This window comes from Schistocerca gregaria, chromosome X (assembly GCF_023897955.1).
Source record: "Schistocerca gregaria isolate iqSchGreg1 chromosome X, iqSchGreg1.2, whole genome shotgun sequence".
NCBI lineage: Eukaryota > Metazoa > Arthropoda > Insecta > Orthoptera > Acrididae > Schistocerca > Schistocerca gregaria.
In genome coordinates this window covers 536,586,217-536,730,395 of record NC_064931.1, presented here as the reverse complement: position 1 = coordinate 536,730,395, position 144,179 = coordinate 536,586,217, and positions in this window count along the sequence as shown.

Genomic DNA, 144,179 nt, shown 5'->3' with positions numbered 1-144,179 from the left:
AATAATGTTGTGAACAGCACTGTACAGCATGTCCGGAGCTATGGTGAGGCATTGGCGTCGGATGTTGTCTTTCAGCATCCCTAGAGATGTCGGTCGATCACGATACACTTGCGACTTCAGGAAACCCCAAAGCCAATAATCGCACATACTGAGGCCTGGGGACCTGGGAGGCCAAGCATGACGAAAGTGGCGGCTGAGCACACGATCATCACCAAACGACGAGCTCAAGAGATCTTTCACGAGTCTAGCAATACTTTGTGTTTTTTGTTCTAGTAAAACCCCATGTCATTCCAAGCATGTGTGTCAATTTTTTCCTCTCTATCTACATTATTCCGTGGTTTATTAAGTTTTCAAATTTATACTGACTTTTTGATCCCCCGGTATATAGTGCTTGTGTTGCAATGGTCTTATACCAGGAGTCAGTATTCTGAAAATTCTTCATTTCGTGATAGAAAGGAAATACATTCAGAAAATGGAAAGTGTTACATCATGAAGCACCAGTGAGACGCTTACCAAACTTTGCGGAAATGTTTATCTCATAATGAGTATTAAATGATCATACTTCCATTCCATTCGCAACTGATCTCCCTCATCAACGTTAGTATGAGGTGTGACCCCCACAGGCACCATAACACTGTCCCATTCGTAGCGCCTTGGAGACAAACAACTTCCTAATGCCATCTTGAGGAATTTCTGGCCAAGCCTGGAACACATGCTGTGTCATTTCACGAAGTCTGCGGGCAGGAGGCTCGTATGAAAGTATACATCCTCCCATCGCGTCCCAGACATGGTCCATGGGTGAAAAATCAGGGAACCGAGCAGTCGAGTCAAGGAACAGTATACTCAACATGGTTTGCGGTGTGAACTATGGAATTTGGTGCCCTTGTTATCAAGCATCTGACAAGAGGGATTACCATTCATGCCACACACACTGGTGAGCATTCAGCCTCCTTCATCAACAACCTGTCAGTCCTGTTGTTATTTCCAATAGCTTCCCACAACGTGAATTCAGAAATTGGGTCTTGAGAGTCCTTTCTTCCTATGAGTTTCCACCAGGTCAGCTACAGACATGTTGGCATCCGTCCGGCGCCACAAACAGAATCGAGACTCATCGCTAAACACCATAAAATGCCACTCAGTGCTCCACTTGAATCCGGCTCTACGTCTTGCAAGTCTCTGTTGTGTATTATGGTGTCAGCGGTAAACGACGCATGGCAAGTCGAGTTCTGAACCCAGGTTCCAGTAATCTGTGCCGGACGGTTCATGGTGACATTCTGCCTGTAACTTCTATCCGGATTTCAGCTGCTATCATCAGTCTATTCGTTAGAGCCAGTCAAACAATCCGAAAATCTTCTCGTGGTGCAGTCCTTCAGGCAGGACCCGTGCCTACTAGAGAACAGAAACGGGGCGAGTACCTGTCTAATGTTCGGGTAGCTTACCTCACAAATCAAGGCGCCGTTGTTTCATCAGTGCTGACAAGCTTCCTTCGTTCCCGCTTTACTTCCCGACCATCTCGCATCAGAGAACTGTGGCGCTGCGGTCGCTTCATACTCATCGACTCGTTCTCTCTTAATGAAGCATGCAGGAATGTAAGGACTTGCTGTTAGTACGGGAGCTGAGTACACGATATTGCTGCTGAAGTACAACTGACAATGCGAAATGACCGACTGTCGGGATCAGATGACCTTTAACGAAACTGTTCTGTGAGGCTGTGGAGGGTGTAAGACGAAAATTAATTATTGCAAAGTACACAATTGCAAATGTGTTCCAATAGAGAGGAGTGATATCTGGAACGAATTTCACACGATAATCCACGCTTCCGACGGAAAACATACATATTTCATTCAGAGCAAACAAAATCATTGCATTCTTGTTAATTGTACCCCCCATCATGAGAAAACATGTGCTGCGTTAAACGAAATCTGGGCGCAGGGCAACGTCACTGTTATATCCCTTATATCCCTACGACAAAAAATGTTTTCATTTGATCATGTTAACTTTCATTTTCGGGCTAACAGCGAGTTGTGTAGCTTATAATTCATTTCTATAATATATGCTAATAATTAATCATTATTTCGAGCTCGCACTTTATGTCATGTATTCTGGTACCGTCGTTGTACACAGGGTAAAGCCTCGAAAGTGTGTATATGTCAGCGTAATTGTGAGACATTCTCTAAATAGATATTAAACTGTAATATAAATTTACAGCACTCTTCGAAAAAGTTTTGTCTATGTAAACATATGTTCAAATAGAACCATACTCACGGCTAACCGATCAGTCGTTATATTGGTATATAACTTGCTTCTGTAATTAAGGCAGGTCTGATACTTTATGACATTTCAGCTTGCACTTGAGAATGCCTATAAAGCCGAAATTATGATTGTGTGTAATAAATCAATGGTAATTTACAATTTAATGGCGGAAAATTCCTTCAAAACAGTTGAGTATATAGCGGAAATACTGTGAGTCCGCAGTTATATTTGCGAATTCGTCTACTCGCTCTCCTTTCTGAGTCCACTTGTACCCGACAACAGCTGCAGGTGTCGCGTGGGCTGCTGCGGTGACTCACGAGTCTAGTCTCCGGGCACACGCAGACGGCGAGTTCGGAGATGGCGTCGCAAGACTTGTTGGCGAGTATACGGAGCTCTTTTCAGATCTCTAGTGCCCACTCTCCTTGCCACGTTGTGGTACTGAGCCCATTTCGTGATCACCAGTTCTGCAGTCATTGTACTACAGCTAACTGTCTAAGATATCTATCGGCACGGTGCTCCTGTGTTCCTCATGCCAATGATTCAGCCTTTCTCAAAGTCCGAACGATACCGATAAGCTGCGCATACACTTCCTCTAGGTATACTGTGTTGCAATCGCCACCTGAGAAGTTCCAGTGTCGTTAGACACACCCAGCAAACATCGTCGTACTCACACCACTCATCTGTAGCAACGTTTTTTCTTTCTTTTTTATTAAAAAAAAAGCTCGCATAAGAATGAAATTTTAGTAAATTTATGCCACAGGCATGGAACTACTACGGTATTGGTTTGGTAGCGTTCGATCATTGCCAACGTGGTGTAATACTTCCTATTTTCGTCAGTGCATTTAAAACGAACTAATTGCTTCCTTTTTAAATCACCTTTAGCTGTAATCACACGCACTGCAAACGCGACTTAACCAGCGATTTTAATTATTTCTAGGGCGGGTTATTCAGTAAAGTCTGTGGTTTATCTTTGAACTTAAAAAAATGTAACGCTGATGCAGCATGAAATTTCGTGTCTCATATTGTAGAGATGGACTATTTGTTGGAGCCGCACCTGTAGCTCTGGTCGGATACAGTGTCAAAAATTTTCGGGAATTGCGTTGAACTCGCTGAAGCGGCCCGGTGGATGTGGGCCTTCCTCAATTTAAGATGGCAAGTACCAGCACGTTCATAATTTTCTGAGGTTTCCTCGATCTTTGTAAAAGAAACTTGCAATCTCTAGAAAAGCGATAAAGTCAATGTCAAGGGAGCATAGTGTGCATGAACTATCCGTTACTCTCCCCTGCAGCGGACACTAGGTTTTTACGGGCAGTTCCAGGTTTTGACATAGAGTAGGCAGGAGTGATTATCCGGTGGCAGCTTTGTGCTTGGTGGTGCAGCTAATAATTAGCTAGAGGATGTGTCAGCTGGACTTGATGAGGTTCTATCAAATGAAGATAAACGTTATTGCTAGTATTAATACTGAAGTGTCCCATTGTATTTCTGTTTGACTTTGAATACAGTTTAAGTCACTTCCGTCTACAATTCTTACAATGTTCATCCAAAACGTTGTGACCACCGACCTACTATCGATATAATCACGTCCCGGCGATAGCACAGCCGCCTGGCGAGGAATGACTGCTAGTCAGACAAACACACGGTGCATGTAGTATTAGTGAACGTGTTGTCCGTGTGGAATTGGGGAGGTGCGCGATTTATCTGAGTTTGACTGAGGGCAGATTGTGATGGCCAAGAGGCTCGGCACGAGCATTTCGGAAACTGCTCATCTTGGTGGAGGTTCGAGGAGTGCTGTGGTGAGTGTCTTCAACACGTGGCGAAACCAAGGTGAAACCACGTCCAGGCGCCGTGGGGTTGGGCGGCCACCCCTCACTACAAATGTCTGACGTCATAGGCCGGACAGACTGGTAAAACAGGACAGGCGGCGAACTGTGGCGGAACTAACATCAGATTTTAATGCTGGGCAGTATACACGTGTGTCTGAACACAAAGTGCACCGAAAACACCTAATTGTGGGCCTCCGTAGCCGATGTCCCATGTATGTACCAATGTTTAACACCACGACATCGGAAACTATGACTGAAATGAGCATGTGGCCATCGATACTGGACGTTGGAGCAGTGGCAGAGCGTTGAATGGTCTAATGGATCTCGATACCTTTTTCATCGTGCCGATGGAAGGGCGCGAATCCGTCCTCTTCCAGAGGAAGAGTTCCATGTCACCTGTATTGGGGGACGGACATAATCTGGAGGCGTCTCCATCATGCTCTGGTCAGCATTCACCTGGCAATCCATGGGTCCAGTGGAGCTCGTACAAGGCACCATGACGGCCACCAGGAATATCATACATATTCTGGTACACATCTTCACGACGATCATGTTTCCATTGGCAGTGGCACTTTTCAACGAATAAATACGCCATGTCACAAGGCTAGGAGAGTGATGAAGTGGTTCGAGGAACACAGTGGCGAGTTCTAATTTATGTGCTGGCCATCCAACTCGCCAGATCTGAAGCCGATCGAACACATGTAGGATGTGATTGAACGTGGTGTCAGAGTTCATCGGCCCCCCCCCCCCTCCCTGGAATTTACGGTAATTAAGTGACTTTTGTGTGCAGATGTGGTGCCAACCCCCTACCTATTAAGGCTTCACTGCTTCCATGCCATGGCGCATCGCAGTTGTTATCCGTGCCAAAGGTGGGAATGCCGGCTATTAGGTAGGTGGTCCTAATGTTCTGGTTGTTCAGTGTATAACTGTAGAAAGAGTTGGCCAGCAAATATCTTTGCAGAAGTCTAAATTCTTCTCAACATTAAACAAACAAAAATTAGACACATTTTCGTCTACGAGTATTCTATTACGATACCGGGCGCCTCCCCAGATGGTGGATAGGAGATCGCTCATCAGGTATGGTAAAATACTCGGGACGGGTCAAAGAATAACAAAGCAAATCCAGGCGCGATGGTATCCAGAGTGGGCGGTTTCCTGGTCGGCGTCTGTCCACCCAGAGGTGCAGATGCAAATGGATGTTCCAGGAACTAACACACCCTACTTCTAATTTCGCTGTGGAAACACTGGACCAACTAGAGTACAAGCAACCATGATTCGTGCGAGGAATAACAATATCCCAGGTGGCAACCAATTCACCCGTCAACAGACGTCAACCAAGAACTCGGATTCTCGGGAACCTGGACTTACACGATCAGAGAGAAAGTTGGAGCTGCCTGGCAAACTTCCACACAAAATTTCTGATTTTTTAACCTTTAACATAAACACACTGATTGAACCAGGAAAACTGCACAATCTAACGTTAGAGCTCAATAAACAAAAGATGATCATGCGTGCCCTGCAGGGAACTGGCATAATAGACGAAAACACTATTTTTTTGGAAGCTACTGTAAATACTAGTCCCCAGGGATCCTCCGAAGTCACCCACACAAAAAAGGCTAACGACAATGCTTACAATGCTTCTACAGTGCGCAAACAAGAAATATACCGTGACCAAGGTACACGCACCCGTGAATGCGTATAAAGAAAACGACCCAAATTAACAGAAAAATTCTGGGCAGTATTAGACATAGTGATAGCCAAGATCAAAATTTTGCTAGGTGTTTCCAACGCATAAATCGACACAGAAAAACATCGCCAGAAAACTGTGGGAAAAATTCCCATGCACAAATATAGAAACAAAAACTATGCCAGCAGAACAACCTGAAGATTATGTCAACATCCCTCAGGAAATACCCGTGAAAGTAGAAAACTTGGAGTTCACCTATACAGCAGGCGGGAGAATTCCAAGTAGACCATGCAGCATCATTCTACCTAGTCCAGAAAGATATCCATGTCATTCAAGTTCACGGAGGTGCCAATGTTGATTCAGGCCACTACCTAACTCGAATCAAAATCAAATTTATACGGAAGAAAATCCATCAGAAAGGAACACACATAGAAGAGTTTGACACGAAAAAGCTCACAGATCCAACGTAATGCAGCAATGGGAAACACAACAAGCAAACACACGGGAAGAACCCAATAGAAATGTCACACACAAAGCAAAAGGTCTAATACCACGGGAAAAAAACCACTAAACCCCATGCTGGAGCTCAGAATTTGAAAATGCACTTGAAAGACGCAAACAAGTTTTCCAGTAATACAAGAGTAAAAAAACCCCAGAAAACGTATATCGTTTTAAAGACTACAGACAACATGCTGCAAAACTCATTAGGCAAAGCAAGAGAAAGTACATGAAGGAGCAATTGAACACAACTGAGAATTATACGTGACTTTTTCGCAATGTAGGTCTGTGGGTACATACCTCAAAACTTGTGCTTCAGGTAAGAAGATGGAAAACTCGCGTTAACTAATCAAGTTTAGTGTCAGGAACTGGTACATTATTTCTCTGGTCTCCGTAGCTGCCCTGAACCTGAAATAAGATTCCCAACGCAGGACTGCACCTCCGCTCACCCACAATCAGTCCCACCAACATATGAAGTGATCAACTCAAATTTTTAAAAAACCAGCAGGACATCCGGCGAAGACGGCAGCATTGTAGAACTACTAAAGAACCTCGGCCCAAGGTTTTTACAGGAACTTACACAAACAATCACAACCATATGGCACACAGAAAAACTTCCTGGCAACTGGAAATGTGCACTTTTCCACCTGCTGCACACAAAAGGGGACAGGGCGAATGTGAACAACTACTGAGGAATCTCCATACTACAAGTCACCTACATAATTTTCTCAGCGTGCTAACTTCAGAGGACACAAGAAGAGTTGGAATTCAATACCATGCAGGCTTCCACCCTGGTCGTTCATGTACAGAACAGACCTTCAATCTAAAGACAGTTCTAAAACACAAGGCTATCTGGAGTACTTCAATCATTAGCACTTTCATAGATTTCTGTCGAACAACAATCTTTGTTCAGCGTATTAGAAGAATAGGGACTGGACCCAAAAACTCTACGACTAATCAAACAGCCATTGGCTGGCACAACATCGATAGTTAAATGCAGGGGTGAAATTTCAAACCTCTTCATGATCAAAACTGTAGTACACTAAGGCGACGGATTAACCCCAATATTGTTCAACCTAGTCCTGGAAAAAGTAATGAGGGAACGGGAAAAAGAACTGCAAATTCAAGACCACAGGAAACCAACAATATCAGGACGATCCCGGGACAAGATAGAAATCTCAAAGCTAGCTTTCGCAGACGACGTGCCCATACTTTCGGATAACGAAGCAACAACAACCAAACAAATATAAATGCTAAAGGAATATGCAGAAAAGTTGGCCTGCATATCTCTTTCCAGTAGCCTGAATTTTTCTGCTCAAAAGGGGAGACAGTGTTACATATTTCAAATAGGCTGTCTAGGTGAAATCCTCGAATCTATAGAAGCAGAAAAGGTCTCACTGAAATTCGAATACAAAAAATGAAGAAGAAGAAAGCTTATTGTATATATATATATATATATATATATATATATATATATATATATATATATATATATATATATATATATATATATACTCCTGGAAATGGAAAAAATAACACATTGACACCGGTGTCTCAGACCCACTATACTTGCTCGTGGGACACTGCGAGAGGGCTGTAAAAGCAATGATCACACGCACGGCACAGCGGACACACCAGGAACCGCGGTGTTGGCCGTCGAATGGCGCTAGCTGCGCAGCATTTGTGCACCGCCGCCGTCAGTGTCAGCCAGTTTGCCGTGGCGTACGGAGCTCCATCGCAGTCTTTAACACTGGTAGCATGCCGCGACAGCGTGGACGTGAACCGTATGTGCAGTTGACGGACTTTGAGCGAGGGCGTATAGTGGGCATGTGGGAGGCCAGGTGGACGTACCGCCGAATTGCTCAACACGTGGGGCGTGAGGTCTCCACAGTACATCGATGTTGTCGCCAGTGGTCGGCGGAAGGTGCACGTGCCCGTCGACCTGGGACCGGACCGCAGAGACGCACGGATGGACGCCAACACCGTAGGATCCTACGCAGTGCCGTAGGGGACCGCACCGCCACTTCCCATCAAATTAGGGACACTGTTGCTCCTGGGGTATCGGCGAGGACCATTCGCAACCGTCTCCATAAAGCTGGGCTACGGTCCCGCACACCGTTTGGCCGTCTTCCGCTCACGCCCCAACATCGTGCAGCCCGCCTCCAGTGGTGTCGCGACAGGCGTGAATGGAGGGACGAATGGAGACCTGTCGTCTTCAGCGATGAGAGTCGCTTCTGCCTTGGTGCCAATGATGGTCGTATGCGTGTTTGGCGCCCTGCAGGTGAGCGCCACAATCAGGACTGCATACGACCGAGGCACACAGGGCCAACTTCCGGCATCATGGTGTGGGGAGCGATCTCCTACACTGGCCGTACACCTCTGGTGATCGTCGAGGGGACACTGAATAGTGCACGGTACATCCATACCGTCATCGAACCCATCGTTCTACCATTCCTAGACCGGCAAGGGAACTTGCTGTTCCAGCAGGACAATGCACGTCCGCATGTATCCCGTGCCACCCAACGTGCTCTAGAAGGTGTAAGTCAACTACCCTGGCCAGCAAGATCTCCGGATCTGTCCCCCATTGAGCATGTTTGGGACTGGATGAAGCGTCGTTTCACGCCGTCTGCACGTCCAGCACGAACGCTGGTCCAACTGAGGCGCCAGGTGGAAATGGCATGGCAAGCCGTTCCACAGGAGGCCGCGGTGGTCTAGCGGTTCTAGTCGCGCAGTCCGGAACCGCGCGACTGCTAAGGTCGCAGGTTCGAATCCTGCCTCGGGCATGGATGTGTGACATGTCCTTAGGTTAGTTAGGTTTAAGTAGTTCTAAGTTCTAGGGGACTGATGACCACAGTAGTTAAGTCCCATAGTGCTCAGAGCCATTTGAGCCGTTCCACAGGACTACATCCAGCATCTCTACGATCGTCTCCATGGGAGAATAGCAGCCTGCATTGCTGCGAAAGGTGGATATACACTGTACTAGTGCCGACATTGTGCATGCTCTGTTGCCTGTGTCTACGTGCCTGTGGTTCTGTCAGTGTGATCATGTGATGTATCTGACCTCAGGAATGTGTCAATAAAGTTTCCCCTTCCTGGGACAATGAATTCACGGTGTTCTTATTTCAATTTCCAGGAATATATATATAACAAATGCATGTCCATTGAAACAAATATCAGATACTACAACACAAAAATTAAGCATGAAATACTGTATGCTTGTGAGACTCTAACACTCCACGTGAAAAGCCACATGGAAATCATACTGAAAGAACAGAAAGGAGAAAAATTCTCGGTCCAAAGCTGAAAGAATAGGGATTCAAATTACGCTCTACGACAACCACAGAGAAAATGTCGAACCAAGCAACAGATGTCATAAAAAGGGGGTTAAAGTTCTACAGCACATCAGCAGGTTACCACCACCAAGATTCACCAACAGAATCCTGATATACACACAAGTTGTCAAGTCAACAATACCATGGATCACACAAATAAAACTTGACCTAGAAAAGGCACAAATCGGCCCAGCAGATATGGAAGACAGAAGCATACTCGTATACAGAGATAAGATACAGGTGGAATATTAGGTCAGAGAATGGAGTCTCAAAGGAACCAGCGACAAAGTGGACCGACACCCAAGCCTCCAAATGTCGGGCACTGAGATTGGTACCAAACGTTATATGTCGATATAGTGTCAACCAAAACCCCGATTTAGTTCGCACTATGTTCTGTCGCCCAGCAGAACGGTCGTAAACGTTAATTAAAAGTAATACCAGAATTACGGAACACAAGAAAATCGTAACTGTGAGTACCAAATACGGATAGCTTTCGTGGGGAAGTTGATAGAGCGTTAGATCGTCGTCTCGAGGGTCCTGGGTTGGTATCCCAGTGATGACAATATTTTCTTTACTGTATTATGTGTGAAAGTGTTGTATGGGACTATTAATACTTCCGAACGTATGATGCAATTGTTTCTTTATTCTACTGCTCCGAATGTTTATGTTTATTCTGTGAAAGTACAAATGCACTAGCTGCTTCATCACAAGTGGTGTCAGTTCTGTCACACATTCCGACAGCACACCACGCCTATTTGTATAAATGTGCTGCATAGATTTGCTACTTTCAACTAACGAAGCGGAAACAGACTGCCACGAGAACATTGCTTCAAACTCTTAAAAGTTCTTTTACATGCCCCTAAATCGTTCTCCCATATAACAGTTTCACTCGTAAACAGTTAAAACAAATTGTCGCCCGGGTCCGGGGGTGAACGCACGATCTTTAGTATGACGACCTTTGCTCGAGCCTACAGGGTCCCGACAATAATAATATTATTATTAACAATAACAATAATGATAGCAGTGTTGTTGTTGTGGTCTTCAGTCCCGAAACTGGTTTGATGCAGCTCTCCATGCTGCTCTTTCCTGTGCATGCTTCTTCATCTACCAGTACCTACTGCAACCTACATCCTTCTGAATCTGCTTAGTGGATTCATCTCTTGGCCTTCCTCTACGATTTTTACCTTCCACGCTGCCCTTTAATACTAAATTGGTGCTCCCTTGATGCGTCAGAATATGTCCTACCAACCGATCCCTTCCTTTAGTCAAGTTGTGCTACAAATTTCTCTTCTCCCCAATAATAGTAAATAATAGTAATAATAATAATAAATGTAGCAGTGTCTCTCCTAAGAGTCGTCAGGTGCATTTTCTCTGGTGTTTCATCTGATATCTGAAATTTTCTTTTTGCAACGCGTAGCTGGAGTTGACCCAAACAAATACTGTACATCACACATTTCATGAGAGACAGTACATCAACGGAAAGAGTCAGTTTTTTCCTGTAATGAAAAAATTTAAGTAAATAAGTTAAAACTTTTAAAGGGGACTTGACGCGCCCTTTCAATAGAGTGCTCCCAAATTAGTCTCGTATGATATCCGTTTCATCGATATGTATTAACAGGAACAGCAAAACCCGAAGAAAAACTCGTACTCCAGCAGCAACAGCACAACGCTTGCCCGCACTGACTGCCTGCACCTGGCAGCAGCGCTACTCACTTGTAGCTCTATTGCTAGTAATTGTTACTGTTCCTGTTCATATGTGTTGGTAAAATCAATGAGACACTATATTAATTCGGGACCGTTATATTGATTGGCTGCGTAAAATTCCTCTTTAAATGTCATTTCGTTTGCAACGGGAAACAGACACTTTTCGTTGACACAGTGCATCGCGTGAAACATCTGACGAGCAGTAAATGTTTATACCAACTCCATCTATACCTCGCAAAAACGAAATTGCAAATATGTGTCGAAACGTCAGAGAAGCTAAACTTGATGGCTCTTAGGAGATACACCCTGTGTATTATGTACATATTTTGCAACTAGCAATATAGTGCATGGAGGAAGTGATGTTCTGCCAGTTTTAGCCAATCCTGTACATTCGCGAAGGGATCGACGGAAATATGACAGACCTTATGCCTCCGTACGCGCATTAATAATAATAATAAGGATTCCCGTGATCCCTGCATGAGTCCTACGATGGAGGCAGTGAAGCGTAACACAGTCTACTTCATATGCCCGTTCTCTAAATTATCTGTATAATGTTTCTTTAGAACGACTTCGCCTTCCTTTCCTGAGCATCTCCGTTACGCTTTCGAATGAACTATAAGAATTTCTTACGATTCAAGCAATGCATTTATCTCTCAATTCCTTCGATGACACCCATCAAGCCCACTTGATAAGGGTTCCAAATTTCGCTTCGTAATATACTCTAGAGTATTGAAACTGTGTCACAGGATCCAGAAGTTTACTACTATCCTTGTGATCTCTTTCCCTTATTTAAGGGCATAATAGCGCCCTTAATCACATCATAGGTGTGCTGCCATTCAAGTATCATGTGCTGGTTTAATAATATGGCATATCAACGAGGGCGTGCTGAAAACTAATGCCTCCGAATTTTCTATATGAAAAATCACAGATCTTTTTAAATAAAACAGACATTATTAACATTCTGCATCTTTATTCTTCATGTCTACATATCTGTTTGTCAACATAGTGGTGGCCGAGCGATTCTAGGCGCTGCTGCTACGGTCGCTAATTCGAATCCTGCCTCGGGCATGGATGTGTGTGATGTCCTTAGGTTAGTTAGGTGTAAGTAGTTCTAGGTCTAGGGGTCTGATGACCTCAGTTGTTAAGTCCCATAGTGCTCAGAGCCATATGAACCATTTGAACATTGTTCCCGTGGCGGCAAACACATTTCTCCAAACGAGATACTAGTTTGTTGACACCGCGACTATGGAATGTTTGATTTTGTTGACTCAGCCACAACCTCACCTTTGCTTTCTCCGCTTCATCACTATCAAAGTGAAGTCCTCGAAAGTGTACGTTAAGTTATGGAAACACAAGAAAATCGGATGGTGCCAAGTCGGGGCTATACGCAGGATGATCGATGACAGTGAACTCAAGGCGTCGTATTCTAACAAATTTCGCAGCGCTGGTGTGTGGCCTGGCATTTCACGCTCAACGAACCGGTGCTTCACGTGTGAGCGAACTATTCGAATTCGAAACTCGATAACAGCACGCCGTTTCTTTCGCACCGACATAGTTACGTTACACACCGCGATGCTAAAGCTACAATTCGGAGCATTCTAGCAGTAGAGGGCTGTAAATACACTCCTGGAAATTGAAATAAGAACACCGTGAATTCATTGTCCCAGGAAGGGGAAACTTTATTGACACATTCCTGGGTTCAGATACCACACCATGATGCCGGGTGTTGGCCCTGTGTGCCTTGGTCGTATGCAGTCCTGATTGTGGCGCTCACCTGCACGGAGCCAAACACGCATACGACCATCATTGGCACCAAGGCAGAAGCGACTCTCATCGCTGAAGACGACACGTCTCCATTCGTCCCTCCATTCACGCCTGTCGCGACACCACTGGAGGCCGGCTGCACGATGTTGGGGCGTGAGCGGAAGACGGCCTAACGCTGTGCGGGACCGAAGCCCAGCTTTATGGAGACGGTTGCGAATGGTCCTCGCCGATACCCCAGGAGCAACAGTGTCCCTAATTTGCTGGTAAGTGGCGGTGCGGTCCCTACGGCACTGCGTAGGATCCTACGGTCTTGGCGTGCATCCGTGCGTCGCTGCGGTCCGGTCCCAGGTCGACGGGCACGTGCACCTTCCGCCGACCACTGGCGACAACATCGATGTAGTGTGGAGACCTCACGCCCCACGTGTTGAGCAATTCGGCGGTGCGTCCACCCGGCCTCCCGCATGCCCACTATACGCCCTCGCTCAAAGTCCGTCAACTGCACATACGGTTCACGTCCACGCTGTCGCGGCATGCTACCAGTGTTAAAGACTGCGATGGAGCTCCGTATGCCACGGCAAACTGGCTGACACTGACGGCGGCGGTGCACAAATGCTGCGCAGCCAGCGCCATTCGACGACCAACACCGCGGTTCCTGGTGTGTCCGCTGTGCTGTGTGTGTGATCATTGCTTGTACAGCCCTCTCGCAGTGTCTGGAGCAAGTATGGTGGGTCTGACACACCGGTGTCAATGTGTTCTTTTTTCCATTTCCAGGAGTGTATGTAGACATGAAGAATAAAGATGTAGAACGTTAATAACGTTTGTCTCATCCAGAAGGTGTTACTTTTCAGCACACCCTCGTAATATCACTGATTTAAATGATATGTTTATGAATAAACAACTAACAGTCTGCGTATTGAAACTGTTAAAAATCAGGTAATGAATTTACTTGAAAAGCCTCAGTTTCTTTGCCATGTACTTTCCTACGAAAGTAGTTATATTTGACAGCTCACTAAATGTGAATAAGCCCGAGTGGCGCGCAGTGTTTATCATCGCACGGTGCTCACCAGGTCAGGCGCTATCCTTTATCTGCATGGCTACATCACGAGGAACTGAGTCATTTCGACAGATCGGTTCACTCTGTCTTCTTGGTAAGTTATAATCCCACATACCAGCTCCTTTCACGTCTTGCTGCAACATCTATTTTATGTATCCGGTAACTGTTACCTTAAGACGCAGGTAACGAGTGCGGAGCAGTTTTCAAGGCGATAGCGATAATGGAAATAGATTCTTCAATTCACGAACATGAAATAAGTTACATAAATAATCGTCTTTCTGAAACGCGCAGTTATAATTTCTATCAACGGTTGGAAATTTTTTTGTGACCGTGTGACATAGCACGCGTAAATGAACACACAAGTAACTTGTAAATCGGAACTTCTAAAAATTAAATGGACTGCTGAAGGATTATTTAAACTGACAGCACAGAATACTAAACAGCTGTAGTACTCTTCCAGCTCTGTTACGTTTGCTGATAATACAAGTATACTACTGAAGCGCCCAAACAGATCCACGACCTTACACTTAGCATTCAAAAAGCAGAACTGGTACTTTTTGCAGACCTTACTAGTGTTAGTGCTGTAAGAAATTCCATTAGAGAGAAAGCCACAGAAACGACTGTTAAAAATGTTTTTCAGAGAATTATTAAAGGTTCTCTGAAAACGCACTCTTCCTAAATTTTGAGAAAACTCGTTGTATTTGGTTCTGAACAACAAATAGAGTCGTACCAATAATTGATGTAGCACATGTAGACCAGTCAGTAAATAGGGTAGAATGCTCCAAAGTTTTGGTTGTACATATCTATGAAAACTGAGCTTCTTAAACACCTAAGTTGAGCTACTTTCGCTCATCACATAATTGGTAGTATTGGAAACAAGCGACACAACGTCCTGACATATTTTGAGTGTTTCCAGTCGGTGATGTCTTATGGAATAATTTTCTGCGATAAAAGTAGGCAGCAAAACAAGTATTAAATATAACTTAAAATCATTTCCCCTGGACAACTCCTTCTATTCTACGGGCGGATTTCCATTTAAAAACTGGTAACTTGTAAACTTGTTTCAATTTCAGTTTCGTAAGTAGGACTAAAAATAATACGTTCAATAACGTTAACGCTAATCATGTGTACATACATCTATGGAACATGTACTTAAGTAACTAATTACTAGACATAGTCACCGAGCGAGGTGGCGTAGTTGCTAGCACACTGGACTCTCATTCGGGAGGACGACGGTTCAATCCCTCGTCCGGCTATCCTGATTTAGATTTTCCGTGATTTCCCTAAATCGCCCCAGGCAAATGGCGTGATGGTTCCTTTGAAAGGGCACGGCCGGCTTCCTTCCCCGTCCTTCCCTAATCCAATGAGACCGATGACCTCGCTGTCTGGTCGCCCCCCCCCCCCCTCCCCCAAACAACCCAACCCAACTAGACATAGTCAGAAGAACAATGGAAGTAGCTTGCAAGCTAGTAGCTCAACTCTTAATTTTTTAAACCAGTTTATGCTATTTCAAACTAATAAAAATCACAAGAAGAAATTAGTGGGCACACAGTAAACAATACTCAGTGAATGAAATGGAAGGTCAGACCAGTACGTAGATGAGTTCACCAAAAAGCTCAGTTTTATCTGTTTCGTGCTCAAAAATATCGTTGTGTTAAACTGCAGACAAAATTTCTATCACACTTTCACCCTGCGGCATCATCTTCTGTGACAATGCAGTTAAGATCAAAAGGGGAATTTATTCTACACAATGTACTTTATGCTCTACACAGAGCGTCATGCAGAGATCTCTTCAGGGACCTTGGGATTGTCTCTCACCTACATCTACATCTAGATCCACTCGACTACTCTGTAATTTACAATTAAGTGCCTTGAAGAATGTCCATCGAATCACATTCAAACTACTTCTCTACCGTTCTACTCTCGGACACTTCATGGAAAAAACGAACACTTAAAACTTTCCGTGAGAACTCTGGTGCAGCTCCTGTTCAGCTCCGCGGCAACAAATTTTTTTCGCATTCGGACGAGAAAGTTGGTGATTGAAATTTAGTGAAAAGATCGTGCCACAACGAAAAAGTCGTTTGTTTTAATAACTGCCACGCCAACTCGTGTATCATATCCGTGACACTCTGTGCCCTATTTCGCTGTAACACAAAACTAGCTGCCCTTCTTTGCTCTTTTTCGATGTTCTCCGTCAATCCCGTCTGATGTAGGTCCCACACTGCACAACATTACTCCAGAAGACGACGGAAAAGCGAGATGTAAGCAATTTCTTTAGTAGATCTGTTGCATCTTCTCAGTGTTCTGTCAATAAAATGCAGTCTTTGGTTATCTTACCCCACAACATTATCTATGTGGTCGCTCCAGTTTAAGTTATTCGTAACTGAAATCTGTAACTATTTATTTTAGTTCACAGCCTTTAGATTTGTGTGATTTAGAATGGTATCAAAATTTAGCGGATTTTTTTTTTACTGTAGATGGCTTCACACTTTTCATTATTTAGAATCAATTGTCATTTTTAGCACCATATAGGCACCTTGTCTAAATCATTTTGCGATTGGTTTTGATAATTGATGACTTTACGAGAGGACAAATGGCAGCAGCATCTGCAAACAATGTAAGAGGGCTGCTCAGATCGTCTATTAAATCGTTTATATAGATTATGAACGGCAGACGGCCTATAACACTTCCTAGGGGAACGTCCAATATCACTTCTGTTCTACTCGATGGTTTTCCTTCAGTTACTACGAACTGTGACCTTTCTGAAAGGAAATCATGAATCCAATCTCACAACTGAACTATACTCCGTAGGCAAGCAATTCTGCTAGAAACAGCTTGTGACCTTCGGTGTCAGAAGCCTTATTGTATTGATGTGATCTCTGCATCTTTTCACCTTTCGTCGAGCGAAAGGAACCTAATTAGTATGCAGTCAGGACCGGAGGACTTGCCTTTGCTAAGCGTTTTAGGCTGTTTCGCTCCACTAAGGATATCTACTTCTAAGTTACTCTTATTGGCAGCTGTTCTTGATTCACACTCTGGAAAATTTACTTGGTCTTCTTTGGTGAAGGAATTTCGTAAAACCTTGTTTAGTAACTCCACTTTCCTGGCACTGCCACCGGTAACAATACCATTACTGCTATCGTTCAGTATCCAGCCGCTGGTGTGCTTGACGTACGAATAGACTGTGTCTAGGCTTCCTGCGTCACGTCTATAGATGTACACCGTATTGGTGTTTGTGGCTAGTAATAAGAGTGGATTTAGGATAAACTGTGAAATTCACAACCGTAATTCTAGAAGTAAATTTCCTGGTGACTGTCGCTACCTCGGTTTCAAAATGAAGTTTCACATGCTGGTGCAAAATTCCTTAACTAGTTGCTGCCAGATATCAGAAAGGAAATTTTAAACCCATACATTTTCAAAATTAAAGTAAGAATTTTTTTCACAACTTAAATAAATTGTAGAAATGACATCATGCAACACCATAAGACACTGTTTAACTTATTCTTTATTTTGCGAACTGACGATTATCCAGCACAGATTTTTGTTAACAGTGACAGTGTCAGTTGGCACTGCACGTATCTCCCTCTCCATGACTAAAAATTATTTATATGTATTATATTTTAGATTGTGTCTTTTATGTATATACGTAGCTGTTGCTGTTAACAAAGATCTGTGGTGGATTATGGTCTTTGATTGTAACGGTAGCACAGTATAGAATAAATTGAACAGCAGCTTATTTTGTTACATGATGTCATTTCTACAATGTTAAAGATTTCCTGCATAACTACTCCTTCCATGCACTTTATAATATTTTTACTTGGGAATGAAAATTCCCACTAACACTAACTTTCATATTAAACTTGTTCTTAATTTTCCAGTATATAGACAGCTGGTAGAATTCCTTCTACAGTTACAGAAAAGTGGATTATGAAGTACCAAATTAGCAGCTTAACAGTGTAAGAGGAAAGCAGTGATTGGTTCCAGAGTAGCTGCTTTCTCCTTGATGAAGACATTTTTATTCGTATATATAACACAAGGCTGCTTGGTTTTTATATTTCTTAATTTGCTGGACTTGTATCAAGCATGTGCTCTTCATCAGCGATCTCATTTTTTACTTTTAAGCTTTCACGGAATTATTTTCATATGTTGTATTAGTTTTACATACTTTCAAGCTCACACTCATATGATTATAAATGAGACAAATCGTACTTTCAAATATTCATTTTGTCAAGAAGCCAAAACGAGTCACTGATATTTAACAGAACGATATACCTCATTTATAAATATATGAGTGTGCTAGAGGGTATATAAAATTAACAGAACATCCGAAAAAATTCTATGAACTGTTAAAAGTAACACGTAAGATGGCTCACAATGAGCATGTGATCGATACCGGTCCGGTAAATTAAAAAATATAAAAACCAAGCAGCCTTGTCGCTATAAATATGAATAAAAATGTCTTTCATCAACTATATAAAGGCCGCAAGACACCTTCGACAGAAAATTCCAAAGACTCGTTTCTATAAAAATGGCATTATTAAGCCTAATACCTGTTTTCACATGTAACGAATAACACTGAAATACTTAAGACAATCATGCGATGTGAAGGAACTGGTGGTTAATGAAAAGTGATGAAAGATAACCTACATAATGCGAATGTTGTAGAATGAGGGACGTGTTTGTGTAAAACGACAGCATAAAATGATACGTCGGAATTTTATAAAACAGCCATCTCTTTAATTTTCTGAATATGTACCGGTATATCATACTACATTCAGCTTAATAAACTGTAGTGAAAATTGTAGGGTACTTCAAGGCTTATTTTAGACTTGTATCGTTTACCCTGTATTCAATCAGCTGCTTATTTCCAGATTCACCGAAGCAAACGCCGTTTATGAAGTATATGGAATCTGTAAAGCTCCATGCATCCAAAAAGTCCAAAAATTTATGGCTTGTGATTAGAAGATGGTGTGACCTAATGGTACAGGTGGTTGCCGCAGCCGACGAAGATGTAGGAGGAGCAAAACAATTTCGAATGAATCTCTATTACACTTCCTTGAGCCAACCTCGATGGTGGTTCATGTTTGTTGAACGTTCACCGTCCAGTACAACTTAGTGGATTTTGTAAGAAAATAGTACTTCGATACAGTCGCGTAATTGTGAAGGTACTCCTTGCGATCGTATATTGGTTATCCGTCGACACTGTAGTGCATGTGTTAAAGGCCTGTCGGAAATTTAGGAAGACGGAATGTATCTGTTCACGTGCAGTATTGTTTCCTAAATGTTACATGTGTGAAAACCATACGTGTTTCACGCGATTCAGCCTCAGCTAATTACTTGAGATAAGTTTCTTAACCTCTGTAAACGTTATTATATTCTAACTTAGGAAATCCACTGTGATCCTGCAGAATACGGGCTTTAGTGATATTGATTTGTAAATTTGCTACTTAATCTAACTTAAACTCACTTACGCTAAGGACAACACACACACACCAATGCCCGACGGAGGACTCGAACCTCCGACGGGGGAGCCGCGCGAACCGTATCAGAGCGCCCGAGACCTCACGGCTACCAAGAGCGGCATTGACTTGTGATTCTGTTTATCCGTTTTCTTGGTCTCTTTATGCACGGGGTTTGAGCTGCGCTCTGTATCAGACACTCGAACTTTATTAAAAAAGGGGATTAATTCCTCAGCAAATATAATCCAAAATGTAATAAGAATACCGTCAAAGCCTGATATGTTGTCCTCTATGAATGATCTTTATTGTTTCCATTACCGGGATTGAATATTTCAGTATCACCCATTTGTGAGTTAGTGCTGTGACTAAATGATATAACGACAAAAGTACATGGATACAAATTTAATGACGAATTCAGTATTTTAGTCTGTCTGTTACCTCAAGTTTCAACAGCTCTCTAACGTATGAGGGACTGGATAGAATGATTTTATCCGTTCTACTGCTTTAGATAGCATCAAAACTCCTAGGATTTGCTGCTAAATGTTTCGCCAGACTCACACAATGGAAAATATAGGATTCACAAGCAACCAGTCTCACGTATCTTCCAACATCTATTAGATTTTTCTTGTCAGTTTCCCTATGTTCAGGCGAGTGAGAACTACCTCGCGGAATGGCCGCACGGTTTGAGGCGCCATGTCACGGATTGTGCGGCCCCTCCCGCCAGAGATCCGAGTCCTCCCTCGGGCATACGTGCGTGTGTTGTTCTTAGTATAAGTTAGTTTAAGTAGGTTTAAGTAGTGTGTAAGTCTAGGGACCGATGACCTCAGTAGTTTGGTCCCTTAGGAATTCACACACATTTGAACTTTTTTTTTTTTTTTAGTGAGAACTAGGACTGATCTTTCTTGTCTTTAATTATCGCATTTGCTATGTGTTTATCTAGAACGATTGTATGACTTGTTTCATCTATAACCACAACTCTTCTACGCTAGTCCGATTTGCACTTGGTCATTTCAGTTGGATATTAGTAACGTCCTATCAGTTTTACATAACCAAAATTCTCTCATAGCTTCCTATATCTACATCTATGTACATACTCGTACATCGACATACATAATCCCCAAGCCACCGTAGTCATTTACTTACCTGTTCCACTCGCAGATAGAACTAGAGAGAAACTAATGTCCATATGCTTCCTCATGAGTCCTAGTATCTCGTATCTTCTCTTCATGGTCGTTACGTGCAATGAGTGCTGGCGACAGTAAAATCGTTCTGCTGGCAGCATAAAACACGACCTCTCTAAATTGTATCGATATTCTTCCACAGAAAGAAATCCTCTTCGATACAGGTATTCCTATTTAAGATTCTAAAACATTTCCACAATACTTGCGTGTCGTTCGAACCTACTGGTAACAAATATAGCAGCCTGCCTCTGAACTGATTCAATATCTTGCTTCAAGCCGACTCCAGAATAGGTCGCACTAGTGTACTATATGCGGTCTCTATTACAGGTTGTAAGATGGCGTGGTCTCCTGACCTTCATTGCTTACATATTCCGCACTCACAATCATATTCCGCACATCAAGACGCTTCATTCGAACCCAAACTCGATAAGATAAAGTCAATGTTGTATGAATTCATGTAAACGATATGCAATTAACAAGTAAGCGCACCATGATTGAAATACTCGAAGCTGGCGTGCACACATACATTCCAGACACGATGGTCACAGAAGCTTTTAGTTCGGGAGAGAAACCGTACAATGGGACGCCAGTCCCATCAGAGGACGACCCAGCCTATGTCGGCCGGTGACCGCCTGTGTAGCACACAGCGTGGGCCCGAGTGAAAGGGGGGAACAACCCCGTGTTCAGCTTAAAAGCAAATTCCGCTTCATTGTGTGGGAGCGGCCAGCCTACACATTCTTTACACATAGCACGCAGTTTCAGAGATTTTCACAGGGAGACAGCAAACGCCAATGCTACAGGTTTCCGGATCGGTCGCCTTAAAAGAAACGTCATTCCCCCGTTTTAGAAGTGCAATGCTGATTGGCAGACGATATTTCTGACGCCTTGAGCTGAAGGAATAATGGAAGAGACCGAAAGATATACTCCTTCACGTCTGGCGTGGAGAGGCGCCGTTCTGTCGTCGCTCTTGGAGCGAGGAACAAGTCTCTCCTCAGTACTTCACTGGGAGAGCACCTCTGTCGAGAGCGAATCAAAGTGCTACTCTATATTGAGTCCTTGCGATTAAGCATTGTTCATTATGTTGGCCGACACACTTATTGTGTGGCGTGAATGGACAGAGTTATAGTTAAACGCCTGCGAGCGAATTTTGAGTGGCATCGCGGTGGACTGGTTATCTGACCGGTGTACAACGCCAATAGTTAGACTAGGGGTGAATAGGAATCCTTGACTTCATCAAGGCATAGGGAGAGTTTGATTGGCGAAGGTCAATCCAGATGGAACGAGAGTTATCTTATTTGTCAGCAGCGAGTGGTGCAGACAGCAGTCATCGCAGCTTACGGTATTGTGCGCTACAGCTATTGCGAGCCCCATATTTCCTTCACAACAGTACACTTCGCTGCATTTCACACGCGACAGCCTCGACCATACCTAGCAACATTCTAAAGGATAATTATTCAAGTTGAGTAGGCGCGCCTCGCAGCCATTCTGCCAAGTTAACAACCATCTTAAACTTTGTACAGAAATTTCATTAGTGAATCCTATCCTTGAGAGGTAACTTCACATTCCGAAAAGAACCAGGATATAACTTGTTCAATTCATAACTAAAAGTGCCATTGTGATTTCTCAGAATTTTTGCAAAATAAATAATAACTTTCGTTAGTTTCATGTTTTTCTTAAACTAACTAGCACTACTCCAGTACCCAAGTATCCCACTAGTTACGTAAGAAATTTTGTGAATTTTTGTGTCATTTCCTTTCAGCAGACGACTCCAGAAGATATTTATTGCTGAAAGTTTTTCAGGCATTTCTCTTTAGAACGTTAGGAGCGTCTGTCTGACTTCTTTAGTAGTGTGGGGGTGGAAATTGCATCTTGCAGGAGCCACAGAGTGAAGGGTACATCTCAGATTAATCCGTGGCGCAGAATAATAGATCAACCCCACACCTCAGGAGGTGAACCATACTTTCCTCAAATTCTCCTAATAAACAGAGGTCGACCAATCGGCTTCCTTACCACAATCATCACATGCTCGTTCCATTTCACATCACTTTCCAACGTTTCGCTCAGATGTTTAAGTGACTTGACTGTGTCAAGTAGGACACTATTAATACTGTTTTCGAACGTTATGGGTCTGTTTTTCCTACACATCTGCATTAACTTACATTTTTCTACATTTAGAGCTAGCTGCCATTCATCACTCCAATTAGAAATTTTGTTTAAGTCATCTTTATCCTTCCACTCAACGACAACTCCTTCCCGTACACTACAGTATCAGCAGCTAACAACAGCCGATTGCTGCCCCGACCATCGTCACATCATTTATGCATATTGGGACACTCCTGACGATTCCCTTGTCTCTGACGAACACTCGCCGTCGAGAACAACTTACTGGTTTCTATTACTTAAAAAGGCTTCGAACCACTCACAAATCTGGGAACCGATTCCATATGATCCTAGCTTCGTCAACAGTCTGCGTTGGGGCACCGTGTCAACCGCTTTTCGGATATCTGGGAATGTGGAATCTGCCTCTTGCCCTTCATCCATAGTTCGCAATGTATCATATGTGAAATGAGAAAGCTGAATTCCGCAGCAGCGATGCTGTCTGAAACGATACTAAATCGTGGACAGAAGCTTTTCGGTCTCTAGAAAATTCATTATATTCGAACTGAGAATATGCTCAGTAATTGTGCACAGACCGACGTTAAGGATATTAGTTTGCAAATTTGCGAGTCCGTTCTTTTTCCTTTCTTATATACAGGAGTTGCTTGCGCTTATTTCCAGTAGCTTCGGACTTTGCGCTGGGAGGAAGATGCGCGACAAATGTAAGCCAAGTAAGGGGACAGTGCCGTAGAATACTCTTTGTAAAGCCAAATTTGTATTCCATCCTGACCTGGCGACTTACTTGTTTTCAACTCTTTCAGTTATTTCTCTACGCTAGGGATGCTTATTGCTATGTCGTCCGTATGGGACCCTGTGCGGTGGACAAACGACGGGTCATTTGTACGATTCTCTTGCATGACCGTTGAACTTATTACCACTGGGAGGAATGGAAATGAAATTTCACGGATTGAGAAGATATGTGATGTTATTTCAGTGATCACAAAATCGAGTCAAATTTACAAAGATTTTGGCAATATAAACCCATTTATCAGTATGACGTTTAATCCCTTCTGGCATGTAGGCATCCATTGATTCTGTTGGTATAGGTGTCATAAGGCTTTTGTATTCTCTCCTGAGGCAAGCCGGCCCACAACTGTTGTAACTGGTCTTTGATATTCTCGGTACATGCACTAGGACAGAGTTGACATCGGAGCTGGTCGCACGCATGTTCTATGGAGGATACATCTGGGAGTCTTATTGGATATGGAAGTACCTCAATATCACGCAGTCAGCTCATACTGAAACGTTCCATGTGTAAACAACCATTGTCCTATTGAAAAATGGTACCACGATAGTACTGCATGAGTGATAACACAGGAGGATTCAGGATGACCGTTAAGAACCGTCTTGCCGTCGTAGTTGCCTCAATCACTACTACCCGTCACCTGAAGTCATACCTACTGCCGCCCTATACCATGAACCCAGGATTAATACCACTATGCCTCTCCAAAATATTGGAAGAATAGGATCCGTCCCCAGTTCGCCGCCGCACTCGACAAAGATGTTCATCTAGGGCAGTGCCGAAAAGCGATTCATCGCTAAACATGATTCATCAGCAGTCCATGCTTCCCAGTCACAGCACCACACCAAATGTATGCTTTATGTTGTGGTATTAATGGCAGCCTGCGCATGAGGCAGTAATTCCCAAGTCGGGCGGCTGCTAGCCTCCGACCAATGGTGCGGTGTGTCACAGAATTTTGTAGGAAGACGATTTCTAGTTCTCGGATGGCAGGCAAACATGTGATGATTTTACGATGCACTTGGTGCACGATAAGGTGATTCTTTCTTGTGGCTGTTAGGTGTGATCGATCGGAACCTTGATGGCGAGTCTGCCTATCCTCGCCTTCCCATGCAGACCAGCACTGGCCCAGTGTCACATCCGAATACCTCGGAAATCTGGATACTGCAGGATTGGAACAACCGGCCGAATGTACGCCCACAATGCAATTCCTTTTAAATCTGACAGGAGCTGATAATCCTGTGTCACAAGCATATGCAGTATCTCCATGCTCTTCAATCACTCAACATTTGTTGCTGCTCATGTCCCTTATGTGCCCTACCATGCCTGGTAAGAACACTAAACACGAACAACAGTATCTACTCCGATTGTCACTATGTCACAGAGAACTGTAGCTCTAATCATTTACATACTGTAACGCAACCGTGTGTTCCAAACGTCCTGTAACTGATGAAAAGCCCAAAATAAGAAGACAAATCAAATCGAAATAAATTAATCCTCATCGATAAACGAAATACCAGTCACTACCAGTGAATGCCAGTACTTAACTATGTGGTTTACAATTTCCTATATTTAAGTGCATATAGCTCTGAATAAAAAAAACTCCATGAAACCATCTCGTATTTGCCTATAGGCGAGGAAATTCACCATGGGTCATAATACGGCAGGGAAACGGAATTCGCAGAAGGAATAGTCTAACACGTGCTAGTAACCAGCCAGGCTTTCAGACTGGACAATGCTTTGAAGTGAGCCGACTTGGTGCTGGATACAGTAAAAATCACTACGCAGATTGCATCTCTAGGCTGTGAGAGTGCTGTGGAGACTGCTGCTAGCGAGATTTGTCGTCTGGGAACGAGTCATGCTTTGGTAGAGTCCTGGAAGAACTCCTATTGTCAAAAGCTCTAAGGCCATCAGTATTCGCCAAAATAAGATAATGTTTGGAGACTAGAATGGGAACAGCAAGTTTATGATGATTTTGAAGATTGTGAGACACCACAAAACCCGCAATGTTTAACGAAATGAAACCACAGCTACCATTTGATAACCTAAACAATTTAGAAATGGGAGTAAGAAACACAATTATGCTTACAGAGGTCCCCCTTAATGCCCAACACGCGAATGTAGACAGAGAGAGGGGGAGACTAGGACACAGTTTGGAGCGCCATCTATGTTGATTTCCGTAAATGATTAAACGCTGAAATCAGAGTAAAGAAGGGAGACCAGCAGCCTGTAAGACAAGTTCGCACTGGTCGGCACTCGCAATTTTTGTCATTCAGCCAATCAAAATTAACTGACTCCAGGAAAACGCAGAGAGCTGAGTCTTTCTTGTAGGAAGACGGCAGCACCCAAGGAGACTTCACTTCGCATCCTGTGAAACTGAACTTACTTGCAAATTGTTGGTACAGTCCTAATGACTGATTTTGCCCCCACTTCAGACACCACTTGCAGATTATGAGTATGATGAGAATCATCTGCAACCGCGAGGCACACGGTAGGGAAAGTCGATTCACTTTGAACAATGTTAAGTAATTTAAGTCTTCACTTTGAAGACTTGCTTACAGTTAGAGTTTCAACATGCTTTCGACTCAGACTATGCCCATCAGCAGCGCTTTCTACCTTTATACACTAACCTCCGGCAATCACCGTACGATTTACGGAAATCTATTTGTTTTTTTCGGATACGCTTTCATTGGAATCACATTCTAAATCCTCAGTCCCTGTTTGCCAAGACATTAGCTTATTATAGTCAATAATAGTTAAACCATTTATTTTGCATCTACGTGTAATAAAATGAGTCAACTGAGGTCCTTGTTTAATTTAACAGGTAATGGAACTCGTTTATCATATTTATTTATTCTTGACAACAGTTTTCTACAGGCTTTGCTGGCACCTTATGGCCTTCAAAAATTATTCATACAATACGTGTTCACTGGGAGTTGGAATTTCATACTGAGCCGTCATATTAGTGGATAAAATGTAGCAAAATATGTAGAGACACGTCACTATTGAGAGTTGTGCCATATACGCAGTATACGACGGTTCAGCAATGAATGGAACATGTCAGTCTAAAGTAAACAGATGTTTATTATACATTTTACTGTATACTGTATTTGTTAAGACTTAACAAACATCTGTGAGCGCTACATAAGCGGACATGGCCATCTGCACCAGCACTTTTTTTAAGCCTTTTATTTCTGACAAATCTTTTCATAAAGTCTATAATTTATCTACTAATATGACAACTTGGCAAAAGAGTCCAACTCGCATTGAACACGTCTTGTAACAATAGTTTTTGAAAAGTACATGGTGATATAAAAACCTGTGGACACTGGTTTTCGAAAATAAATAATATAGGAAGTTTTTTACCAAGTAAAACAGATCGCTCCTTCTCATTTCTCAACATGAGAAATTTCAGTGGTCTATGTTTATTTAAGAATATACGATACACAGGGAAATTTTTATACACTGAAGAACAGAAGAAACTAATACACCTGCCTAATATCGTGTAGGGCAGCGGCGAGCACGCAGAAGTGCAGCGACACGACGTGGCGTGGACTCGACTGGTGTCTGAAGTAGTGCTGGAGGGAACTGACACCATGAATCCTACAGTGGTGTCCATAAATCCATAACAATACGAGGAGGTGGAGATCTCTTCTGAACAGCACGCTGCAAGGCATCCCACATATGCTCAATGACGTTCATGTCTGGGGAGTTCAGTGGCCAGCGGAAGTGTTTAAACGCAGAACAGTGTTCCTGGACCCACTCTGTAGCAATTCCTACGTGTGGGGTGTCGTATTGTCGCACCCCGCACCATTACAGAGCCTCCATCAGCTTGAACAGTCCCCTTCTGACATGCAGGGTCCATGGATTCATGAGGTTGTTTCCATACACGTCCATCCGCTCAATACAATTTGGAAGGAGACTCGTCTGACCGGGCAAAATGTTTTCAGTCATAAACAGTCCTATGTCGGTGTTGACGGGCCCAGGCTAGGCGCAAAGCTTTGTGTCGTGTAGTCATCAAGGGTACACGAGCGGACCTTCGGCTCAGAAAGCACATATCGATGATGTTTCGTTGAATGGTTCACACGCTTCACTCGTTGATGGCCCATCATTGAAATCTGCAGCAATTTGCGGAAGGGTTGTACTTCTATCATGTTGAATGATTCTCTTTAGACGTCGTTGGTCCCGTTCTTGCAGAATCTTTTTGTAGCCGTGGGCCGCAGTGATATCGGATATTTGATGTTTTACTGGATTCCGGATATTCACGGAACAGTCGTGAAATGGTGGCACGGGAAAATCGCCACTTCATCACTACCTCGGAGATGCTGTATCCCAACGTTCGTGCACGGACTATAACACCACGTTCCAACTCACTTAAATCTTGATAACCTGCCACTGTAGCAACCATAACCGATCTAACGACTTTTGTCACACACTTGTTGTCCTATTTAGGCTTTGCCGATGGCAGCGTCGTATTCTGTCTATTTACATATCTCTATATTTGAATACGCATACTTATACCAGTTTCTTTGGCGCTTCAGTGTCTGTCCAAATAAGGATTCATTAGTTTAATCTACCAACACCAGAAAATCTTAAAACTTAGAACCAGCAGTGCCTGCCAATAGTGTGTACTTGTACAAAGTTATAATGATTTCTGACCATATCTTCTGGGTGCTTCACATTGCTTGGCTTGCGGTGTATTTTTCTTGCGTGTGAGCTTTTGGACAAGCTGTTAACGCAGTCCTCTCATAATGCGTTCAATGTTACTTGAAATATGCTAACGTACGTGTATGCGTAATTTTCCTCCTCGATACAAGGTAGTCACCCACTTCTGTTACAAAAAACATTCCATGCTATCTAATGTATCTACCTACTATCTAGAAAGTCTAATCTGTGTTATCAATGTACATTCCAACGTGTTTTAGAGAATGGCTTTGCTTTCTACTTTGAGTTTGGGCCAACAATACGATTCCTACTATTATGTGAGGGCTACCATTTTCAAGGAGAGAGATAAGTTCTCCTAATTTTTTGCGAATTCTTTGGGAGTTAACAGGAGGTATTCTAGTATTCTCGCATCTCAAACCTGTGTCCAGTCTATTTTAATATTTTTTTGCTTAAATGGTGTGTTTGCATTTGGGAATCACAGGAAGGAACATCATTTTCAGTATAACCACATTGCAGTAGTCCAGTATCAAAATCCACAGCAATCACATTATCGAGATATTTGCTACGAGCTGCTCCATTCCTCTCTGTTTCAATCGCTACACTGAAATTCAACATCTGCACTTCGATGGCAAATGTTTTGGGAAATATGACTCTGCAAGCATTCCTTATGTTAACATACATTGTTTGAAGCAAATGTTTAGCATTTTGTCACATAATAGTTCTTCAAGAACACTTGTGTATCTGCTGGTCGAAATTTTCTGTTACTGTATTGTTTCTTAGCGACTCGTGCATCTGTGGCCTTTAGATTCGTTATCCTTCAAGCATAAATTCCACACAGATGCAGAACTTTACAGATAAATTAATTTCGTGAGTAGTAGAACGGGCACATCTCCAAATTATTAAAAACATTTCTATTTCAAATCATCCGTTCGATCTGAGCTATTTCCTTTGTCAGAGTACACAGTGCGTGCGTTGTCCTACGTTTAGTTTCTTGCGTTATTGTATGGTCTAGACGTTGCCGTTCAAGCCTTTCCCACTGTCCGAAGGCTACCCTCCTGAGGTTTTCCAGAACGTGGTCCCGCAACGATGCACAGCGAGTTTCAGTTGGTGCCGAGCAGGCTCAACTGGATTAATGTTGGCAGATCGACAGACTCTGTCGGTTCCTGCGTCATGGAGGAAGGTGTCCACGACTTTTTACGTGGGGTGATTGTGTATTTTCGTCTTTACAGATGAACCCATCATCACAATGTTGACAGCGGGCTGAAGGATCTTGTTACATCTACATCTACATCTACATCCGTACTCCGCAAGCCACCTGACGGTGTGTGGCGGAGGGTACCCTGAGTACCTCTATCGGTTCTCCCTTCTATTCCAGTCTCGTATTGTACGTGGAAAGAAGGATTGTCGGTATGCTTCTGTGTGGGCTCTAATCTCTCTGATTTTATCCTCATGGTCTCTTCGCGAGATATACGTAGGAGGGAGCAATATACTGCTTGACTCTTCGGTGAAGGTATGTTCTCGAAACTTTAACAAAAGCCCGTACCGAGCTACTGAGCGTCTCTCCTGCAGAGTCTTCCACTGGAGTTTATCTATCATCTCCGTAACGCTTTCGCAATTACTAAATGATCCTGTAACGAAGCGCGCTGCTCTCCGTTGGATCTTCTCTATCTCTTCTATCAACCCTACCTGGTGCGGATCCCACACTGCTGAGCAGTATTCAAGCATTGGGCGAACAAGCGTACTGTAACCTACTTCCTTTGTTGTCGGATTGCATTTCCTTAGGATTCTTCCAATGAATCTCAGTCTGGCATCTGCTTTACCGACGATCAACTTCATATGATCATTCCATTTTAAATCACTCCTAATGCGTACTCCCAGATAATTTATGGAATTAACTGCTTCCAGTTGCTGACCTGCTATTTTGTAGCTAAATGATAAGGGACCTATCTTTCTATGTATTCGCATCACATTACACTTCGCTACATTGAGATTCAATTGCCATTCCGTGCACCATGCGTCAATTCGCTGCAGATCCTCCTGCATTTCAGTACAATTTTCCATTGTTGCAACCTTTCGATACACCACAGCATCATCTGCAAAAAGCCTCAGTGAACTTCCGATGTCATCCACCAGGTCATTTATGTATATTGTGAATAGCAACGGTCCTATGACACTCCCCTGCGGCACACCTGAAATCACTCTTACTTCGGAAGACTTCTCTCCATTGAGAATGACGTGCTGCGTTCTGTTATCTAGGAACTCCTCAATCCAATCACACAATTGATCTGATAGTCCGTATGCTCTTACTTTGTTCATTAAACGACTGTGGGGAACTGTGTCAAACGCCTTGCGGAAGTCAAGAAACACGGCATCTACCTGTGAACCCGTGTCTAAGGCCCTCTGAGTCTCGTGGACGAATAGCGCGAGCTGGGTTTCACACGATCGTCTTTTTCGAAACCCATGCTGATTCCTACAGAGTAGATTTCTAGTCTCCAGAAAAGACATTATACTCGAACATAATACGTGTTCCAAAATTCTACAACTGATCGCCGTTAGAGATATAGGTCTATAGTTCTGCACATCTGTTCGACGTCCCTTCTTGAGAACGGGGATGACCTGTGCCCTTTTCCAATCCTTTGGAACGCTTCGCTCTTCTAGAGACCTACGGTACACCGCTGCAAGAAGGGGGGCAAGTTCCTTCGCGTACTCTGTGTAAAATCGAACTGGTATCCCATCAGGACCAGCGGCCTTTCCTCTTTTGAGCGATTTTAATTGTTTCTCTATCCCTCTGTCGTCTACTTCGATATCTACCATTTTGTCAACTGTGCGACAATCTAGAGAAGGAAGCACAGTGCAGTCTTCCTCTGTGAAACAGCTTTGGAAGAAGACATTTAGTAATTCGGCCTTTAGTCTGTCATCCTCTGTTTCAGTACCATTTTGGTCACAGAGTGTCTGGACATTTTGTTTTGATCCACCTACCGCTTTGACATAGGACCAAAATTTCTTAGGATTTTCTGCCAAGTCAGTACATAGAACTTTACTTTCGAATTCATTGAAAGCCTCTCGCATAGCCCTCCTCACACTACATTTCGCTTCGCGTAATTTTTGTTTGTCTGCAAGGCTTTGGCTATGTTTATGTTTGCTGTGAAGTTCCCTTTGCTTCCGCAGCAGTTTTCTAACTCGGTTGTTGTACCACGGTGGCTCTTTTCCATCTCTTACGATCTTGCTTGGCACATACTCATCTAACGCATATTGTACCATGGTTTTGAACTTCGTCCACTGATGCTCAACACTATCTGTACTTGAGACAAAACTTGTGTGTTGAGCCATCAAGTACTCTGAAATCTGCTTTTTGTCACTTTTGCTAAACAGAAAAATCTTCCTACCTTTTTTAATATTTCTATTTACGGCTGAAATCATCGATGCAATAACCGCTTTATGATCGCTGATTCCCTGTTCTGCATTAACTGATTCAAATAGTTCGGGTCTGTTTGTCACCAGAAGGTCTAATATATTATCGCCACGAGTCGGTTCTCTGTTTAATTGCTCAAGGTAGTTTTCAGATAAAGCACTTAAAAATATTTCACTGGATTCTTTGTCCCTGCCACCCGTTATGAACGTTTGAGTCTCCCAGTCTATATCCGGCAAATTAAAATCTCCACCCAGAACTATAACATGGTGGGGAAATCTACTCGAAATATTTTCCAAATTATACGATGGAAGACAGCCTTGAAATTAGCGGTGAGAGGCTACCAACATCTGTGCATGATATTGGCACAAAAAGTCACTGCCCAACCTCGCGTATGAACCATGAGACCGCTTGCTGAGGCGTGTATTGGCACCTGGACGCCCTGACACTCTTCTAAGACGATAATCAGGCGTCAGAAGAAACCCAGGCTCGTAAGTTAAGATAACTTGATACCAATTATCCCAGTTCCATTCCAGCTATAGCCGCGATTTGTCGCAGCGTTTCAGTCGCGTTTGACCCTTTCACACGTGGTGGTTGTGCTGCATTTGTCATTTGTTAACGCTTTGCGAATGTTGAATCACTACGTTTTTTGTGTCATTTTAAAGAAGTTTGCGCTCTTTTCTGCTGCAGAGGTGACTTTCGACATGGAAGTTTTCATCGCTGAAGTAGAACGTCGTACTGTGATTTGAGATTCATGAAATAAATATTAAAGCAATAAGATCGGAAAACGTAATGCTTGGGAGGATATTTGTAAAAAATTTGTTCCTGACTTCGAGAATAAACCAATTACTTCTAAAGTTTCAGCCAGCATAAATCCATGTCTTTTACGGACTAAGTTGTGCAGAAGGCAACATGCTTCAGTTATTATTGCACGGATGTCCTTCTTCATATTTAAACAGCGATGAAACATTCGCCATATGTTGCATAGGATGCCAAAAATAAACTCTATGTAGTGACGTGTTTTCGACAGCCTGTAATTATAAACAGTTATTTTCTCTGCCAAAACTTTTCTGCTGTACTGACACTGTAAGTTGTCTTAAGAGGCAATGCTTCATCTCCTACAAAGTAGAATGGATGCGGCTCACCTGAATCAGATAGCGGTTTGACAAATTTAACTTAACAAGAGGAAACCCTCAATAAGCGATTCTCCTGCATAACTGAAAAAATATGTATATTTTGATGTTCTAAATTTTTTGGCGCCTCTAACTGTCACTAAAGCAGATGAGTTGCAAGAAACGGTTGCTCATACTGATGAGGCAAACGATTCTAATGTTCAGGATGGAGCTGCCTTCAATTCTCGTAGGAGACAAATGATGACAAAGGAGGAGAAATTGTTACAGGTACTTCCAACCAACATCATGAAATATATTCATCGAATCTTGAAACACATGACCCTGACAAGCATTCTCTAGCCTCATTATTAGATGATTCGAAATCTGTGCCACAACATTTGAAGATGGACTCCAAATCTGAAATAATGTCAGTTTAGGAGAATGTGCAGGAGGTCTTGCGGTTCACTAGAAAATCAGTTTTCAGTTCACTTCACAAGTACCAATACCTGTATATTCAAATCCATCCATAACTGATCTTGGATACAATCCAAGCCCTACTGCATCAAATTGCGATGTCACACTTCCATCTTTCTCATCTTATTGATGTGATTTGCCTCTGGATAACGTAAATATTAGAGAGTTGTTCAAAATGGTTCAAATGGCTCTGAGCACTATGGGACTTAACAACTGAGATCACCAGTCACTACTTAACTACTTAAACCTAACTAACCTAAGGACATCTCCGGCCGGGGTGGCCGAGCGGTTCTAGGCGCTACAGTCTGGAACCGCGCTACCGCTACGGTCGCAGGTTCGAATCCTGGCTCGGGCATGGATGTGTGTGATGTCATTAGGTTAATTAGGTTTAAGTAGTTCTAGGTTCTAGGCGACTGATGACCTCAGAAGTTAAGTCCCATAGCACTATGCGCCATTTTTTGAACCTAAGGACATCACACAAATTCCTTCCACGAGGCAGGATTCAAACCTGCGACCGTAGGGGTCTCGCTGTTCCAGACTGAAGCGCCTAGAACTGCTCGATCACACCAGCCAGCAGAGAGTTGTTTCATTGTATTTTAATACTATACGTCTGAAAAAATTACTCGTAAACCTACCTTAAAAATAAATGTATATTAAAAATAAGCATTTTATTTACCTTAAAGTAATCGTTAGTCATTCCTCTTGTGATATACTATTCCACATTGGCGTACTTTCCTTTGTTAGATTATCTCACAGAACATACCTCATCAAAAGAAGTCTCAGACATTCTGAAGTAGTTAAAGAACTTAGCAGAGTTTTTTTCTGAATACTTTATAAATTGTGCCATTTTTTTCTCGAACAGTTAACATATGACGAATCCAGTACTTTCGTTAACGTCTATATTTTCAATACACAGAGGAATTAAAGAGATTAGTTGACAATGGGTATTACTTTATATCAATCGGGCAAACTCAAAATTTGTTCCGGACAGGGATTCGAACCCCCGTCTCCTGCTTACTAGACAGATGCGCTGGCCACTACTCCATCCATATAGAGTAGGCACCGCCCCTGCACAGACTATGCTAGCACACCTCCCATCAGACCATAATTCTCAACTTACACCACACACTACTAATGTAGTGCCCCTGCTCGTTTGCGCGTATTTTCTTTTCAATAACAAAGCGAAGAGCAACACTTTCTCGTCAAAACCCATTTCGTAACTGGCTCGCGCAGGTGCATAGACGGCTCTTGTCACAGAGCTTCTGCCGCGCATTTCAGTCGTGCGCCAGTCGATTCAACCGCGCGGTTCGAAAAAAAAAAAAAAAAAAAAAAAAAACGCTCTGAGCACTATGGGACTTAACATCTGAGGTCATCAGTCCCCTAGAACTTAGAACTACTTAAACCTAACTAACCTAAGGATATCACACACATCCATGCCCGAGGCAGGATTCGAACCTGCGACCGTAGCGGTCGCGCGGTTCCAGACTGAAGCGACAAAGTCATCAGTGTGAAAGTAGCCCTAGTGTTGCATCTGCAAGTGGTCACAACAAGGTAGATACGCAAAATTTTGTGTCTCACATTGCGGATGAATGTCCGAATGTAATGTGGTGTTCACCAGTTCGGAGGGCACTACACTTGCTGACAACATTTCTTGTGCAAAGTGGCAATGCATGTACAGTCTAAGCTTGAACGTCACATAGAAGTATGTTCACTAATTAATCAATATATACAATTTTTATTGCCTTGTTCACGACTGGAAACACATGTGGCTGCACCTACTGATTTCCTGTACTCGAAAGTCTACTGAGAAAGAGGTTTCTGACGAGCTATGGAAGCCACGAAGATGGCACTAATTTTTTTGTCAGCGGCTTACTTCAACGGTAAACAATAACAGAAGGAAAGAATGGTGAAGTGAAGTATTTTCACAGTGGCCACGTCCTTAAGAGGAAATGCAGTGGAGCGTATTATTTACCAGCAGAAGTTGATCGAGCAGCAGACGAGCGGCCGTGCCTGCGCCCACCGCGGCCACATTATGGGCTTAGTGTGGCGAGTGCTTTTTGCGCCGCCATTTCTGTTCTCTCGCTCTTTCGAATGAAATGGCAGGAAGCAGTCGCAAGCCTCTTGCACTAGAGGTGTCTAACTTTTTGATTACTTGCGACGTTATAAGGACACTACCGCGCTGTATGGGTGTGAGGAGGATATTTACTTCACGAAATGTCTCTTACATGTTCATCTATATTTCGCACGCCGCGTTCCGTCGTGTGAAAGAGGTTACCTCTCATAGCACTGTCATTTCCCTCATCCCTGTTCCATTCGAAAATGGTACATGGTAAGAATGACAGCCGGTAAACATACCATTTGAGCTGTAATATATCTACTTTCTTCGTCTTGGTCATTTTACGAGTCGTGTGTGTAAGAAAGTAATACGTTCTCTGACTGTTCATAGAATTTTGACAGTAAATCTCTCCGTGGTAAACAACGTCTTACGTGTAGCGTCTACCGCTGGAGATTTTTTTTTTCCTCTAAGATTGTCGCTCTTACTAAACGAACACGAACCCATGATGAAAGGTGCCGTTATTCAGTAGATATTCACTCTTCTAGTACTCCAACATGGTTAGGGTACAGGCACTACATATCGGTCATTTTTGACATGACTAAAGTTCCATAGGCTCATGAGAATTAATTGAATTCAGAGTAACAGATAAATAGATAAAAATGGATGAACATAAATATTTAAACAGACGCAAAATCCCCAAGATTCGCGATCTTTTACAGAAGCTCGAAATTTAGCGCGCACTTCAATGCGAGATGCCTATAACAGTTTCCACAATGAAATGTTGTCTCGAAACCTGGCAGAAAATCCAAAGAGATTCTCGTCGTATGTGAAGTATGTTAGCCGCAAGAAAACAATCAATGCCTTCTCTGCGCGATAGCAATGGAGATACTATCGAAGACAGTGCTGCCAAAGCAGAGTTACTAAACACAGTCTTCCGAAACGCCTTCACAAAAGAACACGTAGTAAATATTCCAGAATTTGAATCGAGAACAGCTGCCAACATGCGTAACGTAGAAGTAAATATCATCCGAGTAGTGAAGCAACTTACATCACTTAACAGAAGCAAGTCTTCTGGTACAGACTGTACACCAATTAGGTTCCTTTCGGAGTATGCTGATGCATTAGCTCCATACTTAACAATCATATACAACCGTTCGCTCGACGAAAGATCGGTACCCAAAGACTGGAAAGTTGCACAGGTCACACCAATATTCAACAAAGGTAGTAGGAGTAATCCACTAACTTACATGCTACATATTGTTAACGTCGATATGTAGCAGAATTTTGGAACATATATTGTGTTCGAACATTTTGTATTACCTCGAAGAAAACTGTCTATTGACACACAGTCAACATGGGTTTAGAAAGCATCGTGCCTGTGAAACATAACTAGCTCTTTATTCACATGACGTGTTGAGTGCTGTTTACAAGGGATTTGAGAGCGATTCCGCATTTCTGGATTTCCGGTAGGCTTTTGACACTGTACCACACAAGCGGATCGTATTGAAATTGTGTGTTTATGGAATATCGTTTCACTTATGTGACTGAATTTGTGATTTCCTGTCAGAGAGGTCACAGTTCGTAGTAATTGACCGGAAGTGATCGTGTAAAACAGAAGTGATTTCTGGCGTTCCCCAAGGTGGTGTTATAGGGCCTTTGCTGTTCCTTATCTATATAAACGATTTGGGAGACTTCTGAGCAGCCGTCTTCGGTTGTTTGCAGATGACGCTGTCGTTTATCGACTAATAACGTCATCAGAAGATCAAAACAAACAGCAAAACGATTTAGAAAAAATATCTGAATGGTGCGAAAAGTGGCATTTGACCCTAAATAACGAAAAATGTGAGGTCATTCACATGAGTGCTAAAAGGAACTCGTTAAACTTCGGTTACACGATAAATCAGTCTAATCTAAATGCCGTAAATTCCACTAAATACCTAGGTATTACAATTACAAACAACTTAAATTGGAAAGAACACGTAGAAAGTGTTGTGGGGAAGGCTAACCAAAGGCTGCGTTTTATTGGCAGGACACTTAGAAAATGAGGAGACTGCCTACATTACGCTTGTCCGTCCGCTTATAGAATACTGCTGCGCTGTGTGGGATCCTTACCAGGTAGGATCGAGGGAGTACATCGAAAAAGTTCAAAGAAAGGAATCATGTTTTGTATTACCGCGAAATATGGGAGAGAGTGTCACAGAAATGATACAGGATTTGGGCTGGAAATCATTAAAAGAAAGGCGTTTTTCGTTGCGACGGAACCTTCTCAAGAAATTCCAATCACCATCTTTCTCCTCCGAATGCGAAAATATTTTTTTGACACCGACCTACATAGGGAGAAACGATCACCACGATAAAATAAGGGAAATCAGAGCTCGTACGGAAAGATATAGGTGTTCATTCTTTCGCGCACTGTACGAGATTGAAATAACAGAGAATTGTGAAGGTGGTTCCATGAACCCTCTGTCAGGCACTTAAATGTGATTTGCATAGTATCCATGTAGATGTAGATGTAGAATTTACTACCACTGAGTAAATATCATGATGTAGCATAGCATGACATTGTTGGAGTAAATGGGAAACAAGAAACTGATGATAGTGCAAGTTAGGTTAAAGCAACGGAATTATGAAGCAATGATGATGAGGTTAGAGTTGGAGCACTAGAATAGTGTAGTCTTCAGAACATTATGTGTACACTAAGACAGATGTGAAAAGCAGATCATAGGACGAATATTACACTGACTAAAAGAATTACTAAAATTGATGACTCACTAAAATTTTGGAATAGGAAAATTGACCAAACTAACAAAGAGTTAGGACAAATTAGAAAGGATCTATCACAGAAAATTGATGAGAGGGGTGATCAGCTGACCAAATCTTGTGACGAATTAAAAAAGAAAGTTATGGTTGAATTGTCTAAATCTAAGGCATGAACGGCATGAAGGAAATGTTTACCCTAGAAAATCAAATGACAAACACTTGTATTGATTAGCTGAACAGTTCGTTGGAGAAAAACAGAAGAGAAATTATCAGAGAGGATTTGTTTCAATGAAAATAAAATCAAGGACCATGATGATCAAGATAATGCTGATCATTATTGTCATAAAAGCGTAACACATTTCAATGCCGATATTACCCAAATAATAAAGAAATAGATGCCGCGCCCAGTGTCATAATAGAGCAGGTGAAGTTACTGAAAACATAAAAAAATGAATAATCTATAACTGAAAATATTGATGTTAATAAGCAGGCATTAAGTCATTGTAGTACTCAATCTGAAAATGGCATTAGAAAAGGTTAGAGGCTTGATATTTGCAGGAAAAAAATCGGATCGGAATAGGAAACTGTGATGCGTTGATACAGTTTTTTGCAGATATGCAAATCCATCAGTTTTCATTCATCCTGTAGCATTTGTAAAGCAATTTGAGAATGCATTAACTAACGCATTGGATGACAGAAAGAAAATTGGATGTGTCATTATTAGATTGGAAGGAAAAGCATAGTCATAGGGGATGAGAATAGGTTCTTCTTGTAGAACATATGATGAATTTATAACTGCTTCTCTTAAACAATATTGGTGAAACACTGTGCAAAATAGTGTATGCAGCGTTGTTTTTATGGGAAGAAATTCTGTCGGCAGTGGCTGTCAAACTTATAAGGAATTCTTTCAAAGTTATTAGGACGGAAACTTATATTTAAATTATTCTCTGATGAACAAAGATTTAATTTCTATTGCACTGGTCAAATTACCTGTAGCTGTGCAAGAACAATTTTAGCAATTCCAAAAGATAGTGCTGACATTATATTACATTCTGCTGGAAACCTTCATTCATTGTCTGACATAAATCAACATGGAGAAGGATGGAAAGTTAATGGGTGGAGTCGGAATAATCAAGATAATAGACAGAGAGGCGATCATAGGGAAAATTATAGTGCACTACCTGCTAGACGTAGAGGTGGATGAAACAGTGGAAATTTCCACAGTAATAGTGGACAGTATGAAAGAGAGGCGAGAGATGACATAGAAAAGACGAGACCAGAAGATTCAAGTTATTGGAGGAAAACGGACAGACTAAGGCAGGAAAAGTAGTTAGCAGTTCTGATAAGGTACATTCGAAAACTGATTTTGAACAGAGGCCAGTCAATGTTAATTATTTCGGATATGAGGAGAGGGATGCCATTAAAGAATATTTTACATTTGAAGCAGAGAAGGAGATCAATGGAAATTATCAACCCACATGAAAGGTACAATTATATGGTACAGAATGTTAGCTTTTCTAGATTCAGTGAGTGACGTTTGTGCAATAAATAAGGAGCTGTATTTGAAGTTTAAGGAGGGAAATGATATTCCAGAACTGTCAGTACAAAGAGTGAGAATTATAGGAGTGATTGGTGCTAAAAGTAAATTAATAAAGACACAAGCGATGTTACTAACTGAGATTAATGATAGGGGGTTTAATGCAAATGCCATACTCTTTCCGGGCTTGTGCTGATAATTGGGGATAAACTGGTTAACAGAAACTTGTGCTGTGGTAGACTTTGCAACAGGAGTTGTTAAGATAAGTGTAGGTAGAGATGAAGATTTACCAGATGTGTGATCCTCAGGGAGCAACAGAATGGGGTTCATGTTAAAGTACTAAAGGATAAAAATTTAATGATTGCTCTGAGGAAGTTGGAACTGGAATAATAAAAGGTGTAGGTGGTAAAAACGGAGAAGATGGTGAGGCAACAACTTGTACCATGTTTAGTGAGGAAGCGCTGACTGACAAAGTAGGACAAGTGGAAAAAAAATGTTTTGATGAAAGAGAGTCACTAGGGTGGTTATTGAGGAAATATGTAAAAGTATTTTCATACGGACCTGGTCTAAGAAGCGATTATGTCTTCTTATTCGAAGTAAAAGAGCATAGCCCAATTAAACGGAGACTATATATTATCCTCATAGCAAAAAGGGAAGTTATAGACAAAGAAACTAAACATTTGCTGTGTTGGAACATCATTCAAAGATCACAAAGTCAGTACTGTAGTTTATTAGTATTAATCTTAAAAGAGATGGAGCCGTAAGCAATAAACAAAATTATTATTCCACAAATTATAGAACAGAAATATTAGAGGAGGTGGTTAAAAAGTTTTTAATATTCAGATTATGACTAGCATTGATCTGAAAGTTTCTGGCAGGTGACATTAGCATTGATCTGGCAGTTTCTGCAGGTGCAATTGGCTAAAGAATGTAGAAAATATATAGCTTTTGTCTACATGGGTCGGTGTTATCTTTTTAATGCGGTAGCCTTTGGGAGAAACACTTCTGTATCAGCATCTATCAGAATGTTGGATTGTGCACTGTGTGAGGAATTACAATTGATGGTGATTGTGTCTTGTGGATGATGTGCAGATTCTTGAAAATACACTCCTGGAAATGGAAAAAAGAACACATTGACACCGGTGTGTCAGACCCAGCATACTTGCTCCGGACACTGCGAGAGGGCTGTACAAGCAATGATCACACGCACGGCACAGCGGACACACCAGGAACCGCGGTGTTGGCCGTCGAATGGCGCTAGCTGCGCAGCATTTGTGCACCGCCGCCGTCAGTGTCAGCCAGTTTGCCGTGGCATACGGAGCTCCATCGCAGTCTTTAACACTGGTAGCATGCCGCGACAGCGTGGACGTGAACCGTATGTGCAGTTGACTGACTTTGAGCGAGGGCGTATAGTGGGCATGCGGGAGGCCGGGTGGACGTACCGCCGAATTGCTCAACACGTTGGGCGTGAGGTCTCCACAGTACATCGATGTTGTCGCCAGTGGTCGGCGGAAGGTGCACGTGCCCGTCGACCTGGGACCGGACCGCAGCGACGCACAGATGCACGCCAAGACCGTAGGATCCTACGAAGTGCCGTAGGGGACCGCACCGCCACTTCCCAGCAAATTAGGGACACTGTTGCTCCTGGGGTATCGGCGAGGACCATTCGCAACCGTCTCCATGAAGATAGGCTACGGTCCCGCACACCGTTAGGCCGTCTTCCGCTCACGCCCCAACATCGTGCAGCCCGCCTCCAGTGGTGTCGCGACAGGCGTGAATGGAGGGACGAATGAAGACGTGTCGTCTTCAGCGATGAGAGTCGCTTCTGCCTTGGTGCCAATGATGGTCGTATGCGTGTTTGGCGCCGTGCAGGTGAGCGCCACAATCAGGACTGCATATGACCGAGGCACACAGGGCCAACACCCGGCATCATGGTGTGGGGAGCGATCTCCTACACTGGCCGTACACCTCTGGTGATCGTCGAGGGGACACTGAATAGTGCACGGTACATCCAAACCGTCATCGAACCCATCGTTCTACCATTCCTAGACCGGCAAGGGAACTTGCTTTTCCAACAGGACAATGCACGTCCGCATGTATCCCGTGCCACCCAACGTGCTCTAGAAGGTGTAAGTCAACTACCCTGGCCAGCAAGATCTCCGGATCTGTCCCCCATTGAGCATGTTTGGGACTGGATGAAGCGTCGTCTCACGCTGTCTGCACGTCCAGCACGAACGCTGGTCCAACTGAGGCGCCAGGTGGAAATGGCATGGCAAGCTGTTCCACAGGACTACATCCAGCATCTCTACGATCGTCTCCATGGGAGAATAGCAGCCTGCATTGCTGCGAAAGGTGGATATACACTGTACTAGTGCCGACATTGTGCATGCTCTGTTGCCTGTGTCTATGTGCCTGTGGTTCTGTCAGTGTGATCATGTGATGTATCTGACCCCAGGAATGTGTCAATAAAGTTTCCCCTTCCTGGGACAATGAATTCACTGTGTTCTTGTTTCAATTTCCAGGAGTGTAGATGGGAAGAGCATAACGAAGATTTGGATCAAGTTTTGAGTACTTTTCTCATAATGGTATCAGTTAACAATAAAGAAATTGGAATTTGGACGAAAAGAAATTAAATTTTTGTGACATATTATTACCACAAGGGGGGCTGTTTTGATGCAAGAGTATAAGTTTGAAATTAGATACCAACTCAGAAAGGAAAATGTTGCGGCAGATGTGTTATGTCATTTACCAATTTGTATGGATAAAATTGACTTTAGAGATTACCCTGGGAAAGCTGCTAGTATACTGGTGTTAAAACTATTTCCATTTGAAAACTATGTGAAGAGAGTTTTAAAAGATATGAGGAGACAACAGGAAGTCACGGTTGATGAAAGACCATCAAACATTACATATCCATCAAAGATACGAATGTCATCGGAGGAGATAAGGCAGTTATCACTAAATAGGTTAGAAGAAAAAGCGGAAAAGACACAGTAAAAGTATAACAAAGCGAACAAGGCCAAAATCCCTGTGGAAGAATATGTTATGTTGGTCAAGGCATGGACACAATCTTCAAAAATAAATGAGATAAAGAAAGTTTATGAAAAATAAAATTGTTGGTGTACCTCATCCTAAAGTAATGGAACAAGCCACTCATGTAACAATGGTGTCAAAAGGTGTCAAGAATGCCATAGGTGTCAAGAATGTTTGTAAATAGACCATTACTTGTTTTGTTTTTACGGTGGATGACTGATTCTTTCAAGAGTCAGTACAGAAAAAGTTACAATAAGTAAAGTAAACGGTCAAAAGTAAAAATGTTAAGTTCATTTTTTAGTGTTGTGTTTGTATAAATGTGATGTGGTTCACACCTTGTGTCTTGTGTTTATCTTATGTTTAAGAATGGATGAAATGACTTAGTGTAAGGATGCAGCTTGGACTGTTATACTCAGCCTAGCGGCTAACAGCAGTTCTGAGAAGTGTTTAATGTATCTTGAGTCACTAAACTTATAACATATCAGCTGCTGCTACAAGGTCGCCTATAGCACTGCACAGCACGATGTGGACGTCGCATCAATGTATGACATGCATCGGACCATAAGTTGTCATGCAATGTTGATAAACAAAACAACCAGTTTACTAAAAATCTCATGAATTAAATATATGTGTTAGTACAATTTCATCTTTCTCTTTTATAAAATATGTAATTGTTTCAGGAATATTATAATGTAAAATACGTAAATATGGCTATTATATGTATCTAATATTTGTGTCGTTTCATGTATCTTAATGTAACCGAATCGCACAAGGGCTGTTAAATATGGTTACCAATTACCATGACACGAACCGACTGCAAATCAACAGAAGACTAAAAACAGCCAAAAAAGATGTAAGCTGTGAATATCTGCTGAGTTATTGCAAGTTGTGAATCAAAACGATTTTATTATTTCAAATGTACATCGAAATGCAGTCTTATTAACGGAAAATTAAATCTGCGTTACAATACAAGGCGTCAAAACTCTATATAATTAAATATTTATATATTTATAATTTCTACAGTATGGTGAAGCACCTTAAATGTTGAGAATAAAATAGTAGGGATCTAAAACGTGTCTTAGCAAATAACGCTATAGTAGGGTTGGAGGTAGCTTTATTTTACTTATATTTCAAATTTTATAATTTTTCTGACAATCCCGTAAAACTTTTAAACAAATTTTGGCTGGGGGATGTGTGGCGTTTCCGTCACATTTTTCACCCAGATTACAGTTTTATTTTACTACTATTTGTTATCAGTCAGACAAGGATATTCAGTTGCACCAAGGTAGGGAGAGACTGCCTTCTCTGAGTTGATCGGCAGATTGTCCCAGAGTGCGGGGTTGAGGCTGATAGTGGTGACTGTATCATGCCAGATTACCGTATAGAGAGTCAGGAATTACATACTGAGCGTGGCGTGAGGCGGTACAATGTTGTTAATATTTATTATTTGATCTTTACTATGCTCCTAAAGCCGTACCGTCAACATTAGTTGCACTGCTAGAAGATTAATAATAATTTCATAGGTCATTAACTAAAGTGCAAACGTATATGAGAACAATGTTTTAACTCAGTCGTTGTTGGTGAAAGACGATGGCCCAATCAGCAGGACACACTACTATGCAGGCGCCAAATGATTACTGTAACTCACTACGACTTTTGTACTGGGTACGAGCGCTGCAACATGCATTAATCTGCTCAAATGGAATATGGTGTCGATAATTATTCCTCGCAACTAACAGCGCCTTGGAAAACGTTTGTGTGTAACAACTCACTAGAAGTCTTATATCAGGTGGGAACAAATGCAACTTGCACTTTGGATGGTACAGTGTAAAATGTTAGCGACAATCATTTTTTGTGTTGAAAATTGCCTTGCTGAACGGTCGTGTGAATTTTTAAACATCTTCTAATACTGTGAATCATTAGAGTGTATCTTGTTGCGGCGTTCCTAACATATCTTCCACATAGTTTATTTAATGAACGAACATATTAGGCTCTTGCTTCCGTTTCTTCATTATCGCTAAATGTTAATGAATAATAATCAAGTGGCATCCTATATTTTGATAACTTTATTTCGTAGCACTGGATTTTTTCCCACAACGCCACTTCAGTTTAAAACAGTTTGGTGTTTACACGTACAAACCTGTGCCTACATGGAGAAAACCAATCGTAACAACATCTAGGAGACAACTTTAGAAAATGCGAGTTAGGCAGACCAAAGTCAGTGGTGTTAAGGAAAGAGAAAAGACATACCCTCATCAACAGTAGCACTGATAGAACCTGGCATTTCTGCAAAGTCGGTAAGGCATTTTATGAAACCTACCATGTAATGAATAGGTAGGCGAACATAATAATAATAATAATAATAATAATAATAATAATAATAATAATAATACAACTGTCACTGTTGTATACTTTTTCCAGCTTTATACGGGTACACACATGAAGAGGAGGAAAACCAGCGTACAATTTTCCACTCACACTGGTTGCCCTACGTGTTTCGATGGTCAAATTTTATCAATGCAGTTTTCATTCATTCTTTTGATGGCCTCATTATATGACTACATTCAGTCCAAAACTTTCGATTTTGATGGGGAAACATGCTCGCACATTACGAAGTCAATAATTATTCAATCACATTCATACTCATCCTTATAATACAAAATAATACAAATATAAATACAGAAATTCAATGACAATAAAAAAAATATCATGTGAGCCTCAACTGCTCTTAAAAATTACGCAATGTGTATTATGTAAGTCACCAATAGCATATAGCAGTTACAACATAAAATACAGATAAAGCAAACATAACATTTTACAAAATGAAATATGGGGTTCAGCATTATACAGCTGTAAGTTCTCAAACAGATTTCAGTTCATTACGTATAAATATAAAATCCAAGAGCTGAAAACATTACACACTAATCAAATTACAAAATTGTACAAACGTTTTATAATTTTCACAGAGGTGGAAAGTCTTTATCAAAGTTCATTTTAATGAAACCTGAAAAGAAAACAATAAAAATATGTTGTCAATCCCTACTCAAAGTCCTCTAACTGGCACTGCAGAGACAACCTTTCGCACTTTCCTGAGTTCGCGCGAGAACATCTGTCACAGTTCACTGGGACGGAATGAGTCTCACGAGTAGTATGGGGCGATGGATACTCTGGGGCGGAAACCATTTTGACACTGTTCAGTACGTTCTTGGTAAGCCACCGACTAGTTTCTTTGTATTGTTCAGGCAGGTAGATTGCATCAAACTCTGAAAGACCTAACATTGTCTTTGGGCAGTGTCCTCTCACATAGTAATGCCTACTAAACCTTTACCCGAAGATCGCTTGTAATAATAATCGAAGTCTTATGCATTAGATAAGCTAGTTTCATGGGCAGCAGTACAAATAAATTGTCATGTGGCAAGCACCATGTGAACATAGCAGAACAGCAAAAAAAATTCAGACCATCACAAGAACATCAAACATAATTGTTTCATTGCAGATTCCCTCTTAATGGTCAACATCACGACAGTAAAACTTCCATGTGTTCTTGCAACGCAACTACCGGAGTTTACGTTTGGATCAGCGAACAGGTTATATAGATACAAAACTATTGTGGGCCCTACTCTATGTACTTCTCTACGAAAAAACAGTGCATGCCACCTGTCTGAAAAATAGTATCAGTCCTTTCCAGCCTTACTGTTAATATTGTAATGCATTTCTCTTGTACATGCGTCACTCATTTCCACCAGCGTATTTGCTCATTACTGTCTACTCCTCCACGTGAAAAATGACGTAAGGACACACAGGAACACAGTATCGTTGGCACAAAACATAATTTTACATCAGTTCACCAAAAATCTCCTTGTAATATCTTATTTCACGTAACGTACTACATACTTGACTCTCGATTTAACTTGATGTGTTTCTCATTACTTAATGTTTTCCACTCCTGGAACATACTTTTGTTCTTCCGTGGGTTTACTGATTATTTAACATAAAATTTTGACTACACAATTCATTTTTTCCTTAAGTGCTGTCCGTTGAGGTTTCCTCATCTCGCATAATCATTTCTGCCAAGAAACATGGTTAGTCACTAACCCACATCACATTAGTTTACCACTGTGATCATTTACCCTAACCCGCTTCCTTAAATGAAACTCTAAATCGCTTCTTCATCATCATCATATGCCAAGTCCTCCTTCACTACTAACATACAGGGTCTTTCAAAAATGACCGGTATATTTGAACCGGCAATAAAAACTAAACGAGCAGCGATAGAAATACACCATTTGTTGCAATATGCTTGGGACAACAGTAAATTTTCAGACGGACAAACTTTCGAAATTACAGTAGTTACAATTTTCAACGACAGATGGCGCTGCAACTGATGTGAAAGGTATAGAAGACAACGCAGTCTGTGGGTGCGCCATTCTGTACGTCGTCTTTCTGCTGTAAGCGTGTGCTGTTCACAACGTGTAAGTGTGCTGTGGACAACATGGTTTATTCCTTAGAACACAGGATTTTTCTGGTGTTGGAATTCCACCGCCTAGAACACTGTGTTGTTGCAACAAGACGAAGTTTTCAACGGAGGTTTAATGTAACCAAAGGACCGAAAAGCGATACAACAAAGGATCTGTTTGAAAAATTTCATCGGACTGGAAACGTGACGGATGAACGTGCTGGAAAGGTAGGGCGACCGCGTACGGCAACCACAGAGGGCAACACGCAGCTAGAGCAGCAGGTGATCCAACAGCGGCCTCGGGTTTCCGTTCGCCGTGTTGCAGCTGCGGTCCAAATGACGCCAACGTCCACGTATCGTCTCATGCGCCAGAGTTTACACCTCCATCCATACAAAATTCAAACGCGGCAACCCCTCAGCGCCGCTACCATTGCTGCACGGGAGACATTCGCTAACGATATAGTGCACAGGATTGATGACGGCGATATGCATGTGGGCAGCATTTGGTTTACTGACGAAGCTTATTTTTACCTGGACGGCTTCGTCAATAAACAGAACTGGCGCATATGGGGAACCGAAAAGCCCCATGTTACAGTCCCATCGTCCCTGCATCCTCAAAAAGTATTGGTCTGGGCCGCCATTTCTTCCAAAGGAATCATTGGCCCATTTTTCAGATCTGAAACGATTACTGCATCACGCTATCTGGACATTCTTCGTGAATTTGTGGCGGTACAAACTGCCTTAGACGACACTGCGAACACATCGTGGTTTATGCAAGATGGTGCCCGGCCACATCGCACGGCCGACGTCTTTAATTTCCTGAATGAATATTTCGATGATCTTGTGATTGCTTTGGACTATCGGAAACATACAGGAGGCGGCGTGGATTGGCCTCCCTATTCGCCAGACATGAACCCCTGTGACTTCTTTCTGTGGGGAAACTTGAAAGACCAGGTGTACCGCCAGAATCCAGAAACAATTGAACAGCTGAAGCAGTACATCTCATCTGCATGTGAAGCCATTCCGCCAGACACGTTGTCAAAGGTTTCGGGTAATTTCATTCAGAGACTACGCCATATTATTGCATGGTGGATATGTGGAAAATATCGTACTATAGTGTTTCCCAGACCGCAGCGCCATCTGTTGTTGACAATTGTAACTACTGTAATTTTGAAAGTTTGTCTGCCTGAAAATGTACTGTTGTCCCAAGCATATTGCAACAAACGGTGTATTTCTGTCGCTGCTCGTTTAGTTTGTATTGCCGTTTCAAATATACCGGTCATTTTTGAAACACCCTGTACACTAATACTCTCTTCTACATCGAACATATCGCATGGTGTAAAATAACATCAACAGCACACATCAACAAAAATCATCATTCTACTTATGCTTAACCCTGACTTTGGGTGTTTACCTCCAGTAGTTTACTCAACAATCCTATGACTTGTATCATCCACACTGTCTCCGTGAATTAAATCTACATCATACAGTGCTTCACGTCTCCATTTAACTCTGTCCTGAATCGCCTTCGACCAATATTCGGGCAAGAATGTTCGTTTGTTCTCATCACAGGACTTGTAACCTGCCGCAGCTAGTCTAACCTGCGCCATAACTTCTTCACGAAGATGTCTGCACATAAAGTTGATTTTTAATGAATGTGACCACGATATGGGTAACAAGTTCTGCAAATTATCCATCCAAATTCTTCGGTGTAGTTCATTTGTCGGGTCTGCGAAAAGTGAATACGTCTCTACTGACAAAAAATGTCTACAATTCTCATTTTAGTCGAATGCACTGTAACCGGATGACCGTTATTGGTAGGTCATAATAGTGTCTCCCTAATGGGACCTAGCCTGCCTGTAAAATCCTATCTCCTCCTCTCTTCTTCGCTAGTACCGGATATTCTTTCTCACGCGTTCCTATCTCTGCTTGCGTTACTTTCCTTCTCTCACTACAGCTGAGACACTAACGCTTCGGTCTTGAGATTAATACCCACCTGCGTGCCTTGAATGCAAACAATTTCTTGAGTTCCTGACTCTCTCTTAAATTGACGGGAACCGTATGATATGAAACCGTGTCACTATGTATTGTAATATGCTCCACCGTCGTAGATAAAACTTTGATCTGTACGCTTACCTTCAACACCTCAACGTTCCGAATTTTATCACTGCTTTCAGTAGCTGTAACGAGACTATCTGTTACTTTGTTCTCGTTTCCTTGAGATTCACGATCGTTTTCCATTCGCTCTGCTAATTCACTCCGTTGTGTGCTGATGGCATCGGCGTTTCTCCGTAACTCTGTGACCTCTAATCAAATGTTTTGTCCGTTCCCTTGTTCTCGTCTACTAGCACTCTAAACCTTTCGTCAATCTTCGTGAAAATGTTCGTCAGTCTTGCGGTATTGTTCATCAACTTTCTTATACAGACTATGAAACGGCTAATCAATTTTTTATCCCTCTCGTCATTCATTCTAACCCGCTTAACATTCTTTTCACTCCGCTCGTTATTACACTCCTGGAAATTGAAATAAGAACATCGTGAATTCATTGTCCCAGGAAGGGGAAACTTTATTGACACATTCCTGGGGTCAGATACATCACATGATCACACTGACAGAACCACAGGCACATAGACACAGGCAACAGAGCATGCACAATGTCGGCACTAGTACAGTGTATATCCACCTTTCGCAGCAATGCAGGCTGCTATTCTCCCATGGAGACGATCGTAGAGATGCTGGATGTAGTCCTGTGGAACGGCTTGCCATGCCATTTCCACCTGGCGCCTCAGTTGGACCAGCGTTCGTGCTGGACGTGCAGACCGCGTGAGACGACGCTTCATCCAGTCCCAAACATGCTCAATGGGGGACAGATCCGGAGATCTTGCTGGCTAGGGTAGTTGACTTACACCTTCTAGAGCACGTTGGGTGGCACGGGATACATGCGGACGTGCATTATCCTGTTGGAACAGCAAGTTCCCTTGCCGGTCTAGGAATGGTAGAACGATGGGTTCGATGACGGTTTGGATGTACCGTGCACTATTCAGTGTCTCCTCGACGATCACCAGAGGTGTACGGCCAGTGTAGGAGATCGCTCCCCACACCATGATGCCGGGTGTTGGCCCTGTGTGCCTCGGTCGTATGCAGTCCTGATTGTGGCGCTCACCTGCACGGCGCCAAACACGCATACGACCATCATTGGCACCAAGGCAGAAGCGACTCTCATCGCTGAAGACGACACGTCTCCATTCGTCCCTCCATTCACGCCTGTCGCGACACCACTGGAGGCGGGCTGCACGATGTTGGGGCGTGAGCAGAAGACGGCCTAACGGTGTGCGGGACCGTAGCCCAGCTTCATGGAGACGGTGGCGAATGGTCCTCGCCGATACCCCAGGAGCAACAGTGTCCCCAATTTGCTGGGAAGTGGCGGTGCGGTCCCCTACGGCACTGCGTAAGATCCTACGGTCTTGGCGTGCATCCGTACGTCGCTGCGGTCCGGTCCCAGGTCGACGGGCACGTGCACCTACCGCCGACCACTGGCGACAACATCGATGTACTGTGGAGACTTCATGCCCCACGTGTTGAGCAATTCGGCGGTACGTCCACCTGGCCTCCCGCATGCCCACTATACGCCCTCGCTCAAAGTCCGTCAACTGCACATACGGTTCACGTCCACACTGTCGCGGCATGCTACCAGTGTCAAAGAGTGCGATGGAGCTCCGTATGCCACGGCAAACTGGCTGACACTGACGGCGGCGGTGCAAAAATGCTGTGCAGCTAGCGCCATTCGACGGCCAACACCGCGGTTCCTGGTGTGTCCGCTGTGCCGTGCGTGTGATCATTGCTTGTACAGCCCTCTCGCAGCGTCCGGAGCAAGTATGGTGGGTATGACACACCGGTGTCAATGTGTTCTTTTTTCCATTTCCAGGAGTGTATTTCTGTCTCTCTCTTCATTGCTTTTCTTTACATTCCTAACCTGTTCGTTAATATTCTTGAATCGCTCTTTATCCTTTCTACTAATATTTTCATGCTTGATTGGGAAACCCCTATTAATTATCATTCAATAAGACATTTCCATGCGACAAATTATCATTTCCTAAAAATTAGCATTACTTTAAGGGGAGTTTCCCTTCTCTGTAGGTCAGCAGAGATCAGACTGTAGTATCGTAGGGGGATGCTAAACAGCTCAACCAACACCCCATAGTAAGAGGAAGAAGTTGAGTGCTGAGGACAAGATGTACCTCCTGCTAGAAAAAAAAAAGAAAAACACAAACTGAAAGGAAGAAAACATCCACAGAGTTCCAAATAAATTGCCTAGAGGCGGCTGCGAAGGGACGTGATGTAAATTATTTACCCTGAACATTGCTATGGCTATTAGAACCTCCCACCTCAACATTTGAATAAAAATAGAGGAAAACAGAGGAGTTTAATGATGGTTATATAACTCGAAAATGAAAATTTTAGGAGTATGTCAGAACTGACTAATATTATTTGAGACTTTTGATATTAAAAGCATGATGTATTTCCTTTTAATATAAAATGAACGTGTTGTTTGATTTTTACCACATTTTGTAACTTACTTAAAAATAGCTGGACATCTTAGTAAATACTAATTATTGTTTACATTAAATTAATTTGTCTTATTTGCTGTAACCTGTCGATGGTGGAACAGTAAATAAGAGCTTTCATCACAGTGATTGAGTACTATGCAGAAACTCTTACCTTCATAATGTGTGAGAGTGTAAATATACAGCTGTCTTCCAAACGTTCCACTGTCTTCACCTTAAAGAAGAAATACAGCAAAATGTCACAATAGGGGTCTCAAATTCCATTCGAAAACATTTGCTCATAACAAGGAGTAAGGAATCCATTAACGTTCCATGATGTCTAAAAAGATCATAAGGTGTTGCACCAGGCCGGCCGGAGTGGCCGAGCGGTTCTAGGCGCTGCAGTCTGGAACCGCGCGACCGCTACGGTCGCAGGTTCGAATCCTGCTTCGGGCATGGATGTGTGTGATGTCCTTAGGTTAGTTAGGTATAAGCAGTTCTAAGTTCTAGGGGACTGATGACCTCAGCTGTTAAGTCCCATAGTGCTCAGAGCCATTTGAACCATTTGTTGCACCAGTACAAATGTGTCAAAGCTAAAAATTTTGTTTTAAATAATTTTAGCCAAAAATTAGTGAAATTACCATCACTGAGAGTTCTTCAGCTCCCCTGATGGTTTCTTCAACCAGTTGCTGACTTATATTTAATCTAAAATAAAGTCCGAATTTTGGGTCGTCATTGAGAAGGTGACCGTCATGTTTCGCAAAAATACTATTTATCCTCTTCTTCCTCGTGTTGAGAGGTTACAGTAACATCACCACCGCATCCAGTTCGTGTAGTAAATTATCTAAGTAGTTCAGAGTAACATGCAGTTCGGCCTTGCTTCTCTCCATCCTGTTGGCGCGGTTTGGGAAACCGCGGCGACTGCGGCGTCGCTGAATACTAGAGCGACAAAAGGCGGGCGGGCCTCAGTGGCAAGCAACGGCCGCACCTTGGACAACACACCTTTAACCCTAGGACACTAAAGGGGGCAAAATGCTACATTGTTACTAAACCATCGTAAACTTTACTACTCCATATTTTATTCAAAGGAATCCATCGTTTCTAATATGCACTAGTTAATTATAATTACAACGTCTCCAACGGTACATTACATTCAAAATAAGTACAATATGTCCTGTTTTACATCTTATACTGACAACACCACGTTGACAAGAACCACGATTTACTGCGAAGTGCGATCATAAATTTTACGAGGGTCTAGTAATCTAGGGTTAAGTATATCTGGGCTCAACAACGAATTTTACAGTTGCTTGTTTTTGAGCACGTGCCATCACGGCAATAGTTACTGAGGAGTCTTTAGATGTGATCGGTCGCGAACACTCGATCGGAGGAAGTATTCGAAAGAAAGCCAAGTAGTGTATTGAATTTTACTGTCGCGAGTCGGAAGATTACTAAACAGCAATTTGCAAATAGGAAATGTCGTCCAAGACTGAAGTATTCCTGAATGATAAAAATTTTGTCCGAATCCTGTGACATGATTTCGTTACTGTAATTCAGTAACACCTTTCGGCAAAAGGATATAATAAAGGAATACTGTGTAAACCACAAAATCCTTTTAAATAAATTAGAATTCTATAGTGTCACAGGCAGTGCTGCAAAATGGTTGAAGTCATACCTCGCTAACAGGAAACAAACGGTGTCAGTGCAAGGGACTAGTGAATTAAGTCATCAGTCATCATCAGAATGGGAAGAAATTACATGTGGTGTCCCACAAGGATCCATCTAAGTGCCATTGCTTTTTCTTGTGTACATTAATGATATCTCATCAGTTGCACTGCCATAAGCAGAGATCGTTTTGTTTGCAGATGACACAAGTATTGCAATAAATAGTATGTCGAGTGTAGTTCTAAACAGATCTGCTAATGATATTTTCATGAATATTAATAAATGGTTTAAAGCCAACTCATTGACATTAAACTTTGAAAAGACTCACTACATGCAATTCAGAACCTGTAAGAGGTTTCCACCCAGCATATGCATAAAGTATGAAGAAGAGCAGATAGAAGAGGTTGACAGTCTTAAATTCCTGGGATTACAACTTAATAATAAATTCAGTTGGGAGGAGCACACCACAGAACTGCAGAAACGCCTTAACAAATCTGTATTTGCAATTCGAGTGTTAGCAGACATAGGCGACATAAAAGTGAAAAAGCTTGTATACTTTGCCTACTTTCATTCCATAATGTCATATGGTATAATATTTTGGGGTAACTCTTCAAGTCAAACAAAAGTTTTCAGAGTCCAAAAGCGTGTAATACGCATTATTTGTGGAGTAAACTCACGGACGTCTTGTAGAAACCTCTTCAAAGAACTGGGTATACTAACTACTGCCTCTCAGTATATTTACTCTTTAATGAAATTTGTCCTAAATAATATATCTCTTTTTCCAACAAACAGTTCAGTTCATACATACAATACCAGGAACAAAAATGATCTTCACAAGAACTTTAAAGCACTTACTTTAGTTCAAAAAGGCGTCCACTACTCAGGAACAGCCATCTTCAATAATTTGCCAGCAAACATAAAAAATTTAGTTATAAATAAAGATCAGTTTAAAAGGAGCCTGAAAGAATTACTAGTGGCCAACTCCTTCTACTCCATTGACGAATTTTTTAATAGAAACAAATGATGTGTTGTATATATTTATACTATTAGTATTGTTATTTCAGCTTTAAAAAAAAAAAGGTGACATGTTCCACATCCACGAGGATCTCCTCAACACGGATCTATGGAACGAAAAACTAATCTAATATAACCTCGGTCCGTTACGATTATTGAACTTCACCAAATAAAAACGACCATCGACAAGGAGAGGAGTAAATATCAACGAAGCGAGCTACGAGGAAGAACTTCGTAAACAGTAAAATAATAGAACAGTCAACTGCCGGGTGGATAATGGACACTTGTACGCAAAACAGACAGAAAAGGAAAAATACTTAAATTGGAGAGACATGTAATGTGACACATTTCCAGTTTCCTGTATAAAAGGAGTCTGGGCCACCCAATCCTTAAGGTTGAATTCGTTGCATTTCCTTTATCATACAGAACACTTAAACATTAATATACAACACTAATTTACTCAGTTATTCCACGCCGACCGCGGTGGCCGAGTGGTTCTCGGCGCTTCAGTCTGGAACCGCGCGACTGCTACGGTCGCAGGTTCGAATCTTGCCTCGGGCATGGATGTGTGTGATGTCCTTACGTTAGTTAGGTTTAAGTAGTTCTAAATTCTAGGGGACTGCTGACCTCAGATGTTAAGTCCCATAGTGCTCAGAACATTTGAACCATTTTGAACACAGTCATTCCATGGAAACGGGATTCACATGTGCAACATAATCTGTGCAGTCATTGTTCTAAAAAAGCGATTAATTAATGTAATCAAATGTAATGTATGACAATATGTAGAACTAAAACTGAACTCACTCAGCCCACAGGCGTCACTGGATGTGGATATGGAAGACATGTGGTCAGCACACCTCTCTCCTGGCCGTATGTCAGTTTACGAGACCGGAGCCGCTACTTCTCAATCAAGAAGCTCCTCAGTTTGCCTCACAAGGGCTCGGCAGACGGATGGTCACCCATCCACGTGCTAGCCCTGCCCGACAACACTCAACTTCGGCGATCTGACGGGAACCGGTGTCACCACTGCTGCAAGGCCGTTGGCATCACGATGTGTAGTGTAGATAACAATACTCTTGCGTATTTACGAAATACTTACACTAGTTATCTGAATGGCAAATAATGATTATTCAATCATGAGGATTGGCAGCACGAGTGGATAAAACTCAAAAGTACTCTACAGCTTGTCTTAGATAAGTGAAGCAACGTTATAAAGTATAGAAAAAACTAACCTTGGTTGAATAACCGTGTTAGAAAGTCGCTACGAAGGCAGAGAGAGCTTCATTTCCAATTTAGGCGAAGTCAAAGACTGATAGACAAACAGAAGCTGAATGAAGCGAAAACGAATGTGAAAGGGGAGATACGAGAAGTATTCAACGTATTCCAAAGTAAAATTTTGTCAAATGATCTCACTAAAATTTTCTACGTGTTTTGGTCTAATGCAAAGGCAGTAAGTGGATCAAAATCGTCTGTTCGATCTCTCAGTAACCTTAACGACACCGAAATAAAAGACGACAGAGAGAACGCCGAAAAACTGAATTCGGTCTTCGAACATTGTTTCATCGCAGATGTCCGTAATACGGTTCCTCCTTTGAATCATCACACGAATGCCGATATGACAGGTATTGAGATAAGCGACCACGGAATATAAAATCAAGTAGAACTGCTCAACATCGGAATGTTAACTGGATTGGATGAGATACCTGCAAGGTTCTATAGAAATTGTGCAAGAGTATTTGTTCCCCTTGTAGCAGTAGTTTATCACATCTTACTGGATCAACGATGAGTACCTAGCTACTGGAAAAAAACACAGGTGATTCCCGTCTTCAGAAAAGGCCGTCAGACAGACGCACATAATTATAGAGTCATATAACTGGAGTCAATCTGTGTTACAATTATGGGACATGTTCTATGCCCACACATTGTAATGTTCTTAGAGAACGAAAATCTCCTCTATAACTGTCAACATGGATTCTGCCAACAGAATGTTTGCGAAACTCAGTTCGCTTTGTTTGTCCATGAGATCCGGAACGCCGTAGGAAAAGGCACTCAGTTTGCAGCCATGTTCCTTGTTGTCCGGAAGTCATTTGACATCTTTCGGCACTGTCGTTTAGTGAACAAAATACGAGCTTCCGAGTCAGCAGATTTTCGATTGGATACAGGCTCTCCTAGCAGCTACGGTGTCCAACCACATTAATGTGACGACCTGCCAGAAGCCTGAATAACCAACTTCTGCCTTGTGCCCCGTCACAAGACGTGCAGGATGACTGTCAATGAGGTTCTGGAAGGTACCGAAAGGCATGTGGAGCCACGCCGACTCCAGTACCGTGGCCAACTGCGCTAGTTTTTTCAGTTGAGGACCCACGGCGCCAACACCCCAATCGAAATCGTCCCACAGATTTTCGATTGGGTTTACATATGGGGAATCTGGTGGCCAGGGAAGTACTGTAAACTAATCCTGTTGCTCTTCGAACCACACACGTATATTGTAATCTGTATGACATGTTCCATTGTCCTGCTGGTAGATGCCATCGTGCCAAGAAAAAAATAAACTGCATGTAGAGGTGGACGTGTTCTATAAGGATAGATGCATACTTGTGTTGATCACCCATGGAAGGCCCTCCGACCTTGATTATTCTTCTTGTTGCAGAGTGTTTGCTTTCAGACCTTTCATGCTGTACACTTCAACGTCCATTTGACCGATGGAGCCACTCAGTGGACGTTTAACTGTGATATTAGGGTGCAAATTCCACCCTTCGTTACCATGTAACAGCAATCAGCATAGATGCACAAACCACGCAGCAACGTCCACTGAATGGTCGTTGAGGAGACTCTGTTGGTAGTATCCTGGTTCACCCGCCCGGTCAGCTGCTCGACAGTTGTGCGTCTGTTAGCCCGTATACATCTCCGCAGCTGTCGTTCACCTCTGTCATCTATGGCTCGCGGCGCACCATAATTCCCTTGGCTCTGGTTTTTCATAGTGACATTTTTCCGTGCACGATTACTTTAAGCACGGCGGCATGCAAACAGTTTACAAACTTAGCCATTTTGGAAATGCTTCCACCTTTGACCCGAAAGCTAATGATCATGCCCTTTTAAACGGTAGATAAATCACTTGTTTCCGGATTACAACAACGACTGCACTATTTTCCACGTCCCCGGACACCCTTTGTATTCACTATGTGATCAAAACTATCCGGACACCTGGCTGAAAATGATTTACAAGTTCGTGGCGCCCTCCATCGGTAATGCTGGAATTCAGTATAGTGTTGGCCCACCCTTAGCCTTGATGACAGCTTCCACTCTCGCAGGCATACGTTCAATCAGGTGCTGGAAGTTTCTTGGGGAATGGCAGCTTATCTTCACGGAGTGCTGCACTGAGGAGGGGTATCGATGTTGGTCGGGAGGCCTGGCATGAAGTCGGCGTTCCAAAACATCCCAAAGGTGTTCTATAGGATTCAGGTCAGAACTCTGTGCAGGCCAGTCTATTACAGGGACGTTACTGTCGTGTAACCACTCCGCCACAGGCCGTGCATTATGAACAGGTGCTCGATCGTGTAGAAAGATGCAATCGCCATCCCCGAATTGCTCTTTAACAGTGGGAGACAAGAAGTTGCTTAAAACAACAATGTAGGTCTGTGCTGTGATAGTGTCACGCAAAACAACAAGGGTTGCAAGCCCCCTCCATGAAAAACACGACCACACCATAACACCAGCGCCTCCGAATTTTACTGTTCGCACTGAACAGTGTTTAACCGTCCAATGTTTACGCTCCTTACACCAAGCGACGTGACATTTGGCATTTACCGTCAAGATGTGTGGCTTATGAATAGCCGCTCGACTATGAAATCCAAGTTTCCTCAGCTCCCGCCTAACTGTAATAGTACTTGCAGTGGATCCTGATGCAGTTCGGAATTTCTGTGTGATTCTCTAGATAGATGACTGCCTAGTAGACATTACGACTCTCTTCAACTGTCGGCGGTCTCTGTGTGTCAACAGACTAGTCGGCCTGTACGCTTTTGTGCTGTACATGTCCCTTAATGTTTCCACTTCACTATCGCAAAGGGAACAGGGGAACTAGGGATGTTTAGGAGTGTGGAAATCTCGCTTCCAGACGTATGATACAAGTGACACCCTTGACCTGACCACGTTCGAAGAGCGTGAGTTTCGCGGAGCGCCCCATTCTGCTCTCTCATGTCTCATGACTACCGAGGTCGCTGATATGGAGCACCTGGCAGTAGATGGCAGCACAATGCACCCAATAGGATTAAACGTATGTTTTTTGGGGTATTCTGATACTTCTGATTCCATAGTGTACCTTCCGCTGCTACTGCTACCACCTGCGTTTGTCAGTGGTTATTGTACGTTGACGGTGAACATAGGCGGTGATCACATTACTGTATCTGGTTCGTGTAGAGCGCAACACGTCATTCGTATCAAAATATTTCGGTAAAACCGCACGGGGGCGTTAAAGGGCCATTACTTTTTAAAATATACACACATCAAAAAAAAGTTTTGCATCACCCCGGTTCCAAGAACTCCTGAAGATAGACGTTGACTGTGGATATCATCTCACAGATACAGTCCCTTTGACTGTTAAGAGATGTCACTAAACCCGCCCAAAGATGTAAACAACTATGCATGAGTAGCGCCTTTTAGACGGAGGGAGTCCGACAGCCGATCAGTTCTAGTCACTCCACCAGGAAGGAGGTACACGGCTCGTGTTGTCTGTAGTTCAACCATGCCTAGACGGTCAATACTGCGGATCAATCGCGTTCGCATTGTTACTTTGTGCCCCGAAGGGCATTCAACAAAGGAAGTGTCCAGGCGTCTCGGAGTGAACCATAGCGATGTTGTTCGGACATGGAGGAGAGACAGAGAGACAGGAACTGTCGACGACATGCCTCGCTCAGGCCGCCCAAGAGCTACTACTGCAATTGATGACCGCTACCTACGGATTATGGATCGGATGAACCCTGACTGCAACGCCACCATGTAGAATAATACTTTTCGTGCAGCCACAGAACGTCGTGTTACAACTCAAAGTGTCCGCAATAGGCTGCATGAAGCGCCCAACTTCACTCCCGACGTCCATGGCGAGATCTATCTTTGCAACCACGCCGTGCAGCGCGGTACAGATGGGCCCAACAACATGCCGACTGGACCGCTCCGGATTGGCATCACGTTCTCTTCACCGATGCGTGTCGCATTTGCCTTCAATCAGATAGTCGCTGAGACCTGTTTGGAGGCAACCCGGTCAGGCTGAACGCATTAGATACACTGTTCAGCGAGTGTAGCAAGGTGGAGGTTCCTTGCTGTTTTGCAGTGGCATTATGCGGGGCCGACGTACGCCGCTGGTGGTCATCGAAGGCGCCGTAACGGCTGTACGATACGTGAATGTCATCCTCCGATCGATAGTGCAGCCATATCGGCAACATATAGGCGAGACATTCGTCTTCATGGATGATAGTTCACGCCCCCATCGTGCACATCCTGTGAATGACTTCCTTCAGGATAACGACATAGTTCAACTAGAGTGGTCAGATTGTTCACCAGACATGAACCCTATCGACCATGCATGGGACGGATTGAAAAGCGCTGTTTATGGACGACGTGACCCACCAACCACACTGATCCGAATCGCCGTTGACGTGTGGGACAATCTGGACCAACAGTGCCTTGATGAACTTATGCCACAACGAATACAGGCATGCATCAGTGCAAGAGGACGTACTACTGGGTATTAGAGGTACCGGTGAGTACAGCAATCTGGACCACTACCTCTGAAGGTCTCGCTGTATGGTGACGCAACATGCAATGCGTGGTTTTCATGAGCAATAAAAAGAGCGGAAATGATGTTTATGTTGAACTATATTCCCATTTTCTGGACAGGTTCCGGAACTCTCGGAACCGAGGTGATGCAAGACTTTTTTTGATGTGTGTCTATTAGTGATCTAGTCGAATACGTTGGAGACTCCGTGTGGTTATTTGCTATAGGAAAGTTGCAACGCTAAAAAAATTATAGCAGAATACGGTAACACATGCAGAGGCTCGATTATTGGTGCAGGGGCTGACTGTTTATCCTGAACGTAAATAAATGTTGCGTTTATTCGATTACATTATTGGAGACAAATCAGTTGAAACAGTATCTGGCGCAAAACACCCATTGGTAATCATCCAGAGCTACATAAATGGAAATGGCCGTGTAAAACAAGTAGTAGGAAAAGCAGATGCCAGATGCAGACTCATTGGAAGAATCTGAAGGAAATGTAGCGCATCCAGGAAAGTAGTGGCGTCCAAAACACTTGAAGAACCTATTTTTGAATACTCTTCATCGCTCTGGGAACCGTACGATTAATAGACGACATAGAGAAGATCCTACGACGAGCGGTACTTTTCGTCACGAGATCGTTTACTTGATAAGAGAGCGTTACGGAGATGTTCAAAAAACCCCTGTGGCAGAGGCTACAAAAGAGGCGTTTTCCATCACGGAGAGGTTTACTATTTAAATATAAAGAGCTTATGTTCCAAGAAGAGCCAGGCAACATATTGCTTGACCCTCCTGCTCTCCCCTCCCCCCCCCCCCTCCCCCCCCTCAAATACTCGTAAGTCTCTCGAAAGATCAAGACGAGACAGAGCTTCACCAACAATCATTTTCGCCACGAGCCATTTATGAATGGAACAGGAAACAGGCGAAAAGATAGTGCTACCGAAAGTACCCTTCGCCACACACCGTAAGGAGGCTTGCGGAGTAAAGATGTATAGGGTGGTTATAACTAAACTTTCTGTGCTGTCACCGCCAGACACCACACTTGCTAGGTGGTAGCCTTTAAATCGGCCGCGGTAAGGTAGTATACGTCAGACCCGCGTGTCGCCACTATCAGTGATTGCAGACCGAGCGCCGCCACAAGCCAGGTCTAGAGAGACTTCCTAGCACTCGCCGCAGTTGTACAGCCGACTTTGCTAGCGATGGTTCACTGCCTACTTACGTTCTCAATTGCCGAGGAGATACTTTAGCATAGCCATCAGCTACATCATTTGCTACGACCTAGCAAGGCGCCATTATGAGTTACTATTGATATTGTGAACTATGTACCGTCAAGAGCGACGTTCGTCATTAATGGATCAAAGTTAAGTATTCCACCAGCTACGTCCGTTTTTCTAAATTCTAATTTCCTTGTCCTGTTCCAGACCTCACGCCATCCTGCGTGAGCTAAAACGCGTGCATTTCGGCCTCCTCTAGTAACACGGTGTTGGCTCTTCTGCCAACCACAAAACTTTCACTACTTGGGCAGGTGTAAATGGAAAACCATTCACCGCGTGCGTATTCAGCTTTATAGGAAATGTGTTCAAACAATTTGTATTATTAGTAGTGTTAGTGGCATGACTTGCCGTTAAGCACCATTACTGGTACGGCGACGTTGGGTTGAAACACAAGCATCGATGTGCGTTAGAGTTGCAGTCAGCATGTGTCTGGATAAAGTGATCAGGGCTTTACTCGTGAAGCTGTTTTATCAAAACAGCAGCAATATAGTGCTGCTGCTCGTCACGAGTATCGATGCATTGAAGGAATGCGGAGAGATCCTCGAAGTACATGATTGGGAAGCTCGCATTACCTGGCGATTTGGGAATTGCGCCTGGGAGAGACCGACGACCAAGTACACCACAAGTTGTTGAAGAAGTTACTATCGCCATGGCTAAAAATGGTGGACACAATGTGCGATCTTCAAGCCATGCACGAGCTGTCTCACAACAGCTGAACATTCCACAGTTCACCATTGGAAATGTGCTGCTAACGGTTGTGAAATGGCATCTGTAATGCGGTTCCACGCTGTCGTGCATGCGGATGGTCGTCACATTGAGCAACGATTGTAACTTTGTAATATCTTCGAGTAAACAACTAGCTGTCAACCTTGCATTTCTACAACTCTCAGATGGTAAAAAACGTATAATGATAGACATGTAATATCAAAATATTGAACAGCAATAAAACGTCGCTGAAAATAATATTACCACCGGCAACTACAGGTGACAATAATAGTTACTCAAAGTTGACATATGTCCATCGACAAAGGCAGAACATGTGCTGATGAAGGCAGTAAAGCCGAAATAAGCTTATATGCCAACATAAAATCTCAAGCATCCTAATGTTTTCCAGTTCTCTGCATTTCTAACTTGGAACATAAACATGGTACGCAAATAACGAAAGTTTTGCTCTCATGTGGAAATTAAAATGTGTTTTTTTTTTTCAACGACTTATTCGTTATTTCTGTTCCTCATGTCCTTACAAATGATTCCAAAAACTTTTATTGTCCTACGATCACTCAATTTTTCACGAAGCCCTCTTAAGTAGCGGAAATTTAATTACAACCACCCTGTCGATAAACATAGTTAATATTTTTGTTAAAAATGAGGTAATAGTCTTGTTGGAGTTGTCTCTTTATTACGATTTCAGTGCAGGAATCTGGTTTCTAATAGCTTGTCCAGGAGCAGTTTTCGTATTTTTGGTGACTATTTGAGACTTAAAATAATGGCACAGTCGGACATTAGTCATTTTAGCTCGTCCCTGACTGCAACTTGCTAGGAATATGACGTTCAACTAAGCCTTCCTTTTCATGATTAATTTATACATATTAGACATATTACTTGTAGCGTCAACACCACCCTCCCCCCCCCCTCCCCCCTCCACACACGCACACATCCCTACATTACCAAATTGGCTATTCCTTGATGCCTAAGGTTGAAGGTTGTATCCCAACAACCTAATCCTTCTTTTAGTCAAATTTTTCGTCAGTTCGATTCAGTACCTCAGCATTGGTTATTCGGTCTATAGAATTCTTCTGTAGCACCACATTTCAAAAGCTTCATTATTGACTTCCGTACAAGGCTACACATCAGACAAATACCTTCTCAAAAGCCTCCCTAACACTTAAATTTATATTCGGTGTCAACAAATTCAACTTTTCTAAAAATGTTTTTCTCAGCATTATGTTGGTCTCGTACTTGTCTTGGCTACAAGAACGCGTTCATTATACTTTTCATAGTGGCTTAACAGCAATTCTATTTTCTTATTCATCATTAGACCTATATTACCTATATTACTCCTATTCCACAGATGTCCTGTTCTTCCTGCCAACGTACTTCACTAACTTCCACTATATCTAACCTCAACCTATCCAGTTTCCTTTCTCAAATTTCCTAAACTACCTGCTTCCTTAAGGGATCTAATACTCCACTCTCCGACCCATATAACGACGATTTTGTTTTTCCCAATGACAGCTTCCTCTATGAGTAGTTCCCGCTCAGAGATTCGAATGAGAGACTGTTTGACCTCTGGAATATTTTACGCAGAAGTATGCTATTATCATTAAGCCATACAGTAGAGTGTATGCTCTCGGCAAAAATAATGGCTTACTTTCAGCCCTTCACACTACCAACATACTGTAGCAATGTCATGGTGGTTAGTGCTACACGGTCACATCACTCAATTATGCACACTGTTGCCACACCAACTACTGAAAAGTCTGCTGCCCTTCTTTAGAAACCACATGTCAGTCAGGCCTCTCTATATAGGGTGGACAGAAACAGCCTGAAAAGTTTGTAAGGTTGTTGCAAGGTAGGTTGTGCTGAGAAATAATTGATAAGAATAAAAGTCGATACGTTGCACCTTTACCGACTTTATTTGCAATGAACTTAGCCAAACAAGCGAAAATTCAAACGGCTTGCCGGAGACTGCCGCCCAACGTGAGCTTCGTTTGGTTTCCTACAGCCCAACAAGAGAACAGTACAAGTACTGGACATGGGGCGGTAGTAAGGTTCGAACCCGAGCCAGCGGCTGAGCAGGCTCGAGCGCAATCATCTATTCTATGAGAATAACTGACACTAATTGTATCTGGCGGGCCACTTGAATCTGCGCGCAACGAACTGACTGGTAACTTCAACGCGAATTAACTCGGAGCAGCGTAACGTATCGAATTTTTTTCTTAACAATCACTTCTCAGCACAACCTACATTACAGTACCCTTACAAACTTTTCAGACTGTTTCTGACAACCATGTACACACCCCTTCCTTGTGGTTCCACCTATGGTCAGGCTATCTGTAAAGGTGCAACACGCAAGCCACCCACTTCGGCAAGGCCCTTGGTTCATGGTGTGTGTGTTAGGGGGGGGGGGCGGGAGGGGGGAGGGGGGAGGGGAGGTCTCAGTCGTGTTTAAAAGCATCAATTCAGGAAATAAAGGGAACAGAATCATCATCATCAGCCGATTCAATCATTAAATGATGTGGCCTCTTCGAGTCGTGGATCCAGGTAGGCTTTCAGCAGTCTTCTCCAAGTGGGACGGTCTTGGGCAGTTCTCTGCCAGGTGTTACCAGCGATCTTCTTGATGTCTTTGTCCCATCTGTCTGGTGGTCTTCCTCTAGGCCTCCGGTGCTCTCTCGGACTCCACTCCAGTAATAGCTTCATCCATCTGTTGTCTTTTCTTCTTGCGACGTGGCCAGCCCACTGCCATTTCAAGGAACCTACTCTCTCTAAGATGTCATTAACCTTCGTCACAGACCGGATGTCATGCGTTTAGGATAGTCTACTAGAATAGGTCAGTGAATACGTCTACCTTGGCCAGATTATAAATATGAAGGGAGACATAAGGCCAGAAATCTATCGATGCATCAAGCTTGGCTGGCAAGCGTTTGGGAAGAATTCAAAAGTATTCAGATCAAAAATGCCAGTAAGTCTGAAGAAAGCAGTATTTGATCAATGGATTCTTCCTGTGATGACGTATGGCTGCGAGACATGGACACTGAACTCATTCACAAAAGGGAAACTTAGGACAGCACAGAGAGCCATGGAGAGATCAATGCTGAGCTATACAAAAAAGGGAATAGAATATGGCGCATGAATTAATAAATTCAATACAAAACCCCATGAAACAAAACCTGGTTTGTTGCAGACATGACAGTCAAGGGACCGATAGGCCATTCACTATACTACAGAGAAGTCTGACGTGTCTCACGAACAATTAAAACAATTTCAGGGCTACTGTGATCGCACTGCGTGCCAGTAGAGCATTATTTTGTGAAACATGATTAACCGACAACGTGGTTTTAAGGAACCGTCAATACAGATTTTATCGGGGAGGCAAAGGTCGCAGGTGAATACTGCGGTGACATAAGTGTCGTCATTAAAAAATCAAAACAGTGCAATCTACATTTCTTGTAGTCTGTAATGTGATAACGCACACAACGAAGTTTTGTCACTTTTTGTTTTTGGTAAACTAATAGAGTTTCAGGAAGGAAAAGATTACAATCAATGACCTCGTTATCTTTGTCAGCGAGTTGAGCTAGTATAAAGCTCTCAGGTTTCCAGGGACCACCGACAACAAAGATCGCAATCATCCTGAAGAAACGCGACGTTAAATGAATTTTCCGAACACTGCAGAAAATTAACACTCTGGCTGGGTCGGCCAAGAATCCAGTGGGAATGTGCACCCTGCCGTCTACAGCGTTCAATGGGTGTGCAGGCTACGGTACATCGGGCAGACACGACGCTGTGTTCAGCATCAGTGCTTGTACTTGGAGCATGCTAGGTCCATTCGCCTGGGGTAGAGACAGAAATCAGCGGTCACTGAGAACACCTTGGAAGAAAATAATACGATTGATTCTGAACAGGCCAGAGCGCTGGGTAGGAAGACTGGATTTTGGCACAGCGTAATAGAGGAATGCATCGACGTCAGAACTGACTATGACCTCGTAAACGGAGAAGGTGGCTACAATCTAAGCTTAGCTTAAGGTCTGTTACGCTGCAAACTCCCCCAACCGAGGTAAATACGGACAGCACGCGACGTGGAGGCTAACAGAGAAAGATAGGACTCCCTCCCTCCCACCACCATCGTCCCTGTGGCGAGGGGAGGGGACGGCACGCTGCGCTGCATCCCCTATATAAACAAAACAAAGACACCAATTCAATTTTTTCTTTTTGTTTCTTAAAAAGTAAAAAACAAATAAGAAGAGTAAAATTAAATGTTATTTATTATACTTTTTCTTCAAAATACACTCCTGGAAATGGAAAAAAGAACACATTGACACCGGTGTGTCAGACCCACCATACTTGCTCCGGACACTGCGAGAGGCCTGTACAAGCAATGATCACACGCACGGCACAGCGGACACACCAGGAACGGCGGTGTTGGCCGTCGAATGGCGCTAGCTGCGCAGCATTTGTGCACCGCCGCCGGCAGTGTCAGCCAGTTTGCCGTGGCATACGGAGCTCCATCGCAGTCTTTAACACTGGTAGCATGCCGCGACAGCGTGGACGTGAACCGTATGTGCAGTTGACGGACTTTGAGCGAGGGCGTATAGTGGGCATGCGGGAGGCCGGGTGGACGTACCGCCGAATTGCTCAACACGTTGGGCGTGAGGTCTCCACAGTACATCGATGTTGTCGCCAGTGGTCGGCGGAAGGTGCACGTGCCCGTCGACCTGGGACCGGACCGCAGCGACGCACAGATGCACGCCAAGACCGTAGGATCCTACGCAGTGCCGTAGGGGACCGCACCGCCACTTCCCAGCAAATTAGGGACACTGTTGCTCCTGGGGTATCGGCGAGGACCATTCGCAACCGTCTCCATGAAGCTGGGCTACGGTCCCGCACACCGTTAGGCCGTCTTCCGCTCACGCCCCAACATCGTGCAGCCCGCCTCCAGTGGTGTCGCGACAGGCGTGAATGGAGGAACGAATGAAGACGTGTCGTCTTCAGCGATGAGAGTCGCTTCTGCCTTGGTGCCAATGATGGTCGTATGCGTGTTTGGCGCCGTGCAGGTGAGCGCCACAATCAGGACTACATACGACCGAGGCACACAGGGCCAACACCCGGCATCATGGTGTGGGGAGCGATCTCCTACACTGGCCGTACACCTCTGGTGATCGTCGAGGGGACACTGAATACTGCACGGTACATCCAAACCGTCATCGAACCCATCGTTCTACCATTCCTAGACCGGCAAGGGAACTTGCTGTTCCAACAGGACAATGCACGTCCGCTTGTATCCCGTGCCACCCAACGTGCTCTAGAAGGTGTAAGTCAACTACCCTGGCCAGCAAGATCTCCGGATCTGTCCCCCATTGAGCATGTTTGGGACTGGATGAAGCGTCGTCTCACGCGGTCTGCACGTCCAGCACGAACGCTGGTCCAACTGAGGCGCCAGGTGGAAATGGCATGGCAAGCTGTTCCACAGGACTACATCCAGCATCTCTACGATCGTCTCCATGGGAGAATAGCAGCCTGCATTGCTGCGAAAGGTGGATATACACTATACTAGTGCCGACATTGTGCATGCTCTGTTGCCTGTGTCTATGTGCCTGTGGTTCTGTCAGTGTGATCATGTGATGTATCTGACCTCAGGAATGTGTCAATAAAGTTTCCGCTTCCTGGGACAATGAATTCACGGTGTTCTTATTTCAATTTCCAGGAGTTTATGTGCTTATGGTATTATGGCACTGTCATGTAAAATGTCATTGCAAAAATAAATATTTGAAAAATCCTATAGGTGCATAGAGCAAACATATGCTTGCGAGCAGCTCGGCCTTTCCCCCCTCAGTCATGGATGTGAAAAGATTAAAAAAGCAAGAAAACCGTTTCAGTACTCCACCAAAAGAAAATGGCAGTAACATTAATTGAGAGAACTCACTTGGCTCTATATACGTTATTAGGACGAGTCTATGTTATTGATTTTGACTTAGAGCAATGATTAATGGGCATTTAACAAAGAAATCTTAGTGCTGAGATTTATATTAGGGATTGCTATGAGAAACACGAAAACAAAGAAATGGTTCCAGAAACAGATTAGCATGGTAGACGTAATTAATTAAAGTTAAATGAAAGTGGGAGGAGGGGTCTAATGTACGGTGAGTAGAAGACATTTGAAGTCATGTAAGAGCAACACGGATAAGTATAACTAAACAAAAATGCAAAAGTCACAAGGAGTCCTTTATCCAGTAGAGGATGTCATGTAGCTCTGATGATGACTGCTGTTATAATTCAGTTGCAAGATGTTAGTAATATTATGATCATATATTGACCTCTTGACATCTACATTCCAGAACCTAATTACACACATATTTTATAATAGCTACCGAAATGTTTCTTTAGCGGTGAACTGTGGCGTGTTCAAAATAATAATTTTAATGATATGAAGTTATGAAGAGTCATCTGTCATTTACACCTAGGTTCGCTAAATATAAAATAGCGCCAAAAATTTGGCACTACATATCTTCCTCAGATATTACATTACCAACTTTGGCATTATCTTCAAAATATTTGTCGGTACCACCTTGTGCAGAGATAATTACGTCATAAAAATTTTTGTGGGTAATTCTGGCAGCCATCAGTTTGGTGATGTGTGCGTGAAGTTCAACTGGAATTGTAAGAATCTGTCAATCGTTTCAAACATCATAGATTGGCATTTCGAATCAAGCGTACCTTGTGCTAAGTTACGGGACATGTACACGGAGTTCTTGTTACACCTGTGATGCAGACCCAGTATTAAGTCAGATCTCATAAGATGTCAGTGCCGGAAGACGCGGTGGACCTCTCAAAGCTCTCAGGACATTCAGCGTGACTGTAACTTAGCAAAACTTTATATGTATAAACCAGACAGTAACACATTTCGGAAAGGCCGTATGAGTAGTGAAGAAGAATGGCTGGATCACATGATCCTGAGAGCATGGGCCGAATATTTATATTGGCTTCCGATGTTCCTGAGTGAGTTACGTGTTCCAACCTCTCGCCATATGAGGGTACATCCAAAACTGACGAACATTATCTTTTTGGTGGCCTAGGCCTTGTTGTGCGAGGGTGCACAATGTTGCATGGGCCTACTGACCTCTAAATCATTGAACATGGTACACTCACCAGTCACCTTTGCTGTGACGCTGTACTCCTTCCCCATTGTATCTTATTTGAGATGTATTTTGTCCTGACTTCCTTTCTTATGGATGTCAATGTGCGACTGCATTTTACTTCGCAGGTGAAGGAGCTCTTGGAACGAGAGCATATTCGGCGAAGGGAGTGCCTGTCCGTCCCCACGACTTAAAACCCATCGAGCACGTGTGGGATGCCTTGGGGAGGCATGTCGCAACACGTCTACATTCACCAACGACCATCCAGCAGGGGTGGAGGAATAGAACGCCCTACCACAACTACTGCTTACCAACTTTGCAACCACCATGGCAGCACGTTGCAGAGCATGTATTGCCGTCTGATCACACACTTTCCTCCTAAAGTTTTGTACACCAGTGTATTTAACATTTAATTCAGCGCCTTCCTATATTATCATTAGAGGCTTAAAAATCAAATCCATGCTATGTTTCTACTAGCTAAACTTAACTAAGAGCGAAGTAAGTCAGAAAGATATTTTAGAAAATCGATACTTTCTTAATACATTTACTTGCAACGTTACAGAATACAGTACCTGAATAAAATTTTTCACTTATTAGCTGTGTCTACGGTAAAACAAAGCTTCCTGAGAAACTGAAATGGTATGTCGAGAACTGAGAAGCGCTATAAAGGGCGTACAGGAAAATCGCTGGGTGCGATTCCCGGTTCGCCTGAACGGAAGATTCGTTTCAAGGCGAATTTCACGTCATGATAGATGGTGCTCTGAAGCTTTGAATACAGATGTGGCTAAATTATTATCTCCCAAATCATCTTTTCCAGCAAATCTAGTGGTATTTAAACAGTTTTTGATGTTGCTGAGCAGCAGTCAAACAATACTTTTTAAATGAACACACTGCCATTTGACTGTATTGTCGTTTATTTAATTACGACGTCTGCGGCCCGTGAACTTGTTAACAGTTCTATTAGCGTGCTGTACATAATTTTTCAATTGATTGAGTTTATGTCATTAACATATACTGCAAAATATCAAGCTCAAAATTGGCCATAAATTAAGAAAAATATTCGCTTCCCACTAAACGCCAGGTGTAAAATCATCGTCTTGTAAAAAAATCAGTAATAGTGGGAGCACGTCATATTTAATAAAAACAGTTTTAGTTTGATATATAAAAGATGGCACATGTCCTTGAGTCGTAATGATAGTTGATTTCTCTATCATTGTACAGGCCTACGGAATGTGATGACTGAACACTGTGAGAATGCCGCACTGCGTTTTCAGATGTTACAGCGTTGCCGTGAGAAGCGAAAAATACGGCTTCGAGTGCAGTTACGCTACAGAATTTTAACCTGCCAATAGTTTAATCCTGCGCCACCGACCCGCTTTCTTACTGCCCAACAAAAACAGGACGAGGCAGGGCGGCAGAGCACCTTCATGTGGGAGCCGCTGGCATGCTCTTCGAGAGAAACACAAACACTGAACAAGAGTGAGATTGAAGGCCGTCTACGGCCCGTTAATGTGTTAGCAGTTCCATTAGCGTGCTGTACATAATTTTCCGTTTAGTGTGTAAGCGTTCCCGTCCAGTCGTCAGTAGGTACAGGGTGTCCAGAAAAGGACTCCCTGATTTCAAAATTAAACATCTCGAAAACAAAGATCGATAGAGGAATGCAGTAAACAATATGTTTATTGTGAAAGCTGTAAGACGTTTATACAGCAGTTTGAAATAATAGTTACAAAAGCTGCTAACAGATGGCACTGTACGCTGTACAGCTCATGTCAGCATACATAAGTGAAATAATCGTATGAAAACAATCTTTGCACACAATCACATCACAATGTTTTCAAAATGTTCACCATTGGCACTAAAGAGGTGGCGCAAACGAAGAATGAAATTCGCCATCACATTTCGTAGTGTCTCAACCGAAATGGATTCACATGCCACAGAGATCGCCGATTCAAGCTCGTCCAGCGTGGCGTGCCCCACCAAAAAATGTCACAGGGAGTCAAATCCGGCGAATATGGAGGCCAATCCATGCCTGCACCAGTAAATTTGGGATATTCCAAAGCAATGACTCGATTCCCGAAGTGTTCCTCAAGAAAGCGAAACACTTGTTCGGTCCGATGTGGTCGGGCTCCATCTTGCATAAACCATTCAGTACCTGGTCGATCGTCTAACGCTTGCTGTGTGGCGACAAATTGTTCCCAAATTGCAACGTAACGTGCACCAGTGACCGTTTCTCGAATGAAAAAAGGGCCAATAATGCCTCTGCTGCATACTGCATCCCACACAGTATCTTTAGGAGAATACAGGGGTTTCGCTTCACACCAATATGGCTTTTCGGAACCCCAAAATCGCCAGTTGTGCTTATTCACGTATCCATTCAGGTGTAAGTGTGCTTAATCTGTAAACCAGATGCAGCCAACATCAAATCCTTCACTATCAATCATTGTGAGCATCTGATTAGCAAAGGCAACCCTTTTTGCACAGCTCGTACGGGTATGGCCTGGTGCGTTTAAATTTTGAATGGAAACATGTGTAGGCTCTTTCTCAGAATTTATTGCGTGCTGAAACGCTTCAAACCAGTCTCAGATGCAATTCTACGGACGGATGACATTGGATTTCGATGAATAATTACAGAAACTGTGGCGATATTTTCAGGCGTAACTGCGGTTTGCTTGCGGCCAACATGCCCCACTAGATCATCAGTTACGCTGCCTGTTCGTTGAAATTTTGCGAAGAGCGTACGAATGGTTTTCGCATCGGATCCTTTTGGAACATTAAATCGTGCTTAAAAACGTCGCCTTGTTGCCGTAGGACTCTCTTCTAACCTGTGGTACTCTAGCACCAGAAAAACGCGTTGTTCAATGGAGTACATGGTTTTAATATCTTCCTTCGGTACGCTAACCTCCTTTTACGTTTCAATAATGGAACTGATCGCTCTGGTCTCCGGATCACTATTTATACTAGGCGATTACAGCGCCATCTGTTACCAGCTTTTGTAACTATTATTTCAAACTCCTGTATAAACTTCTTTCAGCTTTCACAATAAACATACCGTTTACTGCATTCCTCTATCGGTCTTTGCTTTCGAGATATTTAATTTTGAAATCAGGCAGTACTTTTCTGGACACCCTGTAAGTTACCACAGATAGCAGGAGTCCGAAACTTTCTATCTTCATATTACACCACATAAAAGAATATAATCAAAATGAGAGGACACTACATGTGAAACTTGATACGATCTTAGAGATTCGCTTGAACATCGCATTCTTTGCTGGGCAAGGTTTCGTCTTCTGAATTGTCCATTGACATTGGATGCTTTGTACTCATGTACAATATGCAACAGCGAAAGGTACTACTATAACGAATAAAATTACTAGTAAGGGACACAGAAAGCTTCGTTTGTCCCTGAATGTGTTGTGATTGCACTATGAATCCATCTTACCTTAAATTACGGGTTATGGTACTAGTATTTACATACACCAGTTGCAACTGGACAAACCTGCTGCTGCCGTGAGAAATCTAGAGCAAAACATTCTCTTACGGTGCTGTGGAGACATCCTGGTAGGGTAGCAGGGCTGAATTAGATGTCAGCACTTTTTCGTTTAACCAGGAACGCTACTTGAACTGGATACCGCGGATGACTCTAACAAAATTCCTACCCCATACTGAAACATTGCTGGATCTTTCTGTAAAGCAGAGTGTACCTCTGCTTATTCCCCAGAGTTGTCATCAGCTTAGGGGTGGAACTATTGTGCCGGACTGGGTTCTCCAGCCACAGTGGCAAGTCACTGTGCACAATCATGCAAATGAGCAAGATATGCTAGGTCTATCTCCAAGGCATATTCTTCATCAGAATCCCCAGCCACACGCTGGATCTTTCTCTACAGTTTTACGATTTCCATTTGGACAGCCATTGGAATCCTCCAGACGGTATAGGTTGTTAACAGAATGTCTGTATAGGTTGTTAACAGCCACGTAAAGGATGTAGCTCAAATCGCCAGATGACCTGTACTCCTCCTCACTCATTCACAGGTTATTCTCCTTGACATACCTGTGCACACACTGACGATGTCCCCCACAACTCCGGCGAATGAAAAAGAGCAACTTGTCAACATCGGTCACCAGTTCAATGTTGACATGTCTTTTTTTACCACTGGAGCTCACGAAAGTCAAAGTGTAGTGTAATAGAAGTCCAAAAGAGAGGTGAAACAGGACTCGCCATTAACTAGCACAAAAACATGCGAATCCACATGTAGGTGGTGTACACTGGTGTCCAAAATTAAGGCAACAAACGGAAAATACAGGGTTGCATTTATTTTGTTACAAAACAGTATAAACAGGAGGTAGTAAAGTAGAAGCAATGTAAAGAATACAGAACGTAATCAACTGCAACATCCATAAAGGTACACAAAAATGGTCTTCGTTTTTTTTTCAGCTTAACTGATTTGCACACACATTCTGACAACTGGTTAATGTGCTCAGCACAGAATGTGACCACCTCTGGCACTAATACAGGCCTGACAACAACGGTACATGCTGTGAATGATGTTATCAATCTCATTTTGAGACAATAACGTGACTTCTTGTAGCCCATCTCCCTAGTGCATCCTAAATATGCTCTATGGTATTCAAATCGAGAGAGCGACCAGTCCACGCCATGCGTGCAATATCTTCCATTTCCAAATAAAAAACCGCATGTGCTCTATGATGAAATTAGAACTATATATTAATACCTTCAGTTGCTGACCGGCGTTGATATATATCAACGGGGACTGGTGAAAATATGTGCCCCGACCGGGACTGGAACCCGAGGTTTCCTGCTTACATGGCAGCCACGCTATCCACCTTTTTTTCCCTTTTTTTAAATCTCATCTCATTTTGTTCGTTTTCGTTCGTTGTATCTGCTCGGGGCATTTCTTTTGGGCATGTCCAAAAGAACAGACACCATATCCATATAAGTATATATTTCAGGCTATAACGGCCATGACCTTCTTCTTCTGTGCGGATGCACACATATTACCCGAACTCTTACTGGACTTGGTAAGAGTGTCTTCCACGAGTAATGAGTGTGTTGGGTAGGGACACTACGAATGTAGTGTGTGGACATATAAGGTGAGAATGTGGGTCTCGCGGGAGGCGTGCGCGGTATAGTCCGTGCAGTCACGCTATCCTCTTTACCCTCGGTGGCTCAGATGGCTGCCATGTATGCAGTAGATCCCGGGTTCGAGTCCCGGTCGGGGCACACATTTTCACCTGTCCCCGTTGATATATATCAACGCCCGTCAGCAGCTGAAGGTGTTAATATATATTTTTAATTTCGTTCTAGACGGCTGCAGGTCATCTATGGTGTCTGTTCTTTCGGAAGTGTCCTAAAGAACAGACACCATATCCATGTAAGTAAATGTGCTCTATGAGGCCGAGCATTATTGTCCATCATTGCCTCTCTACAACCACGCATAAGATCCCAAGATCTCCACACGGTACCTGACAGCAGTTAAATCTTGCTGATTCACACATACAGTTTCATGAAAAGGTGTTCGAGTGGTCAACATAATCCTTGCCCCACCCTTGGGGGTCCTCGATATTGGTCTCTTTCCACAATCTTTGGGTCCCTAAATCGTGTTCCACGTGCCCTCCAGATGCGAACCCATCTAGAATCACTCTCCAGACCAAATCTGGACTCATTTGTGAAAAGAAAACTAGCTCACCGTTCGACCGTCCAGGTGGCATGTTGACAGCTCTACTCTACATGTTCCCTTCTGTGAAGACACGCCAGGGGTAAACAGACAGCAGGTCTCCAACAATAAGGGCTACTCTGCTGAAGCCTTCTGTACACCGTTTGCCTCTATACAACACGTCCATGGGATGCTGCGAGGTGAGATGCCAGTTGCAGTGCAGTACTGGGGCGGTACCGTCGTGCCCTTACAGCCAAATAACGGTCCACTCTTAATGATGTCACACGGCGCCGGCTCTGTCCTGGTCTCCACGATGCAGTTTCGATCTCTATAAACTGTCACCTCATACGAGAAACTACAGAAAGATTCACATTAAGCCATCGAGCCATATCAGTTTGCGACACTCCTGCTTCCATTATTCCTATGGCCCCTCACAACAGAGAGTCTGTAGGCGTCTTCTCTGTGCCATACTGCACCCTCTGTGACTGTGTACACAGCGAGTGTGAACGTGAGAGTACCCTGCAAACACTACCCTGTTTGATAGGTGCCCTGACGTCGTTGGTGGCGTGGTTGTCCTTTGATACGAATGCTATCTTCTGAGCAGAACACGCTCGTGACGACATCTGTTGACAGTTTGTATGATTATATCGTGAATTAGACACAGGATGGGGAAATAGCAGTTTGTTGCTTTAATTTTGAACACCAGTGCTCTGCCACTGCAATTCAGAAAAGTGGCACAGTATGACACTCTTGCTAGAAGTTCTGAGAACCCTGTAATTAACTTACCCACGATATCACGCCATTTGTCCCCCCTCTCCCCCCCCCCCCCCCAAATGTTCTCAATACTCTTCTCGTCTACATCACTGCGTTCTTTTGGATGTGGAAGTGGTGCATGACCTCGCAGTACAGAACTACCGCCTTGCACCTAATGGTTCAGGGAGGTCCCTTTCCAAGAGGACTTGACAGGTATTGAGGAAAACAGCAGGATCTCTCTAGCTCACATTAGAGTTGTTAATGTGAGACTGCGTGATCCTGTCTCCAGAAACATCACCAACCACAGAGAAGTGCAGTCCAGCTTGCCCGATTTACTTGGTGATCTATAGAGAGCGAGTCATAGGGCTGCTGCTAGGTACAGAGTGAGTATCATCGTAGATGGTCCCACTCATGGTGAATGCATCATTGTCAGTGGACCCACTCATAATGAATGCATCATCATCAATTAACTGGGCTGGGACAGTGAACGCATCATAGCTGAGTCTGGCTGCAGTGTTGTTATAAAAAAATGGCTCTGAGCACTATGGGACTTAACATCTGTGGTCATCAGTCCCCTAGAACTTAAAACTACTTAAACCTAACTAACCTAAGGACATCACACACATCCATGCCCGAGGCAGGATCCGAACCTGCGACCGTAGCGGTCACGCGGTTCCAGAATGAAGCGCCTAGAAGCGCACGGCCACTCCGGCCGGCTGTTGTTATCGTTGGCGCAAGCCCCCCTGCGGATGGTTCCAGCGCTCCTGTAAAGGAAAACCTGAGTCTGACAAGTACACTATGTTTGGCACACACAACGGATATATACATTCGTCAATAATTTCTGATACTTACATTAAGGTTCATCGACATGGGCATGGCCAGTAGAAGGTTTTAACCACTTACATTATTGTCTGGAATATTATTAATGTATTCTAGTACTTTCCTGTTCAGTGCACCTTCCACATTCATCACCATATTGTCTTCAAGCATATCTTGAAAAAACGAGAACACACATTATAAGTATTGCACGCAAGCATACATCATCTGTCAAAGAAGAAGAAGTAATACTACTTATGTATTGGCTCCTCCACAATCAGGCCAAAACACCATAAGCTTTGGGTTGAGAACTGCAATGGGTGAGATGGAATAATTTCATTTTACGTGCTGTTATCGTGCTCACACATAGAAATAATACTAGACAGATCACCTAAAAAAGGGAACCAACTTATAAGCATGTAAATTTTTATTATTATTATTAGCAATTATTCTGAAAAAAATTATTCATAACACACACATACAGTTATAGATATAAATACGTACACATACATTCATTTTCCCGTGAATCAGTCATCATGAAAGCCACAGTTTCGTCATCAAAGAGTAGTGACAGTATTCTTGCAACATATAAATGAGAGTGCTTACTCACTCCATTACCATTGGGACAGTCAGACTGTTGGTGCATATTCGTGCAGTAGCCATCAGTGATGATCAGACTGAATTTGACAGGACCTGTTCTAGCATGGCTTATTTATTTACTAAAAAAGTCGTCAGACAGCCGTACATTTTTAGAAGCTATTTTATTTAGACAACCAATTTCAGCATATCATTTAAGCAGTCTTCAGGCCCCTATGCACTCCATGTATGAAGAATCAGATAGATCGACACATGCATACCTGTAGCCATCAACACCTGGATTCTGAATTGATAGCTCCAGTTATGCATGTACCTATCTGTCTGATTCTGTATACATGGAGTGCATAGGAGCCTGAAGATGGCATTAATGAGATGCTGAAACGGGTTGTCTAAATAAAATAACTTCTGGAAAGCTACTTCTGTTTGGTGACTTTTCTTTGGTAAATATATCACCAGCTCGGCATCCACACTGGATCAAGAGAGACAGGCTTATTGATAGTCAGTGGTGGGTAGATACCAGCATGCCTGTCCCAACTTGCAGTTAGAATAATGGTGATGATGCAACCGACAGCTTTGTAAGATATCAATGTGTGAGTGTGTGTGTGTGTGTGTGTGTGTGTGTGTGTGAGAGAGAGAGAGAGAGAGAGAGAGAGAGAGAGAGAGAGAGAGAGAGAGAGGGGGGGGGGGAGGGGTAATGTGTGAGAGAGTGAGTGAAGACATATAATATTTCACCACTGCCACTTGTTTGTCCATGTGATCAGAAGTTGTTTAGGCACTAGCATATAATCAGCACTTACAACAGTACACAGACAGATTATGCATTTTTACACGGGACCAGTAGTATGCTGACAGGATTTCCCAGGAAGCCACTGCTGTATATCACATGCTGCTGCAAAACATGGCTCGCAGTGGAGATGCATCGGTGTTGCTTCAGATATCTGATGTCCAATGGAGTGGAAAATCAGTTCATGTATTGTACATCTACAGACAAACAAATTACTACAATTTCATAAAAATTGAATGGTTCATTCAAGAGAAAGAGCTTCACAAATTGAGCAAGTCAATACCATGTTGGTCCACCTCTGACCCTTATGTAAGCAATTATTCGGCTTGACATTGATTGTTAGAGTTTTTGGAGGTAATCTTGAGGGATGTCGTGCCTAATTCTGTCCAAAGGGTGCGTTAGATCGTCAGACCTTTCTCAGTTGAGGAGAGATTAGATGACCTTGCTGGCTGAAGGTAGGGTTTGGTAAGGATGAAGACAAGCAGTAGAAACTCTAGATATGTGCGAGACGCCCCAGACAGTGGTGGTACACCAGCCTAACTGTGGTCCGCCATACTGGCTGACAGCTGGGAGTGACGGTCTGGGATGTCATTTCTTTTCATAGTAGTGCCCTTTGGTTGTCATCTGTGGCACCCTCAGCACAGTAGTACGTCGACAGTCCTGCTATAAAATGAAATGGTCACCCAAAGCCATCACTCTTCGTGGTCGGGCATGGTGGTCGGGGTGTATGTCAAGCAACAGTCAGGTCGGTATCACATTGCTGACACTGGACATCTCCAGACATGTCTCCGCTGGTCATCGGAGCTTAGTTCGAAGCAGGATTCTAAAGACAGTTATTCTGCAGTCAATAAGATTCCAGTCTGAAGACATGTTTAGAGACGCCTTGTGTAGTAATGGGATACTGAGCTGACTATCGCCCGCCATACGACCCAACAACCAGGAGTGATCCAATAATACAATACCAATAGCCGTTATTTAGGTTTTATTATTAGGCTACCAGTTTCGACTTTACATTAAGTCATCTTCAGGCCTATACCGTAAAGATTATAACAGAGCAAGGCTAAAAGATGTGTTACATGTTAATTTTTCATAACTGAAAGAAAAAAGCCTTTATTCAAATCTACATGATACAACGTAATATGTACTGTCAGAAATTAATTAGTTATTCATGCATATTGTGAAATATGTAGCAATGTACATCGTAGTCGTCGACTGCCAAAGCTTTAGTCGCCTCCAGGTACTACATGATTAACTGCCCAGCACCTTGTCATGAAATGGATATGGCATCAGTTGCATGTTTAACAAGGAACCTCCAACAGCATGACATCTTAGCTGGCGTGCAGTTAGAGTCCTGTACAGGCACTCAACTATTTCATACCAGTGCTGTCAACAGTACTGGTTAAAGTTATTGAAAAAATGCAATAGTTGAGAAGTCTCTTGCCAACGTGTGACACTCTCAATGTGGGAGAAAAGAGTTGTCCAACACTTCACTCTCTCTGTATAATAGTGGACATCAGCAAACATCACCTGATGATGGCACAACTTAATGTTGGCTTACTGCAGAACTGGTGGACTGACTGCTACATGCACGGGTTCCTTGAAAGAAGGTGTCTGAGGACATCTGGTAATTCATATGGATACCATCTCTCCATGTCTGCTGCTGTTCACCACTTAACCATGGAGGTATTTGCAACGTGATGTTGTAATTAACATTCCACACCGAAAAATCTGCAGATATAAATTCATAAAGTTATTGCTCTATTAAAGTGAGTGTTATATAATGTGAACTTTTCTGACCGCACAGTGACTGTTAGTACAGTGTGTGACAATGTCATAAGCTATCACAGTAAGGATTCTTCAGGTATTGACTCACAGTATTAGTCACAACTCTATGGCAATGGGTGTTACAGAATGCAAACATTTATCATTAATGCACTGACTGCTGTTACAGAATTATTGCCCATTTATTACTTCTCCAGTGTGCAACAACGTAATAAAGAAGATTTTATGCTATGGTAATCAAATTGTTGTGTTTTTCATCGAATCTTAACCAACTTCACAAATTCCTTATTTCCTTTTTCCTCAATACACAGAGGTATACGTGCAGTCGTGGAAAAGCGGTATGCGCATATACGAGGGTTGTAGTTTAAATAGTGACAACTATTTATTCACAACCGATACAAAACAGTTACATGTTTGCACGTGTTACTGCCCTTCAAAGTAGTCACCAACGTTGTGTAGAACCCTTTGCCAGCGATGTGGAAGGCGTAGTATACCGTTAGCAGAGTCTGTTCTGTTGATGGTGAGGATGGACTTCCCTGCTGTGAGTGCTCTGCCTGTGTAGAGTGTGTGTGTGTGTGGGGGGGGGGGGGGGGGGTTGTGCTGCATGTTAATTGAGATTTCTGCTGATATCTGTCGTTTTAAAAACCTAGTGCCAGTACGTGGTATATGGAGAGGCGTGAAAATTTAAAAACGATGCTGTGTGGAGACTGCACTTCAAGAATATCATGCAAACTCATACTACCTTCAGAAAGTAAGTGACCACTTATTTTGCGCTCATGGTTAAATGAGAGTATGGTACAAAGACTATACAGTTTACTGGATATCATCACTGAAATAAAACCCATTATTTTCACTTTCAAACACTACAGATCCATTTTGCGGTGTTGTTACTGCAAAATCTATTGATATGGAGACTCGACAATGCAATAAATTTTAGTACAGTATCAAAAAATTCTCTTGTCTTACACTGCAAAATAAAATTATTGAAACAAACTTTTGTTTAATGCAACTCAGACGCCATTAGGTCTCTTGTTAATAGCACTCATTACTTCACATGAATTAAAGTCATGAGAACGACTTCTAATTCAAATGGTTCAAATGGCTCTGAGCACTATGGGACTCAACATCTGAGGTCATCAGTCCCCTAGAACTTATAACTACTTAAACCTAACTAACCTAAGGACAGCACACACATCCATGCCCGAGGCAGGATTCGAACCTGCGACCGTATCACTAGCGCGGTTCTGGACTAAAGTGCCTAGAACTGCTCGGCCACCAAGGCCGGCAACGACTTCTAAATCCAGTCTGCCTATGAGTCGTTTTCTTCGAGGTATTGCATTGTGCTGGAGACAGTATAACTTCCGAAATCTTACTTCAGATTAATGTCAGTGATATGGATGTCCTTTCTCGTGTACAGGTGTCGTCAGGACAACTCCTCAGTCTTTCGGTAGGCCTTTAGATCTTCCATTGAGCTAGTTGTTGAGTACGATGAAATGTATTCTTAAATACGGTACAACAACAGTTATACAATTTACTAGAAACATGTGAAAATTTGTGCCGGAATTGGACTCGAGCCCTGATTTCCCGCTTTACACGAGCGGTTGCCTTAACCATTTCGGCTATCTGAGCACGCTTCAAGGACAGACTCATATATATATATATATATATATATATATATATATATATATATATATATATATATATATATACAGTGTCTGCTTCCCATAGACCTCGCACAGTTATGTGATTATGAGGACATTGTAGCTGATGTATCTTCAATTTCGGAAGCAGTTCGGATCTGATCCCCACCAGGGATACTTCAGACCTAGAAAAACCACATGTGTACGCCACATATACTCCGCTCTCTTAGTAGCCACTTTCTGCGTCCAATGCACAGCTGACGTATTAAGGGGAACCATACAATTCTCCACCCGACAGCGGAGATCGAGAAATTCTCATCTGGTAATCTCACAGAATCGTTTGGGCCTCTGGTGTAGATCTTCCACTCTGCTCCAAACCAGAATATTGCGATCGACCCTGGATACAAGACTGCAAATAATGAACTTAGCCGCCGGCCGCGGTGGTCTCGCGGTTCTAGGCGCTCAGTCCGAAACCGCGAGACTGCTACGGTCGCAGGTTCGAATCCTGCCTCGGGCATGGATGTGTGTGATGTCCTTAGGTTAGTTAGGTTTAATTAGTTCTAAGTTCTAGGCGACTGATGACCACAGATGTTAAGTCGCATAGTGCTCAGAGCCATTTGAACCATTTTTTTGAACTTAGCCTGTACCCCAGATGCGATGCTAGTTGCCTTCATCAAATCAGCCATACGCCAAACGGAACCGACGATGACCTCAGAACCGTAGCGCCAGACGTCATTCATCGCGACGTGTGCGGCAATTTGCAGCCAGTTGCGCTGAGTGCCCTCCGTAGCCACCTCCTCCACTTCTCAGACAAGACCCGTAGGTAAACATACTGAATGTACACTGGTATTCTTTCCTGCCCTGCCTACTGCTTCCCTGAAGGGTTCCAGTATCCTCCAAACGTTGGGGCTCCCAGTGTCTAGAATACCCGCCTAGCGCAGTTCTCCAGGCTCGTTAGAAAAATCGGTTCCTGGCTCAACTGTAGTGGCGTCCCGTGCTGGTTCAGAAGTATCTTCAACAATGGGTAGCATTTCTACCTGGTCCCCCTTTCGCCTTCCACCCACTGACACGCGAACCCACTACTGAATAAAAAGTTCTCAGGTTTCCAGCCAGATCAGTTGATTAAAATTACACGAGCTCTCGGCCAAGCATTCCATGGCCATTGTCAAGTATTACGACCACACGGACGGCGTGCAATGGATACCCCGTTAGCTCTAGCTGTTGCAAGCCTTTTCATGGAGAATTGTCAGGACATTGCCTTAGACAAGGCGCTGTTAAACCCAAGTTGTTTCTTTCGAAACGTTGATGACACGTTCGACATTTGGCCCCACGTAAGTGAGGAACTTGGCGAGCTCTTGGAACACGTCAATGCCATTAACAGCAACATCCAGTTTACCATGGAGATAGAAACAGACGATGTATTGCCCTTCCTCAACGTCCTCGTCCGCCGCAAACGAAATGACTGCCTTGGCCGTAGCGTCTATAGAAAACCCACCCACATCGATCTGTACTTCCACGCAATAAGCCATTACCACCCGGTACACAAATGCACTGTTTTACAATCAATGGTGCATCGTGCAAGAATGATACGATATGCTCATAAGCTGACCCATAAGCTGAGCCACCTATGCAAGGCCTTACGGACCATTGGTTATAACGTCCATGAATTAACTGAAGAGACTTCCAGCAAGACTCATAATAACACCACCGACGGGGAGAAGGAAAAGCAGTTTGATTTTTTGCCGTTCTGTGGCTCCATGTCGGGCAAGATAAGCCGCCAGCTGAAACGACACAAGATCAAATCGACCTTCAGGCCTCCGACAAAAATCCGTCAATTACTGAGACGTTAAAGACGCAGCAGGTCTCAGAATACCTGGGGTCTACAAGATACCTCGCAATTGCGGCCTGCCTTACGTCGAAGAAACAGTATGGACTGTGGAAAACACAGGAAGGAGCATAACATATCTGATTTAACTAAGCACGGACACTGGACAAAATTTGACGAAACATCCGTCGTGGCTCGCACTAACGACCTCTGGGATTGGCGATGTCGCAGATCCAGCGACGTCACATACGACAGGCAGTGTGCATAATGGGCGTACAAGCAGTCCACTGTCAGTGCATGTAATTTTAATCACTTGATGCGGCTCGAAAACCGAGGATTTTTACTTAATGATACCGCCGCACTTGATGTGGCTGGAAACCCAGGAACTTTTTACTGGATGCTACCGTCTCGAGGCTCTGCATTCTTAGAGAACTCACCACTGTCTGTCACTCACTGTTGAGTGAAGTCAGACTGGTCATATGTAGTGTATAGGAAGATACAGTGGCGGATACAGGAAAACCACAAGGAGGGCGTGCTAAAGATATCTTGAGCTACCTCTGAAACATCCTTAGAAAAATTTATAAATGACTGTGCTGATAAACCTCTTACATTATTTGATTTTCAAACAGCTGAGCAGAACTGAGCCTACTCAGACATTTCTCATTTTACTTATTCTGATCATCACTAAACTGACACACAATATTTTTAGCGCAACGCAATCTGACTTTCAATAATCCCTACAAAAGAATGCAACGCTACGCGCTGTTCACATCCAACTGCCCAACAGTACAATAGCATATACTCCAACAATGCCCTGACTAACAATAACCTATACCTTTCATGAATCACTTACCTCTCAAAAATCTTCGTTACTCGAACTACTGCAACACAGCGAGCGCCAATACTGCAGCTAAATAAAAGATTCTAACTACTGAAAGCACTAACTACTGATAGGCATACTTAGCAAATGAAAGATTTTGATAGAGAACAAACAGTGTATTTACCTTAATAGTGTTCAAAAGTCATAATATATATATCAGTTCATGACATCCAGTCTTGCAAATTTACTGTCTCTGATGAGCACACGTACAGATTATCCGCTCTCGAAACTCCGCCATCTCTCTCCCCACATCCACCACTGCTGGCAGCTCACCTCCAACTGCGCAACGCTACGCGCTGTTCACATCCAACTGCCCAACACTACAATAGCATATACTCCAACAATGCAAACAAACCACAGCCTTCACACAACACAACCAGTGATTTTCATATAGAGCGCTACATGGCGTTACCAACATAAAAACCTTAACAGCCTACTTACATCTAAACAGCTTACTTACACCTCTACTTTTACGCTAATAAAAAATAACCAAGTCACGCGCAAAGTTTAAGCAAGTTTCATTTAAACTGATTACACACATATACAAGAAATAGCCACCTTATGATATAATGCATCGAGATCACTAGAATGGCCGCGACTTTTCTCGGAGGTATGTGTTACCTACCTATGTACCAGGCAGAAACGTATAAAATACGATGACACGGACGCTCGTACTACACAGGAAAGTGCAACAACTCGAAACTCGACTCAGTCGAGTCGACCGACGAAAGAAACGAACGAACAGCGTGCGGGCTGACTGGGGGGGTGGGGGGGAGGGGGGGGACGCGGGAGGCAACGTGGGCGGCCCCGGAAGGGGGGGGGGGGGACGCCCCGCGCGCCGTCACCGAGGGATTGCAACAGCAAAAAATGTGTCCCAGGCTTCGTCGCTTGCGCCCAAATCTCGCCGCAGCGTTGAGTAGCAGCCAGAATCCTGTCGACTGTGGACAACGCAGCTTCCATTTGTGTACGGACAGCCCGTTCTCCTTATGTCCACTCACAAACAGCGCAGCCCCTATCCATTTCTTATTGTGGAAAAAACTGAATACGATTTGAAAAAATATAAACAAGACAATCAGGTGTAAACGAGAAAGTACCAACAGACTCTTGCAAAAGAGAAAATTACCCAACTGTAGCGTTACTGAGGTTGGAATGTGCTCAAAATATCGACAAGGAGAATAAACAAACACTAGAATCTGCTCTGAGTTCTCACCATATCCTAACATCGCATGATCCGCAAGCTCTTAAAACAGACATAATTTTCTCTGTCAACAGTTACTTTTTACTTAAAGCTCTGCTTACACAGCTAAAACTACAATACTCACCAAAAATGTGAACGAGAAAACAAAAACTAGCTTTGGTGTCTTTTAGACAGCTCTGAAAGCGATACTAGTAGACAAAGTCACAAAACGAAAAGCACAAGCTGCTACATAAACTCTAGCTCATTGCTCACACGTGGACATCACACAGCACTCAAGTACACAGCTGGGCTGGTATTCCGTAATATACGAGTATTTGTTCGTAATGCGGCACTGAGGAACTGAATCGAAAGCCTTCCAGCAGGCAAGGAGAACGACATCAATCTGGGTCCCGGTATCTAATGCATTCTAGGGCTCATGGACGAACAGGATGGGCTGTGTTTCATATGATTTCGGAAATCATGTTGATTCCTACGCAGGAGATGTTTGATCTCCAGAAATGTCACAATATGGGAACTTAAGATTTGCTCCGACATTCTGCAACAGAGCGACGTCAGAGATATAGGCCTATAATTTTGTGAGCCTGTTCGACGACCCTTCTTGAAAACTGGAATCGCCTGCTCTTTTTTCCAATCACTAGAGACACTTCGCTCCACTAGTGGCCCGTGGTACACTAGTGCTGCAATAGGGGAAAGTTCTTTCACGCACTCTACAAAGAATCGGAATTCAGCCTTCTTTGTGTCATCCTGTGTTTCGATGCCATTATGGTCACAGAGTGTCTGGACAGGTGGCTTCGATCGGTTTACTGATATAATTTAAGACAATAACTTCTTAGGATTTTCTGTCAGGTCGGTAAAAACAAATTTCCTTTCGAATTCGTTGAACGCTTCATGCATGACTCTCCTAGCGCTAAATATGGTTTCGTTCAGTCTTTGGTTGACAGTAAAGCTTTGGCTACGTTTAAATTTGCAGAGAATTTCGCGTCTCAATCCGAACTCTACCTTTTGGTGTTTCCAGCCGAACTGTGCTCTTTCGCCCCTGCACCAGCACTATCCCCTTCTGTGTCTCGACCAGAACTGACCTCTGCCCGTCTCCGTCCGCGTTTCCCGCGAGCCGAACATCTTCGCTCAACTGACTCGGGCAGTTCCCTTTCCTGAAGCCGCTCATCTGATTGACTACAGATTATTCTACATTATTTTACATTTTAACATATTTAAATAATCATTGCTTGACCACTTTCACGTTCTAAATAAAGTAACAATAATATTCATTATATAATAAAAGTTAAATTCTTTTACATAAAACCAATACAATTTCCTTCTTAGCTTTGAAAGCCACGGCCAGTAGCCTTGCACCAATGTGCTTTCTGATAAATAAATAAAAACAAAAGTAACTATTATGCACTAAACTTTACAACAAATATTCTATTTTTTCTGATGATTCAATAAGATGCCATGCTGTCATCGTTTAATGTGTTTTGTGAGGAGGAAATGATGATCTGATACTTAATTGTAAATACTGATAATTTAAATTCACTATATTTCTAAACAAATAAAGTTACAGAGTTGATATTTACAATGTTTGTCATTTTAATGATGCACTTCTATATGAAATGTCGATCGTTAAGATCGACCAAAGCGTTCAGATTTTAGCATTCAGATCTTTGTCACAAAACTTGTTAATTTCACTTTAACAGTAAATCCTAAAGTATTATAGAAATGATCAATATTCAAGTTTTATTGGATCAAAATGAAAATTTATGGAGGATGGCAGATTAACATTACTGTGGCTTCATTGCCTGCATTACTACAGAATTAAATAGTTTTCATAAATGTTTCCCTTTATGGCCGATCTTAGGTCCGCCATATTTAACACTGCTACGTCTCCTTGGCTTCTACTGGGTTTCCCTATGATGTAGGTTCTCGTCTGTCTCACTAGCACACTACAGCGCTCAGGCCTCAATAGACAATAGACGCCTGCGAGTTTCCCCGTCTCGTGGTGAATCTACATCATTTGTGGCACGTGGTCCTGAACGACAGCGTTCGTTTCACAATTCCTGTAGGCTGACTCTTTCGGCTATATATTTAAAGGAGAGGGCAATGCTCGTTAGCTCACAAAGCTCAAACCCTGTTTTGCATTTTCTAGAATTTTATACCCTTTTTAAAATGTCTGTACAGTCTCCCACTACTCAAGAAGTGTCTGTGAGCTGTGCTGGAAATAGTCTATTAAATTTCGGGCATGCAGCCGCGCAAATAATATTTCTTCCACTGATATTTCAGCCACGTATCTTCCGGTCATCTTCAGAGTAAATCGCAATACTCTGAAGATGGCCGGACGATACGCAGCCGAAATATCAGTGGAAGAAATTTTATCTGCGCCGCTGCATGCCCGAAATTTAATAGACTACTCATTAGGCCGCAAAAAGTTGAAAATGTGCTATAAATACTTGTTAGCAATTATTCACCCATCTCTATTACTTTTTGATTGTTATGTGTGTATGTAGTAATGCATAGAGCTTTGTTATTATTACAGTACTGACAGAACTGCTATTGTCTGGACCACACCAGCAGCCTTCAGCCTCAAGATTATTTGGACTACCCAGCAGTCAGGAATAACATAATATGACAATGAGTGCTTATTACTATAATTCTTGGTTGTAAACAAGTATGACCTATAAAAATTGTTTCATTTTAAACCGTATCGACCCTCTTACATACCAAGTAGACACACGCAGTGTCATGGTTTTGAAATTTTCAAGATAAATAGATAGAATACACACATAATCGTTGTTGCTGTAGCCGATGTACGTATATTAATCTATGAAACTAGAATCGATGTTATGTACCTCCCCAGTGCAAGACAGCCTCCATGTGAATATTGAGAACGCTGAATGTTTGTGTGTAAAGTTACTGGAGATGCTCGGATTAGTTTTTGAGATGTGAGTGCTCCTACAACCACAGTATCTAAACATGAATGGCTGACTTTTAATATTTAACTCCAGTGCAATATCACATCATCACAATGTCATACATACTCCATATATAAACCACAATTACGTGGCACATGAAACAATTATGCCACAATTACGTCACACATACGCTGCAGTTATGCGACAAAGGAAGCTCCATATACATCACAATTACACAGAACATATATTGTACGTATGTCACAATTATGTGTGATACGTCGTCATTACACAGTACAATTGCCATACATATGCTGAACATAAATCACACGGCACACCATGTGGACACATTGCTCCCTACTTTGCCTTAGAGGACACAGAGGCTGTTGCTGGGTGTCTGGCAGCCACCCACTGAACCATACCTACAGTTCAAACAATAATGGTATTAAACGCGTCGGTATGAGTATGAGGTTTGATCATTACTTACATGTGGCATATGAAAGCCCACGATTTAGTGAAGCCAAAGTAACGTTATTCCTTGATGAATGGGTCCTTATTATGGCTGCAAAGAGAACAATATCAATTTAAAACATACTATAGTTTCCGGCATATAACACGGACTACTTTTACTTCGAAAACAGGCCCTAAAACAGGATAAATTTTATACACCGGTAGCAAGTTAACCCTCGTGCGGATACGCCTATGTATAAACTGCTCCATCCATAAATAAAATTGTTTTGCGTCTACATGGTGGTTCAATGGGGAATTCTGCTTTGTTCCATGGTAACACAATCTCACCATTGGTGATACTGGATGCTCAAACAGTCATTGCAGGGACATCTCATGAACAGTTAAAAAGTTTAACGACAGAAAGTGTACACATCTACAGAAGCACACTTCCAAACTTCACGTGCTCACTAGCTGCGCAACTGAGCATGAACTGGACTGTCAACTAAGCTGGCAACCATATGTCTATCAGTTCTCTGAGCAACTGTGGAGTCATCCGTTGGAAGTGGCACGCAAAACTTATCAGGTCATCAAAATAAACTATAATTCAACTCTGCAATTCACGCTGTATGTTAATATAAATGGAAATATGTGAATCAACTGTGCCAGATATAAGCACAAAACTCTAGTCTTATTTAATTATTATAATACATCCTGCTATACATAAGAGTTTATAAATCAAAAAGTGCAAGAGCTTTACACATGTTACTTATCCCGCTATAACACCGATACACTAACATAAATGAACATTCATCACCATGACAAGTGGATGAAACAACCTTGTCACAAGGATCTTGGAAATTGGAAATTTGTGGTAAGTTCCTGTGGGACCAAACTGCTAAGGTCATCGGTCCCTAGGCTTACACAGTACTTAATCTAACTTAAACTAACTTACGCTAGGGACAACACACACACTCATGCCCGAGGGAGGACTCGAACCTCCTACGGGGGTTGTCGCGCGAACCATGGGCAAGGCGCCTTAGACCGCACGGCTATCCTGTGCGGCTACAAGCGTCTTGTAGTAAGCGAACGGTCCTGCAATTATACTGGAAACTGGGAGAAAAGGAGGAATAGTACGCTACTTCATGATAACATATCTACTTTGATTGTCAGGCCATCTCATTTTTGGGAATCTAATCTTATTCTGTTGCTGTTAATACACTCTTAGAGGATTCACTTCGATCATGCTTGTATATTTTCAAATCCTTTTTTAAGGCCAAATATCAACTATTACAGGAAATGTTGCGTGACATTGATGGAGTAAACTACCACACATTTAGGGAAAGCTGTGATATTCCATCACCTGATAAAGTAAAATCAAAAAGTGTGTTCATATTTGACAACACCGTAGTGAAACACCATGATCCGATACGCAAATACTTTTGTTTCGGCCTTCATATGACAGCCAATGTCTTTTATTTGAACCAGACGAATTCCGAAGCAGATGGAAGGAGATAATGTAGTCCTTATTATCGCTGCAAAGAGGACAATATCAATTTAAAACATGCCATAATTGCCGGCATATAACACGGGTTTTATTTCCTTCGAAAAAGGCCCTAAAACAGGATGCATCTTATACACCGGTGGCAAGCTAACCCTCGTGCAGATACGCCTATGTATAGACTGCTCCATCAAAAACAAAAACAAAACGAAAAATGTTCAGATGTGTGTGAAATCTTATGGGACGTAACTGCTAAGGTCATCAGTCTCTAAGCTTACATAATACTTAACCTAAATTATCCTAATTACAAACACACACACACCCATGCCCAAGGGAGGACTCGAACCTCCGCCGGGACCAGCCGCACAGCCCACGACTGCAGCCCCTTAGACCGCTTTTTTTTCCCCCAACTTTTTTCTTTTTTTTCTTTTATTACTTTTTTTTATTTTTTTGACGCTACCCCTTTTTTAATTTTTTCTTTTTTGTTTTTTTTACTTTTTTTACATTAGTTAACCCTTTTATAAAATGGAACTAAAAAAAAGAACCAAGTGCCACCACCACTTTTCATCCTAAAAAAAGAAAAAAAATCTGTTCCACTTCAGGCGTTGCCTCCTGACTAAACCTACCCCAGAGAGCTGCCTATCCACCAGGGTAAATATAGGAAATCAAGGTTAGGGCTATCCTTACAAACAAAACAAAATCTTCTTTTTTCTGAATTTTATTTTTATTTTTATTGTTGTTATGTTATTATTTTTTTTGTTTTTGTTTAGTTTTGTTGTGTAATTGATCAGAGGCCTTCTGCGCCCCGCTGGTAATATGTTGAGTCACGTCTTCTCGAAATTGATGTGTTCTGTTCAATTGTTCAGAAATGTTCATTGGTTCAAACAGGAAACGTTCTTCTCTCTTGGCTTAACACATTCCAGCTGCGAGGCGGGTCGTGGAAAGCACTCCCAAGGAAGTTCGAGAAAAATTGTCTGTATTTTGGGTGACGGACAACGATATAACGACGGTCATTGAGGTATGTCCAAAAATAGAGTACAGAGTCTACAGTTTGTCCAAATAGGTAGTGAATGGCATGTCCGCGAATCCAATTCACAGCATTGGTCTTTGTCCGAGGAAAATATTCACGATCCGGAAATAATAATGAAAGGGGAGTAATCCGATCCGGAATGTCCCGCGTTAGAAAAGCGACAATAAGACGAATCAAGTGCCAAACCTCCTCCGCCGGTCCGCAAACAAACCGATGTTCATCATTGTCTGGGACTCCACACGTGGAATAGAGTGGTGATTGGGCGAGGTGGATACGATGAAGGCGAGATTGGTTGATTTGCTTACCATTGACAGTTAGGTTCCAGACAGATTGAACACTCGTGTCAAGGTAACGGGCGAAAACCGCGCGCCATACATGACGCCAGTCTACCTGGGGGAACTTTTGTTCAATCGGGTTAGGTGGACGACCTAATTGGAGGACATTGTATACTGCCTTTGCCTTGAGTAAAAGCTGTCTTGGTAAGGTGAGGCGTAGATAACTGAGTTCAAGAAAGAAGTATCGTATATAATGTAACTGGACCGGAACGTTCGAGATCATCACTGGGGCTGACAGTGAGACCGGCGTATATGCCGTCAGGAGGAGACCAGTGAGGCTCGTTGGGCATCGTGTCCGTACCGTCATCTGGGAGCTGACAAATAGGGCGCGAGCTCTATCCGGCACGTGAAACAGACCTATCCTACCTCGTTCACGGGGAAGAGTAAGGGTTGCATAGTTAACTTTGAACAACAGCCCAGAGCTGAGGAAAGATGCCATCGCTGCCAACATGCGACGTGCCACAGTAGGCGGGAAAGGTAGAACTTGTGCTACATGGGGAACTCGGGATGCGATATATATATTGACACATCGAGCTCGTTGGAGAATATCTAGGGATCGAAGGCGATGGTCCATAAGACCTGCTCTGATCATTAAAAGGAGGCGTCTGCAGTTGATGGCGGCTGAACGCCGGAGATCAGATGAAAAGTCTATTCCTAAACAGCGAATGGTATCAACGGTGGTGAGAGGTGTAACACACTCCACGGGGAGTCCCGTGCCAATGAACATAACTTGTGACTTACGTACGTTTAAAGAGCTACCCGACGCCTCACCATAAGTCGCTAACCACGTCAAAACAGCTCGAACCTCGTCGGCATTACGTAAACAGATGACTACATCGTCAGCATAGGCCGTGCAACAGAATCGGTATCGATCTATGGACAACCCTACCAAACGTTGTCTGAGCCCACATAGCAAGGATTCCAAGGAAAAGGCGTACAAAATCGCTGATAGAGGGCAACCTTGACGTACGGATCGACCTATTTTTATCGGAGGAGTGAGTCTGCCATTGTACATAATCCTGGAAGAGGCACCCCGCAGAAGGCGCATCACTACCGTGATAACGGCGACTGGGAAACCCATATGGTGGAGAACGGCCGTAAGGAACGAATGGTCAACCCTATCAAAAGCTTGACTAAAGTCCAAAGACGCAAGTGCCCCAGAGAGGCGTTGTGCCTGGGTAACGGCGATCATATCCCTGTAGCGGCATAAAGCCGTGCGGATATTATTATCCCCTCCCAAAGATGCTCGGTCTGGCGACACAACATATCGGGCAACGGTTTTAAGTCGTGCCGCCAAAAGGCGAGTGAAGATTTTCATATCACTGTTAAGGAGGGTGAGGGGCCGATAATCACTGATATTGTTGCCACCATGCGGTTTATGTACAGGAATAATAATTCCTTCCATGAAAGAGTCCGGCACAGGTACTTCCGGAGACATCAGTTCCCGACATATGGAGGTGAAGGTGGACTCTAACAAATCACGGAAGGTGCGATAAAATTCGAGGGGAAGACCGTCGGGTCCTGGGGAGCGATTGATGGTTCCTGCTCGGATCGCATCGCGGACTTCATCATCAGTCACCTCTGACACCAAGTCAATCGCCGCATCTCCTGGGAGACCACCGAAGTTGAGCTGTGAGACTTCCTCGATCAACTCTGGGGAATGTGGAATTGCGGCGTAGAGCTGCTGGTAGTGGGCGTGAAGCACATTCCCTATTGCATTATTGGGTTACGTAGCGACGCCCATCTTGGTCTGTTAGGATGGGAATAAATTTTCGGCGACGATGTTGGCGTTCTTGGATGATATGGTACATAGAAGGATGTTCATGAGGCATGCGATCAGCAGTACGAGATCGTACTATCGCTCCTTCCAAATGCCTTCGCATGAGATTGGAGATTTGGGCCTTAACATGGTTTATCCTTGTATGGCGCTCAGGGGAGGCTGGCATCGTGGAGCATTCTCGTAGGATCCTGTAGTAAAAGTCCATAGTGCTCTTCCTCCAGGCGACAACATCTTTGCCATATTGGATCAAAGTTTTTCGAAGAGCAGGTTTTGCACACTGGATCCACCAGGATATGGTAGACGGATACGTGGGACGGCGTCTATTACATGTGATCCAAGTGTCTTCTATTAGAAGTCGACAGTCAGGTGAATTAAGAAGTGCCGTGTTCAGTTTCCATAAACCACGTCCGTGCCATACTGTCTGTCTTGTGAGAACAACGTCACAGAAGTAAGCCTCATGATCTGAGAAAGCAACAGGCCAGATTTCAGCCTGTCGTGTGTGTTGAATTAGGGATCGCGAGATGTAGATGCGATCCAGTCGGCTAGAGGAGTGCGCAGTGTAGTATGTAAAGCCCAAACGATCACCGTGAACATGTCTCCACGTGTCGACAAATTGTAGCCGCGTCACGACTGTTTCCAGAGCTGCGCATGGTGAGTGACGCGGCAATTGATCCTGAGGTCGCTGGGTGCAGTTGAAGTCTCCACCCATGACCCAGTCATCGTGTGGTCCCATAAAAAGGGGTGTAACTTCATCTGCGAAGAAGGCATTGCGTTCACGACAGTAGCTGGAGCCCGACGGCGCATAAATGTTGACGATGCGTACACCAAAGAGAGTAAGGGCCATACCTCTGCCGTTGGGGAGGTATAGGACATCTTCGGCAGGAAGACCTTCTCGTAAGATGATGGCAACACCACTACCGGTGTCCGAAGCGGGAGAAAGATGCGCCGTGAAGCCATGTGGTGGTGAAAAATCGGCGACATGCACTTCCTGAAAAAGCGCAATATCAATGTCCGCATCATAAATCATATCGCGGAGCAGCGCTAGTTTGTGGGGCGCACGAATGGTCGCGAGGTTAATCGTTGCGACACGATAATGCTAGTGTTGGAGTCCCACAGGCACAGGTGGGGCTGCTTCTTCAGGAGCGAGGGGTCGTCGATCTTGCCGGTCCGCTGAAGAGGTTGCTATTGTGGAGAGTTTGCGGGCGCGGGCGCAACCGATGGGGGCACCCCCTCATCAGCACCGTCCACCCCAGTCCCTTCGATCTCCACGTCGTCTGACCAGGAGACTGATACTGCGGTAGGGTACCGACTATGTACATCATCCATGTGGAGAGGAGACGTATTTTTCGGCTCAGCATATAGACTTTCTTCAACGTCGACTTGTGGAGGCGACGGCGCCAGTAAGGAGGGGTGGTCGTTGCCAGTGGTCGCCTGTGGCGGGTCGTTCGCATCAGGCGTTTGGACATCATAGAGCGGTTTATCGTCCATTTCGGTTCTGCATCTCTGGCATGCATCCGGAGAATGGATTCATCAGGGGGTGTACGGCTACGTTTCTTTCTCTTTCGTGTCGACCCTTGTTTTCGAACAGGTCGTTCCGAGTCTGATTGCGGGTGGCCTTCGTCTGACTCCGGACCAGTCTGAAGGAAAGAAGAAGTAGGTACCACTCCCGGATCAACGTCCATCTCAGCTGCATTTTCAGTCACAGTGCTGCGATGATGTGGAAGGTCAGGATCTGGCGTCTGTGGCACCTCAGAAGGAATCTCAGTAGCGGTTGCATCTGCCTGATCAGACGACGTCAACAGAGCAGGAAGACCCTGTGTAGAGGTGCTACCTTCCTGGGCAGCCTTGGCATATGTGACCGGGATCTGAGTGATCACCGCTGGGGACGCTTCCTCGCCGACCGGCGTTTGGATCAGGCGGCGTCGCATGCAGGCGGATCTGACGTGGCCTTGTTGTCCACAACCCGCACATGTTCGTGGTTGGCCGTCGTACATGACAATGGCTCGCACACCGCCAATTGTCAGGTATGATGGTATATGTTTTTTCAGTTCAATTTTTACCTGACGCACACCATTAAGGACATGGTAGGTCGTGAAGGTTTGCCATTTTTCCTCTACGTAACCGATTACGTTACCGTATGGTTGTAACGCAGAGACAACTACGTCCTTCGGCACTTCAAATGGTAGTTCAAACACCCTAATCGTGCGTTGACCGTACTCTGCGAGTTCAAGTGTTACTGCTCCGACGTGACCATCAGAGTATTTGAACTTAAGTCCATTGGTATGGCGGCGAATAACATCTTCAGACACCTCGGTGTTTGTCATTTTAATATGAACGACACTACTCGTGATCGAAAAATGGATTCCGATAACGTGGTTAGGATCTAAACGAACTTCTTCACGTAGGAACGTTTCAACTTCATGTGCACGAGGTCGCACATGTTCAGCTGCGAAGGAAACTTTAAGGGTCGCACGGCGGTAAGCGCTCGACATGTTGCTCGTGGTAGACGGACACAAGCCTTAAAGCTACGACGCGGAAGTAAACAAACCTGCAGCGGAGCACGGGGCCGGCGCGCGGGGCCGTCCGCACGCTGCCACGGCTGAGAGCCGACTTACCGCTCGGCTAATCCCACGCGGCTGCTCTTCCATCCATATATATAGGGTGTTACAAAAAGGTACAGCCAAACTTTCAGGAAACATTCCTCACACACAAATAAAGAAAATGTGTTATGTGGACATGTGTCCGGAAACGCTTAATTTCCATGTTAGAGCTCATCTTAGTTTCGTCAGTATGTACTGTACTTCCTCGATTCACCGCCAGTTGGCCCAATTGAAGGATAATGTTGACTTCGGTGCTTGTGTTGACATGCGACTCATTGCTCTACAGTACTAGCATCAAGCACATCAGTACGTAGCATCAACAGGTTAGTGTTCATCACGAACGTGGTTTTGCAGTCAGTGCAATGTTTACAAATGCGGAGTTGGCAGATGCCCATTTGATATATGGATTAGCACGGGGAAATAGCCGTGGCGCGGTACGTTTGTATCGAGACAGATTTCCACAACGAAGGTGTCCCGACAGGAAGACGTTCGAAGCAATTGATCGGCGTCTTAGGGAGCACGGAACATTTCAGCCTATGAGTGGGGAAGACCTAGAACGACGAGGACACCTGCAATGGACAAGGCAATTCTTCGTGCAGTTGACGATAACCCTAATGTCAGCGTCAGAGAAGTTGCTGCTGTACAAGGTAACGTTGACCACGTCACTGTATGGAGAGTGCTACGGGAGAACCTGTTGTTTCTGTACCATGTACAGCGTGTGCAGGCACTATCAGCAGCTGATTGGCTTCCAAGGGTACACTTCTGCGAATGGTTCATCCAACAATGTGTCAATCCTCATTTCAGTGCAAATGTTCTCTTTACGAATGAGGCTTCATTCCTACGTGATCAAATTGTAAATTTTCACAATCAACATGTGTGGGCTGACGAGAATCCGCACGCAATTGTGCAATCACGTCATCGACCCAGTTTTTCTGTGAACGTTTGTGCAGGCATTGTTGGTGATGTCTTGATTGGGCCCCATGTTCTTCCACCTACGCTCAATGGAGCACGTTATCATGATTTCATACGGGATACTATACCTGTGCTGCTAGAACATGTGCCTTTACAAGTACGACACAACATGTGGTTCATGCACGATGAAGCTCCTGCACATTTCAGTCGAAGTGTTCGTACGCTTCTCAACAACAGATTCGGTAACCGATGGATTGGTAGAGGCGGACCAATTCCATGGCGCCACGCTCTCCTGACCTCAACCCTCTTGACTTTCATTTATAGGGGCTTTTTAAAGCTCTTGTCCACGCAACCCCGGTACCAAATGTAGAGACTCGTATTGTGGACGGCTGTGATACAATACGCCATTCTCCAGGGCTGCATCAGCGCATCAGAGATTCCATGCGACGGATGGTGGATGCATGTATCCTCGCTAACGAAGGACATTTTGAACATTTCCTGTAACAACGTGTTTGAAGTCACGCTGGTATGTTCTGTTGCTGTGTGTTTCCATTCTATGATTAATGTGATTTGAAGGGAAGTAATAAAATGAGCTCTAACATGGAAAGTAAGCGTTTCCGGACACATGTCCACATAACATATTTTCTTTCTTTGTGTGTGAGGAATGTTTCCTGAAACTTTGGCCGTACCTTTTTGTAACACCCTATATATAAAAAAAATGGTTCAAATGGCTCTGAGCACTATGGGACTTAACATCTTAGGTCATCAGTCCCCTATAACTTAGAACTACTTAAACCAAACTAACCTAAGGACATCACACAACATCCAGCCATCACGAGGCAGAGAAAATCCCTGACCCCGCCGGGAATCGAACCCGGGCGTGGGAAGCGGGAACGCTACCGCACGACCACACCCTGTATATATAGGGTGTCCCAGCTATCTTATCCACCTAAAATATCTCTGGAACAATAACAGCTATTGGAAAACGACATTCACCGGTATCAATGTAGGGTTGGGGCCCATGAATGTACATATTTTGAAACATTCTAAAACGAAAGCATATGTGTTTTTTAACACAAACTTATGTTTTTTTTATGGACCTCCTATATTTTTTCTTCAGCAATCCATAGCATGACAAAGCACATACACAATGGCGTTGGTTGCATCGCAATATTCCCATTACATCCCGAGATATTGAGACGCGAAGTTGACGCTTGAAACACCCGACATGCGCTGCTAGCCCAGGTCCTGAGGCTCAGGCGTGAACCCCATGCTGCCCGTAATCGCGATGTGATTGACATGTGTAATCACACCTCCATACTTATCAAGAGGTCCGAAACGAATTATACGGTCTGCTGCCATCAACTCTCATAATGGTTTTCCTCTTGCACGTTTTACGTATCTACGTACACAATATGAACCTGTACCGATCGCTGTACACCCGTCAGGTTGTCTTATTTATCCTGCACACCCAAAATAAGGTTTATCTAATGCGTTATATGACCCATTGTGCCTGTCGCGCAGGGCCTGGCTCTGCCTAGTCAAGTGTCCAACGTAGTTCCCACTACTGCCACAGTTACCACTTCGCCTTGTTTATGATTTACGACCCATGCAAACTCCTGTACTCCACCACCCTCCGAGCATCCCATTTGTTGTTGCTTTGGTGTGCAGTACACCGCTTGCCAGTGTAGTCGAGCATCAGAGTGACGGCACGGATGTAGTACTCATTGTGAATAAACGTTGTGTTTTGGAACTTATACTGTACAGTATAATGTACACACATGAAGATATGGTAGAAATGCTGCTGATCTATGGAGAATGTGTGGTGTCACCGCCAGACACCACACTTGCTAGGTGGTAGCCTTTAAATCGGCCGCGGTCCGGTAGTATACGTCGGACCCGCGTGTCGCCACTATCAGTGATTGCAGACCGAGCGCCGCCACACGGCAGGTCTAGAGAGACTTCCTAGCACTCGCCCCAGTTGTACAGCCGACTTTGCTAGCGATGGTTCACTGACTTCTACGCTCTCATTTGCCGAGACGATAGTTAGCATAGCCTTCAGCTACGTTATTTGCTACGACCTAGCAAGGCGCTATTATCAGTTACGATTGATACTGTGAATCATGTAATGTCAAGAGCGACGTTCGTCATTAATAAATTAAAGTTAAGTATTCCACCAGCTACGTCCGTTTTTCTCAATTCTAATTCCCTTGTCATGTTCCAGACCTCACGCCAGCCTGCGCGAGCTAAAACACGTGCATTTTGGCCTCCTTTAGTAACCCTGTGTTGGCTCTCCTGCCAGCCACAACAGAATGTACGTTGACGGGAAATACGTTATGAGATTGCTTGTTTGTTGATAGAACTGTTAGCGAACATTATGATTATTAAGTTAACATGTCTGCTTTCTACCCTTCTCTACATACCTGTACTCTACCCTGTTGTAGGTGGACGAAATGCTGTTCAGGCAGAACGACTGTACAGAAGACGATTCCCTGACAAGCCATCGCCTTCGCACCGAATGTTTGGTCGTCTCACATCTCGTCTACGGGAAGCTTAAATCCACGACCTCGACATCGTCCTAGAACACGCACAGATGAACGTGCTGAAGTTGCTGTGCTCGCTACAATAGCTGTGAATCCTCAAATCAGCACACGTCAAATTGAACGTGAAGTTGTGTGTCGAAATCAAGTGCACAGCGTATTCTTACACGCCATAAATTTCATCCTTACTATGTTCATTTACACCAGGATCTCCATGGAAATGACTTCCGCAATAGGGTAACATTTTGTCGGTGGGCTCAGCAAAAACTTCTGACTAATCCAAATTTTTTTGCAGATGTTCTCTTTACCGACGAGGCGTCATTATCCAACAAAGGAATTGTCAATATGAGGAATATGCATTATTGGTCCGCAGACAATCCAAAATGGCTCCGTCAGGTAGAGCATCAACGTCCGTGGAAAGGTAATGTTTGGGGTGGGATTATTGGAGATACCATTATCGGACCTTTCTTTATAAATGGCATTCGAAATGGCAGACAATGCTCCAGATTTATACGACACAATCTTCCTGTTCTCTTGGACACCGTACCTCTGAACCGGAGAATGGTCATGTGGTATCAGCATGACGGAGGCCCTGCACATAACGCCTTACGAGCACGACGACTTCTGAAACGTAAGTTCCCTGCTAGGTGGATTGGACGAGGTGGCCCAGTTAGGTGGCCTGCCCGATCTCCGGCCCTTACACCGCTTGATTATTTTCTCTGGGGAGCAGTGAAGGATGCTGTTTACCAACATGAACCAACAACACCAGAGGGCATGAAGCAACTCATTATTAATGCTTCTACAGCCATCAAAGAGGAAACAATAGCAGGAAGTAGGGCATCCTTCATCCGCAGAGTGACCCTATATATGCAAGCCAATGGGCATCACTTTGAGCATGAGATGTGAACGCTATGTTTAGTATATAGTGCTGGTATCACAGTGGAAGTCTCTACAAAGTGCCATTTTACCCAGTGATGTTAAGAAACATTTGTTTGCAAGAATTTGTCATTTAACGCATTAGATAAACATAACATTGATAATTATGTGATAATAAAACTAATTGGTTAAACGTGTTTACATTCATCTTTTATGTCCTACCTGAACTTCCCAAACCAAAACATTTTTACCTAAACAACGGTAAAACTTTTAGTCCACTTGCTCGTTTCACTAAAACCATCAACATGAATTTTACTATTACGAGTGAATAATTAACTGTCACTTGCGCTAGATCTACAGTAAAGTAAAGTTTTAACGTTGAACGGCATTACCTTTTTAGTAACGGATTAACGATAAGCGAAGTTAACTTTGTGACTAACGTTGCGGTACACAGATATGTTACAGAACCGCATCACCCCTAGCCTATGGGATAAATACCTGCTGGAATGTACGACGTTAATGCAGGATGGCAGCAGACTGTATTATTCGTTTCGGACCTCTTGATCAGTATGAAATTGTGATTACGCATGTCAGTCACATCGCGAGTACGGGCAGCATAGGGTTCACGCCTGAGCCTCAGGACGTGCGCTAGCAGCGCATGTCGGGTGTTTCAAGCGTCAACTTCGCGTCTTAATATCTCGGGATGTAATGGGAATATTGCGATGCAATCAACGCCATTGTGTATGTGCTTTGTCATGCTATGGATTGCTGAAGAAAAAATATAGGTCTATTTAAAAAACCATAAGTTTGTGTTAAAAACACATATGCTTTCGTTTTAGAATGTTTCCAAATATGTACATTCATGAGCCCCAGCCGTACATTGATACCGCTACTTCTCAATCAAGTAGCTCCTCAACTGGCCTCACAAGGGCTGAGTGCACCCCACTTGCAAACAGTGCTCGGCAGACCCGAATGATTACCCATCCAAGCCGGAAGGCGCTTATCCTCGGTGATCTGGCGGGAACCTGTGTTATTACTACGGCAATGCGTTTCGCATTTAATGCTTCGAATGGGTCATTTCTGTGGTGTAACACCTTCCCGTGGCAAAAGAGTGATATAATGGAAGTTTGTCATTATCGTTTAATTAAACAGTGTTTTAGTTCATATTAATGTAAGTTTATTTTATCGTTATTTAAGTAAACTAAGATTATGTGAGTTTACTCATACGCATATACCTTGGTTACATAAAGACAGTTCTTCTTTACATGTGTACGAAGTCGCGCGTCTGTCATATTACGGAAAACGGCGCACCTGCTCAAGGATTATGGTAGGAACCAACAAGTTCCATGACGTCAAAATTTCTATGTTTCTTCTTGAAGAAATTCACTTTTAGCTTCATTGCGAATTTTGAGCATTCCAGTTGTATAGAGTACAGTGGATACACATGTGCCACGATTAACGGTTTTTTAATACTGTTTGTTCCAGCTTCATTTATCGTTGCGTTTAGTGTGGAGATCCACTTGTGTAGTACCTATATTACAGCATATTCTGTTCTGCCTCCCCCCATGAATCATGGACCTTGCCGTTGGTGGGGAGGCTTGCGTGCCTCAGCGATACAAATAGCCGTACCGTAGGTGCAACCACAACGGAGGGGTATCTGTTGAGAGGCCAGACAAGCGTGTGGTTCCTGAAGAGGGGCAGCAGCCTTTTCAGTAGTTGCAGGGGCAACAGTCTGGATGATTGACTGATCTGGCCTTGTAACAATAACCAAAACGGCCTTGCTGTGCTGGTACTGCGAACGGCTGAAAGCAAGGGGAAACTACGGCCGTAATTTTTCCCGACGGCATGCAGCTTTACTGTATGATTAAATGATGATGGCGTCCTCTTCGGTAAAATATTCCGGGGGTAAAATAGTCCCCCATTCGGATCTCCGGGCGGGGACTACTTAAGATGACGTCATTATCAGGAGAAAGGAAACTGGCGTTCTACGGATTGGAGTGTGGAATGTCAGATCCCTTAATCGGGCAGGTAGGTTAGAAAATTTAAAGAGGGAAATGGATAGGTTAAAGTTATATATAGTGGGAATTAGTGAAGTTCGGTGGCAGGAGGAACAAGACTTCTGGTCAGGTGACTACAGGGTTATAAATACAAAATCAAATAAGGGTAATGCAGGAGTAGGTTTAATAATGAATAGGAAAATAGGAATGCTGGTAAGCTACTACAAACAGCATAGTGAACGCATTATTGTGGCCAAGATAGATACGAAGCCCACACCTACTACATTAGTACAAGTTTATATGCCAACTAGCTCTGCAGATGACGAAGAAATTGAGGAAATGTATGATCAAATAAAAGAAATTATTCAGATAGTGAAGTGTGACGAAAATTTAGTAGTCTTGGGCGACTGGAATTCGGTAGTAGGAAAAGGGAGAGAAGGAAACGTAGTAGGTGAATATGGACTGGCTCAAAGAAATGAAAGAGGAAGCCCCCTGGTAGAATTTTGCGCAGAGCACAACTTAATAATAGCTAACAGTTGGTTCAAGAATCATAAAAGAAAGCTGTATACATGGAAGAACCCTGGAGATACTGACAGGTTTGAGATACATTATATAATGGTACGACAGAGATTTAGGAACCAGGTTTTAAATTGTAAGACATTTCCAGGGGCAGATGTGGACTCTGACCACAATCTATTAGTTATGACCTGTAGATTGAAACTAAAGAAACTGCAAAAAGGTGGGAATTTAAGGATATGGGACCTGGATAAACTAAAAGAACCAGAGGTTCAGAAGAACGCGAAATCCCGAAGATGGGCTAAAATTTACAGACGCGCGAAATTTGGCACGTACTTCGATGCGAGATGCCTTTAATAAGTTCCACAACGAAACATTGTCTCGAAATTTGGTAGAAAATCCGAAGAAATTCTGGTCGTATGTAAAGTACACAAGCGGCAAGACGCAGTCAATACCTTCGCTGCGCAATGCCGATGGTACTGTTATCGACGACTGTGCCGCTAAAGCGGAGTTATTGAACGCAGTTTTCCGAAATTCCTTCACCAGGGAAGACGAATGGAATATTCCAGAATTTGAAACACGAACATCTGCTAGCATGAGTTTCTTAGAAGTAGATACCTTAGGGGTTGCGAAGCAACTCAAATCGCTTGATACGGGCAAGTCTTCAGGTCCAGATAGTATACCGATTAGGTTCCTTTCAGATTACGCTGATACTATAGCTCCCTACTTAGCACTCATATACAACCGCTCGCTCACCGATAGATCTCTACCTACAGATTGGAAAATTGCGCAGGGCGCACCAGTGTTCAAGAATGGTAGTAGGAGTAATCCATTTAACTACAGACCTATATCATTGACGTCGGTTTGCAGTAGGGTTTTGGAGCATATACTGTATTCAAACATTATGAATCACCTCGAAGGGAACGATCTATTGACACGTAATCAGCATGGCTTCAGAAAACATCGCTCTTGTGCAACGCAGCTAGCTCTTTATTCGCACGAAGTAATGGCCGCTATCGACAGGGGATCTCAAGTTGATTCCGTATTTCTAGATTTCCGGAAAGCTTTTGACACCGTTCCTCACAAGCGACTTCTAATCAAGCTGCGGAGCTATGGGGTATCGTCTCAGTTGTGCGACTGGATTCGTGATTTCCTGTCAGGAAGGTCGCAGTTCGTAGTAATAGACGGCAAATCGTCGAGTAAAACTGAAGTGATATCAGGTGTTCCCCATGGAAGCGTCCTGGGACCTCTACTGTTCCTGATCTATATAAATGACCTGGGTGACAATCTGAGCAGTTCTCTTAGACTGTTCGCAGATGATGCTGTAATTTACCGTCTAGTAAGGTCATCCGAAGACCAGTATCAGCTGCAAAGCGATTTAGAAAAGATTGCTGTATGGTGTGTCAGGTGGCAGTTGACGCTAAATAACGAAAAGTGTGAGATGATCCACATGAGTTCCAAAAGAAATCCGTTGGAGTTCGATTACTCGATAAATAGTACAATTCTCAAGGCTGTCAATTCAACTAAGTACCTGGGTGTTAAAATTACGAACAACTTCAGTTGGAAGGACCACATAGATAATATTGTCGGGAAGGCGAGCCAAAGGTTGCGTTTCATTGGCAGGACACTTAGAAGATGCAACAAGTCCACTAAAGAGACAGCTTACACTACACTCGTTCGTCCTCTGTTAGAATATTGCTGCGCGGTGTGGGATCCTTACCAGGTGGGATTGACGGAGGACATCGAGAGGGTGCAAAGAAGGGCAGCTCGTTTTGTATTATCGCGTTATAGGGGAGAGAGTGTGGCTTATATGATACACGAGTTGGGATGGAAGTCATTACAGCATAGACGTTTTTCGTCGCGGCGAGACCTTTTTACGAAATTTCAGTCACCAACTTTCTCTTCCGAATGCGAAAATATTTTGTTGAGCCCAACCTGCATTGGTAGGAATGATCATCAAAATAAAATAAGAGAAATCAGAGCTCGAACAGAAAGGTTTAGGTGTTCGTTTTTCCCGCTCGCTGTTCGGGAGTGGAATAGTAGAGAGATAGTATGATTGTGGTTCGATGAACCCTCTGCCAAGCACTTAAATGTGAATTGCAGAGTAGTCATGTAGATGTAGGTTGTACAGAGTTTCAGGGAGAGCATAAGGGAACAATTGACAGGAATGTGGGAAAGAAATACAGTAGAAGAAGAATGGGTAGCTTTGAGGGATGAAGTAGTGGAGGCAGCAGAGGATCAAGTAGGTAAAAAGACGAGGGCTTTTAGAAAACCTTGGGTAACAGACGAAATATTGAATTTAACTGATGAAAGGAGAAAACATAAAAATGCAGTAAATGAAGCAGGCAAAAAGGAATACAAACGTCTCAAAAATGAGATCGACAGGAAGTGCAAAATGGCTAAGCAAGGATGGCTAGAGGACAAATGTAAGGATGTAGAGGCTTATCTCACTAGGGGTAAGATAGATACTGCCTACAGGAAAATTAAAGAGACCTTTGGAGAAAAGAGGAGAGCTCAGATGGAAACTCATTTCTAAGCACAGAAGGGAAAGCAGAAAGGTGGAAGGAGTATATAGAGGGTCTACACAAGGGCGATGTACTTGAGGACAATATATGGAAATGGAAGAGGATGTAGATGAAGATGAAATGGGAGATACGATACTGCGTGAAGAGTTTGACAGAGCACTGAAAGACCTGAGTCGAAACAAGGCCCCCGTAGTAGACAACATTCCATTGGAACTACTGACGGCCTTGGGAGAGCCAGTCCTGACAAAACTCTACCATCTGGTGAGCAAGATGTATGAGACAGGCGAAATACCCTCAGGCTTCAAGAAGAAAATGATAATTCCAATCCCAAAGAAATCAGGTGTTCACAGATGTGAAAATTACCGAACTATCAGTTTAATAAGTCACAGCTGCAAAATACTAACGCGAATTGTTTACAGACGAATGGAGAAACTAGTTGAAGCCGATCTCGGGGAAGATCAGTTTGGACTCCGTAGAAATGTTGGAACACGTGAGGCAATACTGACCCTACGACTTATCTTAAAAGCTAGATTAAGGAAGGGCAAACCTACGTTTCTAGCATTTGTAGACTTAGAGAAAGCTTTTGACAATGTTGACTGGAATACTCTCTTTCAAATTCTGAAAGTGGCAGGGGTAAAATACAGGGAGCGAAAGGCTATTTACAATTTGTACAGAAACCAGATGCCAGTTATAAGAGTCGAGGGACATGAAAGGGAAGCAGTGGTTGAGAAGGGATGTTATTCAATCTGTATATTGAGCAAGCAGTGAAGGAAACAAAAGAAAAATTCGGAGTTGGTGTTAAAATCCATGGAGAAGAAATAAAAACTTTGAGGTTCGCCGATGACATCGTAATTCTGTCAGAGACAGCAAAGGACATGGAAGAGCTGTTGAACGGAATGGATAGTGTCTTGAAAGGAGGGTATAAGATGAACATCAACAAAAGCAAAACGAGGATAATGGAATGTAGTCGAATTAAGTCGGGTGATCCTGAGGGAATTAGATTAGGAAATGAGAAGCTTAAAGTAGTAAAAGAGTTTTGCTATTCGGGGAGCAAAAGTAACTGATGATGGTCGAAGTAGAGAGGATATAAAATGTAGACGGGCAATGGCAAGGAAAGCGTTTCTGAAGAAGAGAAATTTGTTAACATCAAGTATAGATTTAAGTGTCAAGAAGTCATTTCTGAAAGTATTTGTATGGAGTGTAGCCATGTGTGGAAGTGAATCATGGACGATAAATAGTTTGGACAAGAAGAGAATAGAAGCTTTCGAAATGTGGTGCTACAGAAGAATGCTGAAGATTAGATGGGTAGATCACATAACTGATGAGGAAGTATTGAATCGGATTGGGGAGAAGAGAAGTTTGTGACACAACTTGACCAGAAGAAGGGATCGGTTGGTAGGACATGTTCTGAGGCATCAAGGGATCACCAATTTCGTATTGGAGGGCAGCGTGGAGGGTAAAAACCGTAGAGGGAGACCAAGAGATGACTACACTAAGCAGATTCAGAAGGATATATGTTGCAGTAGGTACTGGGAGATGAAGAAGGTTGCACAGGATAGAGTAGCATGGAGAGCTGCATCAAACCAGTCTCAGGACTGAAGACCACAGCAACAACAACATTCTGTTCTGCTGTTGCAGCAGTCATATAACTTACTCATAAAGCTACTGAGACATTCACAATGAGTATGACTATAGAAAAAGTAAATTACATGTATGGCGAATGTACCCAAACTATTAGAGCAGCAGTGCAGTTGTATGCTGAAGAGTATCCATGTAATGCCAAGCACTCACAGTCCGTCTTTGCAAACATTGCGAAGGAAAAACAAGATAAATTGATGAAAGAAATGAAACTGACTTTCTAGCAATAGTAAAACAAAATGCAAATTCCACAAAGAGGCATCTCGGAAATATGAGAAGAATCAACCAAACAAATGTTCTGCAAACACTACATTCCACCAAATTTCATCCTCTTCACATTTCGCTGCATCTTCAGTTTCATGGAAATGACTTTCAAAATTGGTTTCAATCCTCCGAATGTTGTCTAAGAAAAGTGAAAAGTGATGCGGCTTTCCATGCAACATTTTGTTCAGGGGAGAATCATCGGTTACAAAGCTCGGACAAATCAATCTGCGCAATGTCCTTCCTTGGCCCATGTTTAATTGATGGGAATCAAAGTACAGCCAAACGTCTCTAGTTCGTAAGATATGGTGCTGCCGCAGTTATTGGAAGACACGCCAGTGGAAATAAGGCAGCAAATGTTGTACCAACGTGACTGACAGCCTTCACATTCCACACATGTAATGATAGACCATCTTAAGAGAATATTTGAAGAGCATTTGAACGGTCGATCAGAAAACGCAAAATAGTTTGCACACTCACCAAACTTGACACAAGAGGTCTATCAGGAAACACCAACGACTTACGAAGGCATGAAATGCCTTATAACAGAGAAGATACAATAAAGGGTGGTGCATTTCGTCACGAGGTTGTTTCACCGGCGCGAGAGAACAGAACTGCTCAACGAACTCCAGTGGGAGACGCTACGCTGTGAATCACGGAGAGGTTTACTATCAGAATTTCGAGAGTACTTTTCAGAAAGACTTGGACAATATATTACTCCCTTCCACATGCATCTTACGAAATGACAACAACGAGAAAATTCAGGAAATTAGAGCCAATAGACGGGCTTACCAACAATAATTCTTCCCGCGCCCTGTTCACAAGGAAATTGGGAAAGGGGGATCAGTTAGTCATGTCAGAAGAACCCTCCGCCACTCACCGTCAGGTGGCTTGCAGAGTTTTATGTAGAGAGCTAGCTTTCGTTACTGCACCAACACGTCAGAGAACACCGTTTCCGTCAGTGTGTTTGCAGTATTTCTCATAAGAGGCGACTTATTTTGAATTTCCTCTGTGCCTTTTACACTGAGGTGAAAAATGTCATGGGGTACCACCTAATATTGTGTCGGACCTCCATTTGCCCGGCGTAGTGCAAAAACTCAACTTCGCTTGGACCCAACAAGTTGGTGGAAGTACTCTGCAGAAATACCGAGCTATGCTGCCTATATAGCTGTCCATAATTGCAAAAGTGTTGTCAGTGCAGGGTTTTGTGCACGAACTGACCTTTCGATTATGTCCCACAATTGATCAATGAGATCCATGTCGGACGATATGTATAGTCAAATCATTCGCTCTAATTGTTTAGAATGTTCTTCAAACCAATCACGAACAAATATGGCACGGTGACATGGCGCATTGTCATCCATAAAAATTCCATCGTTGTTTGGGAACATGAAGTCCATGAATGGCTGCAGAATGTCTCCACGTGGCTGAACATAACCATTTACAGTCAATGATCGCTTCAATTGAACCAGAGGACCCAGTTCATTCCACTTAAACACAACGCACACCATTATGGAGCCACCACCAGCTCACACAGTGCCTTGTTGGCAACTTGGATCAATGGTTTGCTGGGGTCTGCACCACATTCGAACCCTACCATTAGCTCTTCCCTACTGAAATCAGGACTCATCTGGCCAGGCCACAGTTTTCCAGTTATCTAGGGTCCAACCGATATGTTCACGAGCCCAGGAGAGGCGCTGCAGTCGATGTCGTGCTATTGGCAAAGGCACTCACGTCAGTCGTCTGCTGCCATAGCCCAGTAACGCCAGATTTTGACGCACTGTCCTAATTGATGTGTTCGTCATACGTCCCACATTGCTTTCTGCGGTTATAGTACGCACTGTTGCTTGTCTATTAGCAGTGACAACTCTAGTCAATAGCCGCTGCTCACGGTCGTTAAGTTAAGGCCGTCGGCCACTGCGTTGTCCGTGGTGAGAGGTAATCTCTAAAATCTGGTATTCTCGACACACTCTTGACGCCGTGTATTTCGGGATATTGCCTTCCCTAATGGAATGTTCCATTTGTCTGCTTCCAACTGCCATTTCGCATTAGATGTCTGTTGATTCCCGTCGTGCGGCCATAAACTCGTCGGAAACATTATCACATGACTTATCTGAGTACAAATGACAGCTGGGCCAGTACACTGCCCTTTTATGCCTTGTAAACGTGATACTACTGCCATCTGTACATGTGCATATCGCTATCCCATGACTTTCGTCTCCTCAGTGTAGTTTAAACTCGTTAATTTCGTGCGTGTTTGTTTATTTATCAGGCACAGTTCGTTTTATTTACTGTGTAGTGCATTGTACCTCTGTTTGTGTCGCACCAGGCATCTTTTTTGTGTTTGAACAGCCACTGCAGTAGTTACAGCCTTCAGTTGAATGCTAGCTTTCGTTACTGCAGCGGCACGTCAGAGGACACAATTTTCGTCTGTGAATTCAACACACATTCTCATAAGAAGCGACTTATTTTAAATTTCCTCTGTGCTCCTTTTTTTAAATTCGTTAATTTCTTGTATGTCTGTTTACTTATCAAGCACAGTTCTGCTTTTATTAACTGTCTGGAGTAGATATTCACCATCTTTAGTATGGATAGGAGCTGTAATTGCTGTGTTCAGATGCGAGCTGAGTTGGTGACCCTTTACTTACAGTTCCAGGAGGAGATGGCTTCGGGCACACAGCTTGAAGCTGCTGCCAACAGCCATCACTGTGAGGTGCCGGACGTGCAGATCCCAAGTGGGTGCTCGTTCCACTCTGTGGTCGTCACCCTTACTTCCGGCACTGAGGTTTATCCCTCACCTGTGGTCGAGTGAGAGGTCTATCCAAAGTGTGGCAGTCAGCGAAAGACTTTCTGAGGGGCCTATCGGAGGACCTCCCCGGTTCGCCTGACGAACAGCTTTCGGGCGTTATCTCTGGCCTACGAAGTTCATGTGTCAGATACAGTTGCTCGCCCTGTTACAGAGGAAACCTCCCGACTCACAAGGCCTTGGCATCCAAGAACGGTGGGTTTGCTGGCAGTTGGGAGCACCAAAGTTAGGCGTGTAATGAGCCCTCTGAGGGATGTATCTGCAAAGGGGGGAAGGAATCCAGTGTGCCCTCTGTGTGCATACTGGGAGGAGTCATTCCAGATGTGTAAATTGTGCTTCCAAATGCCATGAAGAGCACAGTGTCCAGCCAACAGCAGGTGGTGGATCATGTCGGAACTACCGATGTGTGTCGCTTTGGATCGGAAGAGATTCTGTCTGGTTCGAAGACTTTACCATCTGTAGCGTCGTCGACAGAACTGACAGTGGTCCTTTTGTACAGAGCCAAGTAGATGGTCTGAATCAGAGGCTCAGATGATTCTGTGATCTTGTAAGCTGCATACTCCTCGACTTGCGCAATCAGGTGGTGGGTTTCCGGGCTCCGCTTAATAGGTCAGGAGTCCGTTAAACGCAGGAAGCGACTACACAGGTAGCGGGGTGTGTGTGGAGGAGACTGGGCAGTTTTTTAGGTAATAGGCTGTAAGGTGTCAAACAAATCCAACACCTTCCATGAAAACCCTGACAAGTTTTAGCGTGAATGGTTCAAATGGCTCTGAGCACTAAGGGACTCAACTGCTGTGGTCATTAGTCCCCTAGAACTTAGAACTACTTAAACCTAACTAACCTAAGGACATCACACACATCCTTGCCCGAGGCAGGACTCGAACCTGCGACCGTAGCAGTCGCACGGTTCCGGACTGCGCGCCTAGAACCGCGAGACCACCGCGGCCGGCTATAAGGGAATGAACGCATGCGATGCCGCCCGCATAAGAGCGCATAACGCTTCACTCAGAACTGCAGAAGTCTCATCTGTCACATCCCCCTTTTTCGTAATACTAGTGTCGATCGTCAATTAAAGCTAATGGTATTCACATTTGCTAATTGAAGTTAAAATCTGAAACGCGATGATTTTTCTGTTACATAATTATTGAGAAGCCACATCAGCCACTGTAATTTACGACAAGTTAAATAAGTAATGAAAGGTAATTGAGGCTCACTGTCGACCAATTTGATAGTTTTCTCTTCTATGAAACTTAATTTAAACCTGGATTATAGATGTGATATGGCATAGGTCATCCTTCGATCTATTATAGAACTTGGAAACCCATTCAGGGAATATTCGTTCACATTTTTGTTGAATGCAGTTGGTTTTTATCATCATGTATTAAAATATTTCCTTTTATCAATAGTGCAATTTATAAACAATGTTTTGTGAGTAGAATAAAATTTCCAATGGTAAACTTATCTGCTTTCTCGACGTTATTTTACCAGCTAACTAAAAATAGGAAAGCCTTGAACCCTTCCACTACATTTAGTTAAGATTAAGATTCTTTTACAGGGAGTGCAGTAGAGCTGACGCTGAAATCATACAGTATTTGATTATATCATCGCTAGACTCACTGGACTCTTCTGAACTCTACATGTCATGTGTGGTCTGGCGTCTCCTTACCAGCAACAGGTCCCAGGTCCAAACTAGTCAATCCCTTAAAAAACACGCTCAGAGCGTCGTTGCGCGAAAGTGGTAGAGAGACACGACTTAGAACAAACAGACAGCACGCATAATGTTAGAAGGCTCTCGGGAAACTATAGAAAGGACGTCAGTCTAATATGGTGCAGGAAAACTTAGGAACGTGGAGTTAGCAATAATTGGTATTGTAGTTTAAATTGTCGAAGCTATGTTCGGAAAGATCCAGAGCTCCTAACGCTAACAGAAAGCACTGAAGCTCAAATCGTTATAGGTACGGAAATCTGGCTAAAGCCGGAATAAAGTTCAGCCGAAATTTATACAAAGGAAAATTAGAGTTTTATTTCAAATAGATACCCTACTCAGACAACTATAGTTGGTTGTGATCTCAATCTACCCTCGATATGTTGGCAAAAATACATGTTTAAAGCCAGGGGCCAGTTATGAAACGACGTCTGAAATCGTACTTAATGCGTTCTCAGAAAATTATTTTGAAAAATTAGTTCAGGACCCCATTCGAAGTGGAAATGGTTGCGAAAACATGCTTTACCTCTTAGCAACAAATAATCTTGAGCAAATAGGGAGTATCGTGGTGGATACAGGGATTAGTGACCACAAGGTTGTTTTAGTGAGACTGAATACCGTAACATCCAAACCCAGCAAAAATAAACGCAACATTTGCATTAAAAAAGCAGATAAACCTTAGTTTGATGCCTTTCTGAGAGACAGTCTCCACTTCTTCTAATCTGACTGTGTAAGAGCAGATCAAATGTGGTTTGAATTCAAAGAAGTATATGTATGGCAGTGAAGAGATACGCACCAAATAAATTAATAGGCGGTTGTACTAATCCTCCATGGTACACAAAACGGGTGCAGAAGCAACGATAAAAGCGTGTCAAATTTAAAACAACGCAAAATCCACAAGGGAAACTCGAAATTTAGCACGAACCTCAATGAGAGGTGCATTTAGTAGTTTCCACAGTGAAACTCTTTGATTCTGGCCATGTGTAAAATACACCAGCGGCAAGACGTAATCAATACATGCACTGCACGATAACAACGGTGAAGTCACTGATAACGGTGCCACTAAAACATAGCTACTAAACCCGGTTTGCCGAAACTCCTTCACCAAAGATCCTGGATTAAATATCCCAGGACTCGAATCAAGAACGACTGCCATATGAGTGACTTAGAAGCAGAAATCCTCGGTGTACCGAAGCAGCTTGAATCACTTAATAAAGGCAATTAAGATATGGTACACCACTTAGATTCCTTTCAGAATATGCTGATAGAATAGCTCCATACTCAACAATCACGATCAATCGCTCGTTGAAATATCCATACCTGAAGACTTGAATGAAAGCAAACACGAGTAATCTTCTGAATTACAGATCCATGTCAATAGCGTCGATTTGTAGTAAGAGTGTGGAACATATACTGTGTTCAAACATTATGAATTACCTTGAAGAAAACGATTTATTGACAAATAGCCAGCACGGATTCAGAAAAAAGCGTTCATGTGGAACACAACTAGCTCTTTATTCTTACGAAGTAATGATTGCTATTGACAAGAGATGTCATACTGATTAATTTTTTTAGATTTACGAGACGTTTTGACACTGTTCCTCACAAGCGACTTCTAATCAAATAGTGTGCCTTTGGAGTACCGTCTCAGCTGTGCGGCTGAACTCGTGATTTCCTGTCGGAAAGGTCACAGTTCCTAGTACTTGACGAAAAGCCATCGAGTAAAACACAAACAATATCTGGCGTTCCCCGAGGGAGTGTTGGAGGCTGACTGCTGTCCCTAATCTACATAAACGATTTAGGAAACAACCTGAGCATCCCTCTCAGATTTTTTGCAGATGATACAGTCATTTACCATCTAGTAAAGTCATCAGATACTCAAAACCCAATGCAAAATTATTTGGACAAGATATCTATATGATGCTAAAAGTGGGAATTGACTCTAAATAATGAATAGTGTTGAGTCAGCCATATGACTGCTAACAGAATCCGCTGACTTTCAGTTACACAATAAATCACAGAAAGCTAAAGGCTGTGAATTCGATTAAATATTTATGGATTAAAATTGCGAACGACTTGAATTTGGACGATGGCATAGATAATGTGGTGGAGAAAGCGAACTAAAATCTGCTATTTATTGACAGAACACTTATGAAATGCAAGAAGTCTTCTAAACAGACTGCTTACACTACGCTTCTGAAGTACTGCTGCGCAGTGTGGGATCCGTATCAGATGGGATTGACGGAGGACATCGAAAAAGTTCAAAGAAGAGCAGCTCGTTCTCTATAATTGCGAAATAGGGTGGCAATCATTAAAACATAGACGTTTTTCCATGCGTAAGGGTCTACCCATGAAATTTCAATCACCAGTTTTCTCATTTGAATGCCAAAATATTTTGTAGGTGTCCAGCTACATGGCGAAAACTGATCATGACAATAAAATAAGAGAAATGAGAGCTCTCACGCAAAGAGTCAAGTGTTCGTTTTTCCTGTGCTCTTTTCAAGAGTGGAACGCTAGAGAAATAGCTTGAAGGTGGTTAAATGACCCCTGTGCCAGGCAGTTAATTTGTTAATTGCAGAGTAAGTATGTAGATGTAGAATGCTCTTGGCTAGAATATTTGCAGAAAGGAACGGAACTAATTGTTAAAGCCATAAAACGTATATGCTAAAGGAAAAAAATTAGCTATGTGCTCGAATTCGATAACATATCCTCTTTGTACTTGCCAGTATTCTGGCTGGAGAAAGAATTAGAAGACTGAAATGTAGATCTTAACTTATAAGTTAGAAATTATGCTGGATGTTATAAAATCTACACCAAACAAACGTAAAGAAACGGTTGTTTTATGTGTGTAAATGCACATGTAGAATTTAATAAAGGTTTTTTTTACAAGAATATTTGATTTCGTGTTCTCTACCCTGCCAAAACCCCTAATAATTTCGCTGTTTGCGTTGATTTACACAGGTGGTAAACGGGTAGTTTCGTGACTTTGAAAAGTAGCTGAAACTAGGAGGAGGAGGAGGAGGATCTTAGTGTTTAACGTCCCGTCGACAACGAGGTCATTAGAGACGGATCGCAAGCTCGGGTGAGGGAAGGATGGGGAAGGAAATCGGCCGTGCCCTTTCAAAGGAACCATCCCGGCATTTGCCTGAAGTGATTTAGGGAAATCACGGAAAACCTAAATCAGGATGGCCGGAGACGGTATTGAACCGTCGTCCTCCCGAATTCGAGTCCAGTGTGCTGAAACTAGGTACCTGGAAGTACAGTAACCCCGTTTATTTCCTATATGACGATGTTGACGCATCGTGATGCTGATGCGATGTCGCTGTGACGCCATCATAACGCCAGTGTTATGCTGGCACTACGCTGGTGATACGCTGGTGTTACGCATAGAGTAAATATCTCTGGAGTGAGCATTGCGTTCTGTGCTTGTTGTCAACATTAAACCAGGATTTTCATGTGTTATCGGGACTTTGCTGTGCGTGTGTGCTCTCTGCAGCGTTTGAAGTTCATAATATCAAGAGTTTTTGTTGAGTTTCACTGTTTGTTGATAGTGTAATAGCGATGGCGAATTACTGTTGTTGCTATGGATGCAAAGAAAAGTATGTGAAAGGAGGGATAGTAATTTTTCATGGGTACATACCATGTAGCTTTAATTATAGTTATCATATTAGTAAAAGACACTGTACATGTTTAAAAATTTCGAGACGCATTATAATGAATGCTTAATTCTGTAGACCTATTTTTCTACGATTTTATGACTATATAATAGATATTACGGCTCGTACAAAAGCTTACAAACCATCGCTTCCTCTCGTAAATTTCCTAGTGGAACAGGTAAGGGAATGGTTAGTTGTTTCAGCAAATACTATCCTCCATGCATTTATCAGTGACTTGCCGATTATGTATAGATTACTCAGTCTACTATTTATTTAAAAAACTGGGAGAAAGTATGTAAAATGCGTTAAATAAATACTTCAAAGTGTCACCAGTAAGAAAAATGGTGCTTTAGGTCGCAAAAACGAGAAAATAAAGACGCAGAAATAGCAGACAAAAAGGACGAATTAGCAGGGATATAATCGCTAATGTGTGGCAAATTCGGTGTTGTTCGGACACTTGCAAAGTACTAGCGTACTGTCAAGTCGTTTTGCAAGACTATCACTGTAAAAATGTACGTCAGGCTGTGTAAAACTATAAAGTGCCGTATTATACCGAAAACTACCAGAAATCAAGTGGTTCAAATGGTTCAAATGGCTGTGAGCACTATGGGACTTAACATCTGTGGTCATCAGTCCGCTAGAACTTAGAACTACTTAAACCTAACTAACCTAAGGACATCACACACATCCATGCCCGAGGTAGGATTCGAACCTGCGACCGTAGCTGTCGCGCGATTCCGGACTGAGCGCCTAGAACCGGTAGACCACCGCGGCCTGCTAGAAATCGAGTGCATCTGAACTGTGACACCTATCGCAAAGAACCAGGATGTAATAACACTTGCTCTTAAAAGTTACATAGCTGGTTTATTCCCAGTATCAAATGGATACTGTTAAAATGTCTGCGCAACATATATAAATAATCCACGACACGTACGAAAAGAATCCGTCTGTACTAGGGATGTAGTGACTGTATAAATATACAGGGCGCTATACGGATAAACATACGTCCCGAGAACACGTGACCAGGCCGGCAATGTATGTTGACAACACAAAATCTGCACTGCGCATGTGAATGCTCACTCCAGAGATTTTTACTCCATGGTGTTACGCTACATATGCTGCACATACGCTGGTGTGACACCATCGGATCATTTGGATAGTTGAGTGCACAGGTCCTCTCACTGGATTTGGTGCCACTCAGGTAACATTTTTCACCTGAACCGCCTCTGTTTTGCCGATGAAACGGTCTCTAGTGCAGATAAGCTTTAACAACGAGCAGAAGGCAACGGCCAGGCAACAGTTGCCCCTATGACGCAAACCAGACACCAAGGGAACACCAATGCCGGGTAAAAGCGGAAATGAGCTCCGGAAGCGAACAGAAATTCGCTGACAGCAGTCGCAGCAGCGGCTTCATTGCGGTTTATCTTATCTCGCTTCCTGCGTGTACTCTTAGCCCCTTCTATTTGTAGCAGAGGGACCTCACTGTGCGCATTAAGTCTCCAGGAGAACTCAAGCGTTCAGAGTGTATATACTCTTTTTACATCTACATTTACATTAATGCCCTGCAAACCGCTACGACAGAGTACGGCCCATTAAACCCGTTATTAGCGCTTCTTCCTAATTCAGTCACGTATTGAGAGCAGAGTGAATCGTTGTTTAAATGTCTCTGTGTGTGCTGTAATTAATCTAGCCTTGTCCTCCCTATCCCTTTTGTGAGCAATAAGTACGGGGCATTTGTGTGTTTCTAGAATAATGATTTAAAACCGGTCCTTGAAATTTTTTAAGTAGGCTTTCTCGGGATAGTTTACGTGTATCTTTAAGAGTCTGCCAGTTCAGTTTCTTCAGCATCTCTGTGAAACTCTCCCACGGGTCGTAGGAAACCCGTAATCATTCGTACTACCCTTATCGGTATACCTTCAATATCTCCTGTTAGTCCTATTTGGTATGGGTCCCACAACTTACGCAATATTCTAGAATGGGTCGCGCGAGTTATTTGTAAGCAATCTCCTTTGTAGACTTATTGCACTTCCGCAGTATTGTACCAATAAACCGAAGTCTACCACCTGCTTTACCCACAACTGAGCATTTATGATCGTTCCATTTAATGTCCTTACAACGCGTTACAGCCAGGTATTTGCATGAGTTGGCCGATTCTGACTGTGAGTCACTGATATTCTTCATAGGATACTACGTTTTTTTCGTTTTGTGAAGGGCACAATTTTACATTTCTGAACGTTTAAAGCAAGTTGCCAATATTTGAACCACTTCGAAATCTTATCAAGATATGACCAAATATTTATACTGCTTCTTTGAGACATTACTTCACTATAGATAACTGCGTCATCTGCAAAAAGCCTGAGGTTACTATTAATATTGTCCGCAAGGTCATTAACGTATAACATGAACAGCAAGATTCCCAACACATTTGCCTGGGGCACGTCCAAAGTTACTTCTGCATCTGACGAGTACTCTTCATCCGAGATAACATGGTGCGTCTTCCCTACCAAAATGTCGTCAAGCTAGTCACAAATTTCGCTTGATGTCTCATATGATCGTTCTTCTGACGCTAAGTATGTTGCGTTTTTTTTAAGCAAGTGAAGATCGTTAGGTTTTTATTTATTTAGTATCATTGGGATCTTAGAGAACCATAATCACTCTTTATAATAAAATGTTTCCTCTTTTGATGTAAACCCAACGACCAAAAGACTGGAAGGATTGTTCCATGCGAAGATGTGCCGTCTGGATGCTGCGTATGGCGAGAGTAAAGACAAAATATATGAGCAGTCTGTTACAGGCAGATGTGTGTAGTTACGTCGTGAGTTAACCGACTTTGAACATGGGTGGTAACTGGTACAAGACGAATGGGGTAATACATAGCATACCGGATATTACAGTATAAATTGGGTTTCCGATGTCGACAGTATCTAGGGTAAATAATAAATATCGCTGAAACGATGTTTTATTGCACATAAACTGCAGCATGGGAAGAACCACAAGTGTTTGATGAACGGATTTCACGTCAACTCGGCAGAGCCTAAGGGTGCGATCGACCATCTACTCAAAGAAGTCAAAATTACACTATGTGATCAAAAGTATCCGGACACCTGGCTGAAAATGACTTAGAAGTTCGTGGCGCCCTCCATCGGTAATGCTGGAATTCAATATGGTGTTGGCCCGCCCTTAGCCTTGATGACAGCTTACACTCTCGCAGGCATACGTTCAATCAAATGCTGGAAGTTTCTTGTTGAATGGCACCCCATTCTTCATGGACTGCTGCACTGCATAGGGGTATCGATGTCGGTCGGTGAGTACTGGCACGAAGTCGGCGTTCCAAAATATCCCAGAGGTGTTCTATAGGATCCAGGTCAGGACTCTGTGCAGGCCAGTCCATTACAGGGATGTTATTGTCGTGTAACCACTCCACCACAATCCTCACATTATGAACAGGTGCTCGATCGTGTTGAAAGATACAATCGCCATCCCCGAATTGCTCTTCAACAGTAGGAAGCAAGAAGGTGCTTAAAACATCAATGTAGACCTGTGCTGTGATAGTTTCACGAAAAACTACAGGGGGTGCAAGCCCCCTTCATGAAAAACAAGACCACACCATAACACAACAGCCTCCGAATTTTACTGTTGGCACTACACACGCTGTCAGATGGCGTTCACCGGGCATTTGCCATACCAACACCCTGCCATCGGATCGCCACATTGTGTACCGTGATTCGTCACTCCACACAAGTGTTTTCCACTGTTCAATCATCCAATGTTTACGCTCCTTACACCAAGCGAGGCGTCATTTGGCATTTGCCGGCGTGACGTGTGGCTTATGAGCAGCCGCTCGACCATGAAATCCAAGTTTTCTCAAATGGTTCAAATGGCTCTGAGCACTATGGGGCTTAACATCTGAGGTCATCAGTCCCCTAGAAATTAGAACTACTTAAACCTAACTAACCTAAGGACAACACACACATCCATGCCCGGGGCAGTATTCGAAACTGCGACCGTAGCGGTCGCGCGATTCAAGACTGATGCGCCTAAAACCGCTCCAAGTTTTCTCACCTTCCGTGTAACTGTCATGGCACTTTCAGTGGATCCTGACGGAGTTTGGAATTCCTGCGTGATAGTCTGAATAGATGTCTGCCTATTACACATTACGACCCTCTTCAACTGTCGGTGGTATCAATCAGTCAACAGACGAGGTCGGCCTGTACGCTTTTGTACTGTACGTTTCCACTTCACTATCACTTAGGAAACAGTGTACCTAGGGATGTTTAGGAGTGTGGAAATCTCGGGTACAGACGTATGACACAAGTTACACCCAATAACCTGACCACATTCGAAGTCTGTGAGTTCCGCAGAGCGCCCCATTCTGCTCTCTCACGATGTCTAATGACTACTGAGGTCGCTGATGCGGAGTATCTGGCAGTAGGAGGCAGCACAATGCACCTAATATGAAAAACGTATGTTTTGGGGGGTGTCCGGATACTTTTGATCATATAGTGTAGATCGCTGCCGGTGTGAATGCAATCAGTTATTCTGCTTGGCATTGATTGGTAGGGTTGTTAGACGTTCTCCTGAGGGATATCGTGCCAGATTCTGCGCAATTGGCTCCTTAGATTGTCAAAACCCCGAGCTGGTTGGATGGCCCTGCCCATAATGTTCCAAACGTTCTCAATTGGGGAGAGATCCGACGACCTTGCTGATCAAGGTAGGGTCCGACAAGCACGAAGACAAGCAGTAGAAACTCTCTCCGTGTGCTAAATGTAAGCATAACGTGGCTTACCATGAAGGGCAACAAAACGATGCTTAGAATATCGTCGACGTACCCATGTGCTGTAAGGGTGCCGCGGATGACAACCAAAGGGGTCCTGCAATGAAATGAAATGGCATCCCAGACCATCACTCTTGGCTGTCGAGCCGTATGGCGGCGACAGTCAGCTTAGTATCTCACTGCTGTCGGGGAGTCTCCAGACGCATCCCCAGCCTGGATTGGATTGGATTGGATTGATTTGAGGGGACGATAATGCGAGGTCATCGGTCTCATCGGATTAGGCAGGGATGGAGAAGGAAGTCGGCCGTGCCCTTTCAAAGGAACCATCCCGGGATTTGCCTGAAGAGATTTAGGTTCCAATAGCAGACTGTAGCGCCGAGAACCGCTCGGCCACTCTGGCCAGCAGAGATTTAGGGAAATCATGGAAAACCTAAATCAGGATGGCCGGACGAGGGACTGAACCGTCGTCCTAAAGAACGAGAGTCCAGTGTGCTAACCACTGCGCCACCTCGCTCGGTCCTAAGCCTGGAATCTCACTGATCGGAGAATAATTGTCTTTAGAGTCCGGCTTCGAATTGAACCCCAATGACCAGCGAAGACTTGTCTGGAGACGTCCCTGCACCATCGGTGTGATACCAACCTGACTGTCGTTCGCCATACCGCCCGACAACCAAGAGTGATGGTGTAGGGTGACCATTTCATTTTATAGTTGGACCACCTTGTTTGGTATCCATTACACCTTCACGGAACAGCGGAACGTCGAAGATATTTCACGCCCTGTCCTGTTGCTCTTCACGGCAAGCCATCCTTGTCATACATTTCAGCAAGACAATGCCCGCCCACACATGGCGAGATTTCTACTGTTTGCCTTCGTGCTTGCCAGTCCCTACCTTGGCCAGCAAGCTCTCCATTATGGGTAGGGCCCTCCAACCAGCTCGGGATTTTGAGGATCTAATGCGTCAATTGTACAGAATTTGGTACGATATCCTTCACAAGAACATCGAACAATTCTGTCAATGAATGCTGCCGTAAGGGTAAGAGGAGGACCAGCACGTTATTGACTTGCCACATATGTGGAGCTCTTTCTCTTAAATTAATCATCCAATTTTCCTGTTTTATTCATCTCCATTGATCTTTCTTTTCCTTCTCTTCCTTGTGAAAACTACAGTGCATATCTTTATGCAGTAGTGGGTGACAGATGCCAGATGATGATGAAAGCCGTATTTGAAAGTAATTCTAATTATCATATAGGTCCTAGGTAAAGTTCATATACGTATATAAAATGTAGCAGCGAACTGATAAAAGCCTAGAGATTTGGCGGCACCACCTGACGTGTATGTAGGAAACGAAACTAAGCGAGACAAGGACTGTCAGAGTAAAGGAAAAACCAAAGTCTGAAGAACAAATTCCGATCGTCCCGACAAAAATGTAGGAAGTCGCTCGTAAGCAAAATAGATGATGGAGTAAAGACAATAATTAAGTACTAATATATTTTTCAAATTCTAAAGGTGGCAGGGGTAAAATACAGGGAGCGAAAGGCTATTTACAATTTGTACAGAAACCAGATGGCGGTCATAAGAGTCGAGGGGCATGAAAGGGAAGCAGTGGTTGGGAAAGGAGTGAGACAGGGTTGTAGCCTGTCCCCGATGTTATTCAATCTGTATATTGAGCAAGCAGTAAAGGAAACAAAAGAAAAATTTGAAGTAGGTATTAAAATTCATGGAGAAGAAGTAAAAACTTTGAGTTTCGCCGATAACATTGTAATTCTGTCAGAGACGGCAAAGGACTTGGAAGAGCAGTTGAACGGAATGGACAGTGTCTTGAAAGGAGGATATCAGATGAACATCAACAAAAGCAAAACGAGGATAATGGAATGTAGTCAAATTAAATCGGGTGATGCTGAGGGAATTAGATTAGGAAATGAGACACTTAAAGTAGTAAAGGAGTTTTGCTATTTAGGAAGTAAAATAACTGATGATGGTCGAAGTAGAGAGGATATAAAATGTAGACTGGCAATGGCAAGGAAAGCGTTTCTGAAGAAGAGAAATTTGTTAACATCGAATATAGATTTATGTATCAGGAATTCGTTTCTGAAAGTATTTGTTTGGAGTGTAGCCATGTATGGAAGTGAAACATGGACGATAACTAGTTTGGACAAGAAGAGAATAGAAGCTTTCGAAATGTGGTGCTACAGAAGAATACTGAAGATAAGGTGGATAGATCACGTAACTAATGAGGAGGTATTGAATACGATTGGGGAGAAGAGAAGTTTGTGGCACAACTTGACTAGAAGAAGGGATCGGTTGGTAGGACATGTTTTGAGGCATCAAGGGATCACAAATTTAGCATTGGAGGGCAGCGTGGAGGGTAAAAATCGTAGAGGGAGACCGAGAGATGAGTACACTAAGCAGATTCAGAAGGATGTAGGTTGCAGTAGGTACTGGGAGATGAAGAAGCTTGCACAGGATAGAGTAGGATGGAGAGCTGCATCAAATCAGTCTCAGGACTGAAGACAACAACAACAACAACAATATTGAAGATATCAAAGAAGCTCTAAAAGATGCAGTCAGTAAAAGGAAACAAATCATACAAACAAACAAATCAAACAACCTGAAAAAAGACATACATTTCGAGGAGACGCTATAAGGCTGGAAAATAAACATTAAAATTGTCACTGTGAGAAGGGAACTGGACCAAGCGGGGTAGCCGAGCGATCTTGGCGCCTTGTCACGGTTCGCGAGCCTTCCCCCGCCGGGGTTCGACTCCTCCCTCGAGCTTGGGTGTGTGTGTTGGCCTTAGTTTAAGTTAGATTAAGTAGTGTGTAAGCTTAGGGACCGATGACCTCAGCAGTTTGAACCCATAATACCTTGCCACAAATTTCCAAAAAAGGGAACTGACTGATAGTGAGCAGCGGTACTCATTAATTGTTACTGCCTCCCTCGAAGTGTACTGTATTATTATTATTATTATTATTATTATCATTATTATTGCTATTTCTACTGTTATTTGCTTCTAATTATTATTATTGTTATTATTATTATTATTATTATTATTATTATTATTATTATTATTATTATTATTATTGCTATATTTATTTGATCTTTTCTTTGTGGGAGTGGAGGGAGGGGGAGGGGTAATTTGAGAGCACAAGAATTGGCAGCTTGGACTCTTCAATAGCCGAAATTTTTCTGAGTAATTTTCCAATCTTCTCTGTCTAATTAAGGTCTCATATCTGTCAGTACTTAAATAAATGCTGAACAGAGGCCGTCTACTTGTATCACTGTACGTTAAGTCTTATCTGTTTGTTGAGGCCGTATTGTTACTTTTCCCCTTACATTATGACTCGCTACAGCACACAGATAAATAAAATGCATTTTCAACTAACGCTTTAACTCTTATTTTTATAGTCGTCCAGAACTGAACTTTAGAGTTGATACCATTCATTCTACAATTTGCTGTCATTATCAAAATCCTTGAAGAAGCCTGTGTACTTAGAATCAAACTTCGCGTAGAATACAAAATAATAGCACTGGCCTTTTCTTCTAGAATCTCTGCATTAACTGCTTCAATCAAATATGCTCTTACCTTTATTATTATCATTCTTACTATTGTTGTCTTCACTTCGAAGACTGGTTTGATGCACTCTCGACGTTAGCTTATCCTGCATAAATCCCTTGATCTCTGCGTAGCTGCAATGACTTACACCAACTTGCACCTGTTTACTCTAGTCAAAATGGTTCAAATGGCTCGGAGTACTATGGGACTTAACTTCTGAGGTCATCAGTCCCCTAGAACTTAAAACTACTTAAACCTAACTAACCCAAGAACATCACACGCATCCATGAACGAGGCAGGATTCGAACCTACGACCGTAGCGGTCACGCGGTTTCAGATTGTAGCGCCTAGAACCGCTCGGCCACCTCGGCCGGCCTTTACTCTAGCCAGGACTAGATCTCCGTCTATTATTTTTTCGCCCTACGCTTCCCCCCATTACCCAATTAAACATTTCTTGATGTCATGTTGGTTGTTGGCGTCTGTGTCGATTTCTTCGCCCGACGTTTGTTTGACGATTTTCCTTACGTTTCGTCAGCACGAGTGCCTGGCACTGTCAAAGGTTCAGCCTCCATTACTGGTGGCAGACTGGGGCTGTGATCGCGGTCGAAGATTAAATGTATCTTGCGCGCCAACGTCTGAGGGCTTTTCCACAGCCGACTTCACACGAACCGAAGTCATGACAAGTGGCAGTGCTGTGAAGGCGGTATATAATGATGCAGTACGGTATTCAGGGACACACGAAGTGTGGTAGGTTTGACCTCAGTTGTTGTAAGACGTGCAGCGTCTGCTAAAAAGTCGCCCTTAGACGTCCAAAGGCCGATGATATGTCTGCAAAGGCGAGTTTTCTAACTGATTTGTTATTATAGAAATGATATTAAGAGATAGAGAGTGAAGCGACAGAATAAACTGCATAGATGTAACACGCTAGTAATAATTTATGAGTTATTTATAGCAAATGTGTATTATTATTAACTAAATAACATTTTTCAGATGCCATACAAATACGTTGTCCTAGGATCAGCGAACTGTCGTTATAGAGGCAATAGGAGCTACACCGCGATATTGCGTTTCTCAATAGGTACAGTCACGTACGGAGTAATTTTGAGGAAAATATGGACATTTTTCAAGAGATCCGCGGTCTATGCAAAACATTTTATAGAAGAGGACACCAATAACAAATAATACTTTTAAAATTTGTAAGTAATTGAGCAGAAGTACCCAAGAAATCACCCAATATCACGTGTAGGTGCAATTCCAATAAATTTCTTCGATCTATCGCGTTATTTAACTAAACCAACAAAAATGTGACTCTGGAAAACACCGTAATGAAAGAACATGGAAACGAGAGCAAGTTCTTCGTAAATGAAACGAAGAATACCATGCAGAAATTGTGATTATGAGTTTCACCCACGTCTGAAAATGTACGTAAGATTGTAGGAAGTGACAAGTTATACCATAAAAATGGTTTAAATGGCTCTGAGCACTATGGGACTCAACTGCTGTGGTCATTAGTCCCCTAGAACTTAGAACTACTTAAACCTAAGTAACCTAAGGACATCACACACATCCATGCCCGAGGCAGGATTCGAACCTGCGACCGTAGCAGTCGCACGGTTCCAGACTGCGCGCCTAGAACCGCGAGACCACAGCGGCCGGCAGTTATACCATAAAGTAATAAACAACTCATTATGTTTCTTCAGGTTATCGATGGAAGAAATCCGAAAAACTTATTACTTCCTGACACAGTTCAGCTGAAAATAGGACAAATATACCTGCACTCAAGTAATCTCATACCTTCTTCTCATACTTATTATTCTAATTTTTTCTTGTTGGTTTATCTGATTAAGAAACTGTGGCGTTAAAATAGCGCAAGGCGAAGCATATGCCAGTTTAAGACAGCATCACACAAAACCTTATCCTTCGATAAAACATTTGAAACTGTTACTTAAACGAAAGATGTATTCAGAAGGTGCATGTTTTCCTGCTTTACGTAAGGTTGTAAATTTCCTTTCGAGTAATTGCTCCTGGATATATAAACACCTGGAATGAATCTACCAAAATAGCTCATCAGTAGAGTACTGTTTGTCAAACCAGACAGCCGGCCATTGTGGCCGAGCGGTTCTAGGCGCTTCAGTCCGGAACCTCGCTGCTGCTACGGTCGCAGGTTTGAATCCCGCCTCGGGCATGGATGTGTGTGATGTCCTTAGGTTAGTTTGGTTTAAGTAGTTCTAAGTCTAGGGGACTGATGACCTCAGATGTTAAGTCCCATAGTGCTCAGAGCCATCTGAACCATTTTTTTTTAAACCAGACATCTCGCTACGTCTTATTATTTATAGTAAAAAAACAGATAATGAAATTCCTTTGAATTAAGCGATTGTATAATAACATTACAAACGATTTTGTGCGCCTTATTTTTCATCATTTTTTACATGTATTACGTGACTACCTACTTAAAAGCGTGTTGCTCCACCTCTGGAACGCAATTCAGCAGTGATTCTGCGTGCCATGGATTCGACAAGTATTTGATAGGTTATCAGAGGTTCGTGGCACCAGATGCCTACGCATAGGTCACACACTTATCGTCATTGACGGATGGTTGGTCTGTGGGTAGAGCTGGAGCCCGATGACGTCCCAGTGGGGTTTCATCGGACTCAGATAATCTGAATTCGATGGCCAAGACTTCAGTGTGAGTCCACTATCATGCACCTCAAACCATTGCAGCACGATTCTGACCTTCTGACATGGACAGTTATCCTGCTAGAAGATGTCATCGCTGTTGGGGAAGACATCAGACATAAGGTGTTACAGTTGGTCCCTAATAATGTTCGTGTACTCCACAGCTGTCGTGGTGCCTTCGATTACTATCGCATGTCCAATGGAAGCTCAGATAAATGCCCCCCCCCAATAACATAACAATGCTCCAACTGGCCTGAGTTCGTGGCGCGCTTAATGTTTCGAGCGACCTTTCCCCTGGATGGCGGCTTATCTGGACACGACCATCGGCCTGGTTTAACAATAAACTGGATTTATTCGACCAGGCGCCACGATTCCACTGATCCGCGGTCCAGTGTCGATGACCCTGTGTCCACTGTAATCATAATCGACGATGTTGTCAGATCAACATGGGGACACCAAGGGATCCTCTGCTGCGGAACACCATGCATATCACAGTGCGCTAAACGGTGTACTTCTAAAACCTGTGCCTGCGCCAGCACTGTACTCTGTCCTCAGATCTGCCACAGATCGCCGCCAATCCTAGTTTAGAGAGCTATGGACTTCTTGTCACCTACTCGTGGTTTCAGAATTCTTCAACGACGTTCCATAGAAGCTCACGACAGTAGCACGTGAACAGCCTATCAGCTTCGCCGTTTCCGATATGCTCGCTCCCAGGCAGTGGGACACAACAATCTGGCTATTGTCGAAGTCACTTAAGTCGGCAGATCTCCGCATTTGTGCCACTTATCTTCTCTAGAATTATTCCCCATCCGTCTCTGCTCCACTCATATACTTCTCTTACCGCGTCATGTGCCCCCAGCGCCACCAGGCAGCACACAACCTCGCGGTGGGCAGTGGTCATAATGTTTTGTTTCATCTGTGTATGTGCATGCCACGCATTCTGCACTATACTTCACAGGTGCACAATGTTTAGTTTTCAGGTATCATAATTTTAAACATTTGTCAAATTCCAATCTTGCTAATTGAAATAGGAACAGTATTACTGATTCCAACTTATGTGGATGTGTTAAACACAGAATTGCATGTCTCAGAGAATAAAACAGCTTTGTTTTAATGTATAAGGAGACGTCCATTCTGTGAGTACGATCGTCTATTTGACAGATGTGAGATATTGTCATATTGGAGGCTCCGTCTTGTTTACAGTAGGCTATGGTCACTGTCTGGTCACTTCCTCTGTGGCTCTCCCCTCGTTACCTGCAACTGTCGTTAGCATGCTGCACGGGGATCCAGGTTCCCTTCACCTTGAGGCTTTCCTCTTCCGTGATGAAGCTGATGTCATGTTTGTGGATGTCTTTGGCTTCCCTCAACAAACGAGTGTTGTATCTCACCTCCTCAGCGAGAAAATCTATGTCGGTAAATTTTATTGTGTGCTCGGTTACACGCAGCGTGAGCTCTGCCACGGCTCATTCCTCCACCTGTCGCAACTTACGATACCGTTAATGTTTGGTGATTCTAGTGTTGACGGATGGCCCAGTAATTTCAATATTCAGGGTGTTACAAAAAGGTACGGCCAAACTTTCAGGAAACATTCCTCACACACAAATAAAGAAAAGATGTTATGTGGACATGTGTCCGGAAACGCTAAATTTCCATGTTAGAGCTCATTTTAGTTTCGTCAGTATGTACTGTACTTCCTCGATTTACCGCCATGATTTCCTACGGGATACTCTACCTGTTCTGCTAGAACATGTGCCTTTACAAGTACGACACAACATGTGGTTCATGCACAATGGAGCTCCTGCACATTTCAGTCGAAGTGTTAGTACGCTTCTCAACAACAGATTCGGTGAGCGATAGATTGGTAGAGGCGGACCAATTCCATGGCCTCCACACTCTCCTGACTTCAACCCTCTTGACTTTCATTTATGGGGGCATTTGAAAGCTCTTGTCCACGTAACCCCGGTACCAAATGTAGAGACTCTTCGTGCTCGTATTGTGGACGGCTGTGATACAATACGCCATTCGCCAGGGCTGCATCAGCGCATCAGGGATTCCATGCGACGGAAGGCGGATGCGTGTATCCTCGCTAACGGAGGACATTTTGAACATTTCCTGTAACAAAGTGTTTGAAGTAACGCTGGTACGTTCTGTTGCTGTGTGTTTCCATTCTATGGTTAATGTGATTTGAAGAGAAGTAATAAAATGAGCTCTAACATGGAAAGTAAGCGTTTCCGGACACATGTCCACATAACATATTTTCTTTCTTTGTGTGTGAAGTATGTTTCCTGAAAGTTTGGCCGTACCTTTTTGTAACACCCTGTAGATTTTTCCACATCTGCAGGGTATGAGATATATTCCCGACTTTGCAAATGGGTACTTTTTGTCATTTGTCGATCTCAGAGTCTTTGATCATCTTGGTTGGTTTGTAAATAGTCTTTACACCGTGTTTGCGCAACATATGGCCGATCCTAAGCGTCTCCCTGTGAATGTATGGTGGACAATATATGGCCGATCGTAAGCGTCTCCCTGTGAATGTATGGTACAAAAGGCCGTATCCAACATTTCTTCTTCCGACGTGTCACTTCGACGATTTTTAGATTTCGTGACACTTATGCAACTGGTGGAGCACCCTTTTTTTCCTCAGAATACTGTTGCATCTCGTGTCCTAGGTGCTGCGGCCCACATATTCGTATTGCGCGTTAGTGAGTATTAATCATTCACGTTTTCTGGCTAGGATGACGATTCGAAAGTTTGTGCAGTTTTCGAACCGAGTGTGTCGTTTTTTGGTACATGCTGTATCCCAGATTCTTAACGTTGCGAGTAACCAGCACATCTAGATAGGATAGTTGTTGATTCTTTTCTACCTCCAAAGTAAATTTTGTGTTGGCTGGAGATTATTTAAATGTCTTAGGAAATCATCGAGCTGTTCCTCGGTATGGCTCCACAAGAAGAAGATGTGATCGACGAACCTCTATCATACCTTAGGTTTCGAAATACTCGGTGAAGAAATTGGATAACTGGACTACCCGCGGCGACGGCTTCCAGCGCTTTGTAGAAATAGAGTAGTGGACACGACGCGCCACAAGTTTGCGACTGTAGGATTAATAGATATATCTGCCGAAATTGACAACAAATGTTGGCCGGCTATCTTTCAAAGACTGAGACTGGACTGCAGGGAAAATCAAAATACTAAAAAAAACTACCAAAGATGTCCACAGGACTCTGTCTGTAGCCCCATATTTTGGGATTTAACCACTGAGGAAGTTTTACAAGTACTCGAAAACGATCACAGTGTAATTGGCGTGGTGGCATATGCTGATGATGTTTTAGCCTTAGTATCTTAAAGTTTTAAGGCAAAACTCTAAGATGCCGGCGCCATGCGCTACCAATAAACTGATTGTCGTTGTACATAAGCCAATATTTGTATTACTAGAGGGAAATGTGTCATCTAATAGAAACCCACAAGAAGACTGAAAGGCGTTCTAATTCACCGTTGTAACACAACCCGTTATTTCGATGTGCTGTTGTATAAAAGAAGAGACTTTATAGTGCACACGAGGCAGACACAAAGGGCACAGCTCATTCTGCACAAATTAGCACGTTTGAGCAAAGCTCGCCGGCCGCAGTGGTCTAGCGGTTCTATGCGTTCAGTCCGGAACCACGCGACTGCCACGGTCGCAGGTTCGAATCCTGCCTCGGGCATGGATGTGTGTGATGTCCTTAGGTTAGTTAGGTTTAATTAGTTCTAAGTTCTAGAGGACTGATGACCATAGATGTTAAGTCCCATAGTGCTCAGGGCCATTTGAACCATTTTTGAGCAAAGCTCAATACAAACTCCCATTAGATGCTGTGCATTTTTCTCGGCAACGGTACGCTTCGTCTCAAGTGTATGTGCGCACCAACTCCGTTACCAACGTTACAGAAGCATTGTGAGACAGGTCCATAGTGGCCCACTCCTTCAGTTGGCTGGTGCGTTCAGTATGACTCCTGCTGAAGTATTGTTGGTTATCATGGAATCGAACCTGTGGACATAGCTTTTCGATACCAAGCAATCAGGTATTGGTTGAAAGTGGAAAGATCTATTGTATTATTGGCAGCAGGATGGATTGAAAGCTAGGAGCGCAAAACTGGAAGATATGAATGACACTCACTGGATACAGAGCGTAGAATTCTTGCTATATTTCCGAACATCAGGTATACACTAAAATTGAAGCACGTCAAACTCAGAAGAGGAGTGGTATAGCTTTTAACAGGCCACGACACATATCCTATTTACCTCAAAAGAATTCAGAAGCGTGCCACAAACCTTTGGATTGTGGTCATGATGGAACTTAGATCACGTTTTGCTGCAGTGTCCGAACTACGATGTGGGCAGAACGGTAAAAACACCTAATACTACCATGGAAGAAATAGTGTAAAATACAGAGCTATGGAGTACAATTGATAGAGTATCAAACACGATATCTGCAACTGAAATGAGGAGATATCATTAAAATCCAGGAAGTTTAATAGTAGATTTAATTTATTAGAGTTTGGTAGGAGTTGTGTCTGAGGAGTCACTACAGGAGGAAGAGCGTAACTGTCAGAAAAAGATCTGCCAGCAGGAACGAGCCATCTCCATAGCCTCCTGCAGCTCTGAAGCTATATGGGCCGTCGGACGCGAACTGCAGACACTTCCTCTGGGTCTCACTCAGGGGAAGATCACTTTTCTCAGCAGCCAGTATCCTGTAGGATCCCAATCCAATCTTGGAACTTGAAAATATAAACAATGATTTAGAAATTCCAGAAGACCAGGAATTATTTATTTTCCTATACAGTAGTTATATAAATCGTTGTAGACACATACATGGATGTGAAATATCTCTTGGTGTCTTGATTCCTGCCAGGATGCACAATCCAGAAGGGACTGTAGCAGTTCAGGTGGCGGTAGGAATAGTGTTCGGAGGACGAATGGAAACAGCAAGACTCTACGCACATCCCGAGGCAGCCACTGGCTCCACAGCGTTAATATTACATGCAGAATAGTTGTAGATTCTAGTTTTCAATCATCTTATACATAGAAGTCCAAAGAAACTGGTACAGGCATCGGTATTCAAATACAGAGATATGTAAACAGGCAGAATACGGCGCTACGGTCGGCAACGATTATATAAGACAAATGTGTGGCGCAGTTGTTAGTTCGGTTACTGCTGCTACAATTGGAGGTTACAAAGATTTAAGTGAGTCTGAACGTGGGGTTACAGTCGGCTCACGAGCGATGGGCACAGCATCTCCGAGATAGCGATGAAATAGGGATTTTCCCGTACGACCAATTCACGAGTGTACCGTGAATATCAGGAATCCGTAAAACGTCAAATCTCCGACATCGCTGCGGCCGGAAAAAGGTCCTACAAGTACTGGACCAACGACGACTTAAGAGAATAGTTCAGCGTGAAAGAAGTACAACCCTTCCACAAATCGCTGCAGATTTCAATACTGGGCCATCAACAAGTGTCAGCGTGCGAACCATTCAACGAAAGATCATCGAAATGGGCTTTCGGGGCCGAAGGCCCACTCGTGTACTCTTGATGACTGCACGACACGAAGCCTTACGCCTCGCCTCGGCCCATCATCACCAACATTGGACTGTTGATGAGTGGAAACATGATGCCTAGTCGGACCAGTCTCGTTTCAAATTGTATCGAGCGGATGGACGTTACGGGTATGGAGACAATCACATGAATCCATGGACACAGCATGTCCGCAGGGGACTGTTCAAGCTGGTGGAGGCCGTGTAATGGTGTGGGGCGTGTGCAGTTGGAGCGATATGGGATCCTTGATACACCTCTGACAGGTGACACCCTGTCAAATCACCTGCATCCATTCATACCCATTGTGCATTCCTTGGGCAATTCCAGCTGGACAATGCGATACCCCACACTTCCAGAATTGCTACGTAGTGGCTCCAGGAACACTCTTCTGAGTTTAAACACTTCCGCTGGGCGCCAAACTCTCCAGATGTGAACATCATGGAGCATATCTGGGATGCCTTGCAACGTGCTGTTCAGAAGAGATCTCCACCCTCTTGTACGTATTTAAGGACAGCCCTGCCGGATTCATGGAGTCAATTCCCTAGAGCGCTACTTCAGACAGTCGAGTCCATGCCACGTCGTGCTGCGGCCTACCTGCGTGCTCACGGGGGCCCTACACGATATCAAGCAGGTGAACCAGTTTCTTTAGCTCTCAACTGTATTTTTACTAATATTTTCTAAATTCATTCTAATGTATGCTGTGTTATACATTAAGTACATTATGTGTAATTGATTTATTTTGTAAAATGGCAAAAATAATGTTATATTTAGTTATGACTTGCTACAGATTTCTAGCGAACGGATAAATGTATTGCAGCGGAAAATAAATAAAAGAATAAAATAAATATCAACCCTATCTGGTGCGGATCCCAGACTGCCGAGCAATATTGAAGGATTGGTCGAAAGAGAGTTTTATAAGCTACCTCCTTTGTCAATGGATCCATTTCTTGAAGATTCTCCGAGTGAATTTCAGTCTGTCGTCTGCCTTGTCCGCGATTAATTTTGTGTAGTCGTTCCAATTTAAATCACTCCGTACGGATACTCCTAGATATTTTATGGAAATAAGTTCTTACAGTTATTGTTATGCAGTCACGTAAGCGTACAACAATGGGTACTTCTGTATATGTATATGCAATACGTTACTTTTTTTATTATACACTCCTGGAAATGGAAAAACGAACACATTGACACCGGTGTGTCAGACCCACCATACTTGCTCCGGACACTGCGAGAGGGCTGTACAAGCAATGATCACACACACGGCACAGCGGACACACCAGGAACCGCGGTGTTGGCCGTCGAATGGCGCTAGCTGCGCAGCATTTGTGCACCGCCGCCGTCAGTGTCAGCCAGTTTGCCGTGGCATACGGAGCTCCATCGCAGTCTTTAACACTGGTAGCATGCCGCGACAGCGTGGACGTGAACCGTATGTGCAGTTGACGGACTTTGAGCGAGGGCGTATAGTGGGCATGCGGGAGGCCGGGTGGACGTACCGCCGAATTGCTCAACACGTGGGGCGTGAGGTCTCCACAGTACATCGATGTTGTCGCCAGTGGTCGGCGGAAGGTGCACGTGCCCGTCGACATGGGACCGGACTGCAGCGACGCACGGATGCACACCAAGACCGTTGGATCCTACGCAGTGCCGTAGGGGACCGCACCGCCACTTCCCAGCAAATTAGGGACACTGTTGCTCCTGGGGTATCGGCGAGGACCATTCGCAACCGTCTCCATGAAGCTGGGCTACGGTCCCGCACACCGTTAGGCCGTCTTCCGCTCACGCCCCAACATCGTGCAGCCCGCCTCCAGTGGTGTCGCGACAGGCGTGAATGGAGGGACGAATGGAGACGTGTCGTCTTCAGCGATGAGAGTCGCTTCTGCCTTGGTGCCAATGATGATCGTATGCGTGTTTGGCGCCGTGCAGGTGAGCGCCACAATCAGGACTGCATACGACCGAGGCACACAGGGCCAACACCCGGGATCATGATGTGGGGAGCGATCTCCTACACTGGCCGTACACCTCTGGTGATCGTCGAGGGGACACTGAATAGTGCACGGTACATCCAAACCGTCATCGAACCCATCGTTCTACCATTCCTAGACCGGCCAGGGAACTTGCTGTTCCAACAGGACAATGCACGTCCGCATGTATCCCGTGCCACCCAACGTGCTCTAGAAGGTGTAAGTCAACTACCCTGGCCAGCAAGATCTCCGGATCTGTCCCCCATTGAGCATGTTTGGGACTGGATGAAGCGTCGTCTCACGCGGTCTGCACGTCCAGCACGAACGCTGGTCCAACTGAGGCGCCAGGTGGAAATGGCATGGCAAGCCGTTCCACAGGACTACATCCAGCATCTCTACGATCGTCTCCATGGGAGAATAGCAGCCTGCATTGCTGCGAAAGGTGGATATACACTGTACTAGTGCCGACATTGTGCATGCTCTGTTGCCTGTGTCTATGTGCCTGTGGTTCTGTCAGTGTGATCATGTGATGTATCTGACCCCAGGAATGTGTCAATAAAGTTTCCCCTTCCTGGGACAATGAATTCACGGTGTTCTTATTTCAATTTCCAGGAGTGTATTAAGGGAAAATTGCCACTCATTGCACCAAGTGTCGATCCTCTTCAGGTCTTCTTGCGTTTCGCTGCAACTCTTAGAACAGTCATCTGGCTCCTGTACAAGTTCTACATAATCTTCCGCACCCTTTGCTTTATCCTTGACAACTTCAAAATTCCAGAGAGTGTATTCAAGTCATTATTGTCAAAAGCCCTTTCTAAATCTACAACTACTACCAGTGTATGTTTGCCTTTCTTCAATCTATCTTTTAAGGTAAATCACCCAAATTAATTTTCGCCTGGATCAGATTCTGCATACTATTATTATTATTATATTAAAATGTCTTGTTTAAAGGTGTGAAATGGTAAAATCACAACACTAATAAGAACGATGAGACATATTTCTGATGTATATTCGAAGTGACAATTACTAGAGTGAGAGCTATTACTGTTTTGGAAAAGTTAGCTCAGAGAATGTTTCCTCTAAAATGCACTCTCTTTCCCTGTACTAAAACCAATCCATGAAGAACGTCTGCATCTACAGCTACATGATTACTCTGCAATTCACAATTAGGTGCCTAGCAGAGAGTTCATCGAACCACCTTCAACCTATTTCTCTTCCGTTCCACTCTTGGAATGCCCGCGAGAAAAACGAATACTTAAATCTTTTCGTGTGAGCTCTCATTTCTCTTATTTTATAATGATGATCATTACGCACTATGTAGGTGGACGTGAAAAAAATATCTTCACACTCTGAGGAGAAAGTTCATGACTGAAATTTCATGAGAAGATCCTGCCGCATGAAAAAACGGCTTTGTTTTAATGATTGCTACCTCAATTCGCGTATCATATCCATGGCAGTCTCTCCCCTATTTCGCGACAGTATGAAACGAGCTGCCCTTCTTTGAACTTTCTCGATGTCCTCCGTCAAATCTATCTGACACGGATCCCACACCGCACAGCAGTACGCCAGAAGAAGGCGGACAAGCGCAGTGTAAGCATTCCCTGTAGTAGGCCTGCTGCGTTTTCTAAGTGTTCTGCCAGTGCATCGCAGTCTTTGGTTTGCTTTTCTCACGACATTATCTATGTGATCGTTCCAATTTAAGTTATTCGCAGTTGCAGTTCCCAAAGCATTTATCTGAATTTACTGCCTTCAGAAACGTTAAGTTTTAATTTTTTAAATCGGACATTATTAGTTCTTAGGAAAACTGTTGGTTCTTCATTAATGAAAAATATAAACGATGTGGTCACTGTATTGTAGGAGCCAGCTTCAGCTACAATTATAGTAATTCTCATGGGACAAACTTCCCCTGCATAGACAGTCCAACACGCAAATAAAATGAGTAAAAATTAACCACACTTATTGGACACAAAGTTGAGTTTCACAATTCCACAATGCATCATATTTTCTCTGATGTTTGTGGACACAAGATCATTGTTAATATTTCAAAGCTCCTCGTTTAAAATGTATATCGGTATCTGTTAACACGTCTGACAAACAATGACGAGCCTTAACATAGTGACTAATGCCAGTCGTGACACTGAATGTCGCCTGCTGACGTTGTGAGCGTGTGAAATCATTGTAGCAACGATACGGGTCGCAAATGGGGAAATCCAGTTCACATAGGGCAGATTAAGGTATGACGCATGGGAACGGCATCTCGGTAAGGGCGAAGGTTGTCGGCTGTTCACTTAATAGTGTCATGAGCACCTACGGAAATTGCTTAAAAGATGGTGAAATCACAAACAGTTGATAAAGTGTTGAACACGTTTCATCACAGAACGCACGCTCTTTTAAGCAGCATAGGCTGCCATCTGTGGCAGATCTGACGACAGTATAATGCTGTGTTACGGAGCACACTATTCAATGCGCGTTGTTGAACATGAGGTTAGGTAGCAGACGTGTTTCCACATTCACCGAACAACATTTGTGAATTATGATTGCAGTGGGAACGAAATCATCCAGATTTGACCATGGATCAATGGAAACGTGTCAGTTGGTTGGATGAATAACGTTTCTTTTTGCACCAGATCGATGGTCGTGTCCAGATACGCTTTCATCCAGCTGATTAGTTACTTAAAACTTACACCGTAGCACGGGCACAGTACGGTTTGGAACAAAAAAAATAGTCCAAATGGCTCTGAGCACAATGGGACTTAACTTCTGAGGTCATCAGTCACCTAGAACTTAGAACTACTTAAACCTAACTAACCTAAGGACATCGCACACATCCATGCCCGAGGCAGGATTTGAACCTGTGACCGCAGCGGTGGCGCGGTTCCAGACTGTAGCGCCTAGAACCGCTCGGTCACCCCGGCCGGCTGTTGGGAACAGTATTTTGCAATGGGGGACATCCACGTCGACTCCCATGGTACCTGTGAAAGTTACTGAAGGCACCTTGACAGCTGTGGGCCACGTGGACGTTATTGCGGTCCACCTGCATCCATTCACGCTTGATGTCTTCCCCAACGGTAAAAGTGTCGTTCAGCAGATAAATATCCTTGTCACAAGGCTACGATCGTTTGGGGAGCATGGCAGTAAAGTTATGTGGATGTCTTGGCCACCAAATCCACCTTACCTGAATCCGATTGAACATATCTGGGACGCAATCGGGCACCAGCTCTGAGCCCGAAAATCACCGATCCGTAATTTACGGGAACTGCGTGACCTATGCGTTGCTATCTGGTGCCACAAATCTGCAGAAACCTACTAAGGACTTGTTGCGTCCACGCTATGTATAATCACTGCTGTATTGCGTTCCAAAGGTGCTCCAACATGCAATGAAGCATGTACTCATAATGTTTTGACTCATCAGTGTACAATGTAAAGTACCAAATTGCGTCAGCAAAGCTGCCTTGTCTTGAAATCTTGATGTGTCTGGCATCACTGCGCATTGTCTATTCAGATCCCACCGACAGTTCCAGTAACGAATCACTACAAAAACTTCTGCACTCCTATATTCAGCAGTCATGTACATCTCAGTACTCACATTTCATTTGAACACGCTCCTCTTTTACGTCGGGCAGGAATCTCACTGTTAAATGCAGCCATTCATAGAGGAGAACTGATACTTAACGGTACTAAACCCACTGGATTATGGAAAATTTGGAAATTTGTGGTAAGGACTTATTGGACCAAACTGCTGTGGTCATCGGTCCCTGAGCTTACACGCTATTTTCTTTTTTTTTTAAAAAAAATCTTTATTTCCATAACAATAATAATTATACAAAATAACCCACCACCTTAATGATTATTAGGTCTTAATTTTCTTAGTGTTATAATAACAGCTTCTACGTTACTACAGACAGTACTATTTTTTTATTACTGGGCAGACTACTTCCAGTTTTACTAGTGTTAACATAATTTCTAATATCTACGAGCGGTTAGTATTGACTGCCTGCAGCGTTGCAGTTGTGCCAGTGTTAATATAAACCTACTTGGGTGCCTGGCTCATAGAGCAAATCCCTATGAGCATGCCCCTGGCACAGGGCAGGCAAGAAGTTAATTATCGCTGCAGGTTCCTAACTTATTATCCTATTCTATTTAACTAAATCTACTACCCATTCTACGTCATAGTTAGTGCGTTGTCTTAATTCGTGAGGAAAATCACCCCAGTCCCCCTAGTCGTGCACGTGGCGGATTCCAACTGTAGAGTCTACCTATCCACGAACAGGCGGTCCGGGATTGGAGTGGTGGTCGCGATCGGTTATTTCTAGGTAACTAGTCACGAAAGTCTCTCAGAAAAGTTGTTAATACTTTTCGTGATACCTCGTTGGCTAGCGTGTTCAGTCTCTGAAAGGTCTCCCCTTGTCTTAGTAGGTCATAGGTGTTTGCACTTGGTAGTTGTTGTCGTATTGCGGCTACTACATCATCGAAAAGGGGGCACTCGTAAACGACATGGTCAGGAGTAGCCTCTGATGCGCCACAGTCACACGCGGGCGTCGCCCTTTCCCCAAGCCGACATAGATAAGTCGGATAGGGGCCATGACCAGTGAGAAAGTGGAACAATCCCGTAATTGGCTCGAAGTATCTCATTTTCATTCTCTCCTTTACATCTGGTAGGAACTGAAAGGTTCTTCTACCAGCTTCATCTGACTCCCATAACTCCTGCCATAGATCTTCATCACTTCCACTTATCTCCCCCTTATCCCTAACTGGTCCTCCCATAATTTCCTCTACTTTTGTAATATTATCTTTCTTGGGCCAGTACCATGCGGCATGTTCCCTTATCTTTATATCCAGGGGACAGAGCCCCATTATGATTAACAGGGCCCCTCCCGGAGATGTTCTATATGTCCCTACAGATCTTAGTAGGATGTTCCTTTGTACTCTTCTCACCGTCATGGAGGGCACCACCCTCGTGGGCCTGTGAGCCCAGACTCCCGAGCCGTAACCCACTATTGATGTCAGTATACTATTATGATATAGATTAATTAGATGAGGCGGAAGGTGATATCTTTTATGTCCGATGGAAATCAGGTTATTTAGTAGTTGTAGTGCTTTCTGGGTTACGGTTTCAATGTGCTTTGCGAAATTCCACCTTTCATCGATGATGATTCCCAAGTAGAATGTTTCTCGTCTCCGAAGAACTGGCGTACCCTCAATTCTCACGGTCGGATTTCTCATTAGCTGTCCTTTGAGGAACAGACAAGTTGACTTGGTTTGGTAAGATAGTCATCTTAGTGTTGCGGCACCTTAGTTGTAGTTTATCTATTGCTCCTTATCTTAGGTTCTATGTCCTCGCGACTTCGGCCGCCGACCAGCAGGAGGAGGTCATCAGAGTAGGCTATCACTCTAGCACCTCTTCGCTCTGTTGCAGGCTGTCCATGTGGATGTCCCAGAAAAGAGGACTCAACACGGAGCCCTGGGGGCATCCCTTGGTGATAGTTTTCCCGACTTTCCCGCTAGGGTATGATAGCCATACCTCTCGATCCTCACAATAGCTCCTCAGACAGCCATATAGCAGCCCTGGGCACTCTTTCTCCCGAAGGCAGGAGAAAAGCGAAGGCCACCACAGGTTGTCAAAGGCGCCACTGATGTCCACCATGATGCCAACAACATACTTACACGGGGCTGAGCCGCAGACCTCGGCCGCCAAGACGATTGCATCAGATGCCGATCACCCCGGCCTGAAACCGAATTGCCTGTTGCTCATCCCATGCAACATGCGGTGAGCAGTCAGTCTGCCAGCTAATAATTTTTCGAGAAGTTTGCCAAAGCCATCCAGCAGAGAGATGGGCCTGTAGGATTTGGACTCAGCAGGGTTCTTCTCAGGGCTTTTCCTAATGATCGCTATATTTGCGGCTTTCCATATCTTCGGAAATCTGCCCTGCCTGAGGCATTCGTTAAAGAGTTGTGTGAGCGGCGCAACTAGCTGTGGGGCTAAGAACTGCACCACCTCCGCCACAATGCCGTCTGGCCCGGGGGCTTTCCCTTTCTTTAGGGACTTGATGAGAGCAGCAACGTCCTCCTCAGAAAAGGGGAGGACCGCTTCGTCATTTTCATACCTAACAAGGTCTTCATTCCGTAATTGTCGCTGTCCTTCAGTGTCATCATTCCTATCATCGTCAGGCAGCAGGGAACGGAGGAGGACCTCGGCAGTTTCCTGCCAGGATTCCGTCATCCCATCCCCGAGCCTGATCGTCGATAACATCGATGGGGAACGGATCTTCTCCCTCACCAATCTATATGGCACTCCCCAAGGGTCGAGGGCCAGGTGATTAGTTACAAAAGTTTCCCAACTTTTTGTTCTGGTCTTTTGTAGTTCTTTTTGGAAGTTATGTTTTGCCTCCCGGTATAACAGCAGCCACCTTTGCTTTTCCCACCAGACGACACTGCGCTGGTAGTGCTTCCTCAGTCTTCTGACAGACTGGCGCAGTTCTGGTAGCTCGGCTGACCATGGTGACGGTGTGGCCGCTCTGGCCCTCCTCCTAGTTGGTACGGCCGCCTTAATCGCCCTTGCTATTGGGCGCACCAGCCCCTCGTTCCAGTCGTCCACGTTAAAGTCCTGTCGTGCGTCCCCATCTGGTAATGGAGGAATGTCGCACTCTCTGGCTAGGCGTTCCCAATCTGTTTTCCTAAAGTTCATTTGCACCTGCCACCCCATGGCCTAGTGGCACTCTCTATCTCCTATAGTAAAGGTAATTAAATTGTCATCACTAGAGGTGGCGTTGTCTGCCACTCTCCACTCTTGGAGCATATTTACCGCGTTTGGCGTGACCAACGTCACATCAATGTTTGTACCCTGTCCCCTTCCTGCCACGTAGGTGGGTGGATTGCCTGGTCTCTTTGCCACCACTAGTTGAAGAGCCATAACCATTTCTTCCGCTTTAGCACCATTTTCATCCCTTGTGCCACTGTACCATAGGGGGGATTTTGCGTTTATGTCAGCAGTTATGATAATTTTGCGTCCCCGCAACGCCGTGGCCACACTCACTAGATGGTCTATATGCTGCTCGATTCTGTCTCCGTACTGGAAGTACATGTTAATGATAATTATAATTCCAGCAGGAGATTATATCTCCACGACGCTGCACTGACTATTGGAGTACCGTGACAGAGGTGTTACGCGTAGTGCAGTGTTTGTTACCAGGATGGCCGCTCTGGGGGTATCCCCACTTCTAACGGTTTGCCATATTGCGGCAGTGAACGCAACTTTTCCAGCCAAAGAGTACGGCTCCTGTAAATAGAGTATGTCCAGTCTCTTTTCCGCCACTTCCTTACGGAGCTCCTGCATTACTAGTCGACTGTTATGAGTATTGAGTTGTCCTATTGTTATTTTGGTCGTCATGGAAAGTAGATGTGTATATGGTCATTTGGCCAGGTTTTGTTCCAGTCATATGCTAGTCGTCCGTTTGCCATCAATGATTGATGGTAGATTTCAACCAGGTCAGATTTTTCTCCTCGTCTTTCCAAAACCATTTTGAGTAGGTCACGCAGTGCTCCGAAGTCAGTGGGGAGATTCACTGACTTTAATTGTATTCTGTCCATAGCCTCCATCACCGAGAAGGTTACCCTCAGTCCGTTTTCATGTCCTACGCGGACCACATGTCGTAAGGCAGTTGTCAGGGTAGTCGGCTGCTCCAGCCTAGCCAGTTGCATGGTGTACTCGAGATTCGGGTACACCCTCAGCGGATCTACAGGTGGCAACCTAACCACCGGGCTGTCTTGTGTGACGGAATTAGCGGTGGAGCTTGTTATCTTATTTTCTTGTAGTGGTTGATTTGCAGCTTTATCTGTCGCTACCACAGGAAGCTCTTGCCGTTTTGGATCTTTAGTCGGCATCGTGGCCCGGCATTGGGAGGAGGGTGCTCTAACCACCAAGGGGAGCTCAATTTGAATGCCAATGTCCCTTGTGGGGAACTCTGTTTTTACTGATTTGTCGACTGTTGTTATGTCAGTGCTCGAAAGCGACTTCAGGAATCCCCTAAATCTGCTTGCTCTCATAGCATCCCTCCTTCTTTTGCTCGGGATTTATGCTTTGGCATCCTGCTTGATATGCCGTTTTCAACCCTAATCGATTCTTGATATTAGTCTTTGTTCAAGCATCCTGTAGGTAGGGCAGTTCCGTCCTGTGGCTCCACAAGACTTTTTGCCACGACTCTTGCAGGGAATGCAGACGCCTGTGGCCTTACAATCTTCTCGGGTGTGACCTCTATCACCACACTTGGAGCAGGCCGACCCCCTGGTGCAGTTTCTCAGAATGTGGTCCAAGTCGCCGCAATTGTGGCAACGAGGTACCACAATGTAGTCTTTTGTATTTATTGCGTGGAATCCCAAGTATAGTCTGCCCATAGCTGTAATTTGCTTCCACATTGTTGCGGAGACCTCGGCAACGTGATGTACGACATCACGGTCCCGAGGACCCGTCTTGAATCTCAATCTGAAGCCGTTTTTGAAGTCATTTTCATTCATACTCTCAAAATCTTGTTTCCTAATTGCTTCGCTTAGTTCATCGTTTGTCATTACTGTGGGAGCATCGTACAGTGTGACTGAGGGGTTCCTCTTCTTTGGTGGTTCACACTTAACTACTGCATTTAGTTTCGGGTTCTCAAGCAACTTGTCAGCAGCTCGTGGTCGTGCGGTAGCGTTCTCGCTTCCCACGTTCCCGTGTTCGATTCCCTGCGGGGTCAGGGATTTTCTCTGCCTCGTGATGACTGGGTGTTGTGTGCTGTCCTTAGGTTAGTTAGGTTTAAGTAGTTCTAAGTTCTAGGGGACTGATGACCATAGATGTTAAGTCCCATAGTGCTCAGAGCCATTTGAACCTATCTCAAGCAGCTTGTTTTTGTCCTCCTCAGATGCAACTTCCACAATCACCGAGTTTCGGCTTGGCTTGACTCGCTTAATCTTTATTTTATCTTTCACAGGGTCAATCGTGGTGGTTAGGAGTTCCTAGATTCTTTTAACGCTTGTATCCTGTCCAGGCAAGGTCCTGAGAAAGACCGCCGTTTCTTGTCTCTTGCCCACCCCGTCTATGGTATCTTTCGTGTTGCTCTGTTTAGTGGGTGCTTGTGCAGCCACAGCCGCCCAGGTCTTGCTCGATTGTTGTTGTCTCAATCGGGTGTTCTCTTTCTCTAGCTCCTCTACGTGGCCTTCCAGTTTTGCGTGGGCAATTGCCCATGCAGCCAATTCATTCTTTATTTGAGAGATTGCTGCCTGGCTTATTTTACCGTTCTTTATGCTTTGCTCCAGGAGCAACGTAATTTTAGCATGCCTCTTCATAACTGAATAATCCTCCTGTGCCTGTCCCACCTCGTCCTGTGGAGAGGGATCAGGCGCAAGAGAAGCTCTCGAAATCGCACTCGTATCACTCGTTTCTGGTGTCGCCATTTTGTACGAGTGATAAAAAAGGGGTGGGAGCCCGTCTCTTGCCCGGACCGGCTCCTCTGGCATGGGGGGGGGGGGGGGGGCCTTCTGCAGCTCGCCCACCGACCTCGCCCCTAGGTCAAGGGCACTTCCGAGCTGCCGGGTTCAGCGCACCGTCGCCAGTGCACTGGTCCCCCTTGGTGACTCCGTCATCGACGATTTCACCCGACGCTCCTTGGCAACTGCACCTCGCACTCCGGAGAGGCGGATGCACCTCTCGCCCTTCGCCGCCTACTTGCCCGAGCGTCCACCTCCCGGCCAAGGACCCACTCCTACTCAGGTGGCGGGCCGGTCCCCCAGACGTTCGGCGGTCTGGACCCATCTAACCTGGCCCAGGCGATGTCACCACCGCCTGGGTTTGGCAGAACACGCCCCGGTTACCCAGGGGCGCGGCAAAGCACCCTTGCCGACTCGCGCCGCGATCCCACGCCGACGAACGAGGTGGCCCGCATGCAGAGCACCTGCTGGTCTGCGCCCTGCGAAAAGAGAGAGGGACAGATCGTCGGTCCCTGAGACACAGCTCACCCTGTGCCACGCGTCCTTCGCTTTCACATCAGGTTGGGTCGCAGCTCTCCCTTTTGTCGCAAGGCAAATGCCGAGCTTAACGTTTGGCACCACGGGAAGGCGGAAAGAGCCACTTGAGAAGGAGAGGTTATAAGAGACGCGTCACTTCCCCTTGTGAGGACTGCCGCGGCACCCCCGACTAGAAGCGACACGCCCCAGTGCGAGCCTCCGTGCCTTACGGCGCGCCGGCAACGGGCAGGGACGCGCCGTCAAGCGACCGACCTCACGCCAGACTTACACGCTATTTAATCTAAGTTAAAGTTAAACTAACTTAGGCTAAGGACGTCACACACACCCATGCCCGAGGGAGGACTCTATTTAATCTAAGTTAAACTAACTTAGGCTAAGGACGACACACACACCCATGACCGAGGG